The 144,179-nt window shown below is 32.2% G+C and overlaps 4 protein-coding genes and 3 long non-coding RNA genes across 9 annotated transcripts; 3 read left to right on the top strand and 4 right to left on the bottom strand.

The window, feature by feature from the left end:
- Window positions 1–27,537: 27,537 nt before the first annotated feature.
- LOC103577996 (uncharacterized) lies at window positions 27,538–28,761 on the bottom strand. 2 transcript variants are annotated; one of them, XM_008558913.2, is made up of 3 exons: window positions 28,491–28,761; window positions 28,235–28,417; window positions 27,538–28,143 (listed from the first exon to the last, which is right to left on the bottom strand). In XM_008558913.2, the coding sequence occupies exons 1-3, from the start codon at window positions 28,540–28,542 to the stop codon at window positions 27,974–27,976; spliced, it is 405 nt and encodes a 134-aa protein (XP_008557135.1). In that variant the 5' UTR covers window positions 28,543–28,761; the 3' UTR covers window positions 27,538–27,973. The 2 variants fall into 2 exon arrangements, with proteins under 2 accessions (XP_008557135.1, XP_008557137.1); XM_008558915.2 differs by having other exon boundaries at window positions 28,512–28,761.
- A 25,394-nt stretch (window positions 28,762–54,155) lies between these two features.
- Window positions 54,156–55,003, bottom strand: LOC103574444 (uncharacterized). The gene is made up of 3 exons (XR_549242.2): window positions 54,685–55,003; window positions 54,331–54,597; window positions 54,156–54,255 (listed from the first exon to the last, which is right to left on the bottom strand). It is a non-coding gene; the product is annotated as an uncharacterized LOC103574444 (long non-coding RNA).
- A 2,313-nt stretch (window positions 55,004–57,316) lies between these two features.
- LOC106693338 (uncharacterized) lies at window positions 57,317–64,629 on the bottom strand. Of its 2 annotated transcripts, XM_053742436.1 has the most exons (3): window positions 64,579–64,629; window positions 63,361–63,504; window positions 57,317–63,191 (listed from the first exon to the last, which is right to left on the bottom strand). In XM_053742436.1, the coding sequence occupies exons 2-3, from the start codon at window positions 63,464–63,466 to the stop codon at window positions 58,039–58,041; spliced, it is 5,259 nt and encodes a 1,752-aa protein (XP_053598411.1). In that variant the 5' UTR covers window positions 63,467–63,504; window positions 64,579–64,629; the 3' UTR covers window positions 57,317–58,038. The 2 variants fall into 2 exon arrangements, with proteins under 2 accessions (XP_053598411.1, XP_053598412.1); XM_053742437.1 differs by lacking the exon at window positions 64,579–64,629 and having other exon boundaries at window positions 63,361–63,534.
- A 700-nt stretch (window positions 64,630–65,329) lies between these two features.
- LOC103574443 (uncharacterized) lies at window positions 65,330–68,471 on the top strand. Its single transcript, XM_053742326.1, has 9 exons — window positions 65,330–65,379; window positions 65,470–65,667; window positions 65,788–65,997; window positions 66,093–66,429; window positions 66,513–66,707; window positions 66,780–67,107; window positions 67,354–67,632; window positions 67,727–67,798; window positions 67,998–68,471. The coding sequence occupies exons 4-9, from the start codon at window positions 66,142–66,144 to the stop codon at window positions 68,327–68,329; spliced, it is 1,494 nt and encodes a 497-aa protein (XP_053598301.1). The 5' UTR covers window positions 65,330–65,379; window positions 65,470–65,667; window positions 65,788–65,997; window positions 66,093–66,141; the 3' UTR covers window positions 68,330–68,471.
- A 20,895-nt stretch (window positions 68,472–89,366) lies between these two features.
- LOC128668760 (uncharacterized) lies at window positions 89,367–91,175 on the bottom strand. Its single transcript, XR_008404405.1, has 6 exons — window positions 91,067–91,175; window positions 90,729–90,975; window positions 90,310–90,631; window positions 90,031–90,242; window positions 89,640–89,717; window positions 89,367–89,554 (listed from the first exon to the last, which is right to left on the bottom strand). It is a non-coding gene; the product is annotated as an uncharacterized LOC128668760 (long non-coding RNA).
- Window positions 91,176–96,012: 4,837 nt separating this feature from the next.
- LOC103576092 (uncharacterized) lies at window positions 96,013–97,926 on the top strand. Its single transcript, XM_008556135.1, has 3 exons — window positions 96,013–96,334; window positions 96,910–97,162; window positions 97,675–97,926. The coding sequence occupies exons 1-3, from the start codon at window positions 96,039–96,041 to the stop codon at window positions 97,900–97,902; spliced, it is 777 nt and encodes a 258-aa protein (XP_008554357.1). The 5' UTR covers window positions 96,013–96,038; the 3' UTR covers window positions 97,903–97,926.
- A 767-nt stretch (window positions 97,927–98,693) lies between these two features.
- Window positions 98,694–104,779, top strand: LOC103576091 (uncharacterized). Its single transcript, XR_008404398.1, has 11 exons — window positions 98,694–98,836; window positions 98,994–99,076; window positions 99,612–100,529; window positions 102,519–102,601; window positions 102,707–102,794; window positions 102,873–103,079; window positions 103,171–103,417; window positions 103,515–103,836; window positions 103,904–104,115; window positions 104,429–104,506; window positions 104,592–104,779. It is a non-coding gene; the product is annotated as an uncharacterized LOC103576091 (long non-coding RNA).
- Window positions 104,780–144,179: the final 39,400 nt, after the last annotated feature.

Genomic DNA, 144,179 nt, shown 5'->3' with positions numbered 1-144,179 from the left:
GCTAATGAAAATCACTGTTATTTGTTAGAACATCAATCAATTTTCGTTTGACCCAATCATTTATGGCTGGATTACCCAATAAATTTATACTTGCATTACGAAAACTTTGACACGATGCATGTAAACTAACCTGCGTTTCTAATTTCGTTATAGAAGTTAGAATGATCGAATAGTTTCTATTAACATTGATAAGGTCCTGATGGTTTTCATTTCTTTGATAGTAATGTTGCACATCGACGATATTTTCAAAGTCAGGCTCAAGAGCATCAATCACCTTTTTGACTTCGTGATAATGAGCCTGGTAATACGATCCTGTATCTATCCACGTACCCCAGCGAGTAATAATCGGTGCAGGAGGTAAAATTAACTCAGGATTCATCTGTTGAAAAAGTCTTACTCGTAATGGAGCTTTGTTCAAAATTGATTTGGTATTTGCGATCACGTCGTTAGCTTCCGGAAAACATTCTCTGACAGTTTCTGCGAATCGATGAAGAACATGTGCAAGGCAATTTGCATGTTTAATCTTTGTGTACTCTTGTTGTATCATTCGTCCAGCTCGTCTCATGTAAGGTAGTGCATCACTAACAAAAAGGAGCACCTTGTTATGCTGAATCCCATGTGGCCTGTTACGTCCCATCCTGCTCATCAGATGTCTCTGACTATTTTTAAATACTAATTATTAAGAGACTGATCTGAGACCTAACTAATTAATTAAGATTATAACGTATATCTACTCGATTTTCGCGACGGAGACGCAAACTCCCTCGATATATCGTATGTGGTCACCCACGCGTAATAAATAAATAATAATAAATACTAATAAATGATTTCAAATATTTCCCTCAAATTAAAATAACTGATAAGTTTTAAACAATAATAAAATTATAAATAATAAATTCTTGGTGTGCCTGAACCAGCTCCTCAGGCTGGGTTAGTGCACGCAGACGCCAGACCGTTTATCCTAAAACGGACAAAATTTTATTCAAGAGAAAATCTGCGAGGGAAAATCCGAGCAAGTGACTCACGACAAAGCGGACAAACAATTGAGAAAAATAAAATGAATAATAATAAGAAAAAAATAGTAGATATATAGTAAATAATTATATTACAAATAATAAATAATATCAGAAAAATGAAATTAAGTAGTAGGAAAAGATCCAGAGAAAATAAATATTAAATTTTCCCCGACAGCTGTTGGTTTCAGTATTTTAATTTTAAACAATAATAAATACAAATAATGATATTTTACAATAGATAGTTTATTTGTTAAATTAACCACAATAATGACACTCGGTGGTTATTAAAATACAATAAAAATTGTTATGAACTTTTACCACTGGGGTGAAATTTTGCCGGCAATTACTTCGGCATCAAATTTAAATACTTAAACTCAATGTTCAAAAGAAATAATAACTTAAGTTAATGTAATTAATAATTTTAATTATTAATATTAAATATATAAAATAAAAATTCTATTTGAATTTTTCCCAAGAATAAATAATATTAATATAATATTTCTTTTCATATATATCTCCCACCACTCGTGAGAGAGAGAAAGATACGGTATTTTTAATTCTCACTCATACTCAAAAATAATAATCTTTACCCACACACTAATTTATAAATGTGGAAATAAATTAATAATCGTAATATAAAAATAATACTTGAATAATTTTTCTAACCACTGGGGTACATAAGTCACAAATAATAAATTATCTACTTTTTTTAAATATTATAAAATAAAACAATAATACTATTAGATAATGGTAATGATTTACAATAATAATAATTTTAGTGAGAACCAAAAAAAATATTTCAAATACTTCAAGTAAATAGTTAAATCATGAGATCAGACTTGAGGAATTTTCAAGTACTGCGTGTGTTGTATAGCTATATATACTACCAGTATATATTTATATATATATATATATATATATATATATATATATATATATATATATATATATATATGTACCGGCAACGTTTTACGACGTTGCGTACGCTTTATCAATATATATATATATATGATTACCAAATATTTTCACTAGCGTCAAGTAATAATGTTTAATAATAATTAATCCATGTATTATCCAATAAATAAATACTAAATACAAACAAATTATTTTCCCCGCGGCGACCAACAACTACCGGGGGAGGTTACCAAATGAAAAATGTTATCCAGCAAAAAGAAATACAAAGTACTTACTCAAATTTTTTCCAATGACTCAGAAAAAAACAAAATGATAGATATAAGTTAATACCAATCAAGTTCACCCAGTGAATTAATTTAATAAAAATTATTTTCAACTTTCTCAATAACTAAATATTTACTACACAATAGTATGGATCAGTTTTTCACGTCTATGCACAGTGCTAGTCCGTATTTTTCTAAATTAATTATCCAAATCTCCACCTGTTGGTCGTCGCACACGTGGCACCACCGTCACCCTTAATTATTATTATAATAACTTTTGACATCCCTGGGCCTCATTTAAATTAAACATATAAATTATAAACATAAATCCTCAACTACTGGATGATACATGAGAAATCATTTAATTATATGGACCATTTCGTCATATAATCTGTGTTTTTAATAGTAAACAATAAATTAAATAAACATTCTTTCCAAATAATAAACATCAATTAATGTCATCAGTTGGATGACAAGTTTAAACAAAGTAATATGTTGACAATTGTTGGGGCATAATATAACGCTGGATTATGCATCCCAACTAATTCAAAATTATAAATAAATACTTAAAATAAACAAAAGTCAAGCGTTTGTGTTTTAAATCATAAATTATAAAAATAAAATTAAATCACACATGTGCTCTCTCATACCCTTCACGCATGCGCGAGCACCGTGCACGGACCGTTGTCTCCATCGGCGAAATGGCGGAATGCCCGCGCAACGGTTTAAATTCAAATATATAATTAAAATACTCAACTTATAACTAAATAAAATTAAATAATTTGAATCGTTACGTGACAAGATGTATATTGATAATTTAGCAAGTTGCATAGTTAATAAGTTACTCTATATTATAGGATATAATATAATATAATAATATAGCATAACATAATAATATAAAATAATAGAACATAAAATAATATGATATTATTTAGAATATTTGAAACATACTGATAAAGTTATTTTTCTCTTAATATTTGTTATGTACAAATAAACGCTGACGCCTCGAGTAAATCCTCGAGACGTGCAGCTGCACAAACATCTATTTTGTTCTATGATAACTTTTGTTCATAGATAAGTGAGTCATTTGTTAATAACAGAAACGGAGAAAGCGTGAGAACGGAGAATGTATCATTCGAGAATATTGCTTATCACGATCCACTTCTCTATATCGAACGATGCGCGGGCCTGATGCCCAAGCGCCTTGTATTGATAAGAGACTTACTCTAGTTTTTCTCAATCAAGAGAAGTCAGTCTGAAATATAGAATCATAGAGAGCAGTCAGGCTCAATACCAAATACTCATTTTCTTTCTCACCCTTTCGAAGTTATTGTTAGACGAACTTTAACAATTTGTAAATTGATTCAATTGTACATTTTCACATTATTGAAATTATTCTTTTAAAATTGAATAAATCAGATTAAGATATAAAATAATAACCAGCTTATTTCAACCACCGAATGGTGGCTGTTCAACTCCTACTAAATAATTATTTATAATTATATGTAAGTTCTCATTACGTCCAACTCAAATCGACCGCTCAACCACGCCAGCGCCAAAACATCGACCAGGACGTAACATGGCCATAGAACCCTTAAGCTGTTGTTAAAAAATTAAACCACAGTTTTAACATTTCCAGCATCGTTGAATTCAACATTAATGAGCCGTAGTGTTCCCGGTTGGTTCAGCTATAATGGGGAAATTACTGCATGGAATACACATTGCTTTCCCATGTCAGTCGTCTCATCAACTGTAATAAATATCGGATGATCATTAACTTCTTCCCGAATTCTATTGATCACACCATTGTCGATTTTCGGAACGTACGTACTTCGAAAAGTACAAGCATCTGGGAGAGGACGACGTATATAACGCTCCATAAATTGGACAAAAGCAGGATTATTCAATTTATCTATAGGGATATCGGTGGCCATGAAAAATTCTGTGAGTTTTTGAAAAATGGATTCTCATGATCTGTACAAGATTGCCAAGAATATTCTGATGGACCTAACGGTGCGAATAACCGAACAGCAGAATAAGCAACGAACATGTAGATTGCAAACCTGAAAAAACGCGAATTATTACTAGAATTGCCGATTGAAATGTTTTTTTGAATACTTCAGCAATGTTTAAAGATATTTAATCATTAATAATTGCCTGGAATTCTCCGTGTTCAATATCTAGTCTATTTCAGATCCGTTCCCACTGTCCTTCAAACATATGTTGATCATGATTCATGGCTTATAAATCAAATTAAATACTACACAATAATATTGAAATGCAATTGAGTAAAACGATAAATTAAAAATGTGAAGGTATATAAGAAACGATAATTGTTAAAAATGTGAATTAATGATTTACAATAGTGATATCACAGTAAATCTCACTAGAAGTGATAAGAAATATTTGTCACATAAAACATTTATCCATGTAACGGATTACATGTGAAAATAAATAACTTAGCGTTACTATGGAAACCTAATTGGCTGATCTTAGTTAGATTGTTGAATCATTATACTCATTCCAATCAATTTAAAATTCATTTTGTGTTTTGTTTTAATTTAAGAAGCTAAATCCAGAAACGGCATTATATGGGGAATAAAATAAAGATGACAATAAATAAAACTAATTTATCTACTATGAAAAGTCAATACAAAATAATTATGTAGCGACAGAAACGTACCTGTTCGGCATAAAAGGATAGCATTATTTCTCCCAGCAAGTACGCCAACAGAAGCTACAACAGAACTCCGTCCGTTTAACATCAATAAGTAGCCCATATTTTTAACGGGTCTAGAACTCAAAAAACAAATCGAGAATGATGTGTCCGTTTATCGTAAACCGGTAACGGTTCTAATTTGAACAGGCACATATGCTACACGAGAATCGTACTTATTTGAGACAGAATGAGTAAGCTACGCAAAAGGCGTACCTGTTTAGCGTACACGAGTGGCCTATAATTGTCAAACTGGCACAGAATCCGAAGGGACGGGGCCCGAACACCCAAGGGTATATTGTATAGAGAGATAATTGCGCAGAATCAATTGACACATGTGAATATTGCACAAAAATCTTTAGCACAGATGAAGATTGCCCATAGCATTTTTTTACACAGATCTCGTTTGCACAGAATTAATTGTAGTTTTACCATTTGTGATACAGATTATACAAACAACTTCACGAAAATGACGTTAGATGGATAAGAATCGTCAAATAATCCATTATGAAAATTTTCAATATTACAATAAATTATAAAATTTCTGAAATAAAAAAATGGCTTTTCTGTACCTGAAAGTGTAAAATTAATTTTTCCTACAATAAATTTAGTGGTAACTATTTATAATGTGTTGCGTGTATGAAATTATGCATGACAGTCTTTCAATTATTGCAAAAAAATTTCTAATTGATAAATATATCTTCATTAATGAATTATAGTATGAATCATATTGTTTATTTGAATTAATAATGCATGAATCACATAGTTATGAAGTATGTTAGCTTTATTAAAAAAAAACGATTCCAAACGATTTCAAAAACAAAATTTTAAAAACTTTTTTATGCTCTTGAATACTTTGAATGCTTCTGAATCGCCCTTCTTTTGGAAATTTAACATCACAAATCGTTTTGAATCATTTTTTGTAATCAGGGTAAGTTATATGAATTAGAATATTTATTTTAATGAATTTATAATACGATCTCTTCTATAAAGGTTGATTCAATGAATTATAAATTAAGGGTAGACATCAGTGACCCATAATCCGATTTCCCAGATCTATGTTTGCTCAGGATTCTTCTACTCAGAATCCCTTTACACAGAATTCTTTTACCCAGAATTTCTAGTACCCATAAATTCTATGACCTAGAATATCACTAACCCAGAAATTCGATTATACATTATTTCTTTTACCCAGGCTTCCGTTAACACAGATTCCTTTTACCCAGATTTGATAAGATCCGTGACCCATAATTCGATTACCCAGAACTACGTTTGCCCAGGATTCTTTCACCCAGAATCAGTTTACACAGAATTCTTTTACCCAGAATTTGTATTATCCATAATTTCCATGATCCAAAATATCTTTAAGCCACAAATCCGATTACACAGGATTTCTTTTTCCCAGAAAACCGATTACACATTTCTTTCACCCAAGCATCCGTTAACACAGATTTCCTTTACCCAGATTTCAAATTTTACAATTGATAGTTCAAAAAAAATGCACTAGATGGCAAATAAATAACTATTTTTGAATGTTTAAAAAAAAATAATTAGCTATCAAAATCAAGTACGCGACTTGTTGAAATACATTTATTTTTTAAGGGAAAAACATCATTGCAAAATTAATAATAATAACAATAATAATAATAATAAGACACAATAATAAAATTTGCAAAGTACATCTTATGCGGATTTTTTTATTCTGTTTTTTGCAGTGTAATATTAACTACAAAAGGGAGTTTTTATTAATAAGCTTCCTTTTTATTATTATAATTATCACTAAAATCAAATTATACGGCAACAAATTTTAGGGATAAATATGGGCCACTCTTCGAAATATTTATCATGTAATCTTGGAAAATTATAATAATACTCAATAAAAACATTTCAAAGTATAGCAGCAATCTAGCAAGCTCATCTGATAATCGATAAGGCTTGTATAAAAAAAAATAGACCCAAGCTTGGCCAAGGCTTGGCGTAAAACATTATCTGTGGGGAAAGCTTGAAATCCAAGCTTGGCCCAAGCCTGTTTAAGCGTCGAAATGAGAAAGCTTGAAATCTCTAACACTGAGCTAAGTCTGCATCTAAGTATTGGAGAGCCAGCATTGTGCCAAGACTGTAGCTAAACAGTGGAGCACCTATACTTCTTTAAAAATAAATTTAAAATAAAATATATATATCAGTATACAGCTGATTTCATTTGCATTTGCTGGATCTTGAATCTTGTTTTTCATGGCTGATAGGCAAGTGCCCTTTACTAGATTGATTCGCTAAAGGTAAAGAAGCCTCTTTCATTAATAAATTTTAAATTAAATCCATGGAAAATCAAAGAACAAATTTATTTACCACGCCTGGAGAATCGTACGCCAACGTCCGGATTTGTAAAACTTGTCGTTTTTATTTAGGTCGAACTTTTTAGATGTTTAATTAATGAATTATTTATTGATAGGGAAACAAATACAAATTAAAACATAACGTTTAAATTAAAATGCAACTTTTTATTAATAATAATAAATTAAGTAAACAATGATTTTACAATAATTAAACTTGATTTTGAAGTAGGTACCGTTCCCTTAAAAAATAAATGCATTTCAACAAGTCGTGTACTTGATTTCGATAGCTAATAATTTTTTTTTAATTATTCAAAAATTGTTATTTATTTGCCATCTAGTGATTTTTTTTTGAACTATCAATTGAAGAATTTGAAATTTGGGTAAAAGAAATCCTGTGTAATCGGTTTTCTGGGGAAAAGAAATCCTGTGAAATCGGATTTCTGGGTTAAAGATATTCTGGGTTATAGAATTTATGGATTATGCAAATTCTGGGTAAAAGAATTCTGTGTAAACTGATTCTGGGTGAAAGAATCCTGGACAAACGTAGATCTGGGTAATCGGATTATGGGTCACTGATGTCTACCCTAAAATAATTGTAAAATAAAATTACATCAATAAATCATTGGTTAAATCGATATATCCTTATAATATCCCAAACAATTGTGGGCATAGTGTCATGCTTGGTTGTGTATGATTCACGCAAAGTGGTATGATCATTTTTTACGCAAGTAAAACGTAAATATTAGATCATGTATGATTGAATGCTTGACATATGTACTCACCGCAGCTTTCAATTAAAAAAATTTATGTATTTACTAAAAATTGACATATTATGCTATGAAAACGCAGGATGTAATCAGATATGTTCTAGCTCTAGCTCTTGCTATATAGCAATGCTTGGCTATACGTAGAGCTACAGCATTTCTGAATGCACCCAAATATTCCAAACAAAGTAGAGGTTGTGAATATTCTTTTTAGAGGATTTTTAATTCTCCACAGTGTTTCATTATGTTTTTTTCATAATGCCAATAAAAAAATTCTGATGAGTTACGAAAAATCAAAATATTCTAATAATTATTCAGTATTGTTTTCCAGTTATTTGTGTTTTAATGTAAAGCTTTGAAATCGGTTAGAACACGACTTTTTTTAAAAGTTGACCATAAAATGCAAATAACTAAAAAATATCGCGTAAAATCGAAACTTTGTAAATATATTTGGTCGTGAATAGAATTAATACATCTAATAGTTTCGCTGGCAAAATAAAAAAAAAATTGAATTTAGTATAAATTTGAATTTAAAGGTTTAGATTTTTTCTCACCTCCGGGCGGAAAGTTTCAACTTTCGACCCACAGTGCAAAACGAAGTTACCGCTTTCCGCCTCCGTCGAGGAGAAAAATAGTATACACTTCTCGGGAAGTGAATAAGAAGGCCTCAGATCACGTAATTATTGGCCGAGGCAAATCCGAGGTCAACAATTGCATGTGATCTGAGACATTCCTTACTTTACTTCCCTAGGTGTGTAATAATAATTTAGAAATTAATTAAATATTTGAATAAATGGTTTGTAATGATCTGAAAATCTTCATAATGGATTATTTGATGATTCTTAGTCATCTAACGTCATTTTCGTACAGTTTTTTGTATAATCTGTATCACAGATGGTAAAATTACAATTAATTCTGTGCAAATGGGATCTGTGTAAAAAAATGCTATGGGTAATCTTCATCTGCGCTAAAGGTTTTTGTACAATATTTACATGTGTAAATTGCTTCTGCGCAATAACCTCTCTGTGCAATATACTCCTGTATGATCGGGGTCCGCCATCCAAAGTAACAAAAAAAGTGTACCCGTTTGCATAAACGGGTATGAATTTTTTATCAAACAAGCTTGCATACGTAAGCTACAGTTGCATTAAGCCTACTTAGCACAGAATGCTGAATTGTAGTTACCAGAGCGTCACAGAACCCACAGTACCAAGGAAAATGTACCCGTTTTGCACAAACGGGTATCTTGTATCCTTAAACAGGCACGCATACGTAAGCTAAAGTAGAATTTAGCCGGCTTAGCATGAAGTACTGGAATTTATTCATCCGCGAGGCACAGACTCCAAAGTAACAAGGAAAATGTACCCGTTTAGCACGAACAGGTATCCATTCTTTTAAACAGGCGTACACACGTAAACTACAGCTGTAATAAGCTGGCTTGAAATACCACGCTGAACTGCATTTAACCGATGGTCAGAGAGAATCTGAAGTAGCAATAAAAAGGAACCCGTTTGTGCCAAACTAGTATACTTTTTTCTTAAACAGGCGCGCGTACGTAAGCTACAGTAGAATTGAGCCTGCTTAGCCTACACCACTGGAATTTATTGACTCGAGAGCCAAAGAATCCGGAGTGTCAAAAATAATCTACCTAGTAAGAATAAGCGAGTAGTCTCTATTCTCAAGTAGTATTGCTGGGTGAGCTTCAGTAGAATTAAGCTTACTTGGTAAACAACGCTAGATTGTAGTTACCAAAGATCTACAAAATCCAAAATAAAAAAAAATGTACCCGTTAGGAACGAACGGGTATCCTTTTTTCTTTAACAGACTTACATACTTAAGCTACAAATGCATTGAGCTGGCTTAGAATACCATGCTAAACTGCATTTAACCAAGAGTCAAAGAATCTGATGTAACGGGGTAAAATTAAACTCATTCAAAAATTTTAATTTAAATTGCTCTGGAATTTCCCGCGGTTGGTTAGTTATCGAAAACCGATGGACCCCGAAATTTAGTTTATCGACTGGTCCCCGGGAAACGCCAATTTTGGAGACTCAGCCTACCTCCCTACTTAGAATTAATAAGAGTGGGAAAACTTACGAAAATAGCCGAGGGGTCTCGGACTTAGATATTAGTGAGTGCACGAGGTAAAAATACACACAGTCGGACGGACCGGCGAGCGAAAAGGACGACTATCTGCGCACCAAAGAAAAGGTAACTATCCAAGCCCTGGAGAGGTTAAACGTGGAACCTTCCAGTAGCTTTAAAACTGAGAAGATTTATTAACCGTGTATCCGGCCGGAAGCCGATACACTAAATTACACATTGCTGATTGTATTAAATTTTCACAGATTTAATCAAGGAAATTTTAATTGGAGATTTCGGGGAAGTAAGGAGCTGGAAATCGGCAAGAAGACTGGAAGAGAAAGAGAGGAACCCACGAGATAATTGAGTACAACGAGTATATTAAGGTAAATAGATTATCGGCAGTGGCCATAATTTATTTAAAATTAATTGATAGAGAAATTTAATAATTAATCGTGGGCAGTCGCCATTTCTAAGTCGATCTAAGTAATATAGAATCCTCGGCAGAAGCCAGAATTCTTATACTAACTGATTGCGCGGTCCGTCGGACAAAATTCTCGGCAGAGAGGCCAGAATTTTGGATTATTCTTATTATTTAAAATAATTATTATTATTTAATAATTAAAACGACGGGATAAACAAATTAATTACAATAACTAATAACAGCCCAAAATTGATAATGTTATAATTGATTTATAATTACTAATAATTAAGATTGGAAAAATTTCTCGGCGTGGAGCCAGAAATTAAATTGGTTAGAAGCCCAAAATTTATTATAGTTTAATTTATAATAATTAATAAGAAAATATATACATAAGAATTAGTAAGACTACGAAAAATGCAATAATCAAGTGCTGTGAAAAGTAGTGAGAAAATAGTGAGAATTTAATTAAACAAAAGTTTAAGAGAATAAATTGATGTCAGTAAATTCAGTAAAATTTTGTAATGAAAAATCTAAAGTTTAACGCAAAGAAAAGACGCGAAATAGAGAGAGGTAGCGTCAGTTACTCGAGTTAGAAAATTTACGGGAAATTATTAAAAATTAATTAAATGATTATAAATTGAAAAAGAAAATTAGAAAGTAATTAAATCAAGAAAAATTAAATTGTTAGTGAGAAAAGTTAAATAAATTAATTTCGGTGTGTGTGTGTGAATTAAGTCCTGTGGATAAGAGAAAGATAAAATTCAATGTGTGTGTGTGTGTGTGAAATGAAATAATTCCAGGGGAATTTTTAACTAAATAATTTTGAATTAATAAGATCCAGGGGATCTGGCAAGTTGCCTATTTTGTTAATAATAAGTCCAGGGGACTCAATTTTATTAAGATCCAGGGGATCAGGCCAGGGGCCAAAGTATATTTATAAAGTCCAGGGGACTAAATTTAATGGAGATCCAGGGGATCAGGCCAGGGGCCAAAGTATATTAATTAAGTCCAGGGGACTAAATTTAATTAGATCCAGGGGATCTGGCAGGTTGCCTAGTTGTTTAATATAAAGTCCAGGGGACTAAAATTTAATTAGATCCAGGGGATCAGGCCAGGGGCCAATTTTTATAATCTAATTTTATATAAAGTCCAGGGGACTAAGTATTGTAATAAAGTAATTATAAGTGAATTAAAACCCGGTGGGTAAAATTGTTTTGAGATAAATAAAATTTGGTAAATTATATTAACAAAATATTGTGTGTAATAAATTTAATTCCTCATCCTCTCTTACTCTCATAAAATTCAACGACCCTGAAATTAATTTAATATAACATCTCCGGTTCTGGAAGGCCGAGTCTTATCTTCCAGTGGCGCCCTTATTAACAACAATTAATAAAGGGGCCAAACTTGGCAAGGTTGAAAATTACCCTGTTACATTGGCGCCCAACTAAATAAAAACCCAGAAAATTATGAGAGTGAGAATTGAGGAATTAAAATAATCGAGTAAAAGATAGTAAAGAAATGAAATTTTGTCTGTTTGAAAAAATTAATATTTCAGCTAAAATAAAATACTTATAATTATTTTATTCAAAAAAATCTTGAAAAGAAATTCAAATAAATATAAAAGAAAATAATATAAAATAACTAAGTAAAATAATCAAGTTATTGAAAATAAATTATAAGTTTTGAAAAGAAATTAAATAAATCACTTATAATTATTTTATTAAATAATTAAAACAAAAGACTGATTAGACAAAGTAAATTATATTATTAAAATTAATCTCAAACAATAATTGAAAATAAAAATACCAAATTCGAAAAATTATAAAATAATCACGTTGTGAGAAAGTTTCGTTGAAAAATAATACCGGATTTACATAAATTATATTCCACAACTTAAGTAAAGAAATTTAAGTTGAGTCTAAATTTAGCATCAACTAAATTTTTCTAACAAAGAAATAAAACTAAAAGTAGAAAAATATAAGTTTGTCATTGTGCTAGAAGATTAAAGTAAAATATCAAAGACTTTATTTAGTAGCTCAAATAAATACTGACATCAATTTACTTAAACTCAAATACTTAAAATTAATATTATAAACAAAGTATTATAAGACAAAACAAAAATGTTTAACGGTGGTAATAGTTTCGACCCAACAAGGGAAACGTGGGTAAATCCGGAATTAAGAAGGCTTTCGGCTGGTAGAGGTCAAAGTCGTCGAAACAACACACAAGATCCAGGTTCGTCATCAGCAACACTACCAGTACCGACGATATCTATAAGCACAAACACCACGAACGTGATTACAACCACAACTAGCAGCTGTTATACATCAGCTCCATTTATGACAAATTCAACAAGCTCAAACGCCGCTAACAGGTCGGGGGGTATCCCACTTGGTTCACCGGCAGGAAACAATGGAAGTATTGAAGACGCCGCAGTTGGGTCGGGAGGTTACCCACTCAATTGGCCGGCAGAAAACACAAGGAATTTGGACAACATAGATAGGTCGGGAGAGAACCCACCTAATCTAACAGCAGTAGATGGACAAAATATAAACAACGCACTCGGTCGGGAGGAGATACCACCAGATATGCGTATCCTATTTGATCGTATGGATGAAAGTTCGAGGCAAGTCCAGCAAATGACAAGAACACAGCGATTGATTAATGAAGAAAACTCAGCGTCAATAAATGAATTGGCCAGAATGTTGAATCAAATGATGACAGCCCAAGGTGAATTAATGAACAGGCTCAACCCGCTAGACAACTCATGGCATTCTTACTCGCCGGTAGATTGGAGAGCAGCTGAACTTCAAATTGGTACAACCATTGCCCCGATGGGTCAAGGTTTGGCGAGGGGGAGTGGTCCGGCGGAAATAAGGCCACGACGACAAACAATTCAACATCAAGTTCAACAACAGCAGCCACAAGTTGACAACAATCATCATATTCAACAACAAACAATTCAGCATCAAGTTCAACAACAACAGCAGCCGCGAGTTCAAAACAATAATCAATTCCAACAAGCTAGTCAACCGGGACAGAATAACCAACAGACATCAATCGCTGATCAATTAAGTAGTCTTCAGGAACAATTGCGTCAACTACAATTAAACCAGCGACAACAGTTAAATAGTGAACAGGACCAGATTCCATCATATCAAAATTCACATCAGAGAGTAAGTGTCGGGGATAGGGAACCCACACCTATACAACATCAACGGAATCTCGGCAGGAATGTTTCACCTTTTGTTGAAGACAGACGTTGGAAAGACATCATACAGGGTTTGAAAATGGGCAATATTTTCTATCCTCAAGAAAATTTAACTGTTGACGAATTTTTACACGCAGTTGAAGCTAGAGCAAATCGAGAGGACTGGACGGATAAAGAACTTCTGAGAGTCATGAGCTATATACTTCACGGTGCTTCGTCTCGTTGGTATGACCTGAACTACAATAGCTGGTCGGGGTATGTACAATTCAAAACCGAATTCCGGAAGGCCTTTGGGAGTCCTGCAACGGATCATCAAATTATTATGGATATAAGCAAGATGAGGATGAACAAAGGAGATAATGTCACAGAGTTCGTTTTGAAAATTCAACAGAAATACCAGTCTATGAATATTCCACCACCAGTAGAAGATCAAGTAGCGTGTATTAGAAATCATCTAACAGACGAGCTACGGACGTTGGTCTTTGCCAGACAAGTACACACCTATGAAGGCTTATTAAATGCACTACATGAAGCCACAAGATGCATTGAAGAAGCTCAACAGTTATCAGTGCCTCCGAGAACAGTCAAGTTTCAAGACAAATCCCGATTTGGCTTGCTGCAATCGCCCACCAGAGAAACTGCCTATGAAGAAGATGATCAAGAGTATACGCAGTGTAATATCATGGAACCTAACTCTCAATCCATTTACAATAACAAATATGGTGTCCAGATGAAGACAAATAATAATTATAATCGCATACCGTATCAAAATAGACAACAAATGGGATCCCGGTCACGTGTCAACCAGTTTCCGAGGTCACCAGGTTTCAATCAAGCTCCAATATTTGTGCCAAGAAGCAATAAACCGTGTTTTAACTGCGGTATAATGGGACACAACTTTGAAGTATGTGTAAATCCACGACAAGAAGTATGTAACCTATGCTTTGGAATTGGACACACGCGGGATAATTGTGAACTAATTAAATTTACTGAGGACAATCAAGCCACTGGTGCAAACAAGGAGAGTCCTAGAGCACAAGCGGACAGTGGTGATGCTCGAAAAAACGAATAGTACCTGGTCCGAAATCCCCGTCGGCTCAGGTTGTTCCGGAAACAACAGAGGGGTCCAAAAATACCGATTTAAGAATTTTAAATGATCGAGTTACCAGCCCAGTGAGCCGATCTGAAGATTCGCCGGCCAGTGAGGAGAAGCCGCGAAATTCAAGACCCAGCAGGAGAGAGTCACACGGTACGGGAAATTTAGACGTGATAATCTCGTGGGTCAGAGATGACAAGTCAGTAAATATTAATGAAGTCATTGAACAATCCATTCAAATTTTAGAAGAACCAGAGTTACATAATGAAGTTCCAGTTCAGCCAGATGCAGATCTCGGCAGTTTGATGGCCATTACTACAGAAGATAGTGACGATGAAGAGAGTGAATCATCTTGGGAGGAGGAAATTGAACCAGGGTTGGAACCAGAGGATACTGAGATGGAATTGGGGGAACCGCGTTCTCTGGAGCTCGGCGAGGGTGAGAGCCAGCTTTCAGGAGCGCCGGTGGTTGATCCCAGTCATGCATCATCATCAAGGGAAGCTTTCCTTCCTGGACTACTTCGAAAATATCCTCTGCCTACAGCTATCAAAACCCGATTGGCAGGAAGAAAGATCTTCGTTCCTGGTACAGGCCCTCGACCACCGATAGTGACAGCTAGAATACCAGTTTCATTATGGATCTTTGGCATCAAATTAAATGGGATCCTAGACACTGGAAGTGAACGATCATACATCAATGCAAAAGTGTATGAAGACATCCGGGAATATGCTTCTGGAGATCTTCAACCAGATGAAACCAAGAAACGTGGTATTTTATTAGCCAATCATACTATCTGTAAGAGCTTAGGTGGAGCTCCATTCGTCATACAAATTGGTTCTGTGGCCGGGGAACAATATCTAAGTGTTTTGGAAGATCTAGGGCACTCGGTGGTTCTTGGTATGGATTTTGTGTTACAATTTGGAGTAATAATAGATAGTACAAATCGAATGTGGAAGTTCAGTGACAGCACGGAAATTCACCCGTTTCAAATCATCTCATGTAAGGAAAATATCACAAATTGTGCGTCCATGACAGCTGAGGAAGAATTGGATTTTGAAAAATTCATCGAACAAGAAATAAAAAGTTTTGAGAACTTACCAAATCAAGGACTGGTGAATATTGTGGAACATGAGATTGTTTTGAAACCGGGGGCAACACCAGTAAGAATTAAACCGTACAGAAGAAGTCCAGTAATTAATGAAGAGCTGAATCGTCAAATTGATGAACTCCTGGAGAAAAAATTCATTCGACCTAGTTACAGTGTCTGGTCTTGTTCGCCAGTGATGGTATCAAAACCAAATAATAAATGGCGATTTTGCGTAGATTATCGACCAATCAACAAGTGGACTATACCGCCAGCTCATCCGTTACCTAACATGCTCAGAATTCTAAGTGCCTTACACGGGGCAATATGGATCAGTACAATGGATTTAAAGGAAGCATTTCACCAAATTCGTATGTCTCCTGCGTCGATTCCTCTCACCGCTTTTTCTGTGGAAGGACGAGGGCAGTATGAGTGGCTACGAATGCCCTATGGTCTAGTTGGGGCTCCCAGTACATTCCAGAAAGCTATGGATGAGCTGAAGGATAGATTACACAAGAAACTTGTCGATGAAAATTTACCAATGAGTTGGTCAGAAAAAGTATTTGCGTATTTAGACGACTGGATTGTCATCAGTGAGACTCTAGAAGAACACAAACAAATTTTAAAACTGGTATTCCAAATTTTCCGAGAAGCAGGTCTGCTGATTAATCCGGCGAAGTGCAAATTCTGTCGCCCGGAAGTAAAATTTTTGGGATTCATTGTCAACCAAACAGGCCTACATCCTGATCCAGAAAAGATAGCACCAATTGTAAATTATCCACGTCCAACGAACCGGAAGCAACTTCGGAGTTTCCTCGGCTTAGTAAACTGGTATCATCGTCATCTGCAAGATGTAGCTAAAGCTCAGGGCCCGTTAAATAAATTAACCGGGGCGAACACTGAGTGGAAATGGGAGCAGCAAGAAGAAGAGTCGTTTCAAAAATTAAAGCAAGCTTTAATTGATGCACAACCACTTGCTATACCTAAAGTGGGACTCCCATACTACTTGTACACTGATGCTTGCGATACTGGAATGGGTGCATTTCTGGTTCAGCGAGATGTCGAGACTGGGAAAGAGTATCTCATCATCTGTCTGAGTCGTCAACTTCGAGGCGCTGAAACCCGTTATACAACAACAGAAAAAGAGTGCTTAGCCGTGGTATGGGCTGTTAGAAAATTACGATGCTATTTAGAAGGTGCTCCATTTACAGTGGTGACAGACCATGCGTCTTTAAAATGGCTTCATTCACTTCGTGATCCAAATGGCAGATTAGCACGTTGGGCAATAGAACTTCTATCTCATCAGATCACCATAGAACATCGCCGTGGTACTGAAAACGAGGGTCCAGACGCTATATCCAGGATGTACGAAGATCAAGGATCTGAAGACTGGTTGGAGGTGAAAGATCGGCTAGAGGGTGTCCGCCATCTTCATCTCCAGGTGGCAAATTGGTATGAAATAAAATTTAATAACGTCCGTAAAAATCCAATTAATTTTCCAGAGTGGAGAATAGTTGATGATCGGTTGGAATATTATCGTCCTGACAACTTAAAGGCGATAGTAGGTGATGAGAACGCTTGGAAACGAGTCTTGAGAGATCCAGAAATTCAAGAAGTGTTAAAGAAGAACCATGAGGACCCAGATGCTGCGCATCTCGGGAGAGAAAGAATGTATGAGCGAATTAAAACTTATTATTATTGGCCAGGAATGTATCAAGATGTCGATAGTTATGTGGGACAATGTGAAATCTGCAAGAAGGCTAAATATAAACAATCATCGTCAAAAGCTCCGTTCCAAACGAGGCAACCTATCAAGCCTTGGGCAATAGTTGCTGCAGATGTCACTGGACCTTTTACAAGATCTCGGAAAGGAAATCAATATATTCTGGTTGTCCAGGATTTATATACAAGATTTATAGAACTCTATCCACTTCGACGTCACACTGGATCTACAGTTGTTGATTCACTCCGTCGTACGTTCTCATTAAGGTCATACCCGCTGTTTCTGGTGACAGACAACGGCCGGGAGTTTGTGAACGAGACGTTAAAAAATTATTTAAACACCGTGGGAGTTAAACATACTCCTATTGCTGTCGCACACCCTCAAGCAAATCCGGTGGAGAGAATTAATCGCACCATAAAGCCCATGATTCGTTCGTACATTGATAAAGATCAGTCCAGATGGGATGAGCACCTCGGAGAATTTCAACTGGCGTATAACAGCTCATACCACGCCTCATTAAAATTGTCACCATACTTTTTGGTACATGGTCAAGAACCACGATTGTCTGGTAAAATAACTGACCTCGAGTTGGACGACATGACAACTGAAAATGATGAGTGGAAATTACGTATCCAACGGCTGGATGAACTAAGGCACAAAATCGAAACAGTCATGCGTAAGGAAAATGAAAGACAAGAAAGATATCAAAGTGAAAATCAATCTATTCCGGAAGTAAAAGTGGGCGATGAAGTCTTTTATCCGAATAGAAAATTGAGTAATAAAAGTCAAAAATATAGCGCGAGTCTGGGTATGAAATATTTGGGTCCGGCTATCATAAGTAAAATAATAAGTCCGTTAGTAGTAGAACTCCGTAGTAGTTCGGGTAAATTACTGGGGAACCATTATACCCCTGATTTAAAATTACCACGTAGAAGTAGACGAAATAAAAATAAGTTAACTGATTAAAATGAAATATACTAATAGAATCTTTATTACAGATGTATCAAAGAGGACGACTATTTAACCGAGGCCGGGGGGATCCCGCCTCAAGGGGCCGGCAGGTAGCCGCCTCTATCAGTCGAGGAGTCCGGGTTTCGAGATGTCCAGGTGGCCGCTCGAGTCTCTACCGAGCCAGTAGCTACGAGGAGGAACCGGTGAGCCCACGCCAATCGATTTTCCATCGATTGGGACCGAGAGTGGGGGAAGGCGCACTACCATGCCATAGCCGCCCGGCAGAAGCTCGAGCCGGCGAAATTCAGGTTCCTGCAACAATTACCGTCGTGATGAGGGCTCCGGTAAATACCATCACTACCACCACGACACCTCCGCAGCGCATGGTAGCCCCTCCGGCTATCATGGCAACCAACTTTGGAGCAACAGCAAGGCCAACCTCTCTGACGCGCCCTACGTTTCCAACACCAACAGCTAGTGGCCTCAGTAAAGCTGAACGTAGGGCGAAGGCCAATGAAAAACGTAAAAGACAACGTCAGGCAAAATTGGAGAGGTTGTGTTCCGGGCAAGAGGAGCTGCAGAATCCTGGCGCGGAGCAGAAGCTGTGGCGACACGTTACTCCGTACACAGAATATCAACGCTGGTGTGGCCAGGGGCGGCCAACTCTGAAATTCGAAGAAGACGAGCCAATGGAGGTGGCAGCTCCAACTCACGCTATCTCTACCTCCCCAACACCTGGAGTAGAGGAAGCTGTCCCTGGTCCATCGTCAGCCTGACAGATTCAACCACTGGAACTGATGGACGAGGCAAGAGCAAGGGAACCAGCAGTTGAGGTACCAGCCAGGCGGTCAGGTCATCCATTACCTATCGCCTCGGCAGCAGGTCCTCAGGCTTCAGCGCCTGGTGAAAAGAAGAAAAAGAAGAAGAAGAGAAGTAAGAATGGTCCGGAGTTGAAGGACATGGATTGGGTTTACGGAGAGCTACCGGACAACTGGGAACGTCGGTCTATTGACTCAGGGTGGGAGGATGAGATCCCCACTTTTGATGACCGAAACGACGGCGAGGAGGTGTTGGAGCTGGACCTAGACTCCGAGGAAGAGAAGCAGTTAGGCCGGGGCGATCCCGCCTAACTTGCTTCGATAAAGTTATTTGATCAATAAATTTTCCACTCATCTGTAAAACAATCAGTAGGCCGGGGTGATCCCGCCTAACTCACTTTTATAAAACTATTTTTATTAATAAATGTTCTATGTTCAAACTTAGTACCAGCTAACTTGTTTACTTCCGGATAACAACCTCTATCCTGGAGGATGAGACTACAAAATCGGCAGGCCCGGGTGACAGTCTGGCGAGGGGGAGTGTAACGGGGTAAAATTAAACTCATTCAAAAATTTTAATTTAAATTGCTCTGGAATTTCCCGCGGTTGGTTAGTTATCGAAAACCGATGGACCCCGAAATTTAGTTTATCGACTGGTCCCCGGGAAACGCCAATTTTGGAGACTCAGCCTACCTCCCTACTTAGAATTAATAAGAGTGGGAAAACTTACGAAAATAGCCGAGGGGTCTCGGACTTAGATATTAGTGAGTGCACGAGGTAAAAATACACACAGTCGGACGGACCGGCGAGCGAAAAGGACGACTATCTGCGCACCAAAGAAAAGGTAACTATCCAAGCCCTGGAGAGGTTAAACGTGGAACCTTCCAGTAGCTTTAAAACTGAGAAGATTTATTAACCGTGTATCCGGCCGGAAGCCGATACACTAAATTACACATTGCTGATTGTATTAAATTTTCACAGATTTAATCAAGGAAATTTTAATTGGAGATTTCGGGGAAGTAAGGAGCTGGAAATCGGCAAGAAGACTGGAAGAGAAAGAGAGGAACCCACGAGATAATTGAGTACAACGAGTATATTAAGGTAAATAGATTATCGGCAGTGGCCATAATTTATTTAAAATTAATTGATAGAGAAATTTAATAATTAATCGTGGGCAGTCGCCATTTCTAAGTCGATCTAAGTAATATAGAATCCTCGGCAGAAGCCAGAATTCTTATACTAACTGATTGCGCGGTCCGTCGGACAAAATTCTCGGCAGAGAGGCCAGAATTTTGGATTATTCTTATTATTTAAAATAATTATTATTATTTAATAATTAAAACGACGGGATAAACAAATTAATTACAATAACTAATAACAGCCCAAAATTGATAATGTTATAATTGATTTATAATTACTAATAATTAAGATTGGAAAAATTTCTCGGCGTGGAGCCAGAAATTAAATTGGTTAGAAGCCCAAAATTTATTATAGTTTAATTTATAATAATTAATAAGAAAATATATACATAAGAATTAGTAAGACTACGAAAAATGCAATAATCAAGTGCTGTGAAAAGTAGTGAGAAAATAGTGAGAATTTAATTAAACAAAAGTTTAAGAGAATAAATTGATGTCAGTAAATTCAGTAAAATTTTGTAATGAAAAATCTAAAGTTTAACGCAAAGAAAAGACGCGAAATAGAGAGAGGTAGCGTCAGTTACTCGAGTTAGAAAATTTACGGGAAATTATTAAAAATTAATTAAATGATTATAAATTGAAAAAGAAAATTAGAAAGTAATTAAATCAAGAAAAATTAAATTGTTAGTGAGAAAAGTTAAATAAATTAATTTCGGTGTGTGTGTGTGAATTAAGTCCTGTGGATAAGAGAAAGATAAAATTCAATGTGTGTGTGTGTGTGTGAAATGAAATAATTCCAGGGGAATTTTTAACTAAATAATTTTGAATTAATAAGATCCAGGGGATCTGGCAAGTTGCCTATTTTGTTAATAATAAGTCCAGGGGACTCAATTTTATTAAGATCCAGGGGATCAGGCCAGGGGCCAAAGTATATTTATAAAGTCCAGGGGACTAAATTTAATGGAGATCCAGGGGATCAGGCCAGGGGCCAAAGTATATTAATTAAGTCCAGGGGACTAAATTTAATTAGATCCAGGGGATCTGGCAGGTTGCCTAGTTGTTTAATATAAAGTCCAGGGGACTAAAATTTAATTAGATCCAGGGGATCAGGCCAGGGGCCAATTTTTATAATCTAATTTTATATAAAGTCCAGGGGACTAAGTATTGTAATAAAGTAATTATAAGTGAATTAAAACCCGGTGGGTAAAATTGTTTTGAGATAAATAAAATTTGGTAAATTATATTAACAAAATATTGTGTGTAATAAATTTAATTCCTCATCCTCTCTTACTCTCATAAAATTCAACGACCCTGAAATTAATTTAATATAACATCTCCGGTTCTGGAAGGCCGAGTCTTATCTTCCAGTGGCGCCCTTATTAACAACAATTAATAAAGGGGCCAAACTTGGCAAGGTTGAAAATTACCCTGTTACACTGAAGTAACAATAGAATAGGATCCCGTTTGTTCCAAACACGTATACTTTTTCCTTAAACAGGCTTTCATACATACGCTACAGTAGAATTCGGACTGCTTAGCCCACACCACTGGACTCTATTCACTCGAGAGGCACAGAATCTGAAGCAACAAGAAAAATGTACCCGTTTGGCACGAACAGGTATCCTTCCTTCTTAAACAGAATTGCATACGTAAGCTTCCGTAAAATTGAGCATACTAAGCATGCACCACTGAAATATATTAATTCGAGTGGCACAGCATTCGGATTATCAAGAAAAATGGATCTGTTCGACACGAACTGGTATCCTTTCATCTTAAACAGACTTGCATACATGAGCTGAAGTTGCATTGAGCTGGCTTAGAATACCACGCCAAACCGTATTTACACGAGAGGCACAGAATCCGGAGTATCAATAAAAATGTACCCGTTTGGCACGAACGGGTATCCTATTTTTTAACATCCTTGCATACATGAGCTCTAAGTGAATTAAGCCTTCTTAGCATACATTACTAAACTGTATTCAGTCAAGAGGCACAGAATTCGAAGTAAATAGATAAATTAACTCGTTTGGCACAAACGGGTATCCTCTTCCCTCGAACAAGCTAGAATATGTAAGCTACAGTAGAATTAAGCCTGTTTAGCATACTACACTGGAGTGTTACCTGAGAGTTACAGAATCTAAAGTAACAAAAAAAATGTACCCGTTACGCACAAATGGGTATTCTGTTTTATTTTAACAGGTGCGCAGACGTTTGCTGAAGTTGAAATAACCTGCTTAGGATATAACCCTGGACTGTAATTACCCGAGAGGCACAGCATCCGGAGTCACAAGAAAATTGTACCCGATTTGCAGACGGGAATTTTTTTTATTGCACAGTTTTGAATGCGTAAGCTACAGTTGTATTGAGCTGGCTTAGAATACCACGCTGAAATGCATGTAAATGAGAGTCACAGAATCCGGAAGATAAAAAAAAATGTACTTTTTTGTACCAAACGGTTACCTTTTTTTTAAAGAGGCTTACATACGTAAGTTACAGTAGAATTTAGCCTGCTTAGCATACAAAGCTGGACCGTATTTACCCGAGATGCACAGAATCCGGAGTTTTAAGAAAAAAAATACCTGTTTTGCCCAAACGTTCATCTATTTTTTTCAAACACGCTTTTATATATCAGCTTCGTTACGATTGAGCCTGCTTTGCATAGAACGCTGGTCTGTATTTACCCAAAAGCTATAGAATCTATAGTAGCATTAAGAATGTAGCCAGTGATTTCGAAATTACAAGAAAATCGTCCCCGTTTGGCAACAACGGGTAGCTTCACATATTTAATCGTCGTAATTAATAACATACTTGAAACGTGTGCCCGTTTAGCATTATCAAGTGGCCTGAAATTTTTGTAAACGGTTACGAAACTTAAGTTTAAAAAATAAACGGGTAGCCTTTTCTTTATACTGGCTCACATACGTAAGCCGCAGTAGAATTGTGGCTTACCAGCACAGTGTCTAGCCCGTATTTTTTCACAAGTCATGTAATCTGAATTCATAATAAAAATATACTCGTTCGGCATTAACGAGTAGCTTTTCTTTTTCATACAAACTTTAAATAACCTACTTGAAATGTGTACCACGTTATCACAAATAGGCTGCCTGTTTGTTTCAAATAGGCCTAAACTCCGAAGTCACAAGAGAATCGTACCCGTTTTTGATAAAAAGGTAGCCTTTATTTTTAAACAAGCTTGCATACGTGAGCCACCGTATAATTGTACCCGCTTAGTGTATACCACTGGCCGATATTTTTTTTGCTGGCACAGAATGTAAAATAAAAAGTAAATTGTACTCGTTTGGCATAGACGCCTTTTTTTATCTAAACAGCCGTGCATATGCAAACTATCAAACATGGTTTGCAGTTTAGCTCAAACGGGTCATACGTCTATCTTTTGTTTACATTCTGCTACATCTAGCATGCTAGTTTGACAGCTCTGATTGTCATTTTAATTTGGCAATCTACACCTTGAACATCACTGATTGCCGAACACTACCGATCACACGTATTAGTTTTTCCCCTTCCATACCAAGTCCATGGCCTTGATAATTATATATAGCGAACGTAGTTATAATTATATATAACTGATATATGATTTCTTATAACTATAAGTCAATAATTGATAAATTACATATAAAATTTTATTGACCAAAAATCTATTACGTATAAGATTTTTATTGCTTATAGTTCATACAAAACTAACTTTTCAAGTCAATCTCTTAGGTCAACGGGTAGCAGGTAAAACTTTCGAACGTAAGGTCCACGTTTCAAATCCAGTTATGCATAATTGTATATAATTAGATAGGGCCATTTTTTATCTATAATTATTATATCCGGGTAGGCATGAACAGACATGGACATACCTGATCAGACCTGAACATGCCTGGTCAGGCACGGTCATTTTTCATGTCTGATCAAGCCTGAAGACTCATACCTGGTCATGTCTGATCAGGTCTGATCCTTTTTTTTCTGGGATAGTTTTGGCAACCAGTTGGCGTATCATAATTCTAAAGTTTCTGATACTACCCTTTTCGAACGACACACTTTATATAATTGCAATCAAGAGAACCCACTGCTGGGTTCGTTCGATCTTTCAATAAAATACGGTAAATTTGCCGCATATGTACCGTAAATTACAGTAACTTGTATTAGCCAAGAAAACGCAATTTTTTTTCTGTAAATAGAAAACTTACTTGCTATCTATGCAATGTAATTTTGCACCAACTCAAGAAATTCCAAAGGATTAATCAATTTTTTTCTAATTGTTCATTTAAATTTGCTATTTCTTTCATTTTTTCCATTATATTACTGTTTGTTTTTTTATTGAGTTGATTTTTTTTAGTGGAGTCAAAATTATTATAAAACCCATGTTGAATTGTGGTCAGAAATCCGATAATACAAAAATTAGAATATTTCATAAAAATATAAGCCTTTTAAGATTTAGATTGATATGTTAAGTTATAAGGGATCAATATGTATGTGTGGATAATTATGTTTGTATGCTTATGTTTGTTTGTATTTGTAAAATGTCTTTCAACTGCAAAAGTAGGTTTTTTTAGTGATATCAACTTTGTGCAATTAACTTGACATCAAGTTTGGCCTGCAGATTGTCGTCAGCTTTCAGTCAATATAGCTGTTAGAAATTAGATTTTTGTGGGATTGTTATAGAATGCTACATCGGTTTTCTATCGAGAAATTTTTGTAAAAATTACATCACAAGTGTCAATGATATTTTCAGCGTTAATTATAAAGCTAAACTCAATTGTTGATACTGTGAATATTTATGTAACTCACCTGTAAAGTGCTGATCTACCGATGACCATGATGTTACGCTATAAACTCAAGGTTTGTGACGCAATTTATAGAACCAAATATAAGTTTAACATCGAAGCCAAAAGTAAAAACGTCAAATGACACGAGTTTACGTAAAGAAGCGTTATAAATTTTTAATAATATGCTATAAAATTACGATTGTCTGACAGGATTTATACTCGACGGACAGGAAAGTTTTTTTAAACTATTTTGATTTTCTTTCCGTTTTTATTGAACTAAATAAACTTTTGGAAAGTATGAAATTAATCTCCATCAAATTATCTTCAAAATGGTATGCAAAATATCTTAATTCCGTGAACTAACAAGGGTATAATAATTTAAATAGCTGCCGGAGTGAGGTGAAAAAATTTTCCGATCGTCAAGCTCACTTTGATGCTTCACATCACGAGTCGTGCAAAATTACTGGAAACCTTCATAATTCATGGTATTATCGCGATTCACCCTAAAACTACGATAAAATACAGTTTTGTGAGCGGAATTCACAATAATGCAACGCATTTGAAATGATATCAAGTCGCTATAGAACTTTTCTGTGCACAGACAACTTTATGACACTTATCTATCTAAAATATCTATAGTAAAATAAAAGTATTTTTGAACTTATTTACTTCGGTATAATTTCACCGATAATGATTGTGCCCAGATTGAAACCCAACTCCAAAACTTTCCCATTTAATGACAAGATTATCTAAAATAAAACTATCCGTTATTGACTCAGCTAAAAACTAAGCAGTAAATGAGATAATATAATTTCTATATGAATCGACATATTTTTTCATTTACCGATCATTTTTAAGTTAAGTTGATAACGGATAATCTTGACTATTGAAGTTTTGGAGTAGTGTCTATTCTGATCAGATTTGTTCTATGTGAAATTGATCATAATTTACAGTGAATTTATGGAAATTTCGTTTAATGCCTATCATCAAATTCTGTAAATTGTACCGTATAAATATTATAGATTGTACCATGTCAAAACACCATAAATACTATCAGTTACAGTTATAATTAAATCTACCAGGAAGTTTTTGAAAAAAGTTTTGAAAAAGCCAACCTTAGTTAGCTGAAACGTATCTATCGGTAATTTGCAAATTGACGGAAAGTTTTCTAAGGATCTTTCTTTTCACCATTGGTGGAAGTTGGCCGTCCGATTTCGGTCGCAGTTTCAATTAGGTTTACGATTTAATGACAATTTGTCATCAAAGTGACTGTCACGGTTCTTAGACTTCCTCTTGAATCTCCAGAAATCAATATTGTTTAGTAAAAGATTTTTTCAATTTGATGACTCATTACTGCAAACCTTTGATTCTTATCTTCCTGCTATGATATAATTATAACATGAACCACAACCCGATAACCAAGTTGGCATCACTTGACAACCGCAACTTAATTGTCCTGAACATATAATTCAAACGGCATCTATCGTAATCATAGAGAATCGAAATTTGAAAACTCTTAACGAACAATCCTGACTAAGATTGATGAAGAGGCAATGCCAATGTCAATTAGTAGAACACAAATGTCTTGCAGTCAATTTGGGAGTAAATTTCCACTATAAATATCAGTAAAGTAAGGACTACATCGGCTATTTACGTTATTATGATAAGCCTAATATTATTGAACCATATAATTAGTCATCGCATGTTATTATTTATGTTGCTATGATTGTTCAACAAAAGGCAAAGTTGTCACTAAAACTTTCATCTAAATGTAAAATATGTTGAAGTTACGACATAAATAGTATCAAATTTATTCATATTCATTTTTGATGCTTAATAAAAAAATACAGGACAAATATGTGAACAGATTTTGGTACTTAGAACTATGGTTACACTTTTATCTCTGTAACTATAAAGATTTCTTAAGAATTACGTTAACAATATTATCACTTTCATCAGTACAGTTTAAATTACTGTAACATTATTTCATAGTTAGGTTAGAATAATTATCTAGATACTAATAATACTGATAAAAATTATTGTAATTGATCTATTTAGAGAAATCTTATTGTAATTATTATACTTCACTGCATATGCACACAATCTTTATACCATCGTTTAAAATCTAAAATATGTATGATAATAAACGAGTTTTAACTTAAGAAAAAAGAATAAGACATGAGTAGTATAAGTAGCATAAAGAAATTAATTCTGTTCTCTGTAATTTCGTAATATTAAAAACATTAACCGCTTATAAATGCACATTTAGCCTATTGAATTGTATCACATAAATTAGTTTTTTAATTTATATTTATTATCTAGTCAGGTCATATTATATTAAAGTCTAAACTAAGTTTCTAATCACAACCATTGATTCATTTTTAGTCAATGAGGTTAAAAGTAAGTATCACGGTTAATGTTATTTTAAAAAATATTGTAAGTCAATAATGGAAACACACTATGTGTTCACATCGACTTGAAAAATAAAAATAATTTAAATAAGACAAAAAGAGATAGATACCAAATAATAAAAATACTATAACATAGCTGTGATATTACTTTGCGGTGGAAAAATACCTTGAGAAATAATAAATGAATACGATTTCATCCAATGTGACTCACGATCACTATCGAACGATAAAATCATTACAAAAAACAAAGGTTTACTCATCAAGAGGGATTTGTTTCTTGGTATTTTCCTCAGAACTTTCTTCAAGTTTACATTTAGGTGTTGTGAAGCCCGTATCACGAAGTACTTCTTCGGTAATCGGTGCTGGAGAATCAAGGTATTCAATGTCTTCTGTGCTACGAATTGATAATCCCGGAATGCCATCTGTATGAAATTATCAATAAAAAAGAAACGATATTATCATGATAATATTAGCCACAGTAGATTACTATTAATCCTATTAATAAATGCTTACGATAGTCAAAGAAAGATTCGCAGCGAAAACTTATAAAATGCCCTTTGGAATAACTAACTTCTGAATCATACTTAGCACTTTTTACACGCAGTCTGTACTCCCCATCTACTGCAACTCCACCATCGTAGCTTGCACTGTATGAAGTTATGAGTCTGAAGGGTTGTTTAACACACGCAGTCACGACTGTAAAGATAATAAGTATTATAAATTTTATCAGTTTAACTTTCCTATATTGCACTTTTTGAGTGGGAATTACTAGGATAATTTGACGTTTTACTGGCACATTGGTCCATTAGTGTTGATAGCATCTACTAATTTTACTGTTGGAATATCCAAGACATTGATCGCATCCTCAAATTTTGTTTTCTCAATTTCGACTTCAGTTGACGGGAGAACTGTCAACTCAAATGCAGAAATATTTTCACTTGGCTTGATAAATCTGGGGTTCGGCTTCTGAATTTTTCCCCGTATAATAGTGATGACCTAAAGAGAAAGCAAACATATGAAATAATAAAATTACAATGTAAATAATTTTTAATTATTTTGATACTTAAATTAATTTACTGTACGATCTTGAATGCTTGAAGAGAATTTTGCGGCATCCACTCCCCAGAACAGTACGCGGACTCGACATTTGCTCCCGTTGTTGATGATGACCTTAAATAAATCTGTTTTTTTAGATCCACGTGAATTCACAGACTTGATACCCTCGTTCGGGTCGACGTATCCTCTCAATTCACTGCAAACAGAAGAGATTTGATGAATTGATGTTTTTTATTAATTTTCTTAGTTCTACAATGTTGACCATGAGTTTTATTAAAATAATAAAAAATTTTTTAAAAAATACTTACATGCTGTCATCTTCACTTGTCCACTCATTAATTTCCGCATCACGAGTGAATGTTGTAATTAACGATGCACACGCCATGTTTCGATTCAATAATAAATGCAATCAGTTAATTTTTGTTTTCCAGTCACACACGACCGCTTGCTCTGAAGACTAAGACACGAAAGAACGAAAAAGCCAGCTTGCCAAATTTTTTGACTACCAAGCTATACATATACCACACTATGTTGGGTGCGTTCTGGCGGTTCTGGCTAACTATCATGTTGCCTCAGGGATCTCAGGTGCCTCCAACTGTTAATCAATTAGTGAACTTGAGATACATAAATAGGCACGCATTTAAACTCCATTTGCAATTTATATATTAAATACTTATTGCGTCTTATCAATATTTGGTCAATAATCTTGATAATTGATGAACCCTGATAGCACGAGTTGCTCGTCCAAAAGTTGGTATTCATTAGTTTGCGACCAACGTGACGAAAAGTTATCGACAACTCTAGCTTTTGCAACTTTTAGCTACAAGTTACCGCCAACTTTCTGAGAAAGTTGATGCCAGGGAAGAGCCGCAATTCGAAAGCAGGTTTTTAAGAAAATTGAAGACAACTTTCCGTCAACTTACGACTGCCAACTTTTACCACCAAGTTTTTCAGAAAGTGACCGTCAATTTATTTGATTTACAACTTTTGCCACCAACTTTCTCGGAAAGTGACTATCAATTTTGGAAGTATCAACTTTTGCGGCCAACTTGGCGTCTAGTTGCGGCTATAACTTTGATTACACACGTTAATTATAATTGCTCAGAAAGTTCTGCAGTGAAACGTTTATGGCTAACTTAACGACAAAGTTTATGGTAAATCTTGGCTGGATAATACTTGCGTGCAAGTTGATGCGAATCTACGGTCGTTATCTGAATGTAATTTGACAGAAAAATTTGCCGTCAATTTGAAGTGAAACTTTCAATCGACTTAACGTCATTGTCTGACAGTAACACTTGTAGTCAAATTAAATTCAAGCTTTCAGACAATTTACTGTCAACTTAAAGGTAACTGCTTGCTCTCAAACCCATTCCTTTAAGTTACCTTTAGAATACAGCAGTAGCTTGTAGTCAACTCATGGTTAGGGTGGCTATCAGAGGCAGTTTGCTTAGCAAAAGTGTAATTACCCTGATAGCCACCTTAACCGTAAATTAACTACGAGCTACTGTCGTATTCTGAAGTTAACTCAAGCTTGACGGCAAGTTTTTCTGTCAAATTACATTCAGATGACGGCAGTAGATTTGCATCAACTTGCACGCAAGTATTATCCAGCCGAAGCTTACTAAAAACTTGTCGTTAAGTTAGCCGAAAATGTTTCATTGCAGGACTTGCTGAGCAATTATCTTAAGAGTGTGGCTGTCGGAATGAGATTGTAAAACTGAACACAGCCATTGGCATCATTTTAGTTCTCGGAGGTGACACATGTATAATTAATTAGTGAATAACATTTTATGAGAAAAAATAATCTCGTGACATATTGTTCAATGTTCTGGTCGTCTTAATTCGGACCATGGAACTTTTCCTAATTAGAAAACTTTCGGAATATAAGTAACCACATCAAACGTCCTTTAAGTATGCGTAATAATGAATCGAATTATTATTATTGTTATCTAATATATTGATTGTTACACGTAAATATAGATCTCATACATATAGTACGCTGCATGATATATTTCTGTGTCGTCATGTATAATATATGCTGTGTTCATCCAATTACGAATAGTTTGGCTTCACATATATTTCATGGATCTTTTATTATAAGGATATGCAACCTATAAACAATGAAAGAAACAATGAAAAAAATTTAAGTTTGAAGTTTTCATATCTCCCCTGAATATATCGTGTCTTTCCCCTGGCCTTTACAAGACAGGAGAGATATAATCAGGAGAGATAATTTTTAGTAAAAAAAACAGACGTATTAACAAATGTATTTATTGTACACGATTAACCAAGGAAACTTAGGATCTATACACAACACGAAGTAAATTTACAGATGAATTAAAATTTTTAGATAAATATTTTTAAAATAAAACTTACCAGGGGAGCGACTCTATTCACTCGTTCTCAACTGTATCCACAGAGTGTGATTTCAATTACCATTGCTATGAATAAACCAGATTTCCAATAATCTAAAAGTTCGATAGCTTAATTTTTCGTTAACCAGAAACATTTGTGACAAGACATTCCGATTGGACAGGTTTCGTAAGCTCAAAGTCAATTTCTTTGTTATATAACAAAGCTCAAATGGATTTCTTTGCTATGCAACAAAGAAATCGACTTTGAGCTTACGAAACCTGTACAATCGGACTGTCTTGTAATCAATGTTTCTGGTTAACGAAAAATTAAGCTATCAAACATTTGGTTTATTAGAAATTTAGGTAATTGTTAGTATTGGTAATTGAAATTACTGGTGATCGGGATTTTAAAAGATTGGAAATTCGGGTTATCGGGATTATTAGTAATTAGTCTTTTAGGTAATAGGGATCTGGTTTATCGGGATATGTCCTATCGGTTACTTTTCCAATTGGAACCTGTCCAATGGACGTCTTCCCAAAATATCGTGCAATTTTACTCGCTTGATTACGAGAATGTATTTGATTTATTTTGTTGAAATATATAATTTAAATAATATATTTGATTCCTAAGCACCCTAAATTACTAATATACAAAAAGAATCAGCCCGGGGATAAGCCAAAGTAGAGATGTTTTCTGACTTTGAAATGAAATTATGACTAAATTAAATAAAATTAAGAAATACATTTGAGTGACCACTTACATGAGCACGAGTTTTAAGAGATAATTACATTTTTTTAATAAATTTGTTTAAAAAAGATGATTTTTCACCACGGACGTCGAATTTACGTCTTAACTGAGAATAACCCATACATATATTTGAAAGTTTTCAATTAATCGTCCATATTTAATCAAACCTTACAGTTCTCTCTAAATATTTTCTTGGCAATATTTCTGATGTATAATAAGAGTAAATTAGTACCGTGTTGCTAAACGACCACTGACATTTCAGTTAGCAAGTTTGATGCATCAGGATTACAAGTCTATTGATCTTTTAATCATAACAATCTTTTCTGTAATTAGATAAGGTGAATTTATTATGTGCTCAACAGATGGGGTTAACCTTGGTGATTATTATATTAGTGGACAACAGTTGTCCGAACATATATATATATTTTTTTCTCTCCCCTTTTTTTTGCCTTCCTCTCTCCCTGGGTATTTTTTTGTTCTTAGATTTTTTTTAAATTCGCAAATGTATTTATCTCTCGTCTCTTAATAACTATGGCTCGATAATTTTTTTTTTTTTTTTTTTTTTTTGGTAATTAGATTATGCACGGAATATCAACAATGGCAGAGAGATGATAATGTTAAAAGTCATTACGGGTACATGAAGTTAGCAGGGTTGAGAGATAATGAGGGTCAGGCATCGGTTTCCTAGCCCTTGCACGAATTAAAGGCTAAAAGAGCCAAAATAACAAAACACAAATAAAACAAAACATTATTAATCGGACAATGACGGCTAGTGATTATTAAACAGGTGAATTATAATCTCCTTCCGCTTAACCCCTCGACCGTCAGGGTGAGAGAGTTATTGACACACCTGTACCGACGAAAACCATGCATGTATATTTGCACAGTTGATCTAGCGTATGTCTATGATATTATTGTGGAGAATCATTACCTGGCTACCCATACTGTTCATGATATCGCTGCAGGTAGGAAACAGGTGTTGGAAAACTTCCTTCGGTAATTTCTGGTTTTGTCTTAGCGATGTCCAGGGGGTGGGGATTTCCTCGGTAGTTTTGTAAGGGCCGGGTGCTCTTATAAAGCGGCGCATTTTCTCGACTGTGGTTAGTGCAATTACAACTTCTATTGTGAGTACTATTGCTTCGTTAAATTTCCCATGTCGTCGTCAAAGAATGGTGAAGTACGTCGGACAAGGTCCCCGAGCCGGTTCAACCAACTCAAGAGTAGTTGGAGATCACCGTCGCCGTCGATGGATCGCTTTCGTCCGCTACGATGTAGCTCTGTTAGGCCCAGGTCACCCCGGCGATCCCAACCATCCCAGGGATCGCATCGTGAGAGGTCATCCGGGCGAGATAGTTTGCCCCGTCGGAGCGTGGACAGGCGACCAAGAGGACCCCGTGGACGTCCCATTTGTCCTCGTTGCCAGACGGACGACATTCATTACAACGTGGGTGAGTGTGAAGCGAATCTGGTGGCACGGATGGCGCATCGGGTGGAGTCGGACACCAGGGGGCACGGTCTAGGATTGACCCTGGAAGAGGTGCATGCCCTGTTTTGCGATGCCCAGGCATATGACATCGTAGAACTCCTACGATTACCATTGGTCTTCGTCCAAGCGAGTAGCAGTGCTAAGAAGGAGCGAATCCTTCTCCTGGATCCTTTGATACAAGTGGTTAAATTGGACACTGAGGTAGTCACCCGATGGCTGGACAACATTCCTACGCGAGAATTGACTAAGGTTCCCTCAGGGGACTCTCTTCTTCGGGTAAGGATTTATTGTAATTATTATACCCCTTCTTTTGAAATCATTGCGTTTCACGTCCTTTCTTGACATTACAAAAGAGGTAAACCACATATATTCATTCTCCCTTTTCTTGGTTTCAGTATCTGATGGGGCTCCAGCACTTTGACTTCCTAGAGTGGCTGGACCTCAACAAGGCTCCTGCTGTGATTTCCTTTCGATTGGATGAGCTGCGGAAGGAGTATCGACTGTTGGGCCTTAGCCAAAGAAAACGATCTTCAGGGCCAAAAAGGCATAGCTGATTAACATTATGCATGTATATTTGTATACCTTATGTATTTAGTCGTAAGGAATTGTTAAATAAATAACCTTAATTTGGAGTTGCGAGTACATTTTTTGTTAGGCGACCCGATGTCCCCCTTTTTTTCTTCTTGTTTTTGTCTTGTTATTGTAGTATTGGGATGTAAGTCCAACAGTGGTGGTGACCAGGGGATTCTCCTATTCCTAAGTTGTAATTACTCTAAATACATCTATTCTTAAATAAGCTACCGTTCTTAGATTATGACATAAGTTTAATACCCCTGACACTAAAGGGAGAGAGAGTTAAACGTTTAGTACCTGATTCCTGTCCCTCCTCTTACCTGGTATGATTTCTTGTATTTATTAGTTAATTATTCATACATAAAAAAAAATAAAAACGAAACTCTTTTGTAAGTTGTGTGGATAATATTAACCAGGAAGGTTAAATAGCCTTTTATTTTTAGTAAGTATTATAAGCAGGTAAGAATCTCTTATGTTTACCAAAGGGGCTTACGATAGTGCCTGGATTAAGACACTCCCGCGGTCACCGTCTTATCCAAGGGAAATAATGTCGAGAGAGAAGAAAAAAACAAACAAAAAGAATAAGGAGAGACAGTAAGAGAGTTCATGGTTTGTATGTGATTTTAATTTCATTAGAACGCATTCAAACACAAAAAAAATGTATATAATTATACGTGTTATGCGCAACTAACTAAGTTACAAGTATTAGGGATTCCTTTTTTTTTGAAACGACGCATATAATAATAGAATATAATTAGAAGTTTATTCAACTTGTGGTTCAATTATGGTGTCGATATTGGAATTTTCCATTGGCACACAATATTTCAGGTTACAACAACTGATTCGTTGTTAAATTTAACGCATATAATGATAGATTATAAAAAAAAATTTATTCTTTTAGAGTGGCTCTATTATAACATCAAGTTTTTTTTTTTTTTTTTTTTACATAATACTTAAAATTACAAGCAATTGATTAGTGATTTTTTTTGTCGCCCCGTTTGATACAGTATAATATAAGATTTTGACCCACAATATCTAAGATTATAAGCAATTGATTATCGGTCCTTTTTGACACATATAATAATATAATATTTTTTTTTTTTAGATTATTTTTTTTTTTTTTTTGAAGAGAGAAAAAAAAATCCTTTTTGAACCATAATAGTTAAAATTATAAGCAACTGGTTAGCGACTGGTTTGTCGTCATAGTATGTAAAAAAAAATTTTTATACCTTATCTCTAAGATTACAAGCAATTGATTATCACTCGTATTTTGATGTAGATAACAATATAAATTTTTTTTTATTTTTCTTTTTCTCTTTTTTTTTTTGACACAAATAGTTAAAAATTATAAACGACTAATTAGCGACTAAATCGTCGTCTATGCGATAAAACATAGTATAAATTTTTTTATACTTGGTATCTAAGATTATAAGCAATTGGTTATCACTCGTATTTTGACGTATATAATAATATAATATTTTTTTTAATTTTGTTTTTCTCTTTTTTTTTTACACAAATAGTTAAAAATTATAAACGACTAATTGGCGACCAAATTGTCGTCTATGCGATAAAACATAGTATAATTTTTTTTTATACTTGGTATCTAAGATTATAAGCAATTGATTATTGGTCGTATTTGACATATAAAATAATATCATACCTTTTTTTTTTGTTTTTCTCTCTTTTTTTTTTGCACAAATAGTTAAAAATTATAAGCGAGGAATTAGCGACTAAATCGTCGTCTATGCGATAAAACATAGTATGAATTTCTCATTACATAATATCTAAGGTTATAAGCAATTGATTAGCAATAGTAAAGCATTTTATAGAGAGAAAAAAAAATTGTAGTCGCATAATAATGAGCGTTGCCATTTGGTTAATATTTGGCCTACATGGTAACTATCTTTTCGATTTTTTTTTCTCTTTTTTTTTTTTTTTTTTTTTTAATAAAAGAAGTGACACACAAAGAAAAGATGTAGACGTCTAGCCTATGAGTTCGCAAGTAATTAGATGTGCCCAAAATTACATGCAGTTTCTGAAATGCGAAGTTTATTATTCCTAGGGCGTAACGGAAGTATTGTTATGAAACAATGTATTATCTAATGAGTTATATAGGTATAGAAAGAATTTATTATCTTAACCTTCTTCTCAGAACACCTGATCTTAGATGACAAGCAAGGGAGTTTGCACGATTAATATGCGGCACTCATGATGATAACAACCTTAGGGTTAGTTGTAAATAGAAACCGAGAGAGAGAGTAAAGGGTGAAGGAGGGAGAGGGAAGGAGAGGAGAGAAAAAAAAAGAAAAAAATAATGTATATATATATATATGTATATGCGAGGGAACAGGAACAATCAAGGGCTAAATCTCAGGATAATTAGAACTTCCGTACACCTCACGAAGTTAATATTGTAGGATCTTGGCAGCAGAGCAAGGGAAGAAGTTTAGTAAGGACGGACCTCCCGTTTCTTTTGATTGAATAAGATTATAAGGGAAAATGAGCGGGTTATCGTTATTCCAACTAAGGGGGAAGGGAATGAATGAAATACTGTGAAGGGTTATCGTAGGTGACTTACAAGGTGGAAAGAAAAAAAAAAGGACTTTCGGGTTTTTTTTTCTAGTGATTAAATTAAGACCTCGTCATCCTCGCCACTACTGTATTCCACCATATCGATGCACTCCGCCAGTAAGTAATTATATTTGAAATGGGTAGCCTTTAGTCAATAATTCCTCATATCCGCTCTGAAATCACTAGCGGGGTGCCTATCCTCCAGGTAATTGAGCAGAAGTGAAACCAGAGAATCGGGATTCTGGTTCGAGAACATCGTATAGACGGTCTGTCGCTCTTGCAGGAAAAGTTCGGTATACTTTTTCACATACCGGGTACTGGTAGCCCCACTCAGGTAGCATTGCCCGTGCGTTTCACGATATTGCATAGCAAGGACCGGATTTTCGCACAAGTGTCTGTGAGGTAGCGTTTGTCGGTAGTTAAATAACACCACCGTAATCTGGTGGAAGTACCAGATTAACATGATCCGACTCGTCATCTATTTTTTGACGTTAGTATTGTGACCCTGCGCTATTATAAGTTCTTGAGTGGTGTAGCAAAGGGCGTTATACTCATCCGTGTCTAGGGATACGAATTTGATGTCTCTGATCATTTCCTGTAGCTGCACCCCCCTTGGCTTCCAAAGGTTGTAGAGGGATGTGACGTGGTTGTAAGTGTCCCGACCTTCTCGGTGGATCCGTTTGGCCTCAGCGTACGTTGTAATCACCGTATCGGCACGTGGGTACGGTAAGTAGATGGGAATTCCCTGCAGTGCTAGAACGAGTTCCATGGATCCTTCTCCCTCTCGTTGGATTACGGGGTCGAATTTGGATTGCAGTTGATGGATCATCTCCCCGAAGAAGTTTGCATGGTCTGGCGATAGTTGTCTCACGTACCCTTCCATTGCCCACACCTTAAAGAAAATTCTGTATGATTATTGCATTCTCAATCCGTGGCGCTGATATGCCAACACATCTATTGCCGCCCCTTTTCGCACTGACTCTCGGCCAACCCAAAAGACCAAAATACACTCGGGACATTTAGTAGCGTCGTCCATCCGATGTATAGGTTGATAACATCGCATACATATTATGTCGGTGATTTGGGACCTTTGGATCAACGAGTGAGTGGAAGTAACACTCCAGGTTTGGTTTACGACTGTAGTCCTTGTTAGCCCAAAACCCTTGGCGCAAGTTTTACAGAGTTTCCCCCTTTCACTGACCCAGGAAACGCCTGATTTGCAAACCAGATGATTTATCGGGTGTCATATGTCTCGTTCTAAAGTGGTTTTGTAAGTGAACACATCAGAAAAAACTTGTTGAATCAAATTGGTTACTGCCATACGAAGCCGCGAGAACTTGGGTTGGGATTCGGGTATTTCTTGAAGAATTTCGTAAACGCTGTACATTGCGTCGTAATAGGGTCGCAGTTGTGGTGCCACTTCTATTGTGCTCATTCGGTGGCGTAAATCCCCCTTTTGGTTGCCTTCCGACGTATAAGCGGCAAGTATGACTCGAGCAGAGCTGGTTGTGGTTACTTCGCGGGGGGAAGTTTGAGAGGAAGTGCAAGAGGATTCTGGCTGAGGAGGTAAAGATGAGATGCCCTTTTTAGTGGGCTTTCGTTTTAGGGACCGTTTTCGTGAAGATGACCCCGAAGGCGCTGGTGAAGAATATGGCTCCGAGGGTGTCGACGGTTGCCTTTTCCTCAGGGACATTTTTCGAAAAGGAGTCGAAGCTTCATTTTCTGGTATAGTATGAGGGGGTGCTTGACCTCCCGAGGAGGACGTAGCGAGTGGAGATGAGGGAAGTTCTTCATCGGTTTCTTCTAAATTAGACATCTCTCCCCTTTGGTTTCTTGCTGCTGGTAGTGGGGAATTTGCCTGAATAACGAGGGGAAGGTTCCGGGAGGGCCCCTTGCCGAGGGTAGGAAGAAGAGGGGTGGTAGAAAAAGATATAGGGAGTGAGGAAACACGTTGCATTTCTTTCGGTAAATGAGTTGCTAATTGCGCAAGGTATTCTTCAAGTTCTTCTTCTGAACTAGTTTTGTCTTGCTGTGAGGTCGGTCCGAGAACGTATTGAAGGTCAAAAGGGTCCATTATTCCTAAAACAATTAAACATGTAGCTCGTGAGCCGCCTGTCTCAAATAAGTGTAGTAAGTCTGTGGTGGTTCGACCCTTGTAGGTTCGGTGTCTTCTGTGTTTTCGGTTGTCGTGGGAGCAGTGGGTGGTGATTCCCGTGTTGCCTCCTCCTGGACGGTTTTCCTTGTTCCCAAGTGAATGAGCAAGTGGGTCATCGAACTCCACACTGCTCCTATTAAGTGAATGGACCACCCGTATATCGAATGAAGGGCGTAGCCGTGGATCACTGTATCAACGGCTAGTTTGACGAATCGAACGATTAACAGTAGCCCGATTATCCCGGCGCTAGCGGTCCCGAAGGTTAAAAACGACCCCCATATTCTTACCCAAGCTCCTTCTGTGATTTTTGTTAGAGCGTCTTCATCGAGCAAGTTTACAAAATTAGCACCCTGACGTTGGGATGGTTGACCCGTAATAGTGCGGGCCAGCGTATTTAATACGGTCGGCCGTTCCGCAGGGAACATAATGCTAGACCGTAGATTTTTCAAGTCTTCGTAACTATATATCCCGCTGGTTGCCAGTGAGCTTGGATTCACATACGACCAGATTACAGTCGTAGCGGGCTTCAGGTTATCAGGCGCGGCAATGGCAGTCAACTTTGGAGTAAAAGTATACCAGGAATCGGCCAACACATACATGGTAGGTAAAATTGAGTTACAATTGATTTGGGTACCGGAATTTAATAGGATGTGTGTTCGGGGAGTTAGGAATACACTGGAATCATTGTCCTTGGACACGGGTAATTGTTGGTAACATTCGTTTGTTGTTCGTACCCGAACATTTACTGGTACGCATTTAATTAGATGGATAACTTCTCCAGCTACGACAGCCATATACCCGGGTCCCTTCATTAAGTGATACGCGAATTCGTCGGGTGTCTGTGTGGCGTGCATGAGGGAATTGTTAATATTTGGACTTCTAAATCGCACTTATGTTTCAAAATGTCGCGGTAAAGGTGATCGACTTGAGTTCTAATATGGCGTTCGACGTAAACGAATTTCGAATTCACGTATGCCATAAGATCAGCGTTCTTACTAATGATTGCTTTTTTCTTAGGGAAAACGTTTACCTCAGTATATTCTACAACAAAAAGTTGTGGGTGTTCTGTTCGTATTAGCTGATGTCCACATAACATCTGACGCCCCTTTCGTAGAAACGCGAATGTAACGTCCCGGCTTACCACAGTATATACTACCTCCTTATTTTCTTTATTAGCACCACCTTCATCTATTATCTTCGAAGCAGGACCGTCGTATAAGACTTGGTACCGCTCACCAATGCAACCGTCAGTAGGTGGGGTGACCAGAATGTGTTTCCCGCGTCAATGTCGGAACAACTGCCCTCAGCCAATGGGCATACGACTCCGGATCGCAGTAACACCAAATTTTTTTCCAAGTCTACTTGGGCGTAATAATCCCTCAGTTCTATCGTCGCATACCCCTGTACAACTACGTTGTTCCATACCCCGTAGGGGTCTGCGTAGGTCACCCCGTCGCATTCCCCGTTAACCTCGATTCCTCCCGCTAAGGTTATACTGTGAGATGATGAGGAATTTGATTTGAGACCGACAACCTGGGTGTCTACCCCAAGGTGAGCAATTCCCGTGTTATGGATACTTTGACACTCATCTGCCCCTATGGATTGCAGATAAGTATTTTCTGCGCCCTTAACTATAGAACTATGACTGTGAACTCCGCAATAAGTAATAGTTCGTTTTATATTTATTTTGCATTGAATAACTCTAGTACTTGTATATTCATTTAGTTGTAGTAATTGAATGCGTAATGGAGTTGTATTTACCTTAGGTTCTGGAATATTGCATTCACCCACGTTTAGTAGCGACAACGTGGTAACATTTAGACCAGGTGCCCCACAATCATAGCCAATGAGAGCTCCAACTGGATTCAGCAGCAAAGCGAACCAAAGAGTGAACATGGCCTGCCATCCCCGAATGCTCGTTGACCGACGTAGCTTGTGGATGAATCTCTTCCTTCCATTTAAAGCATGAGGAAGGGTAGTAGCACCCCGTGGGTCTTCATACTTCGACTCCCAGGGCGATGGTGGTTCCCGGTCTAATAAGGAAGCAGCTTCTTCTTGAAATTCCGTAATGAAATCTTCATACGTGTGTACTGGGCCTTCTTCAATCTTGCTGGATGGTAGTCGGGCAGGTCGACCGTATACGAGTTGGAAGGGTTGGTAACGAGTTCCCTCGTGGACGCTAGTGTTATATGAGAAAGTGGCTAATTCTAACCACTCGTCCCATTCCTCCTCCTGGTTCGCGAATTGTTTCAAATATTCGACCAGAGAGTGGTGAGAACGTTCAAGAGATCCGTTCGATTGCGGATGAAATGCAGTAGTACGGTATCTTTTAATTTTAAATATTTTTGCGAATTCTCGCATCAATTGGCTTATTAGGTTTGCACCTTGATCGGTGAGAATGGATTTGGGTGGCCCGTATATGCAAATCACGCGTTTGGTGAAAGCCTTCGCAATTTGTTCAGACGTCGTTTTCCTTAACGGGACCGCAACTACTAATTTTGCTAGTAAATCTTGTGCGGTTAGGATATATAAATTTCCGTTCCTCGTCCTTGTAAGTGGACCGACGATATCTATCGCGACCTTATCGAATGCACTTTCCGGAGTATCGGTTATTTGCATTGGTTGTTTTGTTTTCACACGTCTCAACTTGGACAGTTGGCACGATAAGCAGTTTCGGATGAACTTTTGTATATCCAATTTCATATCTTCCCAATAGTAGCATAGACGAACACGGTTATAGGTTTTAGAGATACCCTTATGTCCTCCGATGGCTGAGGCATGAGCTTCCTCAAGGATGCCCTTGCGTTCGTTGCGGTCTACATACTCGACCATACCGAGGCATATGATTAGTGTAGTACCGGTCCCCACGAAACAACCGCGTAATATTGCCAACACCTCGTTCCAGGTTTTCCCGTTTATTACTCGCGACCTGGTCATACTTATAGCTCGCAACCTTAGTTTTTCTAGCGTATTCGTTAGAGCTTTTCGTATCCATTCCCAACTGAGAATCTCTTGTGAATTCAGTACCACCGCGACATGTTGCCGTTTTCCCACCCGTACCAACGTTACGCTTTTAGCCTTCAAATTTTTAAAACGGGGTAATGACGCTCGCTCGTTCATTTTCCTAGACCCCTCGTCACATGGCTCACCTTCTTTGTTTATGAAATAAAGGTAGTTATTTTTCTGCATGTAAATATGATCGCGAGTCTCTATTACCCGTCGCGGTATACCCGACCGGTTCTTCCTTACGTCTAGAGTTTCTTCATCTTCTTCCCCCAGCTTCGATTCGTCCGAGCCTTCTTCTGTCTCACTCCCATCATGTTGATCGTCGTTTTCCCAGTGGAATTGCGTATTTCTGGCGACCCGGGGTGAGATTTCTCCTGAGGAAATTCGGGGTTGCTCCGATTTCGTGAATTCTATGATTTCCATTTCGTTCGGGTCGAAGCATTTCTTTTCCTCACTATCGTTAAATTTTTCGCCCGTACGTCTAACCCGACTCCTTGTTCGCGCGGCAATTGGAGCATCATAAGATGTTGACGGTTGTGGCTGCTAGGTCAGTTCGGCCTTGGTCTTGGCAGTTTGGGCCCGCGTTATTACCAGTATCTGAGGGTCGCGCTCATCCATAACTCCTTCCTCGTCCATCTCGCTGTTTTCCGTCAACCTTCCGGGGAAGTAATCAGGGGGGTTTCGTGACAGTGCGTCTGCGTTAACATTTGTTTTTCCGGCCTTATATACAACCTCGAATTGATATTCTTGTAACGTTAGCCTCCATCGAGTTAACCGTGACGTAGGATCTTTCGCGGTCTGCATCCAAACTAGTGGTTTATGATCCGTTACTAGTTTAAATGGGCGTCCGTACAGGTAGGGTCGGAACTGCGATACGGAGTGCAATATAGCTAACGCTTCTTTTTCGTACGTGCTGTATTTCTGTTCATTTTCATTTAAAACGCGCGAAGTATACTCGACTGGTCTGTCTTTTCCAACGAGTCCTTGACTTAGTATCCCTGCAATAGCGATACCTGACGCGTCGGTCGTTACAATAAAAGGTTGAGTCGGGTCAGGGTATTGGAGGACTGGTTCCTCGCACAGGCTGTCACGTAATGTTTCGAACGCAGCTTGCTGGCTGTGACCCCATTCGAAGGTTATATTCTTTTTTAGTAAATTTGTAAGAGGTTTTGCAATTTGCGAGAACCGATGGATGAATCGTCGATAGTAGCCCGCTAACCCTAAAAATTGCCGAATATTTTTCTGAGTTCGTGGACGCGGAAAATTCTTTACCGCCGTTATCTTGGACGGGTCGGGCGGCACTCCATCAGCGGATATTATATGACCTAGGTAAATAACCTCCCTGCGCAAGAATTCGCATTTATCCGGTTGGAGTTTCAAATTAGCTGCCCTGAGACGCTTCATGACTCGTTCTAATTTTAAAGCATGCTCTTCTAACGAGCTCGCGTATATAACGATATCATCCAAGTAAACAAATACTTCGACTCCTTGGAGCCCCGATAAAACTATATTCATTATACGCTGAAAGGTAGCGGGTGCTGTTTTAAGCCCAAAGGGCATTCGCGAGAATTCAAAATGGCCGAAAGCGGTCGAGAACGCAGTTTTGTGGCGATCTGCCGGGTCTACCTCAACTTGGTGATAGCCGGACTTTAAATCCAACGTGGAGAAATAAATTGCCCCACCCAACTGCTCTAAAATTTCGGTTATCAGGGGTAACGGCTGTTCGTCCCCCACAGTTTTTTCGTTTAACGGCCCAAAGTCAAGCACTAGTCGATATTTCTTATTACCCTGAGAATCAGGTTTCTTGGGGACAATCCACACGGCTGTATTGTACGGCGATACTGATGGCACGATGATCCCCTGTTCTTCCAACTCCTTCGCTTGTCGATTAATTTCACCCCTCAACGTTTGGGGGTATCGATACTGTCGCGTGAATACCGGTACATCGTCAGTAGTTTTATTTTGTGCGTCAACACGTTTGTGCAACTTAGTTTGTCTCCCGGAATAAAATAGCTATTGTGGTGTTCCCGGACATGTTCCACTATACTGTCCTGTTTATCCTCGTTCATGTGTTCATGTCTTAATAATTGCATAATAATTTCAACTCGTTGGTCCCGATAAAATCGATCGTTAATTTCCCCGTTATCACAATTTTCAACGACATTTCTGACATCCCTACTCTCACTATCGGTCTCGCAAATATTTAATTCTCCGACGGCATGGTCGTCTATTTGTAAAACTTCAAAGTTCTCATTTACTCCGGCGAAATTTTCTTCGCGATCCAATCCCTTAAAGTCACCATCAACATTTTTACCTTCATTATTATTACTTCTCGTCACTATTCTTCCGACGGCGTGATCACCGATTTTTAAGATTTCACCATTATCACTTACTCTGGCGGACTTTTCTCCGCTATAAAATTCTTTAAAATCATCATTGACATTTTTATTTCCTCTATTAAATCTCCCGACTATTTTTCCGACGGCATGATCGCCCTTTTTGAAAATTTCACAATTATCACTTACTCTGGCGGACTTTTCCCCGTGATCGAATCCTTTAGACTTATAATCGACATTTTTATTTTCTCTATTTATTCTCCCGACTGTTTTTTCGACGGCATGATCGCCCATTTTTAAAATTTCACAATTATCACTTACTCTGGCGGACTTTTCTCCACGATTGAATTCTTTAGACTTATAATCGACATTTTTATTTTCTCTATTTATTCTCCCGACTATTTTTTCGACGGCATGATCGCCCATTCTTGAAATCTCACAATTATCACTTACTCTGGCGGACTTTTCCCCGCGATCGAATTCTTTAGACTTATCATCGACATTTTAATTTTCTCTATTTATTTTTCCGACTATTTTTTCAACGGCATGATCGCCCATTTTTAAAATTTCACAATTATCACTTACTCTGGCGGACTTTTCCCCGCGATCGAATTCTTTAGACTTATCATCGACATTTTTATTTTCTCTATTTATTCTCCCGACTATTTTTTCGACGGCCTGATCGCCCATTTTTAAAATTTCACAATTATCACTTACTCTGGCGGACTTTTCTCCGCGATCGAATTCTTTAGAATTATCATTGACATTTTTATTTTCTCTATTAATTCTCCCGACTATTTTTCCGACGGCATGATCGCTCATTTTTAAAATTTCACAATTATCACTTACTCTGGCGGACTTTTCTCCGCGATCGAATTCTTTAGACTTATCATCGACATTTTTATTTTCTCTATTAATTCTCTCGACTATTTTTCCGACGGCATGATCGCTCATTTTTAAAATTTCACAATTATCACTTACTCTGGCGGACTTTTCTCCGCGATCGAATTCTTTAGACTTATCATCGACATTTTTATTTTCTCTGTTTACGTTGTTACGAGTACCCTCTGAAATACAGCCAGCACCCCCATCGCACATTGGAACCAAGTGGGCGTTTTCATCCCTTCGCGAATCAATTTGTTTGATTTCCTCAGCGTATCCGACATTTTCGTCGCTATAAATACAATGATCGGCCTTTCCGCCGATGCCACAAACACGAGCAGTATCCCCACTGCTATTATAATTCACCCAAACATTTTCGTCTTTAATAAAAGCATTAAAATAATTAATCTCCGTATATGGTTCCAATGTAACGACCGGTACCACTACTTCTATTTCGTCAGGCGTTGTATTAATTATAAACATGTGCGCCCTCCCATTTCTATTCGTCACGAGCGCGTTACCCAAATAAATTCCTTTATTAATTTTGAGTCTCCGTACATACCCCGTTTCTATTTCCGGATTGGCAACGCGGACGTAAAATCCAGCCCTTGTGCGAGCTGGTATGACTACCGTCTCCTCATGTTCAAATTCCACCTTGCACCCATGAATCTTTAAACATCCCTGTGAGTAAAGTACGTCAATGTCATTATCTTTTAGGAATTTCGGCCCCAAGATCCCGTTCCTTTTTATGGGAAACTTGTTTGGGACTAAATGAAATATAATTGGAATCCCGAAAAACTCCGTGTCTATTTTACCGAGAGTGAAAACAAATTCCGGGGCAATTCCTGTTAATTTCAATATTTCACTACGATCGACCCAGGTGTCCGGGGTAACCATACCGCATTTAATTAAATTTAGTTCGCATCCCGTATCGATCATTAAGATAGCCGAGTCGACCATTTCCTTAGAAACTATTTTTATAGAAGGAGCTTCGCAATCATGGCTAAGCTTTACTACTGCCACTGGAACGTCTCCAATGACTCCTTCGTGTCCATTTCCTCCGCAACTACTTGCATGACCGGGCGCTCGGATCTCCCATCCTCCCGCGGTGCGCCCGATCGCAGGGGGTTTTGGTAGTTTCCCGACCTGTTTTCGTTACCCGCGCGTGCTCGTTCGTTAGTGGATGGGCCCGACAGCCCGTCCATAAGTGACCTGCGATTATTATCCCGTCTTTTCGTACAATCTACCATAAAATGCCCAGGTAATTTACAATAATAACAGATCCTTTCCTCCCCCCTACCATTTACACGTTCGCGGTTAAAATTTGGAGTATTTAATTCGCCTCTCGCACTAGTATTACTACCGAGATTCTGACTAGGATTATTACGGACGTATTGGTCATTGCTCCTATGGTTGATTCCATAAGAACCTTCATACCGCCCTGGGCCGTTATTTTCTACCTTCTATTACTGTAGTTATTCTGCGGATAATTATTATTTCGAATCCCGTTATTATCATTGTATCGATTGTTCATTCCATGGTATGGGTTCGAGTTATTATCATTATTATTATACCGATTGCCGTTATAATTATTAGTTAGATTATTTGGAATTCGTCCACGAGTATTGTCACTACGATTTGGGTCCCGCTGGTAACATGTCAAAGCACTATGACTGCTTTTATTGCAGATTTGACACACGACCGATTGCCCTTGTACCACTCCTACTCGCTTTCCATCGCGATTATTAGGTAATTCATAGTCAAAACTTCGACTCGAGTAATTTATATCTCTTCTTGACGGAATTTTACCCCTTAGTAGTTCCTTAGCGCGTAAATCTTTTTCGATTTTGACCGCTTCGATAGCGGTTTCCCGGAAAGGTCGGTTTCTGGAAATTTTCTGCTCAACTTCCGGTTTAAGCCCGCGTATTAAACAATCCCGAAATTCATTTTCATACCTTTGGGTTTCCCCTGCGGCCAGAGGTGCGTTACCCGGTACTTGTGACTTTACTACATCTAATATTTGATTTCCTAATTCGAATACCCTATTAGTGTATGATTGTGCCGTTTCGTCGTCGCGCTGGAAGATTCTTCCCATTTCTCCTTGTAACTGGTACAACGATTTGGGGGGCTCATAATATTCCTTTGGGTGGGATAATAAAGCATTCACCGTTTCGAAAGTTTGCCCCTGGATAGTTCGTCGCGCTTCGCCCCGTAATTTATTCCGCAACATTAATACTAAATTTTGTTCATGTTCTGCCGGCACCATCGCGTGAGCTTCTTTACACCCTTCGAGAAAATGGGCGAAGGGTATGTTCTGGCCCGTAAAATAGGGAACCGCTTCGACCGCATATTTAATGGAGTTGGGTAAAACGACATGTATTGGATTCATGTCCGGTGCTTGTTCGTTCACTTCGATCTGTGCAAGTTGAGAATTGTCAAAGTTAATTGTTCGTCGAACGTCGTTATTGTCGTCTAAACCCGCTCTCTCTAGATCTTTCGCTTGTTGCTCTTCCCGTTCTCGCTTTTCCCGCAAGCGTTTCTTTTCCTCGATTTTTCGCGCTTTTTCCTCCGCACTTAGTTTGCTTTCGTGGTTTCGTTCAAGTACCCCTTCTCTTTCCCGTTTCGTCTGCTCTGCTATTGTTGATTGACCCGGATTAGTTTTGCCCGTACTCGAAGAGCCAGCGATTAAAAACTGCTGGTTGAATAAAGCTCGTTGTTCCGGAGTTAAAAGTAGCGGATTTATATTCTGCCAATCGGTATTTTCTATTTGGCCTTCGAGCGGTTGTCGATTTTTGCTACGCGATCTTGTTATCGGGGGAGTATCTTTAGGCATGCTCGGACACCGTGGGCATTTCAATCGCGAATCCCACTTCTGACACCAAAATTTTTATTTATGTTACGTCCGAAATGACACAACATAGAATTCAGTCCCTTATTTTGAGTCAAGACACCGAAGTCCTTTACTCGGGTAACGAGGACCACGTTATTTGGTGCCGAGCATGGATATGGATAGGAGGAGAGTGTATGTTCTTACGATTAGTAATAAAAATGTCAGGACTTACTACTTTGCTGGTTTATTGATAATTAGGTTGAAGATGTACAATTTGATGACGATCACAATGATCAGTGGTGGCTGGACGATACACTCGGATGCTCCCGGTTTTCGCTGCTGCGGCGTGGCAGCGAGTAGATTGGAGGCGTTCTACGTTCTGCTGGTGTGGTTGCTTCTTTTGCAAGTTCACTAATCACCTTACCTTTATTTAATTTTAGAACTACTCTCGAATGAAAGATTGTCGATAGTCGAACCTTCGAATGGTAATCAGGCCGAAATGACGAGGTTAGAATTTAGTATGAGTCACCGAATCTGACTTAGATGTCCCGAACAACCGAGGTTCAAGATAATAAAAAAAAGTTAAATAAAAACATGAAACTGTTCAAGACGTTTTTTTTTTTAATTTTACAAAAGGTTTGGAAGTAATGGTTCGGAACTCTTTTAGATTACTATTGGAACGTTTTTTTTAGAGAATAAAAAGGTCAAAAAAGGCACTTTTGGAACATTTTTAGAGCTTTTTCAGAACATCTTTCCAAGCTCCATAAAATGGGCAAAAATGGTAATTTTTGAACTTTTTTGGAACTTTTTCGAAACAGCTTTGTTAGATTCCTAAAATGTCCGAAGTGGTGAATTTTGTTTTTTTTTGAGAACATTTATAAAACTAATTTTTCAGTTCTACAAAAGGTTCAAAAGTAGTGATTTTGGAACGTCTCTGGAACGTCTTTTTTAGTCAATGAAAACGTCAAAACTGCAGGTTTTTAAACCTTTTTCGAACTTCTTCGGAACACCTCTTTTAGATCCCTAAAATGGTCGAAGATGGTGAATTTTGAACTTCTTGAGAACATTTATAGAACGAATTTTCCAGTTCTACGAAAGGGTTAAAAGTATTGATTTTTGAACTTCTTTGAAACGTTTAGAGAACGTTTTTTTTAGTTCTACAAAAGGTTTGAAAATCTTTATTTTTAAACGTCGGTTTTAGTTCATAAAATGTTTAAGCGTGGCGGTGTTGGACTTTTTTTGTACTTTTCTGTAAGTACAGTCGGACCTTGATATAAGACTATCATTCTGTTTTTTTGATAATCCAGATATCGCCATAGTTTGAGAGAGAAACTAATAGTCTTATAACGAAGTCCTACTGTACTATCATATATTTTTTATAGTTTTCATAAAAGAAAAAGTGAATTATTTACTAATTATTATTGCAAATATGCATGCGGATTAATTTATATCAAAAAAAGAACCGTTGTGATCTATGACAAAAAATTAATTTAAAAAAAAATTTGACTCTTACCGTTCATTGACCACAAGACAAGCTGGCGTCCACCAAAACAATCATGGAGATGTCAAGCAATAAAACTAAGAGTACTTACCTGGTGATGCGAATAGAAAAGTTCGGGTAACCTCTCGTGAACTAACAACGTTAAATAAAAACCTGGATCGGAAAGGTGATAGCGACTCAGGAACGATATTTACATTAACTTACAACTACTAGTCTATTTAAATATTCGTAAAGGAAATGTTAATGAAAATATCTACACTGAATTCATGTTATAATAAGGAAATTGCAATTTATTTAACTTTGCAGTCTCGACTCACGAGACAATAACGGTAACTAATTACATACAATATTTACAATTTGAAAATAGAAAATTATGATTCGGCACTAAGCCTTAACTTGAAACAATATTAAGAAAGATTCAAAATATCAGTTCTTGATTCTATCTCAGTAGATTTCGTGAAGTATAATTTGCAATCTTAAAATAGTCTAGCTCACGTCACACGATAACCAAGAGTGATCGTCTTTCCTCCAAAAAGTAATCTGGTTAATATATTCTAGTACACCAACTACGCATCGTCTAGGACATTGCTAGGGCCTTTCTTTGTTGTAATTCCTACAACAGTGTTGAGCAAGCCCAAACTCTATCGCTCGATGCGTAAAATCAATGCTAGTGGTTTATTCCCCTCAGAGATAGCGCCACATAGGCTAAACTGGCTTCATTTCAATTGAACCAGCTGCGTATGCCCCTACAAAGTGGTCTGCAGGGCACTCGACCAAAGTCTGTTCCTGTGGGTCGACTTAGGGGCTCTGAGGTGGAGCATTGCGCTTCCTGGAAATAACGCAGACTTTGCTCACTACGTAGTAATGGGAGTCTAGATGTAAAACGTGAACGACAAAAGTCGTTACGCGATTCCTGGCCTCTCGGTTGTCGGTAACTAACTCAAAAGTTTATTCATGAGCAATTTTACTGCGCTGGAAAATCGTCTCGTCACATAGTATATATCCACTATGTCAGATTCATGTAAAAATTAATACCATAACTTTATTGTAATTTTCGTCTTCAATAATAACTTAAACAATGGCAATGTGAATGACGAAAATCCATGAAGAGATTTGTAAATCTTTAATTTCAGAAAATAAATTTTTATCGTATATTTGGTCGTTTTATCTTACAATTAATGATCTTTTTCTCTTCGGAGTCAATTCAAGAATTTAATCATCGCAAGTTTCTGGTTCGGACCAACCAAACCATAATCAAATCTTTTTATGAATTCATTTAAGAATAGTCTAAAAAAAAAATGAGAAGGAATTTTTGTTAAAATTCCTAACTATGAACATCTTATGAAAGTTAAAGGAATGATAATTTGTGGCACTTGAGATTTGCGAGCCAAAGTCGGTTTATTATATACCACAGGAAATACGGCGATCTACGGTTCTGTTGATGTAAAATTAGAAGTAGAAGAGACGGCAGTTTCCGAGTTTTTTCTTCTTAAAGCCAGATGAAAACGACTAAGGAAACCTCTGATCAAGGGAAGAAAGTATTCATGACCGGTCAACCTATTGAAGGAGTAAAAGAACCTTTAACACTTTCCCAAATTGTTCATAACTTTGCTGAAACTACGGTTATTGATTTAGTGCATTGTGTCTTTTTTTGGTGTCACCAATCAGCTGGTGGGTTTGGGATTTGATTCTCAATTTCATGCTGAAGGATTATTATTGTGTCCGTACATTATATATATTAATAAAAAAATTCGCAAGATTAAACCTCCACCCCCCTACGGAAAAAGTATATATTCGGGCAAGTCTGAATATATGTCGGATATATGAGACATACATTCAATTTTTCGCGGATATATCCCGTATATATACTTTTTTCGTACGGGTCTTGTATTTTTCGTTTGCTTCGAATAATAACCGATTATAAATACTGGAAAGCATCCGAATTAAAACACTGGTTTCTGTATTATTCACTTACAGTGGTACACCCTATATTACCTTATAAAAACTATAAATATCATAAACTTTTAGTAGCAGGTATTACTTATTTCTTAAGTCACTACAGTGTTTCACCAGGTATGCCTATTATAATGGCATCCAACTTCTTGAGCCAGTGCTTTAGACAATTTCCAAATTTGTATGGTCGTCAAAATATGATACGTAGCTTTATTTACCAGAAATAGTTTCTAGATTTGGACCTTTCCATATTAAAATTTAAATGGTGTGATAAAAAGATTAAATAACGGCACTAGGTATATGCGCAGTTTCTAATCAGCCAAGTTCTATCAATTTTTTCTGACATTTCTAACTTGAAACCTGCACATTGACGTCCTGATAGTAATGTCACTAAGTTTTGTGATGATTTAGAGAAACTTACACTTACACTTTTCGACGACGAAACTTGACTTACGTAGACAAAAAATTAGCGATTGTTAGTAAGCTGTCGAAAAATAAAGTTTTGTCCAAAAATTTGAAAAATGAGTGTAGACATTAGAATTTGTCGTAAAGTTTATTTATTTAATTGACTGTAAAACGGAATCGAAGAACCATTTCATGCGTAGTTAAGTATAAGTCTCAAAATGAATCCTGCATCGGAATCATGAAAACAATTGTCAAATTCTGTGAGTGTAATTGTAACAATAATTGTCAAGGTTGTGATCTTAATTAATTTTATTATGCAAATATTCAGAAGTGTAACGTCTTAAAAACAATTATTCGAATTAATGTGTTGAACTTATGTTTTTTATCAGATCAAGCGAACAAACCCGTAATCGCTATTTATGTGCACAACTTAGAACAAGTATGTTGTTTTATAAAGAATGATGACAGTAGCAGTTCCTTTTTTGTCATTAATCCTGTCAATACAATTGACTATCACTAAAATGTATGAATATTCATAAAAAAGGATACAATTGAAATTTTAATGCTAGCAATTTTCAATACTATAGTCCTCTTTTATAAGAAGTATGCATGGATAAAAAAAAATTACGGCTCCTACTATTGAGCACACGTGTGGAGTTTGCTCTGAAATTATAAAAAAAAATGTCTCAAGTATTTTGTGCAGTTTAAAAAGTAGCCTTCGAAATAAACAAAAAAACGGATCTACGTGGACATGTGATTCTTGCAAAAGGGAAGTTGGTGTTATTGATTCTGATGATATACATAGGAAATATTAAACTGCTTTTTAATAAACATTTCACATCATTTAAAGCCAACAATCATTTTGATTTTTCACTAAAAGTTTTCGTATTCTTAAATATAAATTATCTTACAAAATAAAAAAAAAAAGACATTCTTATTTATGATAAAAATCCAGTACATTCATTAATCGATTTATTATTGATTCCATTAATTACTTTGTATTCGATACAGAATTTTCCATAAAAAAAAATCTATCATAAAAATATTTTCGAATTTTTGAAAATCGGAAATCGTTCGCTGATTTACTGCTAATTATTTATTATCGATAAAATAATATTTTTGATTCGCATCTTCATAAATTGTATAGCCAGCATGGTAAAAGTTTAGTGATCACCAGTTATTTTAGATTTTCCGGCTTCATGACCAGGAAATTCAGTAAATTACGGGAAATTGGTATAAAACTGTAGTTCACCGGAATTTAATGTCAATCTATTGCAAATTGGGGTATGTTGGATTAACTAAAAATTACCAAACCATGTAGTTTTATTTTTCTTCTTTTAAAAAACAACAATTCACCCACACTTTATGGTATTGGGGTACTATTTTTTATCTTAGTTCGGAAAAATGAGAACTTGGAGGTTTTAAAAGGAAACGAAGGTTTTTTTGTAAAACTAGTATTTTTCTACTTTTATGGCGTAAACCACTGGCTATACGATAAACGTATTAAGGTCTATTTTCTATAAAATGTAAGTTTTTTCAGGAAAATTCTTTAGAGACAAGTCACCTAAATCCGTAGTTCATCAAGTTCTATAATTTTCAATAATTTAGAAAAAAAGCTATCGATATTTTCTATAACTATTTTGTATTTAAGAAAAATATTTAAATTTAAATTATTATAAATCGGGTGCCAGAAACGTCTGGCTATGAATAATGTGACGACAGTATAGTTTACATGAAAAGAAAATTGACCGAGAAATATACAAGAGCGAAATGAAAAGTGATGGACAAAAGTTTGAAGATGAAAATATTATCCGATATGTTTATTAGAACGAAAAAAAAATATGGTAGAAATAAAAATTACTCGAGAAAAAAATTAAGAAATTGAAAAATCGTCCGAAATATTTAGTCTTTTAAGTACCCTATTTGGTTAGTTAAGTAAATTACTTTTTTATCGACAGCTTTTTACGACTGTTGATAAGCAAGTAACCCAGTATAAATTTTTCTTCAAACAGAAGTCTACTATCAAAGAAGGAAACATATATGAACATTTAAATTTAAGATAAAAATTTATTAATTCATTGACAACATATTGTTATTATTAGTATTGTTGTTATAACTTAATTATAGTGCTTAATTAAATATATCATGATTGAATATAAGTAATTAAAATATAAACTTGTAAAATTAGATTAAACTTAAATTTTTATTAGAAATAAAGATATAATGAAAATTACACACAGAACAATTTTATTGTAATTTTTTTCATATAAATTTTAGAGTTACATTAAAAAAGCATAATTAAAAAAATGAAGTATTTTACTGAATGTCAATATAATTAATGAATAGAATTCTAATATATTTTTGTTGTTAAAAAACATACTTGTGCAAATGTAAGTCATATTTTTTTCTTCTCGCTGTTGTAATCATATTTTTGTTATCATTTCAAATACACGAGCAAAGTTCTGCACTGGCTCGTTGCACAAAGGGCATTTTAATTGTAGACGTTCTTCAGTAGTAATTTTACATATTTTTTTTTGAGACAAAAATTATTTTAAATTCAATTTCCAAGTTTTTTTTTCTTAACGAAATTTTCTAATTTTGTTGGATGAAGAGTATATGCTGCACATGGTTCGCTTCATCATTATTAATAGCCATATAGTTATTCTCAGCAACTGCAACTATAAAGAAGGTCAATTCAACAAATGAAAACTATTTTGCTTTATATATCTTAAAATTTATGTGTCGATACCAACCGTATCTGTAAATGGGAATATTAATGAAATTATCTACATCCTCGATACTTATTTGTATATTTCCATCGACCAACACAGTTGATATATATTCAGCAAGTTCAAGAAAATGTGGAATGTCTAACACATCAGAATCATATAATTCCCATGCCCTATCCAGCAATTGAGCTCGAAGTAAATCTTTCGGTCGTGTCTCTCTTCGTACAGGTTGCGATAGTAATAACGATTGTACTTCAATTTTTGTGATTTCATGAAGGTGTCGGAGGTTCACTTAAGATAAAAATTAAAGTTTTGTAATGGAGTAATAGCTAAAATAACTTAAATTGCTTATTAATAATAACATAAGTAACTTCCTACGGATAAATTACTAAAGTGATGAATGTAAGCCGAAAAACTTGTTTAGTCTTCGATGATATGATTCGGTATAATTGTTAGTTTTTATTTTCAATCTATAGACACTAAATCCTGTTGGTGTAATTTTTAGTAACCAATAATCTATGAAATAGTCAATAAAGTTTTTGAAAATATGACAGAAAGGAGCATGTATTTGGAGTAACCAATCAAATGCTTGTAAAATATCAACACTTGGTAGCAATGCTAGAGCAAGTATCTTTCTAAAAAATTTTTTTCCGTCTTCCCAGTTTTCTATTTTTTTTAATACACCTAACTTTTTAGCTTTTTTCATCATCGCCTGAAAATAATGAACCTTGATCAGTTTTAATAAATTTATTATAATTAAACATTTAATAAAACGGTATTACTAATAAATTAAAATAATCGATAAACAACTGATAGAACTTACTTGTACAAAATGAAAATAACAACTTTGAGCGGTTGCATTGGGATATGACTCTCGTAATGCTTTTCGAAGACCAGCTTCAAAATCTGTCATGTAAGATAAAACAGTAACATGTTGAGTAAAAAGCTTAAAACGCTCAATAACAGCTACATAACACGCCGTGGATTTCCTCGACATGAGGCTCCAGGCGACAGGCAAAATCTGAAAGTACATAATTTTAATAATAAACTATTTAGATACAATCTTGTTATAATAATTATAATTTATCATACTGAGTTATTTATTGACGCCAAAATTGTAAAAAAATGATAGAATGAATTTTTTGGATCGGATGGGCAAACTTTGTAAGTCGCATCGATGTATAAATTAGTTATGTGAATATTTTGTAATAAATCAGGGTCAATAAAAACTGTGGCAATCGAACCATCTGTGCCATAAACATTAGCAACAGTTAAATTACTGTTCTGAGATCGATATAAATATTGCCAACGATCCAATTTTAATCGTAAATAATATTCCCCAAGTGAACCAGGGGTCGGTGGGCAAATTTTTCTCCGCCACTGTTGCATTACTCTCTCTATGCGACAAAATGGCACAAGAGAGGATCCTTTTTGGTGTCTGTATTTTGTATTAATATTAAAAGAAAAATAATAACATAATTGTAGAGATTTAATCATAAAGTCGAAATTTTTGTATTAAAATATAATAAAATTAAAAATACACACTTAACACATAACTCATCATAAATACTTCTCAAATCTCGAAAACTTGATGTTACAGTTTTATAAAGTTCTTGTTTAAAGTCATATATAGGCTGCAAATCAAAATTTTTAGAATGATTATGCTCTTTCAACAAAGTAACGGGTGGCCCTCGGTTTGTTACACCTCGAGCTCTGCAATTTTTCATAAACCTCATGTGACATTGGACATATCTACACAAAAACAAAATTATATAATTACAAAAAAAAACAATACATTTATAATGTATACAATTGATATTATGCAACCAATCTATAAAACATAACAATCCTCATAGCTTAGATATATTGATTAAGAAGATGAGGAATTTGACAAGATATGAACTTCAACGCGTTAAATTTTTATATTAATAAGAATCAAGATATAGTTTTAAATAAAGGTATTTAATTTTTTATCAATTTAGTTAAAATATAAATCTACCAGACTAAATCATAGTTCATTTATGCCAGCAACTATAAGTAAGAGCAAAGACAACAGAAAAAAGGTGTCATTAAGGTAAAACTTACATTTGAGTGTCATGACGACGTGTGTAACAATGTCCATCGTAAAATATATAACTTGAATTTTTTTTATTACCAAACTGGAATAATTTTTCCATGATTTATAATATTACTTTTAATATTTTAAGTGATCATATGTGAGTTAGTATACCCGTACGAACCGTTGAGTTTTATATTTTATGTTTTTCATGAATTGTTCAGTTGATATAATAGGTAATTTATCAATCCGGTAGTTAGTCTAATAATTTTTTATGAATGAATTAAAAAATTAATTGTGCTATAAATTATTATTGAATTCAATAAATTTTTTCTGCGATATCGTGTGATTTAAAACTTTAGTTAATTATATATAATTTAATTAAATTTGTATATAAATAAAAAAAGTAAGTAAATGAATATATATATATATATATATATATATATATATATATATATATATATATATATATATATATATACTTCCAATTGACCCTAAATAATGTTCTTTTGTTGACGTTCTGTATATGCACTTGTTACCACTACATATAAACCAATAGTTGCTTTCAAAAAAAAAAAAAAAGAAACAAATGAACATCTTATGAACTAAACTACAAACTTGTGTATGCGTGTTACGCATTTCATTGTTCTAAAGTGACTACATATCTGCAAATAATCCAGATAATTATTTAATTAAATACAAATTTTAAAAAATTAAAATAAAAGAACTGGAATTCATTAAAAATATATAAGAATGGCGAACAGAGAAGTTATAGAAGAGGATGGTAATTTTTATCACGTAGAAAAGACAGTAGGAATTAAAAAGTAAGTAATTAAAACTATTATCATTCTTAAGTAGATTAAATTTAAATAACTGTACCTTTAGATTATGATGAATGATAATATGAATTCATTAATTTAAATAGTATATGCATAAGAAAGAAAAAAAATTTTATTATCGTTATTTGAAAGTATTGATGGCACCTATTGTAATTACATTGATTTATTGCGCATCAGTCATTACACAAAGAATCATGGATGATATTGAAGGACTTTTATAATAGATTTGTGGAAAGTAGGAAGGATGGCTATTCTAGTAATAATATAACACTTTGATTATATATATATATATATATATACGTCTATATGTAGTTGCAGCTTTATTATGTCTTGTACACAGAACTTCTAGATGTACGTGTGATCGGTACAGAGCTATATTCAAGAGTGAGTATGTCACAATGTAAGAGACTACTCTAGAGGACTAGTAATTACTTTAAACGTCTAATAGATGGTGCCTCATGTATGTCGCAAAGTAAACTATTTCTGACACTCCCTCCCTTTGCACATACATCTTTTAAATATAATGAATAACATATAGTTTCATAATTACATCTAAAATCGATTAACGATCATGAACACATCTAATATTAAATATTAATGAAAAGTAAAGTTCCAATTAAGAACATGGTCCTTGAACTCCTTTGGTTTTCTCCGCTGCGCACTCTGCTAAGACTGAATATTAAATATCTGTAAAATATTAATTACTTATATGATTAAACTTGTTAGTTTAAATCTTCCATATAACATCTATATTTAACATCTAAAATTCAATATCTATGTGTAACGTCTAAATTCAACATCTATATTTAACATCTATATCATTGAAAATTTTATCATCTAAAAGTTCATCATTTTATTTCTGAGTTTGATATGTGATGTAGAGGGTAAAGGTTTAGTCATAATATCCGCAATATTTTCTTTAGTGGATATCCATTTGACCTTTATTTTGCCCGCCAAGACACATGATTTAACAAAATCACCATGAGTTTCAGCCATTTGAGGTTTCTTGCCTGTTCTTTCTCTTTCAGCCAAATTGGATTTGATAAGCTCAACGTCATCATCAAAATCTTTCAATTTATGACTTCCCTCCATTTGAGTACAGTTACATGCTGATTTATTATCACATCTAATAGTGACTGGATACATAGTTTTACCTATTATATCTCTAGTCGCTTTATCCAAGGAGATTATTTCCTTACAAGATTCGCTCATGGCAAGATATTCTGCTTGACAAGTTGATGTAACAGGAGAGGACTGTTTGTGGCTTCTCCAGGCTACTGTATCACCGTACACTTGGATAATGTAACCACTTGTCGAAGTCGAATTTTCACGATCTCTGAAGCTAGTGTCAGTCATAGCTTCCATAATTTCGGTTTTACCTCTATAGTACAAACCTAAATCAGTTGTTCCTTTAAGATATCTGAAAATTCTTTTGACTTCAGTCCAATCTCCTTTGGTTGGATTATTCTGTCTTCTAGACAATAAATTTACAGCATATGCTATGTCTGGTCTGGTTGCACCAGCAAGATACAACAGACTCCCTATAGCCTCTCTATAAGGTGCATTAGCTGGAATATTGGAATCATCTAATTTTCCTATGTTTTTATTGTTTCTATTTTTGACTTGTCTAGTTATCATGGGTGTGTCTTGAGCATTACATTCTTTCAGATCGAAACGTTCTAGGATCTTTTCAGTGTACTCAGGCTGTGTAATAGACATTTCACGTTTACTTCTATCGCGGTGAATTTTCATTCCAAGAAAATTCTCCGGTTCTCCCAAAATTTTCATTTCGAAAACCTTACTGAAATGATTTATAATTTCATCTAATTTTTCGGGTACATTGCTAGCTGCAATCATATCATCTACGTATAGGATTACGATGGCAATTTTTCCATCTTTTCTCCAAGAAAATAAGCATGGCTCGTTTAGATCATTCTCCAAACCTATTTTCAGTGCTTCTTCAGTGAACTTTTTGTTCCATCTCTTAGGACTGATCTTCAAACCATAAAGAGATTTTTCAAGCTTCCAGACCATCTTTTCTCTGATTTCATCACTGCAATCATAGCCTTCTGGGATCTCCATAAAAATTGCTTTTTCCAGAGTCCCATACAGAAAGGCAGTTTTTACATCCATTTGTCTTGCGTCTAAATCAAGTTTATTTATGATTGCTAGTGCTAATCTGATTACTGGAAGTCTTGAAACTGGAGCATAGGTTTCTTTTAGCTCATACTCGTTTACATCTAGAAAACCTCTTACAACCACTCTAGCTTTATAGATGGTTTCTCCATTTTTGCCAATTTTGGTTTTAAAAACCCATCTAGAGTTCACTACATTAGCATCTACAGGTCTTTTTACTAGATTGTAGACTTTGTTATCATCTATTGATTTTAATTCTTCTTTAACTGCCTTCATCCAATCAACACAGTCTTCCCGCAGTAAACACTCTTTGTAATTACCGGGATCCTTGTTGATAGCAGAAAGCATAGCATATATAAAATCTTCTTCATCTACAATCGTGAACTTTTTTATTGTTTTGGCATAAACGAAGTTATCATCTATCTTGGGTTTTGGTTTTCTTTTTGAAGCTCTCAACTTCTTAAATTTTGTATCAGTTGATACATTTTCATCTAATTTACGCTTTTTAGACTTGTCAGAATTAACTAGTTTATCTTTAGAGTCTTTTGTTACAGGAGTATTTGCATCAGAAGATTCAGAATCTATTTTCCCATCAATTGAATTATCATCTACTTCTACTTCTTTTTGTTTTTCAATTGTTGGAGAATCTTCAACTTCTAAATCTTTTGTTTTGTAAATATCCTTATAAACTAGTTTTTCATTAAATCTGACATGTCTTGAATTTAAGAATTTTCCAGAGGTCGGCTCCCACAATACATAGCCAGTACGTGAGTAACCTACCAGTATGGATCTTATTGCTCTTTCAGAAAATTTATTTTCTGATATTGGAAGTTTAACATACGCTAAACATCCAAACCTTCTAATTTTATTCATATGTGTGCTAATCTTTGCATTGAGTTTATTTAATGGTGATACAAAACCATTAGTTTTGTGAGGTGTTCGATTGTACATATTAACAGCTGTTTCAGCTGCCAATATCCACATCGATTTAGGCAGGCCAGAGTCAAACAATAACGCTCTAATTTTCTGTTGTATTGTTTTATTAAATCGCTCGGCTGTACCATTCAACTCTGGGGTATACGGTGGTGCATAATCTGATTCTATTTTTTCTTTATGCATAACATCTACAAAATCACCTCCCGTAAACTCCCTAGCATTATCAGTTCTGATGTAGCACACTTTTTCATTTTTACCTAATAAATTTCTAGTTGTATTAATGAAGCTTTCTAAACAACTAGCAGCTTCATTTTTATTTTTAATAGAATAAATTTTTGCAAATCTAGAAAAATCATCTAGAAACACAATAATGTATTTGTAAGCACCTGGGAACGAATTTATTTTAAATTGTCCCATAGTGTCCACATGAATTGTGTGTAACGGTCTATCTGCTATTACTCTAGATTCTTTAAAGGGTAATTTTTCCATCTTAGCTAGAATACAGGTTTCACAATCTAAAATATTTTCTTTAAAGTTTACATTACACAACGACTGCTCAGATTTTTTAAGTTCTTTTAGATAATTCAAGCTTGGATGACCTAGTCTTATGTGCCATAACATACCTTCATCTATTTTTATTATTTTTAATTGTTGTATATTATTTTCAGCACTTTTAATATTATTGAATTCTTCTAGAGCATCGGCTGAATTAAAATCTAAAATTCTTCTATTTAAGGTTTGTTCATCTAATAAAAAATCTGTGATTTCTGCTTCTATATTATTTCTATTTTTCTCCAAAAGACTTTTCTTCTGACTCTCCCTCCCAAGCTCAGATGATGTTGATTTATGAGAGAAAACATCTAAATCTCCCTCCATCTTTTGCAAATTTAAATCAACAGGTACCGTCTGAGATTGTTCGGAAAATTCATTTGGAGAAATAATTTCAGCAGTACAAGAGTATGTTGTGTAATCTGGCCTATTAACCTCCTCAGCATGTTTTACCTCGAAGGTAACAAGCCAGTTAGGTTTAACATATGTTCCTGATAAACATGTTTCACCTGTCTCTTTATCGAATATTTCTAATTTTTTATCATCTAAAAATATTCCTAATCCAGCGTCTACAAATCGTCTAAGCGAGATTAAGTTATTTGCGATATTTTCTGCAGATAATACGTTCGTTAATTTTATTTTGCTAAGATTTGATTTTAAGTAAAGGTCACCGACTCCATCTATTACTATGTCAGCTGACTTATTTTTATTTGCACTTTTAATTACCTCGCCTGTGCAATGTTTAAAATTACTCAAAATCAAACTCTTGTTAATTATGTGCTCAGTTGCGCCTGAGTCCGCAATAAACGTAATATTATCTACATTATTTATATATTTAAAATTCATACCTGCTTGTCGTGCTTGTGGTTTCTTTTTATCTCCATCCTTTGGTGGGGCTGCTTGCTTTTTGAACGTTTTCGGCTTGGATTTGGTGTATTCTTTGGATTTGCCACCAAAACCTCCTTTGAAGAACGTACCTCTTCTAAAAGCACCTCTACCTCTACCTCTACCACGACCACGTCTGTAGTCAGACCTGCCTGAATTTTGACTGTTCTCATTTTTTGGACAAGAATTTGTATTGTGATCAGTGATCACTTTACAAATATAACAGTACCATTCACTAGTTGCTGCTAAAGGACACTGTTTGACGTAGTGACCCGTCTTATTGCATCTATAACAGTTGTCATGGTGTGATTTAAACCGTTTTGCTTGGTTTGCACACGCATCTTGTTCTTGAGAAGTTTCAGACTTCTTCTCAGCTTCAAGCTGTAGCAAATGAGACCTCAACTCAACCAGAGTCATTGATCTGCCTTTAAATTGCCGATGCAATAAATCAGCAGTTCGAGCTTCTGGAATTACTTTACTGACAGCTTGGTAAAAAGCTGACCGTTTCTCTTCATCTGTCAGAGGTACTGCGTTATCACAGTTCTCATATTCAACGATGGTGTTGTCGAATTTATTCCAGAACTCATCAATACTCTCCTTTGGTTTCAATTTCATTCCGTACAGCTTCGTTCTAACAGAAGTGTGAGTGACATTCTTTTCGACCCTCTTAGCTTCTTTTAGACTTGTTATTACCATAATAGGGTCTGTTATAGTGAGAACCCTCTTATAGTATTTATCATCTAAATGGCTAGTAATGATTTCTCTTACTGCTTGTTTTCTTTTTGCAATTGTTTGTACATCCAAATTATCAGGACCAATGACCGTTGGGTCAATAACATCTAATAGATCTTTTGATGATAATTCAGATTTAAGTTTATCCAACCAAATGTTGATATCACTATCTGAATTAAGAGTATATTTTCTTGGTACCTGATAATTTTGAGATTTTTTGCTTGATTCTAGTGTACTTTTTAAAGCAGTAATCGAAGCATTAAGAGCCTTAGTTACTTCTATGTTAATCTCTTGCGGGCTGGATTGAACTTCTATTCCAGCACCCGTATGAGTTGAACTCTCGTCTAGAAAAGCGGTCGAGTTAAGTAAATTACCTCGTGTACCTTGCATTCGAAGCCGTTCTGCCTTCAATAAATTTTCAGATGTCTTATTAATTAAGCTCATCAAGGTTTTCATTGCCTCAAAACCTTTGTTTTGAAGCTCGATGTTTTCGCGCTGTTTGCACAGGAACTGTAATAGTTCTTGTTGTACAGTCTGTTCAGTGATAGGGGTACTACCACTGCTGTCACTCGATTGAGTTGTGAAAATCGGTGGATTTCCAATGGTGTTTGACGGAGTTGTTGGTGTACTCGTCTTAAAAGCAGCAATTGACTGAGTTATAGGTGCACTCGTCTGACTTGCGGTAATTGTTGACTGCGTTGTAGTTGGAGAAGTTGTTGTCAACATTGCTGGGCTTTCAGATACTCCAGGCCCTTTATAAATAAAATTATTTCAGTTTGGATTTTTATTTTACGATTAATTAAATAAACGTAACTTCTAATCGTCTATAAAACTTCTAAACATCTATAGAACTTCTAATCATCTATAAAACTTCTAAAAAATTTGGATCCACTTCTAAAATAAATTTAAAAACAAAATTACCTGTTTTCAAATTTTTGTCTGACGTCTCAGATGGAGTATCTTCAGTCTCGTTATTCTCGAGCATTTTATTATCATTCTGCTCATTATTCATTGTTCCTTTGTTCATATTTTCTAGATATCAGTAAACTTCTAATTATGAACAATCTGAAACGTACCAAACTTATCAGAGACTGATATTTCACCCCCATTTACAACTGCACTGCTAGTTGTAAATAAAAAGTGAAATCAGCTGTAACCTGCATGCGACAGCATGGCACACGTGCTCCCTCCCACCTCGTGACAAACGGCACAGCTCGTTGAAACGTTCGGGGATGGCCGTACGTACACGTGCGACATACCAATCACATACCATAGTAACAACCGATTAAATTGAAACAAAGTTTAGTGCTGTACTACAGACTTTACTTTGAGACAATTATTAAATTAGTTATCATCTTAATTTATATATTTGTAATCTTATAAAAAGACTACGTAGTAACTAAATTTAATGTCGATATATAGTTTATAAATATTTATTTTGGTAAATATTTATTTCAAGTTTAAACTTCTAAAATTTCCTTCTTATCTTAAAATAATTATAATTTTAAACTATAATTATTATCAATCTTACAAAACCAACTATATCTCAAACAAGTCAACTACTTCAACTGTATTACTCTATTTATTTTCTTGAGAGCAATATTATTTTTCGTCTAAAATGTACATCTATATCCGATTCTCAGAATCTGAGAGTCGTAAACCGTCTAACTTGTACGCGACAAGCGCGCTTTTGTTCTATGATATATACAACCAACACCAAGTGTATAGCTATATCATGTTACTCGAGCCGGGCAGCTTCAACAAGTTTAAACTTGACTTAGTGTAATATACACAACAGTCAAAAAAAATTTTTAATAATTTTTCTCAAGCAACAAAGAAAAATATTTTTTTTTTTTTTTTTTTTTTTTTTTTTTTTTTTTCATTTCTTCTAAATTCAAATTCATTTAAATTTATTTTCTTCTAAAATTTTAACTTCTTTTAAATTAAAATTCTTCTAAAATTTAATTTCTATTAAATTTAATTTCCATCTAACTTTATTTTCATCTAAAATTTCAACTTGTTTTAAATTGAAATTCTTCTAAATTTTAATCTCATCTAAATTTATTTTCTTCTAAAGTTAATTTCATCTAAATTTAGGATTCAAAATGCACTTCTTAAAATAAAAAATCAAAAACTTACCAGTTTATTTGATTTTCTTCAAAAATTTTTTTTTTTTTTTTTTTTTTTTTTCTTTTATAAAAAGCGTAAGCGTTTTTTTTAAAACAAAACTCTTTACGCACAATTCGTTGCACTACACAAAGCCAATCCTTTTTCTAATCCCTTTCGAGATACGAAAACACGTCCTATGCGTGATGGGTCCTTAACCTGAAGGACTTTTATAATAGATTTGTGGAAAGTAGGAAGGATGGCTATTCTAGTAATAATATAACACTTTGATTATATATATATATATATACGTCTATATGTAGTTGCAGCTTTATTATGTCTTGTACACAGAACTTCTAGATGTACGTGTGATCGGTACAGAGCTATATTCAAGAGTGAGTATGTCACAATGTAAGAGACTACTCTAGAGGACTAGTAATTACTTTAAACGTCTAATAGATGGTGCCTCATGTATGTCGCAAAGTAAACTATTTCTGACAGATATATACACGGAAAAAAATAAACTAAAAATTATTATCCTGAAGTTAACCGACAATTAAAAATTTTCGGATTTTTTTTCAACAATTCAGTTTGAATAAAAACAAAACTAAAAATATACAAGATCTTGAAGTTAGCAGACAATTAAAAATTTTCGAATTTTTTTTTAAACAAATCAATTACAAAAAAATAAAAACTAAAAATATGCACATGTAGAAAATTTAAAAAACTACAGGTGCAATTTTTTCAAATTTTTTTTTTTTATAATTTACTGTCTAAAATAAAATCTAAAAATTATTAGACCTCGGCTAACTTTAGTATCATAAATATACACAGGTAGAAAATCTAAAAAACTCGGTGCAATTTTTTCAAATGTTTTTTTTTTTTTTTAATTTAATGTTTTAAAAAAAATCCAAAAATTCTTAGACGTCAGCTAACTTCAGTATCATTAAAAATTACTATTAGAAATTATAACCCGGAACCCGGTTGTCAATATGGGGATTTTGAACATTCAAATAGTAAATTATAAAATACGTGTCGTCTATTTTCTAAGTGTCAGTTACGATTTTTAAAGTTAAAATAGTAATTTTTCTTGAATAGACAATAAATTTTCATACTTATCCTGTAATTATTCACGTTTTAATCATAAATGAAAAAATTACTATTTAGAATGATGATGGTATTTACTGATCACTTTATCATTATATTACTTGTATTAACGAATTTTTTTTTGTTTTTATATAGGTATGTACACTGTCAAAAAAAAAATTCTAAGAAGTGTCCAGTTCGTGGTGTGAAAGTGTTGGATCGTCCGATAACATTTTTTGTATCACAACACAAACATTCGAGTGAATTTTTTAATAATGACATTAAACGGTTCCGAGATGATCTCAAAATAGCAAGTAAAAAATGTTTCTATTCGATTGAAGATATTTATGAAACTGTTTCAAGTTTGTAAGTAAATTATATATACAAAAAATTTATGTTTTGATTTTTTTCTTTTTTTTTTTTTTTTTTAATTACATGTGCTTAATATATATTTTTTTCAGTTACCCTGATGCAAAGATCAGATTACCATTTACATTAATCAGGACCTTAATGAATAATTGGCAAAAAAAAATATTAGTTGGCTTGCCAGCCCCTGCTACTTATGAAGATTTGAAAAATATGTTATCTAGACGTGAATACTTGAAATTAAAAGAGTACGCTGATGGCAGATTTATAAAATTGTACAACGTTGAAAATGATGCTTTATTATTGGGTGATCCAGAATTTGCACAATCTTTTCTGTTTGATGTTTTACATGTTAGCTCAACAATTAAAGTTATTCCTCACTTTGGAAATACTCGTATGCTAACTTTTTTATTGGGTCAACACCATCATTACGTAAGTTACTAAAAAATAAAACATGATTCATAATGAAATATAACATAAAAAAATTTGTGTAAAAAAAAATATATCTCCTATAGGTCTTTCCAATTGCAATAATTTTATGGTCTACACAAACGTATGAAACCTGCGCCACAATAATGTATAATGTGCGAAATTTATTAATACCTGGCATTCATCTTCGTAAAGTATATACCGATTTCGACTTCAAAGGGCATATACAAACAATTTTTCCTGAGAGCCAAGTGTGTGGCACATTTAATAATTATTGCCGTGTAAGTTAATTTGAAAATTAATAGAATTTTAAATATTTACTGATGATTTCTTTTATTTTTTATTATTTATAGATATTATTTTTCGAATCTTTTGAAAAAAATTTACGATTTGTCAATGTTGGTCAAGAAAATTTCTTGAGAAATTGTATGTCCCTGATTTTATTACCGAGAGAAATGATAGCTGATGGATTTCAAGAGTTGATTAATTCATTAACACCTCAATTACAAAATGAACTCTCGGATTTTATAAATTACTTTCAAGAAACATGGATACAAGGAGTTGGAGTTGAATCAATGAGTCTATTCGAAGATACTGACAGCCTTAATACAGTTCCAGTTTTGTTTTGGTCGTTATTGCATAACAACATGAATGATGCCCCATCGCTATGGGAGTTTATAAGTTAGTATATTTTTTTTTTTCGCAAATTTATTGTTAAAATTGTTTGATTTAATTTAATTAATAACTTGTAGTTTTACAACTAATTTTGATGTATAGTATACCTATTTAGAACTTTAGATAAATTAATAAATAATTACAGTTTGTATTTTATTATTAGTTTAATATAACTGTTATAAATTTTATGTGTCTACAACTTTTTGAAAATTAATACAATTAACTAAAGCTTTGAATCACGTTATTTTACAGAAGAATTGATAATTATAATGAACAAGTCGAAAAAAGAAATTGAACGCTTGAATCAGAGTAGATCATCATATATTTCACTAGCTCCACGAGTCAGATTGTGCTTCCCAAAAAAGTTAATTGTAGATTTGTGGAAATCATTAAAACAAGGTAAAGTGACGGTTCAGCAATTTTTAGCTAGTGCTACTACATACCATACAGATCATTATCATGATTTGCTCCATCACGCTGAAGTATTGCGAGAAGAACAGCTTGATCTATACCCAAGACTTGATAATAATGGTAATAGATATTTTTATAACATTTAAAAATATTGATCTTATATTTTAAATAGGATAATTAGATAAAAGTCAAAATAACACTAACTATATTTCAGATCATATGCGAGCTGATAACAGAGAAGAAGCAGAAGATTTGCAACATCTAGAAATCGGACATGAAATTAATGGTAAGTTGTACCTTTGTGTAAAAATATCCCTAATTAAAATGTCATATTGAGAATAATACAATTCCAATTGAAAAAACTATGAGTGAACCATAATTATACTGTTCTCAATAGTATTCTATTTTTAATGAAGGATGTTTCGTTTTCCATAAATAAATGCAATATAAAAACTCTTGAATATTTCACTTTTATGCATGATTAGATGGAATTGCTGAATACTTGGAACCGATTACTGAACAAGATAATGAAGAAGATGATAATATGAATGAAGAAAATTTTGATATTGATAATAATGAAAATAACGCAGAAGAGGAAAACGACGAAGCGGTGGATATTCAGAATATTTGTATGATTTGTGTGACAGAAGCTCGAAAAATAATTTGCATTCCATGCAATCATTATGGCATGTGTTATAATTGTTCACAAGAAATACGTAAAGTTGCTGCTGAAAGACGTCTACAATTAAAATGTCCTTTCTGCAACGAGCCAGTGCAGAAGTTTTCTCGTGTATTTGAAATGATAACAAAAATATGATTACAACAGCGAGAAGAAAAAAATATGACTTACATTTGCACAAGTATGTTTTTTAACAACAAAAATATATTAGAATTCTATTCATTAATTATATTGACATTCAGTAAAATACTTCATTTTTTTAATTATGCTTTTTTAATGTAACTCTAAAATTTATATGAAAAAAATTACAATAAAATTGTTCTGTGTGTAATTTTCATTATATCTTTATTTCTAATAAAAAATTAAGTTTAATCTAATTTTACAAGTTTATATTTTAATTACTTATATTCAATTATGATATACTTAATTAAGCACTATAATTAAGTTATAACAACAATACTAATAATAACAATATGTTGTCAATGAATTAATAAATTTTTATCTTAAATTTAAATGTTCATATATGTTTCCTTCTTTGATAGTAGACTTCTGTTTGAAGAAAAATTTATACTGGGTTACTTGCTTATCAACAGTCGTAAAAAGCTGTCGATAAAAAAGTAATTTACTTAACTAACCAAATAGGGTACTTAAAAGACTAAATATTTCGGACGATTTTTCAATTTCTTAATTTTTTTCTCGAGTAATTTTTATTTCTACCATATTTTTTTTTCGTTCTAATAAACATATCGGATAATATTTTCATCTTCAAACTTTTGTCCATCACTTTTCATTTCGCTCTTGTATATTTCTCGGTCAATTTTCTTTTCATGTAAACTATACTGTCGTCACATTATTCATAGCCAGACGTTTCTGGCACCCTATAAATCCTGAGATTCGTAAAATACAGACTTTAGGGATATATAGTAAAATGACATGTTAATGAAATTCAACGGTACTGACTGCATCTATTATGGAAATAAGTTGCAATCATCGTCATTCTCTATAAAATAATAGACCTTTTCTAAACATACACATCAATAGCTATCATCTCTTCATTTGATATTTCGCACAGACATATAAAATGGAATGTTCCATCTTGGAGGATTATTTCTTGCACGTTACATTTTTGAAGAATAGCATAATAATTTGTATTGTTGACACAATTTGCGCATGTTTCACGACAATTACATCTGCAGAGTTTCACAAACTTTTCAATTATTCCTATACACAATGTATCCTGAAACTTATATTTAACAAAATACGAAATAATCTTTCGTTGTCGTTTATGAGATTTTGAATCATATTCTATCCCATTTTTATATAGCCGAGTAAAGGAATAACATTTACTGCAAGTTCTAATATCAGAACGCACAAAAAAATTTTTTAAATTTTCAAACAACATTGCATCCTTACTAAATTCACCAATAATTGCCAATTTTTCATCTATATAATTTAATTTGCGCCGTCGCAGAGTATTTTTTTCTAAATCATTACGGAAAGTCGCGACATCACTTCCTGGACGCAAATGTGTCAGTTTTGATTCAGCTATGTTGAACAAAATAGATAAAACGTTACTGACTTAAAGCTGGGCGTAGCGAGTTCCATTTAGTAATCGTCTAATGACACCATTCGAATTTTCATGCTGAAAACATGATGTTGTACGAGAAGGACCAAATTTATAAACTTCACTTGGTAAATGTCGTAACTGATGTAAATTACATGTCATATAATGAAGGCCATACAAATTTTGAAACATCTTAACGTACTGATTCAAATAATTCGATGCCGCAACAATCATAGCTGACAAAACGCTGAATTGATTTAACAAACTAATACCTAATACTAAAAGTTTGTGATGTTCATACACGGAAAAAAAATTCAAGGAAAACTTCCACTATGACTATCGTAATCCTAGACTATACTTTTATTATCTGTAACTTTCAAATATATGATCCGATAATTTACAATTTGTAAAAGATTTTTTACTACTCACTATCGTCATTTTATTAAAAGATTGTTGCATAAAATTCAATAATAAATATTACAATGTTACTATCGTAAATAGTAAAATAATAAAAAATGAGATTTAATTATAATATTTATTCCTTTATTCTTCCTCTTAATTTACAGTGCTGCCTCTATGTTTTTACAATACAAGTCACAAAAATTACGATAGTTGAATTGTAAATTTTCTGAAATGGTTTAGTATATACCATCTGAAGCGTTTCCGTATGAAAGACAAATGTCGTCACAATACCATGATGTGATGCTTGTGTGAGTATATATGTGTATATATATAATAGTGACATCTAAGTTGTCTGTATTATTTGTGGTTCAACAATATATATTTATAAATCAGTGCATCTTTATCAACAATGAAGTGCAGAAGTAAAGGTTATTCGTCACGAAATTTAGCGGAGGATTGTGACTAAAGAATTAAAACAAAACTGTACGTTCTTCATTACAAAGGAATATAATAATTTGGTGGTGTAAGTATAATTATTGCTATTTAATTTTTTTTAAACTAAATATTCTGTGCGTTTATCGTTCGTTTTGAAATTATGTTTCTGAACATCGTTTATTTTTTATAAATAATTAAGTAGTATTGTTGTGATAGAATGAATGATTCCAAAAGAATAATTACTATTTTTTCTGATAAATTTAATTTTCCCAATTTTCTTATAGAATATTCATTTGTTGACAATGAATAATTTTACCTGGCTATGTGATTAGGTAAACATTTTTAAAACCTCAAATTTTGGACATTCGACATTTCTTTATGATACTAAAATTAACCCACGCCTAATAATTTTTAGATTTTTTTAAAATTAGAAAATTTTCGATTGTCTATTAGTTGCAGGATCATGGTTCTTTTCTGATAAAACAAAAATTTTTCGTTATATGATTAATTTTTTAGTACAATAATGACTGGACGTCTTCGGAAGTTGATGAGAATGATGGAGGGTATCCCATGATTAATGCCAATGACTGTTCTTCGGTATTTTTTGATATCATTATTAAATATTTTCAAATTCGATGGATAAAACGTTTTTTCTTTTTAATTAATAATTAAAAATTGATATTTAAAATTCTTTGTTTTTTTTTTTTTTTTTTTTTTTTTTTTTTTATTTGGTATATTATTATGGTATCATTTTTCATAGTCTTTAAGACATAAACAAAAGTATATCTACGGTATAAATTTTATATTCGCTGTAGCAAAATTCTAATACCCAAAGAAGCGTGCTTTCAACCCGTAACTCTCCGGAGGTTGAAATTCCAGGCAATGCTGATGGTTCATCTGGTTCGATACTAAACGAAAGAAAGCGTCAACCTCGGGTAATTTTTATTCTTATTCTCTGGGCTTTGTATAAATTATTCTCGGATATACAATGTTAAATGAACTCTTATATTTTTTTTCAAATTCAGCTATAAAAACCATTAAATATGTTGAATACAAAAAATTATATCAGTCTTTAATGTCCTTTATTTTTGTAATAAAAGATATCACTGTTTATATAACTTATTCATTTAAATTATAGACATTACGGAATTTACTGGAAAAAGATACAAACGATCGAGCTATTGTTACTTATTACGACAAAAACAATGTTTTGATTAAAAAACTTCGGAATCGTTTAGCACGGTTTGTTATCGGTCTAGAAAAAAATAAATATATACAGCGTCAGAAAAGTGAGGAACTTCTGTCTACATTCACGTAATATTTCACATTTATTTTTACTGTTACACAGCAAAAAAAAGGTGCTGCAACGGGACAAAATACTGTGGTAGCAACAAGATTTTTCCTGTGGAATAAATAAGATAAGGAACAAGTTTTATGTACTACTTTTTTTGTCCGTATACTGAAATTTCAAAATTTGAAAAAAAAAATTAATTTCGAAGAAAAATTTTAACTTTTTTCCTAACTTCGAATTTTTTCAAATTTTGAAATTTCATTGTATGGAAAAAAAAAATAGTACATGACATTGGTTCCTTATCCTTTTTATTCCACAGGAAAAATCTTGTGAGAGCAACAGGATTTTGTCCTGTTGCTCCCACAGGACTGCGTCCTGTTGCAGCGCCTATTTTTTTTTTCCGCACATACACAATATCGTGACAGTAAATTATCACCCTTGTTTTCTTCCTTTTAGTATTACAACTGAGCAATTTATTTTTTATTCAAACAAGATTATTTACACATTTCCTCGTGAACACCCTCACACATATTATTCACCTTACCAATGCGAGAATGATGTTGTAGTCCCTACGTCGGGAAAATTATGGTGGCACTACGACTATGCTAAAAAAGTACTTTTTGAAGATGGAATTTTAAGTAATCGTGGAAAGAAATCAAATGTAGTTGAAAAAAATATAAAGGTATAAGGTGAGACATAATGAGAAGCTGTAATTATGATTGGGTCTTTTTTCATTCGACAATAACTACTAAAGTAAATTTAAATTTCATTCATGACTAAGACTTATGCATAAAATTTTTAATAATTAGCTTCGTGTACTGAAAAATTAGAAGCTTTAAGGTCAACAGTAACACCGAGAGCTCAGGTAGTCCAATTGTGGAATGAAACATTTAACGTTCGTCGAAATGAATTAATTGAAAGTAAAATAACCGTTCTAGCTTTTCTAGACAATTTTTTATGTTTGCGTATGAGAAACGCTTTAATTTTGATACAAAGAATTAATAAAATTAATAAAAGCATCTGTTTCATTTTTCGTAGAACCAAAAAAAATTTATGTGAGTTTTTCTTAATTTATATTAGCATTATTCTTAAATAAATGAAAATGTTTTCTTTTTTTTCGTGCAATTATAATTTTATAAGTAATGATTTACTGTTAAATCATATAAAAAACATCCATAGTGATGAAAATATATATAGATGTAATGAGGAAACATGCAAACGCAGTTTCTCTATACTTCGCTCATTTATCCGACACCGGCTTCAGTGCCACAACTTAGGAACTAATGCTGACAGTAGAACAACTATTCTTCCCGAGTCAAGTGATTCTCATTTGGCCAATGTTAACAATGAAAACTTTGATGATGCTTCTATATCATTTGATTCTTCATTTTCATCAGATTCTGAATCTGATGATGCTCACTTTCAGGAGAATAATTATGATTTTTAATCATTTTTTATTGATACTGAAAATATTACTTCTAATGATTATGATAATATCATTAGAGAAGAACTGTTCAAGCTGTATGCAAAACTATACAGTTTTAGTTCGATTGCAAGAAAAAGTATTAATGAAATTGTCGGTATCTTCGGTAGATTATCTAAATTAATGATGAAAAATTTTAAAGAACGGATCGATCATAAATTTAAATCGGATTCCTCGTTTGTTGAAATTAATCAATTCACGACTAAAACAATTATTGATTACTCATTTATTTTCGATGAAATGGAAAGTGAACATCTTCGGTTTAATGTTTTTGAAAAATACGGAACGTATGTACCACCGGAAATGCTAAAAATAGGAGAAAGAAAAGAATTTCAAACTAAAAATGATAATATAATTTATAAAATAGTGCCCATTACTGTAGATTTCATTCCAATGCGTAAAGTTTTAAAAAAATTTTTTGAAATAGAAGGAATATTAGATGATATGTTAACATTTATGAGTAACCTAAAAAATGACAGCTCCAGTATTGTACAAAACTTTATCCAAGGAGATTTATGGAAAGAAGAAGAAAAGTCATTCAATGAGCAATTAGTTCTTCCACTATTTTTATATTTCGACGATTATTAGCCTAACAACCCTCTTGGAAGTCACAAAGGGTTGAATAAATGTGGAGCAGTTTATATCAGCATTGCAGCTTTACCTGATAAATATCGCTCTAAATTAGAAAATATATTTCTTTTTCAATTATTCAACCCTTTTGGCAAAAAAGTAGTTGCTAAAGAAATAATCTTTGATAAAATTATTACAGAACTTCAATATTTACGTCAATATGGATTGACAATTGCTCATCCTTCAGTTTCTAAGCAAATTTATTTTTCTCTTAGTTTGATTGAAGGTGATAACTTAGGAGTCAATTGGATGCTAGGTTTTCAACAAAACTTTTCTTCGAATTTCCCTTGTAGATTTTGTTCGACACATTATACAAACATTAACGAAGTTTTCCATGAGAATGATTGTACTTTGCGAAATATAGATAACTACAATGAAAATATTACTATGAACAATCCCAGTTTAACAGGAATTAAAGAAGAGTGTATTTTTCATAAACTGCTGGGATTTCATGCTTTAAATAATTTATATGTTGATGTATACCATGATTTATTATAAGGCACCCATTGATATGACATGGCTTATATTCTAGATTATTATATCAAACAAAAATTCTTTTCGCTTATTCAATTAAACATTATTATTAAAGCATTTTGTTATAATGTAAATCTGAAAAATAAACCCGTAGAAATCTCTCCATCTCATTTAAAAAACAAATATGTCGTTATGACTGCAGCAGAAATGTTAGTCTCAGTAAATAATTCATCTTTAATGATTGGACACCTGATTCCTCCAGACAATAATGTTTGGCAGCTTTTTCTGTCTTAAAAAAAAATAACAGATATATGTACAAGTCCTAAAATAATTGAAGAGACACCAGCAGTATTAGAAGTTGAAATCCATGAGTTTTTATGTTTTCACAATCAGTTATTTCCTAATCTCTTTAAATTCAAACATCATATTCTCATTCACTATCCTCGAGTAATGAAGGTTATTGGGCCTATAGGTAATGCTTCAACTATTCGAAAAGAAGGTAAACATCAGGAAGGGGAAGAAACTTCTCGTACTCTTAGCCATAAAAATATAAACCACACTGTTGCTGTTCGACATCAGTTGAAACAAAATTTTAGATTCTTTTTAAAAAATTGTGATGAATCAGAATTTAGCGAAGAGCCACATTCATCAGAAACTTTTGATATTCCATCGGCAATGTTGACTAGTGATTTTACTATAAAAAACATCAAACTTTTGAAATGGATAAAAAGGAATGAGTTATTTATTAAAAAAGGAACAATAATAATACTTTTTGAACCTGATGGACCTAGGTTTTATGAAGTTCAGTTTTGTTGCTACTGTCAGCAAAGCGGGAAAATTCTAATAGCGACTAAACAATTAAATAATGTTCATTTTGATGAACATTTTGATGCTTTTCAAATTTTAAATAATGATAATTCCGATTGGAATATTTTTACAACATCCGAGATTCGTGTCGGGCTCGCTATTATAACTTATAAAGTTAAATTAATTAATAATAAATTTTATATACCAAAAAAATATATTTGGAAAACTATAAAATAAATGTTTTATTATTACTACTTTAACATGTTTTATTTTTATTTTATTTTTTTTTAATTATATAACCTTGCCAATTTCATTATTAAAAATAAAAAAAGAAGTGAAAATTGTTATTTTTTATTATAAGTTTTGCTTTCCGAAGAAACGAATTTCACTTTACTTACATTTTAATTATACTTTTATTTTTAAAGAAATTCTACATTACCGACTCAATCATTTTACGATAGTTGTATTGTAATTTATATTGAAACAACTTATATAATTTACTCTATAGTATCTGATTTTTTCTTTTTTGTAGCAGTCTTAATTATAAAATAAAATTTACGATAGTCTATTGTAAAAATTACGATATAAAATTTATAGTCCAGCGTTACGATACTATGTAGTGAAAATTACGATAGTTGAATCGTAAAAAATCAGTGAATTTTTTTTCCGCGTAGTATGCATCTGTCATTATGGGACGTAGAACGACCAATGAGTAATAAAAGAGACAACTTTTCAATTCAGAAGCTTTCCAATATTTATAGTCAGTTACAAATTTAGGCAATCGAGGTGTATAAGATGGAGGTTTAATGCTTTGAATTTTTCTATCTCCATACTTAAGATGTTTGCGCAAAGAAAAGTCATTTTCATGTAAATTCGAATCAAACCATAAACGCATCAGTAACTTTGTGACACCTAAATAAACACAATGCATGGAATCAACACTCGTGGTTTCAATAAAATTATGAACGATTCTAGAAAGTGTCGTTGGTCCTTTAACACCTTCAATAGATTTACCGGTCTCAATACCCTGATTAAAAACTCTGATTGAAACTGATTGAATCTGATTGAAACTCAATCAGAATTCTATCAGTTTCAATCAGAAACGAATTTTCAATCAGAAATGTTCGGGAGCGTTCGAGCGTCCTGATTGACTTTCTATCAGTTTCAATCAGATTCTATCAGAAAAAAATATTTAGTATTTTCTGATTGAACCTGATTGAAACTGATAGAAAAAAATCCAATCAGTTTCAATCAGATTCAATAAGGAAATAATAATTTTTAAGAAATAATTTTCTGATTGAATCTGATTGAAACTGATTGGATTTTTCTCTATCAGTTTCAATCAGATTCAATAAGAAAATAATAATTTTTAAGAACTTATTTTCTGATTGAATCTGATTGAAACTGATTGGATTTTTCTCTATCAGTTTCAATCAGATTCAATAAGAAAATAATAATTTTTAAGAACTTATTTTCCGATTGAATCTGATTAAAACTGATAGAAAAAAATCCAATCAGTTTCAATCAGATTCAATAAGAAAATAATAATTTTTAATAACTTATTTTCTGATTTAATCTGATTGAAACTGATTAGATTTTTCTCTATCAGTTTCAATCAGATTCAATAAGAAAATAATAATTTTTAAAAAATTATTTTCCGATTGAATCTGATTGAAACTGATTGGATTTTTCTCTATCAGTTTCAATCAGATTCAATAAGAAAATAATAATTTTTAAGAACTTATTTTCTGATTGAATCTGATTGAAACTGATTGGATTTTTCTCTATCAGTTTCAATCAGATTCAATAAGGAAATAATAATTTTCAAAAAGTTATTTTCCGATTGAATCTGATAGAAACTGATTGAGAAAAATTCAATCAGATTCAATCAGAAAATAATAATTTTTAAAAAATTATTATTGTAATAAAAATTCGTATAACGACAATGTACAGAGAAATTGAGCTTCAATGTAATATTAAGCATCAAAATAATTTTTTTCTCTCTAAAGTAAGTATTTAATTTGTAGATAAAAATAAAAGTCAACGTCAGGTTTGAAATTATAACTTTTTTTTTATTGAACCTCAAAATTATTCGGTTGCATACAAATATCCCTGATTAAAAACTCCGATTGAATCCGATTGAATCTGATCGAAACTCAATCAGAATTCTATCAGTTTCAATCGGAAACGAATTTTCAATCAGAAACGTTCGGGAGCGTTTGAGGCCTCCGATTGAATTTTAATCAGATTCAATCGGAAAAAAATATTTTTTATTTTCTGATTGAATCCGATTGAAATATTTCAATCAGTTTCAATCAGATTTAATCGGAAAATAATAATTTTTTAAAAACTACTTTCCGATTGAAACCGATTAAAACTGATTGAGAAAAATTCAATCAGATTCAATCGGAAAATAATAATTTATTTCTCGATTTTATCCCGATTGATTAATTTTTTATTTCTCCGTGTAGAATGTTCTACTTGATTTTGAACTATCTTCCTGATGAGCTAGATATAGCTAAAGTCCTTAGTAAAAATGAAACGAGGCACTGGCTAGCGTCTCGCTAGCGTCGCTAGAATCAATGCTAACGGTAGATGACAGACGAGGCGGCCCTCGTTTATTTTTAATAGGGGTATGCGTCTTATCTATGAGATACGAGTAGTTTAACATTAGACAGTATAAAAATTGTAAGCTTAATATAGTATAAATCCTATTTACTGTAGAATGTTCTACTGATTGTATCTTATAAACAGTGCACTTTAGCGATATCACCCTGTTTAGAAAATCTCATAGATTCTCATACATTCCCATAGAGATTTTATGAGAATGAATGAGTTCTATGAGAAGTGCTATATGGTTAAGTATAGGGCCTTATACATACAGCTATAAGAATCTCTCGGATTTTTTTAGCAGGGAAGTATAATAAACAATTCTGTAGAGGACGAAATTTTCTAAAAGATGGGTGCTATGCATCTTTTTCGTACGATGAGCCGTTTTTTTTTTTTTTTCACTATTAACAAAATTATATGAAACAAGTGACAAATAGACTTTCGGAGCAGATAGAATCGACATAGATCGAGTTAGAGCAATTTGTTTTATAGACTTTCAAATTCAACAAATTCTCTGCAAATTAAAACTGGTTTCAAAACGATAGCTTAAAATCTGGCTAAGTTATAGCAATTTAAAAAAAATGTTATTCAATTAACATACTTTTTAAATGGAAAAATTTGATACTCGAGAGAAAGTACTTTAAATTAAATTTAAGAGCTGAAATTTTCAGGGAATTTTTTTCTCAATATAAACAACAAAATTTTCTTGTATCGGCTAGAAAAAAAAAATTTCGTTTCAAACGAAGCGGATTCAATTAGAAAATAATCATTCATTTATCGAATATTTTCTGATTAAATTCGACAGACAATTTTCAATCAGTTTCAATCGGATTCAATTGGAAAATAACAATTCAGATAGTATTGATAATTATTAAAATTTGGGCAGATATGAATTTCATTTATCATTAATTCAGCAATTTTTAAAATATCCGAGTATAGAATTTTATCTGTCTTTCCAATTTAATCAATTTTATAAAAAGTTAAAACAAGCATTTTTCAGGATTCTATAAAAACTTTTTTTAAAAAACTGTATTGATTGAGTTTAAAACTATCACGAAAATAAAAGAAAACATCAATAAAAAATTATATATATATTAAGATAGTTAAAAAAAAAATTTTTTTTTTTTTTTGGTATCCCAAAATTGACAGTCTACCTAAAAATAAAAATTTCGGTACCAATCCAAGCTCTTAATAATAATACTACAGTTTGCGTCAATCAATTTTTCTATTTTCTATTTAAATAACACGGGAAAAAAGCTTTTCATTTTTTAGAATTTTCTAACTTACAAGCCAATCAACGAATTATTATGCACGATAGATATTTTTGTAGGATATTGAATGCTCTACAACAAAAGTCTCATCATTTTTTGATAAATCTAACTGTTCAAAAGTTATTTGAGCTTAAAGTCAAATTTATAGAAAATTTTGAGATCTTCTTACTTTTCCGGCGAAACCATCAGATTTATCAGAAAATCTCATAAAAACTTTTTTGTAGGTAATTTCATTTCTCAAAAATTATTATGATTAAAGTTTTTTAAAATTTCGCTTTTTTTTTCTAGTTATTTTCATTTCTATGTCAAGCTCTTAAAAAAATAGTTTTCTGATTGATTTTTTATAAATTCTAAAGTATATTTTTTGTAGTTTAACTTATATTTTTTTAATAAATTTTTTTCGTGGGGGTGTTTAACGCAAGGATTTTCGTATGCTTCAACTAATAGAAAAAAAAGTTGCTTGAACCAAGAGAAAAATTTCTTAGAAGAAAAGATATATGTAGAGGAGAGGAAATTCACCAGTCCTAGGTAATAGCATTGGGAGTAGTTCGGTGCTCGCCACTAGATAGCGCCTACCACTTGTGAAGTGTCCCTGGTAAGAAACGTAGTTCAGACGTATTGTATTCCAGACTTGGAAGCAATTCTGACACGAGCACTCCTCTATTCTTTGACAGAGTGACAAGTGCTATTTTTGGTGGTAATATAGTATATCCTATAATACTTCATGACATGAAATCTAATTGTTAATATAGATTCAACGTAGATTTTAATATATTTGATTTTTTAATTTTTTACCATTTAATAATATATAAAATTATTTTTTCCCGGGAATCGATAATTTTTGATTAATTTACAATCGAAACCTTCCGGAAATATCTGATTAAATCCGATTGAAACTAATTGAGAGTCAATCAGAAATTTCCGATTGACTTTTAATCAGTTTCAATCGGATTCAATCGGAAACTTCCGAATGATTCCGATTAAAACTGATTAAAAGTCAATCGGAAATTTCTGATTAACTTTCAATCAGAATCATTCGGAAGTTTCCGATTGAATCCGATTGAAACTGATTGAATGTCAATCAGAAATTTCCGATTAAATCTGATAGGACGTTTTCAATCAGTTTCAATCGGAGTTTTTAATCAGGGTATAACTCGATTTCCCCGCATGAAAAAAATTTATATCCTAAAATTATACTGAATAATATAACATATTTTATATTATGATATAATTATTTATATAAGAAATTATATATATTAAGATAACTATTTTTTTGCCGCTTTAATTATATAAATATATATTTTTAAAATATAAGAATATGATATATAATATTATGTTTTGGCATATATTTAATCTATATGAACTCCATATATTAAAAATTATATCATAAACACATAAGTAATTTTATAATATAATTATATAAGTTAACATATAATATCGACTTATAAATTGATATATACTTTATCAATATATATTTCTTATACATAAGTAGGCATATAATAGCAAACGTAAATATCATTATATTGTTAACATTTAAGCAAATCTACGTATAGTTAAGTCATATTTTTTGGTATAAAAACTTTTATAAATTGTTTTATTGAAATATATATTATTTAAATAAAGATATCTTAATTTTAATGAAACGCATAAAACTGATGTAAATTGTAACTTTAATGGTTAGGAAATCGGAGATTTCCAGAACCCGCGGTAGTGTGTGTGTGTGACCCTTGAATGCCTTTGATACAAATCCTCGGATTCAGTTGACAGTTTTACGACATTCGAAACGGCTCGAGTAGTTTATTTCAGATCTTTTTTTAAAATTTTCACCTCAAGTTGTTGTATACTCCAGCATGTATTGTTCCAAAAAATATATTTTTTGAGAAAGTATTTCTAAAATCAACTGTTTCAGCAGTCCGGCTGCCCAATTTCAAAACACAGTAAGAGATAAATTTTTTAAAATCAATTTTTTAGTACTTTTAGTTCCAATAGAGTTTTGTAAACATGATTCAATACATATTTCAAAAATTTTATTTTTGTCAGTTACTGTGTTTTGAAGTTGGGCAGCCGAGTAAACTAAAAAATTCTAAAGTTCAATGAAATTCAAAGTTTGAATTTCTTAAAAAGGAGTTTTAGGAGAAAAGAACTGAGTATATTACTTTTCCACAGTATTATTGAATTGTTAACGGTGTACGCAGTCTTCCAAACAATCCATCAGATATCTTCGTTTTTGGAATCTTTCTCGATTGCTGTTAGAATCAGTTTTTGAGTTCGAAAAATAAGGACATTCCCTGATAAAGAAAAATGATTTAATTGATGCCAAGTGTATATCTATATACTGGTCGATTCGAATTTAAATCATTTCATATTGTTTTGAATCATTGCAAATATTTTTTCTTAATCAGGGTACAACTATTTGAAGTGAGGTGGTGTGTGTTTTTCTTGCGTATCTTATAATCTCACAGTCAGATCTAAGTTAAAAATTCTTTGCAGTTTTTGTATGTACCTTTATTTATATTTATATTTAAATACATGCTGAAAAAATTTTAAGTATGACCATATTGCAATGAGACTGATTATTGTATTGATCTGTTAAACATTATTATGTTCATAGGTTAACCAATCCATTAACATATACTAGTTGTTATATTATTGCCGATGGTAAAGTTACCATTTGTATAATAATATTTTCTATATCTGAAAAATTAAAAAACTTTTGCTATCTGAGATGTTAATGATTATCATCTCGGATAAAGAAAGTTACCATATAAAGATTGAAATAGTTATTTTGTTAAGATGGGAAGCATTACTATTTTTTTTTATCAAAGCGTAGAGTTACTTTATTGAAAATAACGTTTAAAAAATGGATAATTTTTATTGTCCAATAATTGTAATCACTTTTAAAAAATAGATAGGTATTTATTTACCAACACAATTACATTTCAATGTGATTTTATCTTAAATTAAGCAATTTATAATTTTCTTAAACTTCTTCAGGCACGTCGGTCTTGTATTTTTTACGTTCATCATTCAATTTATTATTAATACTTTGCCCCAAAATCCCACGTTGGTACGATTGAGGACGTCTTTTTTTCACAGTTACTAATAAAAAAAAAAGCAAAATATATTTTTTTTAATTGCAATAATTATAAATGATTGTGATAATATTTCTTTATGCAAAAGATGAGCGCATAAGCCCATACAAGGATAGACATTCGACAATTTGATCTTCCCAAAAATAACCTAATGTTTATATTGCATTCACACAAGGTCTTTTGTGTATTTGTAACAAACTATCAATTAAATTTCAAAAATAAAATAAAAAGCAATAGTCAATAACGTTATCGCAAATATTTTTCTCTAAACTTTATTAAAATGGTATATATAGGCCCAAAACTTTTTACTTAATGGCAATACATTGTTAGGAAATTAAAAAAAAAAAAATGTCGGTTACTAAAATAATCGCAGACGTTTACCTCTACGAGACACTAACTTTTTAACTTCCTGCTATGAAAATTGAGAAATTTAGATAAAAAAAGGTTATTGGTTTCGATCCGATTTTCGAAAATCGTTTTCATCAGATCTTGACGTTTTGAGGTCCTAGGAAGCTATTCTGACTACTGTTAGGTGGATGGGCGTGCGTATGTGCTCTCTAAATCTGAAACAGTAACTTTTCACTGCTTCAGATTTAGAGAGTGTGTATGTCTAAACTTTTTTTGTCGGGTGATACCTTTGGAATGAGTGAACCGATTTGAATGAGTTAGCTGTTTTTCATATTTTGTTTCTGTCATTAGTTTAAAATCCAGTGACATAAAGACAGTTTAAATTCAACAAATATAAGATCATGATGATTGCAATTAAATTTATACAAATTAACATTTTATTCATGATCCTATATCTTTTGAATTTTAATGTTACTATTTTTTTTAAATTCTACTATGCTATACTATACTATACTTAATGTGAAAGAGATACTAGCAGGTTAAATTGTTTACCGTTTCTCTATGTGAGTAAAAAGGAGAATGGTAGTGTAGACATACAAAATGTTAGTAAAAATACAGTTTAAATTGCAAAATTATAAATTATTTAACAAACTATGTAGTGTGGCTAGTCCTCAATACTTTTGACGTAATTAAAAAATTTGAATATATAAATAAATTATTAATATAAATAAAAATATTTTCTTGTCAATATTTTATGGAAGATATTTGGCTGTATCATGAAACTGAAAAATGAATTCAAACACACACTTGAACTTTAATATATATTGATAGCTTTTGTAACGAACAAAGTAAAAAATCGATCTCTAATCAAGTGTTCTGAAAATTATTTTAATTCATTTATACCTCGATTGCATCTAGATTTTCCACCCCCTAAGTTACTTTTCAGTAAAACTTCCATGGGAAATAACGCCATTACCAACAAAGTCCTCATGGAAGTGTATGTTGGTTTAGCTTTCGCAGTTTCCCATTCATCACTAGAAATAAATATTCCACTTCCTTCTTTTCCAATTTCAACCTAAGATTTTAACAATATACTTAAAACATAATTTAAGATTTAATTGAAACAAATTTAATACCTTTCCATTATTTTCATTGGTTGCATTACGTGAATCGCTCAAACTGTTAATATTATTTTGAATTTCTACCAAAGCTTTTTTGATAATTTTGTTGTCTACAATTGAATGAAAAAAAAAAAAATAATAATTATAATTATGAGAAAAAGTTTTATCAATTTTACGGTACAATTATAATAATCATTAGTAGTCAATATGGTTAATTTGCAAGCACTTATTGAAAATTGCTCACTACTACAGGCAAAATTGTATTATCTAGGGATCAAAAAGCCATGATTTTTCAATACGTACTCATCTACTTCTATTTCTTATTTATTAATATTTTGAATTTAATTACTGGACTTCTAATTTTTTTAATAAAATTGGTACGATTCCAAAAATATATTGTCTTGAATAATAATGAACATTAAATGTCGTCTATGTACACCAGCAATGCCTCAGTGTTTTGTTATAACGTTTTTTATTTATGAAGAAGGCAAAATGTCAATACTTGAGACAATAAAATTCAACAAATAAAGAATCATTTTTTATTTACAATAATAAGATTAATTTTTTTATTTCTCATTTATGAATTTAATTAAATTAAAAATTTTATCCATATTAGTCATATATTTTCTAACTTTTTGTAAGAATAATTAAGAACTTTCTGCAGCAGAAAAAATCATTGTTTTAATCTATTTTTTTTTTAAGTCGATTTTATGTGTAATTTTTTTTTTTTATTTACGATAATTCTGAAAAATTATCCAACTTCTAAATTTATTAAACTTCACGATCAATTGAAAGAATAGTTATTAAGTTATTTAAAAAATTACATTAAAATTATTTTGAGTTAGTAATTTCGTCGTTTGAGACATCATGAATAAAACTTTGTTAATCTACTGACTTTATTGTTGTTCAAATAACTAAGCTGACGAGACCAATATTAGGACAGCTACAGCAATTTCGAAGCTACAGTAAAAAATCTAGTTTAAATTATAGTGATATAATACATTAAAACAATTTTAATAGCCGTTAAATATATGAGGAATTTTCTAAGCAATTATTGAATGTATACAAAAATTAATAAAAAAAAACAATATTAAATCTCAGAAAAATTATGCAAACTGTTGTAGAACAGTTGAACCAATAGGGGAACATGCTCAAAATTCAGTATATCCGGCCAAATATATAATCGATAATAATATACCAAACTAACTTATCACTGATAGCAAAAAGTTACACAAAAGTTACTGCAAAAAAATCTATATATATATTGTTACGACCAGGGTAGAGAACACAAAAATTAAAAGAAAAAAATCTGTATATTGAAATCCTAACGTACCCTGGTAAGACAAAAATCTCTAAACATAAGAAGAGGTATTCTTGCTATAGAAGCTCTTCTCCAAGTCGGAGCGGTGAATACTAGTGGTAGTAGGAACTAGAGCGGTTAGCACTGTGTGTGTCCTCTCGTAACCGAGTTAAAATTTTATTATTAAAGTAACATAGCGATTTTATCATTACCAGGGTAATAACACATTCAAACACATCCTCACGATTATCTGAATTAGGAGAACATAGAAACAGAAAACATAGCTGACGTAGCCTGCATGTGTACAGAGTAATAATTTATATTACTCAACAGACATACTAGGTACACTTACTCTCGAATTCAATGTACCTTTTTTTAATGCTGAGAAGGGAAGAGCAAGAGAGGACCTCTAATTTCACGAGTAAAACTAAGACACACTCACGTTAGTTCTCTGATCCCTCTATTTCTACTCAAGACCACAGTCGCGTGATTTATGAGCCATGAGACCTCGGCCTTGACATCATGCTTGTTAACCGATGATTCTAGCTGCCCCCCCCCCCCGCCCCAGAGCTCTCATTTTTATTACCCAGTAACAGGAGCCACCCAGTAGCCGCTCTGGTGTTGGACGATACCTCTTAGATGGCACCCCTCCATTCGTTAATTTGGAGGCCAAACCGGGATGACGCGTGCCATCAAGAACAAGTCCATGTTTACGCTTCCAGAATCTTCCTAAACTAAACATGCAGTAATTCTCATTTTTTTTAAGAGATGCTGAATTTTTTTGGATAACCAGCATCCGAATTGAAAATCTATTTGAAAAGAAACCCTCAATTCGAATATCGAGTAATTAAAGAAATGATTTAAATATTTTTCTTCTCTCTTGACTTGACCTCGGGTACCACACGTACATAATAAACCGCAGGAGGAGAAGCACATAAAACTAAACGCTGGTACAGCAAGCATCTCTCTTTTCTGGTGTACAAGATCCAGGTGCACGGCTCGCTTCCCCTCGATTTCGGACTATATAAACCCGCAGTTTGTCGGTCTAATTGTCCAGTCTTCAAATCTTAACTAAGCTAAAACTCCGTCGTAATATTCGTTGTACCACGCATCAATGAAATTATTCCACACAGTTCTCAACCCTCAGCATACTGCCAAACCACATCCACCCAGGGGTACTGACTGAGCAAACGTTGAATACAGGGTCCTAGCCCAGTATATTATACAATTTACAAAAAATCAACGATCTTCCAACCAACAACAACCATCATTTGTACAACGGAAGCTAAATAAATTTTATAATTAACAATTGTAAGTTATCCATTCGTTTTTACTATTATTTCTCTAGAATGATTCTCCGTATTGATCTTATTCCTCATACTCATTACCGTAACGACGAGGTCTCCGTCGCCCGAGTAAAGGACTTGAGTGTCTTGACTTGAAACAAGAGACTGAACATGATATTTGTTTTTATTGCATGTTAGACGTAACAATATACCATTGTAGATTTCTGTAAGAGACAGCTTAATACTATCATCATCTTTTGACAGATGAGTAACTCCAGATGTAATAAATTCATAAGTTATAGAAATTTCGTCTGATTCTTTTTCAACATCTATATTGCGTGTTAAACATGGTCGTTTTACTGGAGGGAAAGTCGAAATTTTCGGTGTTGACATTTTATTTTCAGATAAATTTTTATCGATAGTAGAAGCCATTTACTTTGTTTTATTCGAAGGATCATCATTCAAAAAAATTGCTCTTCTTACTGAGCTTCCATCATTGGCATTGCTGTCACCTAAAATTTGACTTGTCCATTTTTTTTTAAGATCGACACTTTCTGGGTGTAGACCGTGTTCGGGAGAAATATTGCCTTCTCTCTCTTTCATAATTTTCATTAAGGTTCGTAGATTAGCTAATGACAAAATAAAATTTTTAAATAATAATGATAGCTGATTTGTTTATTTTTATTTTATATATATCTCATAAAAATGAAAAAAAAAAAAAGAAAAATAAAAATTAAACATTAAAAAAACAATTACTATTAATCATTAGAAATATTATGACGTATTCGGTTAATTATCTTTATGTATATAGTGATTTCTTTAAATATAAATTGAATTAATTAAACGTGTGTCATAAGCTATTTAGTTAAAATAATTGTTAAAAAATTTTAGCGTGTCGATCAAGCATTTTTTAGTCAATAAAGAAATCAATGAAGTGAATAAAATTTAATCATCGAATATAATTAGTGATTTAACCTTATTTGTAACGTATTGCTTACAAGAAACTGCAATGACACAGGCATCATAAACTGGCCAGCCTCCTAGCGCCTCTTTCCTTTTTTTTGATAGTTTCTCTCTCCATTCAATTGTGTATGAAATATGCGGATCTTCATCAACTTCCCATTCTTCTAATAGGAAATCTCGTATCCATTCTATAGGAATCCCAAGTGTACAATATTGGCCATAAATTCACGACGGGTGGCGTTCAAATCGGTAAAATAAAATAAAGATAAATAAACATTTAGAAAATTAAATTTAAATAGATAAAAAAGTAGATAATATAAAAGATTTTAAAAAAAAACAAACAGTAAAAAAATACTTAGGTAATAATTTAAATGGATAAAAAAATATATCGGTAATAAAAACAACAGAAAAATGAAAACTACTCTGAAAAACAAATTAGCCAACTAAAACTGAGGATGAAAAAATAGCGCGCATTTTGAAAATCGGCTAACAAAAAATTGGTATAATTATAAATATTGATATATGAAAAAAACAATATAAAAAATACATAATAAAAAAAAACATATTGTAAATATGTTTTAAAAAAAAAAAATTTACAAATAAAAAAAAAGATAAATATACATTAATCTATTCGATTAAGCTAATAATTATAAAAAATCGCAAAAACAAAAATTTATAATTATATAAATTGATAAAAAAAATTCTGTATAATTAAAAATATAGATGAAAAAAAAAAAGAATTAATTTCCTGAGTAAAAAAAATTGCGGATAAATATAAATAAGAATAAATATAATATCGATAAATAAATAAAAGAATAAATATATAATTGTAAAAAAAAACACCAATTTTTAAACATTTGGATGAATATAATTATCTATATTTAAACATTGAGATAAATAAACAATTGCATAAAAGATTAGATTTCAAAATAAATATTTATAAAATTAATCTGCTGGGCTTGGAAACTGTGTCCTTCCGATAACAAGTAGAAACTGCTGCAAGGATTTTCTTTATCGTATATATTAACTCACAAAGTACTTATTAAGTTATTCCAAAAGTAAATTTAGGTAATAAACATGAGTAAAACTGCAGTCCATACACGAATGCCTAAATTTTATCAATTCGTATTTTTTCAATTCATATTTTTTTTTTTTACATACATTTTTTTTTTTTTTTGTTATTAATCAAGATATTTTGAGTAGGTTCTTTCATGATTATAAAAAAAAAATACTAATATAATTAAGAAAAAAAACAAAAAAGTTTAATGAAAGAAAATTAAATATATTTTAAATTTATTCGTACTTACCGCAATTTTTTTTTTTTTTTATTGTTTTATTATTTAATAAATTTTTTTTTTAATTTTTTATCAATACGGATTTTTACTAATTATCTTATATGTAGTTTTATTTTAATTATTTCAACTGCGATAAAAGTTATAGAAAATTTATTAAATTTAAATGGTTTAATAAAATAGCTTTTTTTCTATGTTGATAAAAAAAAATTAAGTATTTAATGTGAAAATATTAAACAAATTTTTATATTAGCAATTTTCTAATACACAAAAGAAATAAGTATTTCTGAGCGCAAGAAATTTTTTGTATTATGAATTGAAAACATAAATTTTTTATAACTGAGAAAATAATTTCTTGACCCAAATGTTTTTTTCGTCCCAAGAAATTTATTGTTTCCAATTCATAATGCAGATAATTTATTAGGGCAAAAATTAATTTTTTGGAGGTGAGTAAAAATTTATCAATTATCTATGAAAACTTGATCTATCTATTGCATGAAATCGTCTGAAACTAATTAATTTATTAACTAATTTTATCATTGACGTAAAATTGAAAGAAAAGTTTCCTTATTCTGTCAATAATATAAATAATAAATCAATATTTTTTTAATATATTTTTTTAATTACAACAGTTAAATGAAAGCAAACATTTCTATTTTTAAATTAACTGAACAAACTTTTTTTTGTTAACAAAATGAACAAAACAGTAATATTTAAACTACATTTTCTTTAAATTTAAACTTAAATATTCATTGAACTTCATGGCTCTTGAAATTCTCTCAGAAGTGTCCACTTAATGGCTTTCTCATACGTTATTATGAAACAATTATAAATTTATTATAAGCTTGACGACACATAGCACACTTTTTGTTTTTCTTAACGTAGTAGTCCGTGAACCAACACCCGTAGCATCCTACGAAATGTTCACACTTATCGGCTATTTGAACTATTGCTTTTTTGGATCGACAGTATAAACAAATCGGATCGAAGATATCTGTAAAGAAATTAATTAAAAAAATATCAAAAGAATATTTCTTTAGGTGTAACTAAAATTATAGTTTAATATTTTTGAATATTACCATTATTCATTTCTTCATTTAATGATAAGTAATGTATATGATTCGGAAATCCATTTAATTTCCCCACGTCGTTACGATCTATAAGATAATTTCATTTAATATCATTAAATTAATAATTTTGTAGTGAGGCATTCAATAATGTACAATTGTAATATTTGAAAGTTATTTTGATTACTTGAGTTAATGACAATGGTATGACATAATTACTATTTTTTTTTTTAATTCAATGATACAGTTTCAATTTTTAAAAATATTTATTATATGATATCATATAGCTATTTTATAAAATATAAATAAACCATCTAATGAAATAACTTTCATTGCATCATTATTAAATGAAATTAACTAGCCTCATTACAATTAGTATAAATTAATATAATATTCTACGTACACTGTGGCCACTGTAATTGGAGTATTATTAAATTCATAAAGTAAGATGTCATAACTTCTCTCGTGAAGTTTACAATAGTTTGTTTTTTACTTTTAAATTTTATTAGCTTTTTCACAATTGTTGATGTTATTTTTATTTCCCCTCTTTTTTTTTTAAGTCTTCAATGTCATTCCACTGCTTTTCACACTTGTTTAAATTTTTTTTAATCAATTCTGAAAAGTTTATTAATTTTCTTTTTCAATTACATATTCAATTTATTAATTAAGTTATCTAACTTACGAAGAAATTCATGTATTGATTGATTACAGCCAAGATTTCTAAGCATACAAATGCTGTGCCATTCAGCTTTATTAATTGCATTGTCTCTGTTATTATTAATGAACGTTTCACATTTAATTAATTCTGAGCACATTTCGATAAATCTAGCATATAAAATTAAATTTTCAAAGTTTTCAGCGTCGTTATTTGCTTCAACTATAATTATTTTTATGGCTTCATCAATTTTCTCTTCCGGCAAAATCTTCAATATCCAACTTATTTTGGATACTTCATGATTAAAATCTTTTGATAGACCAAGACTTAGCCATTTTCGTGATAACAACTGAAAAATTTTACAATATTTATAATCAATATGACATAAAATTACTTCATTTACATCGAAAATTAAAATAAACCATCAGGAAAATGTTATAAAATACCTTGATAAAATGAAACCATGATCCTCGAATGAGAACCGATGGTAGAACTTTTTTGATAGCATTTACAAGCTTATCATCATAATGATAGACAAAAGTTTCCCAGTTTTCTCCAACGGTCGGACACTCATATAAATTTATTATAAACTTAACGACACATAGCACACTTTTTGCTTTTTTAACGTAGTAGTCTATTGACCAACACCCGTATAAACAAATAGGCAGCATAAAAAAATCGGATCCAAGAGAACTGTAAATAAATTAATTTGAAAAATGTAAAAAGAATGTATCTTTACTTATTACTAAAATTATAAATTAATATTTTCGAATTTTACCATCACCTTTTTGTTTGTTTAATAGTAAGTAATTCATAATGTAAGTAATGTATTTTTTGGAGTTTATGGACTTAATGAACCTCTTCGCATCAAGGCCCAAAAAATTTGTTCGTACCTTTGATTAACGACATGATAGTAATTATTGAATATTTCATAATATTCAAATCTTTACGTTTTTTCCCTTTCACCACTTCTGGATGCATTTTTGTGGAACTATAAAAATAAAAGATTAAAAAACGAAAAAGAAATATTACATAATTTTTTTATTAATTATTTTTTTTTCAATATTACATTTGTCACGATATTTTAATATCGCGGCAGTCTCGCATCAGGTCGGTGAGCAACAGAGGGCAGCACACGCTGCTCACACGTCTCATCCGACACTGTATTATAATTATTGTTTGTTTACATGTAAGATTTTATTCAATTATTGTATTAATAATACTTTATTAATTTATTAGGTATAAATTGTATGGAAGCAGGAGATTTCACTGACTAATTTGAGCATATATTTGGATTTTGTAGCGCTGGGGAAAATAGTTGAGCATTTCACTTATGTGCTTATGATTGTTTTGAATTGGTTGGCGCATGCGCGTCAACGCAACAGTTGGCATCCGTAGATTTATTTATTATAAATAAATCTACTAGTTTTATGAATAAATCATTGGTTGATTTATCGGTAAATAATATTAAGAATTAATTATGGAAAATACAATTGGTCATTTAGCGTCGGGAACTTGATAAATTACACGGCCACAGTTATGTAGTACGTTGGTAGTACTGTAAAGCAATAACATGCGACAGTTGTATATCTCTATTGGGTGAAGTGAGATATACGACAAAATGGCGTCGGCCTAGGTGCCGGCGTGAGATTAACGTGCTGCCATGGTCAGACGTGGGATAGTCTCTGTAAGAGTAGCGTGTGTGCTCTGTTACATTAAACTAATTATAAATTTGTCGCCATTTGGTATTTTGTGTAGATAATATAAACCCATTGGCATTAGTTTAGCATTTTGATAACTCACATAAAGGAAAATACATTTACCGTATTAGCGTGCAACCGAGGGAGTTGAATAATACGTAAACTGTAAGTTCTTTTTGGCTAATACATTGGCGTGTAATCTTGGTTCCCGAGTCGGTGATCATTTGTATATAGCCTAAGCGAGAGAGAGATAGTAAATTCTGAGTATTAGTAACTGGTCATAAGCATATGAGGAATGCGTGAATGGTATACTCAGTAAATACGAGTACAGTCAGTGAAATTATTCAATATTTGAGTATTATTTATGAATTATTATTGATTTGATTTATTAATTATTATTCAGCGGAATATTGCTTACGAATTATTATTATGTAGCGTATTGATTATTCCGAAATTGAATTATTAATTATTATTTATTTGAATATTGATTATGAAGTATTATTAATTTGCGTATTAATATTAATAATTGGAGTTATTACTTATTGTTTAACTGGATATTGAGTGTAAATTATTATTAATTTGCGTATTAATTATTATTAATTTGAGTTATTAATTATTGTTAATTTGAATTATTATTATATGTAATTTGAGTTTGATTCATCAAGTCTTATTTAATTATCACGTGAGAGTGATCAAGGTACAAATACCAGTCATAAGTATTATACCCAATAGGTGATATTTATTTTATTATTTGTGTCCAAAACAATATTATTTTGGAATACCGTAAATTCACCAGTGGAATTTACTGGGAATTTGTTACGGGAAATAATTTAGCTATTTCTTTTGCTTATGTTTATATGCGAGTGAACTATTAATTATTCACAAATATATTTTTTTTTGTCAACACATTTAGTGCTTACGCAGAATTATTATTATTTGAATTATAATTTTATATGCGCATACTATTATTATTATTTTCTTTTGTAAGTAATTTACTATTATTTTTGAACATTATTTGTGTGAGTATGCGTTATATATTGAACTGATTATTTTATTAATTAATGGATAATTAAACAAATGGTCATCAACCCGGTATTTATTTAATTTTATTATTTTAATTACTGCTATCTTTCTTGCTATCCTTATTCCTAAATCTGAAATCGCTATCCTGTTATTCATTTTATTTTCATTTTCATTTTCTCCGTTGTGTTATTTTCGAGTTAATTTTGTTCGTGGGGCACACGAACTGGCGCCCAACTAGGTTTTCTAACCCAGCCTGAGCAGAGCAGAGCAGCCAGTCCAGGGAGATTCAGGATATCTCCAGGTGGGACATTTGGTTCTGGGTTTATTTTATTTTCAGTTTTCGACCAACGGAGAGCCATAACGGCTATTGAGCGCCAACTACACTCCGCCGTGGGACGCGTGAAATAGAGGAGAACGTTATACCTTAAAAGTGTGATACAATTCACAAAATCTGTGAAAACAATCATTGGGTGTTTTCGTTCTGCTCAATCCTGTTGTCTCTGCCAATCGTCTGTAAAATAAATAAATAATATGTGTATATGCGTATATGCATGTAGGTATGGTTGAATAAATAAATGTAAATCTTATTCCATCCCCCCTCATCCCACATATTCACCTCTCCCCAACATTCAGAGTCGAAAATTGTCCCCAGATCATTTATTGTTGCTTCTACCAATCTTCTTCCTTGAGCACGAGTCTCTGTACAAAATTAAAAGAATAAATATTTGTAAAAATAATTCAATTAAATTGCATTTAAAAATTAATATGTATAATTTTAATATTTATGTCAATAAATTAATCAAATTTATTATTGAAAGATATCTTACACATTTTTTTTAATTTATATATTTTTTTAATTAATTTAATTAACGAGTCGACTTAATTATAGTAGTTTATTAAATGTTAAAATTTTATTTGTTTTATTTTCCGATCGTCACTTTCCTTAAATTTTCGATTAATATAAAAATTTGTTACTAATTACTCTTTTGTTACTAACTATTCTTCATCGTATTATGATAACTTCATTTAAGTTAATAACAAGTGAACTATAATAAAAAAAAAATATCTTTTACCGTCATTTAATTACTGCGTGAAACTTAAACTCAATAGTATTATAAAAATTTCAATTTACCTTGAATCAATTTCTAAAATGGATGAACTAGATAATAAATCACATCGAATACATATAAGAAATAAAATCGTCACGATGTGGCAGGAAGGAAATACTAAACAAAGAATTCATGAAGAAACTGGGTGTTCTATAAGCACAATCAGAAAATGGATGAAATTATTTGAAGAAAATGGAGAATCCGGGTTGGTTGATCAACGAAAAAAAAATAAGAGGCCTAGAAAAACTAACAAGGAAGAAGATGATTATTTAAATAACATCGCGACGCAAAACCAATTTAAAGGAAGTGAAGAGTTAGTAATTGATAGTGGTTTGAACATTTCAGCGAGAACGGTCTGGAGACGACTTAATGAACAAGGACTAGTCAATGGTAAAACATGCAAAAAAATCCTTCTCACAGAAGCTAACCGTGATCGACGAATAAATCACTGTTTGGAGTTTGCCAACTGGACTGGTGAACAGTGGGAGAAAATAATTTGGTCTGATGAAAAAGTAAATTTAATTTTTAATAATGAATTAAGAAAAAAATGAAAAAAAAGATTAACTTGTCATGAACTATTATTTTATATTTTATTTTTTCTTCAATTTATAGAGCTTCAAAAGTACTACTGACAGCAGAAAAAGAGTTTGGCGAAAAAAAAAAACAGCAGGACTGACCCTGAAAATGTTGTGGAAATAGCACGGTCTAATCGAATATCTTCCACGTATTGGGGATGTATGACCTCAGTGGGTCTGATGAAACTGGTGGAGCTCGAATTACCATTCAATTCAATTAAATATAGGAAAGTATTGAATGATGTCATGTATCCGGCAGCTAGAGAAGTTTTTCCTGTATCAGAATATCCATCGGTAACATTCATGCATGATAACAGCCCCATTCACACAGCAAATATCATTCAAGAATGGTTTGAACAACATCCTGATGTAAATGTTATTTCACATCCACCATATTCACCGGACTTAAATCCGATCGAAAATATTTGGGGTAAATTTAACCCAAAATATGTTCATTAATCTCTCGTTATTTAATACTAAAAACTAAAAATTGAACGATGAATTGCTAATAATTAATAATTTGTTATGATACGTTTTTATGATGAGATGACTACCAAATAATTTTTATATAATTATTCAGCATTAGCAAGCAACAAATGGAATCCAAAATAACGTATCACAAATAAAGATGAACTGCGTGATTATGTGACAGTTTTGTGGAACGAATTAGCTAATGGACACGATTATTGTCGTAATTCGATAAAAACTTACCGGCAAAGGTTAATTGAAGTGGTGGATAAAAATGGTTATTGGAGCAAATATTAATTTCAATGCTACGGATTAACTTTTGTTCACTTTTATTCACTGGATGTTTTATCTGTACTCTTCACTGTGTTCACTTAGACTGTTTACGTTGAACTCTAGACAAGCATAGGAAATTAGTACTCAAGAGAAATATAATTATTCATTTTTTAAACAATACTATTACTTACGTTATAACTAATACTCCAATTTTCTGTTATTTAAAATATACTACCCAACACTGTTTAATTACACACTTATTTAAATGTTATAATTTAAAATTAATATAAGTACCCTCGTTGTATATGCTAAATAATAAATTATATGCTTAAGGTTATCTTAAGCCTTAAAGCCTATGAATATCAGCCTTAAAATTTATTGACATACTACAGCACGCATACGCTTGTGTTGACAAGTATGATTTGAGCCAATGAACAAGTGGCAACTTTCAAATTTATAGTAACTTTATTATTACCCTAGATATCCCTAGTTAAACTAATTTTTCGTCGGATGTCAGCTACTTTCAGGGTCATATAATTTTTTCATTTATTTCCTATGACATTAAAATATATAAAAGTTTTAATGACATTTGGAATTGCTTCATCTCAATGGAGTTAATTAAAGTGCCTAATAAAAAACCAGGCTCATACAAATACTTGTATGGACCTTTTATTTATAATGAAGTAAGGAGATCAAACGGAAAAAAGTTTAAATGTGTTGAAAGTAGAGCGAAAAATTTATGTACGGCGACAGTGACTAAAAATGAAACAGGTTATTTTATTGAACATAATCATCCACCACCACCACTATATGAAGCTCAAAAAGAAATTGAAAGCACAGCTGATTGTTTAGCTGCAGAGTCTAAATTATCGTCATCGCAAATAATAAATTTATTGAAGAGAAAGTAATTATATTAATGTTTTGAGATATCATAAAGTTTTTTATTACTATTAAATATAAATATCCGTAGTGAATATACACTGTAAAAAAATTTTCGGAGTGAACGTGGATTATCGGATGATTTTGTATTATTTGTTTTTGTATTAAATCCTTCGGTGAAAAATTCCCTCCTAAAGAGATTTTATTTTGAAATTAAAACTTCTTATTAAAGGGAATATAGATTGAAATAAAATCCTCATGACTATGCTGAAACAACAAATTCAGATTTAAGTAAAAACAATATTTACTCTGAACTCACTCCCGATTTTTTAGAGTGTAATATTTTTTAGCAACTCCAAATAAGCTAATTAATTCTATTGGTTTTATATGCTCAGTATAAATTGATAAATACAATAAAATTCAAAGTCGTAAAAGCTGTACTATAATACAATTTGACTAAATTTTTGTTTGGAGTAGATTCGATTTGAAGTTACTCGTAATCCTAAAATACAAATTAATTTTATTAGTTGAATTTAATTTTATGTTAGTAATATTTAAATTCATATGTACCATTAGATTTATGGAATCCTTATTTTTAAGGATTGAAAATGCTCGTATGAAATCACAAAATGTAAGAACTTTAATTTCAAAAAGGAAAAAACTTCAAAAACCGAACATCCCCTTTTTTCTGAAAGACTTAAAAAACTCTATAATAAATTATTCACCAATTATGAGCATTTTTCGGGCCCAAGTAAATGCCGAGGATGGTTCGACGGCAATTATTTTTTCAACAAAAGTAATGTTTGATCGTGTTGGCACTGTTGATGAAATTAATCTACATCAAACATTTAAGGTATAATCAAATTTATGACAGATCCCACGAAAAAAGTAGGACGTTACAATTTGTCTCACTGAGAAAAATTTTTTTCTTTCGAAAAAATACTATTCAGATCAATAATTTATTAGTTTTTAAACTAAAAGAAATTAGTTGTTATGTAAATACAGAATTTCATTTAAATTTCCAATAAATTTCTTCATTCTCAGCAAAATTACTCAAGTCAAGTTAGTGTTTTAATTGCTAAGATAATTTTTGTTGTATCAAGTGATTAACTTATTGAAAATTGGCTATAAAACAATTTCTCAGCGCAAAAAAATCTACTCGTTCGAAAATTTTTTTTCTCAGTGTACAAAAGCTTACTTAAGCCAAAGATCAATATTAAATATATTATAGTGTCAATTACATGATATTGAATTTTCTCAATTATTGATTTTCCACTTGAGACAGAATAACATTGTATTTAAAATTTTAATATTTATTATTTTATTTGAATTTTATATCTATACTAATGATTATTATTTAACTAGGGCATACCATGTCTTTTTGTAGTTTGTAATTCTACGTCTAAATCATTATACACCGCCATATTACAACTAGTTTTTCGAGTACCGTCTATTAAAAATAAATTAAAATCAGTCGTGTGTGATCTTTACTTACCTATTATGGAAGCAATCCAAGATGTATTACCAAATGTCTATTTAAGAGGATGCTGGCTTAGTTACATGAGGGTATGTATAACAAAAATTTATACATAATTGTCTTAAAGATTCCGTAATTTATATTTGTAAAACGTACCAAGAACTTATTAGTTCTTCGTTTAATTTATTGAACTTTCCATGTATAATTTTGTAGTCTGCTTTATGCTGTATCAGTTTGCGGATGACCCGACACTATAATTCATAATGTTTTAATTTCTTACTCGCACTCTTTACTTTAACCCCTCTCATTATCATCTATATTAATTTTTGTTGCTGTTTGCTAATCTTTCAATAGATGGCAGCCAGAAAATGGAGATGTTTAAATTTAAAAAATGATCTTTATCACGATGTTTTATTGTCCACTTTTGTTATTCCGACGTTATCTGCTTCGCAATTTAAAAATTGTATTGATGAAATACTTGCAATAATGGAGGACAACAGAAAAAATTATAGGGACTCAATGGATGATTTGTTATTATTCATGGAATTTCTTAAAAAAATGTGGCTTCCTGTACCGAAAATAATTTCATTTCCAGAGGATATAACTTTATCTGTAGATATCTCAGAATATTTACAAAGACATTTAGGCAGTGAACTGGGAAATTTGAAGCTAAACATATTTCAATTTTCTGGTACTTTAAAAGAATAAATATCAAATAATGATTTTTTAAATTAAAAATTTTTAATATATATATATATATATATATATATATATATATATATATATATATATATATATATATATATATATATATATATATAGAGCGAGTTAGTAAACTTTGCGAAAGGTACAATAAGAATTGGATTGACATGGATAAAGGTGCAAAATACCAACTGTACGAGAATGAAACACATTTAAAAATTAATAATCATATTTTGAATAAATTGAATGCATTAGAAAATGGAATAATTTCGATGACGGAATATTTACAGACAGCGATAACACCCCCTATGCAAAAACTAATTGTATTTATGTTGAATGAACCTCAGTGTAAGTACTTCTATGGTAAATATATAATAAAAATAGAACATTGCCTCATCGCTCCAAGTTCGAGATGTGCAATCAAATAAAAATTTTTTATTAAGACATGTATATATGTTTAATATAACGTTATTTTTTATATCGTTTATGTTTTTGAATTATCCAGATCTTGGTGACAGTTTTAAAAATTTAGTTATCCCAGATGATAGAATTCATGACTAATGATGTTCATCGGTTAAGTATTCAAAGGTCAGTTGAATTTAATTATTATCTATATTTCTATAAAATATTTTTGCTTTAATTATTTTTCGTTCTTATTAAAGAAAAGGATATAAAGGAATGTAGTTGAAAACTTTTTTTTAGTCCTTTAAATTCTATTTATTTTTTTTTCATTGATTTGCAAGTTTATCCTTTTGAATCTTATTTAATTCTAAAAAAGAATATTATTGCACACCTCAAGCGCGAAAGCGCCGAGGGTGCTCTACTGTCGCTCCATTTTTGATAATTCAAAAGGATTTGAAGAAAATTTAAAATTTTTAATTATATTTTATACTTCATTTTGAAATAATATACCGGTTTCTGGTCTAGTGCAAGGATCAGACAGGGTGGAAAATTTGTAATTTCTTTTTATAGTTTTAAGCACATTTTTAGAATTTACTTGGATTTAGAAGGATTAAACAAATTTTCAGCTCTTTCCAATATCTTTTAATCATATCTTAAAAGTTGAAAATAATTGAATAGGATTCTAGTTTTTTTAAGTGTTTTTAATTTGTTTGTTAATCAGGCATTTTCATTCAGTGTTAAATCGTCTCAGTAATTCCTGACATAGTTATTTTACCTTCTACAGACGAGTATCTGGTGTAAAAGAATCAAAATGCTCTTCAATATAAATGAAGCCAATTGAATCAATTTTTCATCTTCTTCCTTGTTAGTTTTTCTAGGCCTCTTATTTTTTTTTCGTTGATCAACCAACCCGGATTCTCCATTTTCTTCAAATAATTTCATCCATTTTCTGATTGTGCTTATAGAACACCCAGTTTCTTCATGAATTCTTTGTTTAGTATTTTGTAAACGTGCGTTTTGATTTTACGATTTGAAAATCGAGCGCAAAGTCTAACTGATTCTACGGCCATCTATTAGAATAATTTGTATATTAATTAACACTTCCTTAGTCACTTGGGGGCCATGTTAGAGGCCACCTAGATCGAATTCGAACTTAGACGACAGTGGGGTAGTTCTACCCCTCTAAAAATTAAGATATAAAAGGGCCAGCAAACACTTGCTCGAAGACTGAGGCCCTGGCCATCATCTAGAGTGGACTGAGGACGCTTAGCGAGGTCCCACTCTAGCACCAGGACTCATAACAATTTATTTGAGTCGGCCTAACGATGTCCAGTCTATTAGTTTGTTATATCTAGTCATTGAGTCCAACATTCGAATTCAAGCGACACTCAAGTTCAAGGATCGACTGAACATGGATTCAAGTTCAAGCGCTGGAACCTACCGCCACGACTAAGAGTGTTCATTGTTTAAAATTAAATTAATTCTTGTGAATAATTATTTCTATAAACTGGTTCACAAAACCAAATTTTGTGAAGTTTTCGTCTGAGTGATTCGCCAAGTGTCCAGCCCGTCAGCAGCCCAGGAACCTGACCAGAATCTACGCTGAAGATCCACCATGCAGCGACGCCCGATACCATCAGTACGTCGTACTCAATAAAATCCAGATAAGATTATAATAAAATTTTATTAATTATATATCTCTCTCTTCAACGCGACATTATTTTAATATTTAATAGTTAATTTATTCTTGGTGTGTCCAGTGAAATTTACGCGCGAAATAAATTTATTATGGCTGGACACTCAATTAATTTGAAAAGGATTTAATTTTATATAAAGGGGAATTTTGTTCATATTTGGGAATTTGGTTAAATAAAATTGAATATATATAATAATTGAATTAAGCCTAAAAATTACTTTCATCACAAGTGTCTTAGAGAATAAGTTTAATTTCAGCCGCGTGTCCGGTCAAAACGAGTCGACCTACTCTCTGAGATCTATTTCCCGCGTTTCAGAACCAGCGATATAATAATTATAATTTATATTTATAATTAATAATTAATTATTGAATCGGGAAATTTTGTAACTGTGATTCGTGGCTACTGGACACGAAGTAGCAAAGGTCACCGTTATAATTTCCTTCCTGCCACATCGTGACGATTTAATTTCTTATATGTATTCGATGTGATTTATTATCTAGTTCATCCATTTTAGAAATTGATTCAACGTAAATTGAAATTTTTATAATACTATTGAGTTTAAGTTTCACGCAGTAATTAAATGATCGTAAAAGATATTTTTAACTTCCCGCTAAGAAAATCGACGATTTTCAAAAATTTCGGGAAGTTATTGTTTTCACCCCGATTTTCGAAAATCGAGTTGTCATCAGATGTCAACGTTTTGAGGTCCTAGGAAGCTATTCTGACTATTTTCAGAATGATGTCCGAGTGTGTGTATGTGTGTGTGTGTGTGTGTGGTTGTGTGTGTGTGTGTGTGTGTGTGTGTGTGTGTGTGTGTGTGTGTGTGTGTGTGTGTGTGTGTGTGTGTGTGTGTGTGCGTGTGTGCGTGTGTGTATGTATGTAAACTCTTTGTAACTTTTGAACTAATGAATTGATTTGGATGGTTGAGGTGGCAATCGAAAGAGCTTGTTGGCCATCAACTTCCCTGAAAATTTCAGATTATTTGATCGAATAGACTCGAAAATATTTGCGAATTACGAAAAAAAAAAAATTTTTTTTTTTAGTTTTTTATTGATTTATCAAAAACGACTTATACGATCGACTTCAAAATCTAATCAGCTCTAGTACTCAATAAAACGCGTCGATTGCCACCTCAAACATCAAAATCAAATAATTCGTTCGAGAGTTATCGCGGGAGAAAGAAATGGTGAAAAACGGTTTTTTCTAAATATTTTCGAAACGACTGACGCGATCAATTTCAAATTTTAATCAGCTCTAGAATTCAATAAAACGCGCCGATTGCCACGTCAACTATCGAAAACAATTGATTAGTTCAAAAGATATCGGCGTTGAAAAGTTAAAAAAATAACATTTTATGTTATTTTTTCCGGATAAATCATAATATAACGTACTAAAATGTGCCTGAAATCATACCAACTCATCTTTTTTATGGTTTCTTTTGATCATATAATGTCATCGAACTTGGTTTTTAGTTTAAATCATATTGTCAACAAAAAAATCGCTCTTTGAGGTCGAAAACAGCGGGAAGTTTTGGGGCTGGCCCGCAGGGTCAACCGACGCCCAGATTTTTTTTTTTAATATAGTTCACTTGTTATTAACTTAAATAAAGTTATCATAATACGATGAAGAATAGTTAGTAACAAAAGAGTAATTAGTAACAAATTTTTATATTAATTGAAAATTTAAGGAAAGTGACGATCGGAAAATAAAACAAATAAAATTTTAACATTTAATAAACTACTATAATTAAGTCGACTCGTTAATTAAATTAATTAAAAAAAATATATAAATTAAAAAAAATGTGTAAGATATCTTTCAATAATAAATTTGATTAATTTATTGACATAAATATTAAAATTATACATATTAATTTTCAAATGCAATTTAATTGAATTATTTTTACAAATATTTATTCTTTTAATTTTGTACAGAGACTCGTGCTAAAGAAAGAAGATTGGTAGAAGCAACAACAAATGATCTGGAGACAATTTTTGACTCTGAATGTTGGGGAGAGGTGAATATGTGGGATAAGGAGGGATGGAATAAGATTTACATTTATTTATTCAACCATACCTACATGCATATACGCATATACACATATTATTTATTTATTTTACAGACGATTGGCAGAGACAACAGGATCGAGCAGAACAAAAACTTCCAATGATTGTTTTCACAGATTTTGTGAATTGTATCACACTTTTAAGGTAATATTGAAAAAAAAATAATTAATAAAAAAATTATGTAATATTTCTTTTTCGTTTTTTAATCTTTTATTTTTATAGTTCCACAAAAATGCATCCAGAAGTGGTGAAAGGGAAAAAACGTAAAGATTTGAATATTATGAAATATTCAATAATTACTATCATGTCGTTAATTAAAGGTACGAACAAATTTTTTGGGCCTTGATGCGAAGAGGTTCATTAAGTCCATAAACTCCAAAAAATACATTACTTACATTATGAATTACTTACTATTAAACAAACAAAAAGGTGATGGTAAAATTCGAAAATATTAATTTATAATTTTAGTAATAAGTAAAGATACATTCTTTTTACATTTTTCAAATTAATTTATTTACAGTTCTCTTGGATCCGATTTTTTTATGCTGCCTATTTGTTTATACGGGTGTTGGTCAATAGACTACTACGTTAAAAAAGCAAAAAGTGTGCTATGTGTCGTTAAGTTTATAATAAATTTATATGAGTGTCCGACCGTTGGAGAAAACTGGGAAACTTTTGTCTATCATTATGATGATAAGCTTGTAAATGCTATCAAAAAAGTTCTACCATCGGTTCTCATTCGAGGATCATGGTTTCATTTTATCAAGGTATTTTATAACATTTTCCTGATGGTTTATTTTAATTTTCGATGTAAATGAAGTAATTTTATGTCATATTGATTATAAATATTGTAAAATTTTTCAGTTGTTATCACGAAAATGGCTAAGTCTTGGTCTATCAAAAGATTTTAATCATGAAGTATCCAAAATAAGTTGGATATTGAAGATTTTGCCGGAAGAGAAAATTGATGAAGCCATAAAAATAATTATAGTTGAAGCAAATAACGACGCTGAAAACTTTGAAAATTTAATTTTATATGCTAGATTTATCGAAATGTGCTCAGAATTAATTAAATGTGAAACGTTCATTAATAATAACAGAGACAATGCAATTAATAAAGCTGAATGGCACAGCATTTGTATGCTTAGAAATCTTGGCTGTAATCAATCAATACATGAATTTCTTCGTAAGTTAGATAACTTAATTAATAAATTGAATATGTAATTGAAAAAGAAAATTAATAAACTTTTCAGAATTGATTAAAAAAAATTTAAACAAGTGTGAAAAGCAGTGGAATGACATTGAAGACTTAAAAAAAAAAGAGGGGAAATAAAAATAACATCAACAATTGTGAAAAAGCTAATAAAATTTAAAAGTAAAAAACAAACTATTGTAAACTTCACGAGAGAAGTTATGACATCTTACTTTATGAATTTAATAATACTCCAATTACAGTGGCCACAGTGTACGTAGAATATTATATTAATTTATACTAATTGTAATGAGGCTAGTTAATTTCATTTAATAATGATGCAATGAAAGTTATTTCATTAGATGGTTTATTTATATTTTATAAAATAGCTATATGATATCATATAATAAATATTTTTAAAAATTGAAACTGTATCATTGAATTAAAAAAAAAAATAGTAATTATGTCATACCATTGTCATTAACTCAAGTAATCAAAATAACTTTCAAATATTACAATTGTACATTATTGAATGCCTCACTACAAAATTATTAATTTAATGATATTAAATGAAATTATCTTATAGATCGTAACGACGTGGGGAAATTAAATGGATTTCCGAATCATATACATTACTTATCATTAAATGAAGAAATGAATAATGGTAATATTCAAAAATATTAAACTATAATTTTAGTTACACCTAAAGAAATATTCTTTTGATATTTTTTTAATTAATTTCTTTACAGATATCTTCGATCCGATTTGTTTATACTGTCGATCCAAAAAAGCAATAGTTCAAATAGCCGATAAGTGTGAACATTTCGTAGGATGCTACGGGTGTTGGTTCACGGACTACTACGTTAAGAAAAACAAAAAGTGTGCTATGTGTCGTCAAGCTTATAATAAATTTATAATTGTTTCATAATAACGTATGAGAAAGCCATTAAGTGGACACTTCTGAGAGAATTTCAAGAGCCATGAAGTTCAATGAATATTTAAGTTTAAATTTAAAGAAAATGTAGTTTAAATATTACTGTTTTGTTCATTTTGTTAACAAAAAAAAGTTTGTTCAGTTAATTTAAAAATAGAAATGTTTGCTTTCATTTAACTGTTGTAATTAAAAAAATATATTAAAAAAATATTGATTTATTATTTATATTATTGACAGAATAAGGAAACTTTTCTTTCAATTTTACGTCAATGATAAAATTAGTTAATAAATTAATTAGTTTCAGACGATTTCATGCAATAGATAGATCAAGTTTTCATAGATAATTGATAAATTTTTACTCACCTCCAAAAAATTAATTTTTGCCCTAATAAATTATCTGCATTATGAATTGGAAACAATAAATTTCTTGGGACGAAAAAAACATTTGGGTCAAGAAATTATTTTCTCAGTTATAAAAAATTTATGTTTTCAATTCATAATACAAAAAATTTCTTGCGCTCAGAAATACTTATTTCTTTTGTGTATTAGAAAATTGCTAATATAAAAATTTGTTTAATATTTTCACATTAAATACTTAATTTTTTTTTATCAACATAGAAAAAAAGCTATTTTATTAAACCATTTAAATTTAATAAATTTTCTATAACTTTTATCGCAGTTGAAATAATTAAAATAAAACTACATATAAGATAATTAGTAAAAATCCGTATTGATAAAAAATTAAAAAAAAAATTTATTAAATAATAAAACAATAAAAAAAAAAAAATTGCGGTAAGTACGAATAAATTTAAAATATATTTAATTTTCTTTCATTAAACTTTTTTGTTTTTTTTCTTAATTATATTAGTATTTTTTTTTTATAATCATGAAAGAACCTACTCAAAATATCTTGATTAATAACAAAAAAAAAAAAAAAATGTATGTAAAAAAAAAAAATATGAATTGAAAAAATACGAATTGATAAAATTTAGGCATTCGCGTATGGACTGCAGTTTTACTCATGTTTATTACCTAAATTTACTATTGGAATAACTTAATAAGTACTTTGTGAGTTAATATATACGATAAAGAAAATCCTTGCAGCAGTTTCTACTTGTTATCGGAAGGACACAGTTTCCAAGCCCAGCAGATTAATTTTATAAATATTTATTTTGAAATCTAATCTTTTATGCAATTGTTTATTTATCTCAATGTTTAAATATAGATAATTATATTCATCCAAATGTTTAAAAATTGGTGTTTTTTTTTACAATTATATATTTATTCTTTTATTTATTTATCTATATTATATTTATTCTTATTTATGTTTATCCGCAATTTTTTTTACTCAGGAAATTAATTCTTTTTTTTTTTCATCTATATTTTTAATTATACAGAATTTTTTTTATCAATTTATATAATTACAAATTTTTGTTTTTGCGATTTTTTATAATTATTAGCTTAATCGAATAGATTAATGTATATTTATCTTTTTTTTTATTTGTAAATTTTTTTTTTTTAAAACATATTTACAATATGTTTTTTTTATTATGTATTTTTTATATTGTTTTTTTCATATATCAATATTTATAATTATACCAATTTTTTGTTAGCCGATTTTCAAAATGCGCGCTAGTTTTTTATCCTCAGTTTTAGTTGGCTAATTTGTTTTTCAGAGTAGTTTTCATTTTTCTGTTGTTTTTATTACCGATATATTTTTTTATCCATTTAAATTATTACCTAAGTATTTTTTTACTGTTTGTTTTTTTTTAAAATCTTTTATATTATCTATTTAAATTTAATTTTCTAAATGTTTATTTATCTTTAGTTTATTTTTGTAGTGGGTTGGATCCACTACCATTAAATAAATAAGTGATCAGTAACTCGTGGTCTAATAAACTTTATTATAAAAAAAACACTTAACTTAAACAAAATATATTGAAACCAATAATCTTTCTGCGTAGGCTACAGCTGTGGCGTATATATCAGTATTATTATTATATTATTCTTATTATCATTTATCGGCCAGGCGATAGTTTTTCCTTTCGTCGTTGGTGGCGTCGAGGCGAATTTTGGTACGGCAGTCAGCCGCTGTGGCGTGAGCGATGCGACTGAGCCACTACAACCACTCCTCCCTGAGTGAGTTTCCGCGGGAATTTTGAATGTTACCTTGCGTTTAGACGTACGCTGAGGTCTGTCCATGAAAGAGCCCCAGTGATGTAACTGCGGTTGACTAGTTTGTGACGTTGAGGTTTCAGGCTCAGGTGGAAAGTCGTCGTCGTTTTTCGAAATGTAAGCAGGTTTCAGGCGTTCGATTGATATATTCTTCTCCTTTCCGTTGATGTCCAGTTTGTACACACGATCAGTGACTCGTTCGATTATCTTATAAGGCCCAATGTATGGCGCTTCAAGTGGTGCCTTGACATGATCACAGCGCACGAAGGCGTGTGAACATGTGTCAAGATTCTTGAGGATGAATATGCGAGCTTTATTATGATGAGCCGTGGTTGTCGGTCTGAGTCCACGCATGTATTCTCGGTGCTTTCCAACGAATATCTGAGGATCCGCTGGTAATTCGGCTGATACAAAGAATTCTCCGGGAATACGAAGACAGGTTCCGTAGAGAAGTTTAGTTGGAGTTGCCTGAATGTCTTCTTTAAAACTAGTACGGAGTCCCAGTAGCACAGTTGATAAAATTTCTGTCCAGGGTTTTGGTGAGCACATCAGAGCCGTTTTTAAAGTGCGATGCATCCGCTCTACGATGCCGTTGGACTGTGGATGATATGGACTCGTACGCGTTTTATTGGCACCAACAAGTTTAGCTAGTGCTAAAAATAAAGCTGATTCGAACTGTGTGCCTTGGTCTGTTGTAATTTGAATGGGAGTACCATAGTGTGCGATCCAGTGATCAAATAGAGCCGCCACTACAGTCTCCGCAGTCATGTCTTTGATTGGAACAGCAACTGGCCAGCGAGTGAAACGATCAATCATTGTCAGACAGTATTGAAAGTCACTGACTTTAGGTAGAAAGATGATGTCGAAATGTATATGGTTGAACCTGTTGTCTGGAACGTCTAGGTGGTTCGGCTTAATTCTGTTGTGGCGATGTATCTTGGTTCTTTGACATGCGATGCATTCACGAGACCAGTTTATCGCATCTTTACGAATTCCAGGCCAGGTTTATCGTTCCCGTAGGTTTCTTGATGTTGTTTTTCCACCAGGATGCGATGGACCATGTACTACGTTGTATGCTGTTCTTCTTAAGGCTTGAGGAATGTACGGTCTGACTATATTAGAAGTTATATCAGAGTAGATTTTTACTCCTTCGATTGTAAGCTCTTAAAGCTTTAATGACGTCGAATTTTGGACCAGTTTTTTTTCTTTTTTCTTTTTTTAGGAATTTGGTTCTCTAGTTCTTCGTCATTTTGCTGAGCTTGATGTATTTCTTGTGGAGTCAGAATTGACGGCATGTCAATCGCATTGATGCGTGAAAGTGCATCTGCGACGGTGTTGTCTTCACCTTTTACGTAGACGATGTCTGTAGTAAATTGTGAAATTTATTCGAGTTGACGTGTTTGCCGCTCCGAAGCTTTGTCCAGCTTCTGTTTAAACGCGTAGATAAGAGGTTTGTGATCGGTGCGGATGACAAATTTGCGACAGTCTAGCAGGTGACGAAAAAAATTAACTGCAGCTAATACGGCGAGCAGTTCTCGATCGTACGTGCTGTAGCGAGTTTCAGTTTGGCTGAGTTTACGTGAGAAAAATCCAATGGGCTTCCACGTGCCGTTCTCCAGCTGCTCAAGTTTTGCTCCGATGGCTGTTGATGATGCGTCCGTAGTGAGAGCCAACACGGTTGTTGTTGATGGAAAAGTCAGTAGTGTTGTTGATGCTAGCAGCTGTTTGCACTTGTTGAAAGCCTCTTGCGCTTCAACAGTCCAGAGAATTTTCGTTTTATCATTTTTTATTGACTCCTTGAGGTAGTTATTGAGAGGTAGGAGCAGGTGAGCTGCATCAGGTATATTTTGACGGTAGTAATTTACCATGCCGAGAAATCTACGAAGCTCAACGATGGTTTCCGGTTTGGGATAGTTGATGATAGCTTGCACTCTGTCTGCTTTTGGTGTGTAACCCTCTGCACTGATTGTAAAACCCAAAAAGTCAATCTTTGGTTGAGCAAAGACACACTTCTTGAGGTTAATAATTATGTTATGTTGTTTGAGTCTTTCGAACAGAAGTCGCAGATGTTTTTCATGCTCTTCTTCATTGTCAGAGAATATTAAATAGTCATCTACGTATAGGAATACAAAGTCGAGGTCGCGAATGATGGAATCACCGTAGCGCTGATATGTAGCTGACGCGTTTTTTAGCCCAAAAGGCATGCCGATATATTCATAGAGTCCCCAGGGTGTTGTGATTGCGGTTTTCTCAATATCGTCAGGATGCATTGGTATTCCTAGGTACGCTTTTTCTGCATCAATCTTGGAGAAAATTTGTTTCCCCGCCAGGCGTGGAAATAAATCATTTATGTGAGGCGGTGAATAGTTGTCTCGTTCAGTGATAGTGTTCAGTGGCCTATAATCGCCACACATTCTCCAAGTACCTTTTTTTTTACGAACCATGTGGATTGGACTGGCGTATTTGCTGCTCGATGGTCTAATGATTCCCGCGTCGAGGAGTTCGTTGATCTGTTGTTTTGCTGCTGCTGCTTTCTCACTGGCAAGTCTGCGAGGTCTTGCTGTCGGCGGTGGACCGTGTGTAATAATTCGGTGCGCATAACCTTTCTTATTAATACACGATTTCGTGAGGGGTTTCGTGATCTCGATGTATTGCTCCAGTAGTTTTGTGTATTTAGGAGGTAAGTCGTTACTGATCGTGGATATATTGTAGTATTTTGCTGCTACTGTATCACCTTTTGTGGACAACTGGGTGACTGTGTCGATGAGCTGACGGTTCCCGAGGTCGATTAATAGATTGTAGGTAGTCAGGAAGTCCGCGCCTAAAATAGGTGTTGATACGTCAGCAATTATGAAGGACCAAGTGAAGTCTCGCCGTAGATTTAGATTTAGTTTGATTGTAGTTGTACCGTATGTAGCTATTTCAGATGAATTCGCTGCGTAAAGTGTGAGAGAATCTGGATTACGCTGATTGCGAAATTTACTAGCAGGCAGTATCGAGACAACTGAACCAGAGTCAATGAGAAAATTTTGCTTTGTTGTGTTATCGAATATGTGTAGACGGAGCTCTTGAGGTTGTGATGATGCGCTGTCACCGACTGCTCCAACTGATGACAGCGACGTTAATTTTCCGGCTGATTAGCTGGCTTCAAGGTAACAGAGAGCTTGCATGGCAATGTGCACTTGCGAGCTTCCGCACCGAATTTAAGATGGTAATAGCAAATACCGTTACGAGTGGGGGTGGCTGACCTGTTTCTTGACCTGTGACCTTGGTTCTGATTGTTAATCAGCTGCAATTGTTGTTGACTTTGAAGTGCGACTTGCTGGAGTTGTTGTTGGATGTTTTGTTGCTGAAGTTTGAGATCATAGATCTCTTTAACGCACGTAGCCAGTGATTGTTGTAGCTCCACGAATCTTGCTTCGCAGTTGCTCGTGTTACTTTGTGAGAAAGGACGCGCTGAGGTGGCTGCTACTTGGGGATTGGTCCCGAGAACATCGACGAAGCGGTCTGTAAACTCAGCTACTGTATCTAGTCCCAGCTTGTCAGTAGTGATTAAATGCGGTCTGATCTGAGCAGGAAGTCGATCCAGCCACATTTGTTGAAGAACTTTGTTGTCAATTCCGCCATCAGCGAGCTCGCGCATCTTACGCAGAAGCTGAGACGGTTTTTTTCCATAAAGTGTGAGTTCCTTGAACAGTTTTTTGAATTGATTCTGCCTGGAATCAGAGAGACGTGAGAGGATTGCATTTTTTATGGTTTTGCACTTATCTGCTGTGGGTTCATGGCGAATGACGTCGGCGAGTTGTTCAATGATGTCAGGTTCTAGTGCCCGAATGACATTTAGATATTTTACCTGGTCATCTTGGATGTTGCTAGTGTTGAATTCCGCTTCAACCATAATAAACCACAGATCAGGTCTCGCTTTGTTGAAAGGCGGTAATTTCCGTTTTATAGTTGTGACTTGCATATTTTGTTGAGCAGTGCGTGCAAAACCTGCAAGAAGTTGCTCGAGTGTGACGGATAAGATCTGATTGCCAAAATTTGTGTTACCTGTCTGCTGATTAAATGATTGCTGCCGCAATACTTGATTATCTACTATTGACGGAGTGGTTGTTGTTTTCGGTGTAGTACCTGTGACCGTCGTTGAAGTCTGCATGGCAGGCGGCAACTGATTATCAAATATTGTAAAGTCTTGAGGGATACCGCCGAATGCGTTGTCCTCATACTCAATCGGATTTCCCTCCTTGTCAAAACCCTTGAAGTTGTTATTCTTTGAAGGGCTGTGTACCAGTGGCATTATGTCTGTTGTATTTTTTTTTTTTTAATAGTTTTTTATTTACTATTTCACGAATCGTTGGCGTCGTTTTTTTATTTTTTTAGGTTAAATCTTTTTGGCGCGAACGTATTGCTGGACCACTTTTTGATCACGTCGGGGTCACTAAATGTAGTGGGTTGGATGCACTACCATTAAATAAATAAGTGATCAGTAACTCGTGGTCTAATAAACTTTATTATAAAAAAAAAACTTAACTTAAACAAAATATACTTAAATCAATAATCTTTTTGCGTAGGCTGCAGCTGTGGCGTATATATCAGTATTATTATTATATTATTCTTATTATCATTTATCGGCTAGGCGATAGTTTTTCCTTTCGTCGTTGGTGGCGTCGAGGCGAATTTTGGTACGGCAGTCAGCCGCTGTGGCGTGAGCGATGCGACTGAGCCGCCACATTTTACCGATTTGAACGCCACCCGTCGTGAATTTAGGGCCAATATTGTATAAGTTTGATCGAATTTGCCTCCAATCCAACGAACGAGAGCATAGAGTTGCTCAGTATTTTCACCCATCAATGCTATTATATCTGTTACAGTTATCACTCCTTTTACTTAGTATTGCAATATGTGTGTATTATTCATTCTTAACTTTTATTGTAAATTATGTAAATAATCCTGATAGTTGATTTGTATGTATCTTAGCAACCAAATAAATTTTTAACAAGCAATTTGAAGTTATTCTATTTTGTTGCCAATAAAAATAATAAAAAAAAATGTTAATTAATTCCATAAAAGGGTCTGCCCTGGCTTTCTCGTACCAGGAAGTTCGGACAGCCCTTCTTGTCCGGCTGCTTCGATTACGAGCAACTGGGTTCTGAAATACCTAGTATGACTGAGTACGCAGCCTCATTACAGGATAGAGGGAATGGTGTAATGAATTTATTTTATAGTGTCATTCTCTTCATTATAATATTATTTTATTGATTTTATTAATGTTCTGATTATTTACAAACGTGATTTACTGAATACATGGACATTTAGATTATAAGGGGAAACCAAAAGAATTATTGTATTAATATGCGTAAGTAGGAGATCCTGGGTCTGATCTCATCAGTAACATAATCGGTTTGAAGAATTTATTTTATACAATATGACTATTTCTTGTAATAAAATTTAGCAACTTGAATAATTTATCTTAATCATTTCTATCAACAAGTCAAAAAATTCCAAGATTTATATATAATTTTCAACAAATTAAAATTTAACATAATTCTAAATATAAATAACTTCGCGTTTGGCAAACTTATAATTAACTGCATGTAGACTTACATCGATGATCTTCAAATTGAGTAGGACATTCTGGACGTGGACTGCAACATACTTGATTGACCCTTTTGCAAGACTATTGACCACGACTCAATATTATAGCACAGATTTTATTACATAGATTGAAATGAAATTTATCAACTGACAATGAATAAACTGTCTAGACTTTTTCAGTAAATAAACGGACTTGGCAATTAATTAACGGATCTTACAATACAACGAATTGACTGAACTAGTACAAAAGATATGCAGCAATGTGTGCTTAGTGAGCTGGAGAGTGTAGAGTAAGGACCTCGCTAAGCGTCCTCAGCCCTTCTCTACATCTCCCAGCTGATTGCTAGATGCTAAGTGTATGCTAACTGCGTATTAACTGAGTTCATCGCTGATTGCTCGCCCTTATATAGCTATAATATCCGAGAAGGGGTCATCCACGTGACCTCGCCTGAACTTCCGTCTAGGATGTTTGGCACACTGACTCATGGGCCTCTTTCGGAGTCTCGGTGAACCGGGTAGCGAATATGCGTTGATAAGGGTGGTGTGTGAACTTAGGGGCTCCCCGAAATGACGCGACCGATTTGAGCAGTCGAACCCCTTGCTGCCCCGTTACAAAGGCTTAAAATCTACAACAGAATTAAAAAAAAAAGAGCCGAGATCCATATATGTCATATAATCTATTTGAAAGTACGAACAAAATAAATTCGAGGACGATACGAAACTGGAAATCGAAGCTCAAAGCACAAATGTAGTATTTGCAAAGAAATAGGCTATAAACTTTTTTTCAATCACAAATAATACGGAAAAAAACATGATAAAAATAATTAATTAAAAATAATGATGTTTAATTATGTAGTAGACAAAATCTAGCTTCAATTAATATTTTTTCTATTAGTGAAAAGGATAAAAATTTAAAAAAAAAAAATAATGTGAGTGAGTATAATCTAAAAAATAAAAAAGAAAAAATAACTACTATAAATATATGTTGTTAAGGTTGAAGTATTTATCCTCGTGCTAATATCAAAAGGGATTATAAAATTTATAATCTTGACCAATAGATTGCTAGGGTTTTTCAAAAGAAAATAAAGTTCACACTTTTGGGCTTCAATTTTTTTTTAAATCTCATGGAATTGAAGCCTAAAGAAGTTGATTTTTTCATTTTCACCTATGTACTTGGAGGATCCTTCTGTGTAATAATATTCAAATGACATATTTTTGTAATCTCTCTCTCTCTCTCTCTCTCTCTCTCTCTCTCTCTCTCTCTCTCTCGCACGCTCACTCTCTCTTCCCTAGTAGCATTCGTAAGGAAATCTGAATCATTCTTGAGGCAGCATACTTCTGTAAGCTTCTTGCGTAAGATTCATTAGGTCAGACTTGCTGCAGAATTACTTAAGATACCTGCAGATGGCTACTCTTTCTTCGTCAAACGTCTATACAGCATTAATATAATCAATTCAGTGGTCGTCTCTCAACATTTGATTTAATTTTATCGAGCGATAATACTAATATAATACTTTAAGTCTTGTTTCAAGCTTCCGTAAGAGGTGTTTGCTGAAGAATCTTCGTGACGTAACTTACTAAAATGCTAATAGGGTTACTTTTTGATGAATTTATCAACTATTTTTCTACATAAAACTGATTCTGAAATTTTTTGAATTTCAAGAACGTCGATGTCATGAAAAATTTTGGTAATGGTTTATTAATAGAACAAGACGTTGAGCTAAATATAGCTGTAGACAATTTTGGCTTAAATTTAAGTAATGAAGTATTTAATGAGGTGATTTAATTATCTTCATGAATTTTTTGTCATCCAATTCTAAAAGTTGGTGGAATATATTATTTTAAAAAAGTATATGGAAATGAATATAATTTACCTTAATATTTTATGAAAATCTATGGATTTCTATGATTGACTTAATAGTACAGTATTAAAATGAATCAGTGAAAAGAACTCCAATCAGTGAATATTCACTGCACAAATAGTCCCAAGTATATCACTAATTCAATCAGTGATATACTTGGGACTGATTCGCAGTGAATATTCACTGATTCGCAGGCTTTTCTACTGATTCTTTTTAAGAGAGTAACAGAGCTGATCCTGGCACTGCTACATACCAGATTCGTTGCAGGTACAATATCTTGAGACAGGACCTAGCCCGGTTGCAGCTAAATTGTTTTTCCGCGTTGCGGAAATTATTTTCAGAATATGCAAAAATTTCTTGATAGATTTCCATATCAATTTTAAAAATAGTGTGTTTTATCATTACACAGAAAAAAAGAATTTTTTTTATGCAAAAAAATTTTTTCGTGTCCTAAGAAAATTTTTACTTGACCCAAGAAATTTTTTGTGTCATAAAGTGAAAACAAAAATTTTCTTGGGGTGAGAAAAAATTTTCTATCAACGAGAAAAAAATTTTTAAGGCGAGAAAAAAATTCTTGAACCAAGAAAAATGTTGGTCTTCAATTAATTATACAAAATATTTCTTGCGCCAGGAAATGCTTTTTTTCTGTGTAAGCACCTCATGATTTCTAACGTAAATATAATTTGAACTTTGCAGGAAAAGACAGAAAAAATAGACGTTCCTATTTCTGAGGTAGAGATAAGCAAAGTATCTGAAAAAATTATTAATGTAGATGCTAATACACGTTTGCGAAATTCAAAAGATTTACTATTAGAAAGCAATAAATTAACAACTGACGATTTTATAAGAATTTTATTCACGTTAGCTATCAAGTTAAAGAATAATTTATCATATACAGCTGCTTTACATTTTGCTCAAGCGTTAAATGTTTTCACTGATGGTTCAAGTAGAGCTTGTTCTAAATATTATTGGATTCAGATTTGTAATGAATATTCACAAGCTGTGACTACTCATAGTGTCTGTATTAATTGTGGCGACTATCTCGGAGTAAGCACTAAAAAGAACTTAAAATGTAACAAGTGTTCATTAAATATGAAATGTGAGTCATCAGATAGGTCTTTTTTATGATTATCATTAGCAGACCAACTCCGAGATATTTTTGAAACTTCCAATGTTCACGATCTTTATTCACAACGTCGTCAAAAGCTCATTAAATTTGCGATAGAAAATATTTATGATAGTATTTTATATGAAAAATTAATGAAAAATACCACAGACACTATAACTTTAAACTTCAGTGTTGATGGAACACCAATTTTTGATAGTTCTAATAACTCCGCGTACCCCGTATTATGTACAATTAATGAATTATCATTAACAGAACGTCAAAACCACATACTTCTTAAGAGCATCTGGTATGGAAAAAGTAAACCCAAGAATATGAATGCCTATTCAACACCTTTCGTTGAGGAAGCAAAAGAATTGTACACCAATGGCTTCGACTATTACTGTCAAGGCCACAAATATAATAAAAAAGTTATTGTCCTCATGGGTGTTTGTGATTCTGTAGCACGGCCACAGGTACGATGTTCTACTCAGTTTAATGGAAAATACGGCTGTGGGCTCTGTCTTAATCCTGGTAAAGAAATCGAAAAAGGTCCTAGGTATACAAGAGTTTATCTTTTAGAGGGTAACAATGCTTTTGGAGAAGAGTTAAGGAGTCATGAAAAAACATTAAAACATATTGAAAAACAAAAAAAGGGGATGAAAAAAAAGTCTATTTTGTGTGACCTTCCATATTACGATATAATCAATAATCTAGATTCAGACTGGATGCATTGCGTTGCATTAGGTGTTAGTCCGGTCAAATTAGACCAAATAATCAGTGTGAAGGCACGGAAATTTCCAACAAGCTGGAAATACGTAGAGTTGTTCAAAACATGTTTAAAAATAATGTTGCAAAATTCCAGATCGTTCCAGTCGTAGGAAAAAAAATTTACATGAGGTCAAAGGTCAAAAAAATGAGTTTTTCGCGATTTTCGCCAAAACGGTAAGTTTTATCGCAAAATTACCTCAGACAAAAATTGTAGATTATAAAATTTTCTATAAAAAAGGTATCAATACTTTTTTTTCTAAAAGCCACCATTTTTGAGATACAACCATTCAAAAAATTGTAATCATCATAATATGCATAAGTACGTCACAACAAGTCTCGATTTATTTCTATGTTGACAGAAAAGTTCATTGCTGAAAATATATTGGTTAAACAAGCTAAGAACGATGCCGATGTACTAATTATTGAAACAGCAATAGAGCAATATAATTTGACAGGTACAACTATTGTTGTTGGTGAAGATATAGATTTACTCGTATTACTTACTGCTCGAACTCCAACTGAAAAAACCATTTTCTTTTTAAAGCCAGGAAAATCTCAACATCAATCCGAAATCTATTCATCGAAAAGTTTATCTACTTTTGCAAAGTGCCAAAATCATGTATTATTTTGGCACTTTGTGGCACTGTGATACCACTTCAGCATTTTACAGAAGGTGTAAAATAACAGCTTTCAAAATGTTTAAGAAACAAGATTTAGTTCGATGTGCTGAAGTTTCAAAAAAAAATGATTCAACCCCAGAAGAAGTGATTACCAATGGAATTCGTTTTCTTCTTTTTATGTACGGAGCTCCTAAAAAAACTACCTGCTTAGACAAGTAGAGTTATGCATCTGTCGTTAAAAACACTCGGAATAAGAAACAAGTACAATTAGCTTGTCTTCCTCCAACCTCAGTTGCTGCTCATCAACGTCTTCTCCGGGTATATTACCAAGTTCAAGTGTGGCTTGGTTATCAGCTAGACCCAAAAAACTGGAGTTGGAGGTTGGTCGACAACACATTAGAACCGATTCAAACTTTATTGCAGTGCTAAATGTGGTTGTAAAAAAGTTGGACTGTTTTGTTCTCTGGCATGTACACATTGTCAAGGCCAGTCGTGTTCTAATGTTGAGTCATCAACGGAAGATTTATTTGATATTAACGAGGAGGCATGCGATACATCACTATTGACGCAATTTGATTTTGCTCAGAAGAAGAAGAAGACGAAGTAGAAGAAGAAGGAAATGAAGAACATCAAGAAGAGACATGGGAAGGATATGAATCAGATGAATAAATTTCGGTACGTTTTTTTTTTTAAATAACATCACTTTTATTATTTCCAACCCTTGCTAATATTATGCAATAGTTTAAAATTCGACAAATTCACAACATAACAGACATTGGAATAGGCCTACTGGGGAAACCACAATAAAAAAAATGCACTACGTAAACTACCTCAGAGGTGGCGTGGAAATGTGTGCATGTTATGACGATTATAACTTTTTGAATTGTTGTATCTCAAAAATGGTGGCTTTTAGGACAAAAAGTATTGATACCTTTTTTATAGAAAATTTTATAATCTACAATTTTTGTCGAAGGTAATTTTGCAATAAAACTTACCGTTTTTACGAAAATCGCGAAAAACTCATTTTTTTTACCTTTGACCTCATGTAAATTTTTTTCCTACAACTGGAACGATCTGGAATTTCGCAACATTATTTTTAAACATGTTTTGAACAACTCTACGTATTTCCAGCTTGTTGGAAGTTTCCGTATCTTAGAATTTCTATATTGACCGGACTATGTGTGCAGGCAATTTTGTACTTTATGGTTTTGTCCTACTTACAAAGGCCAATCATTTTATTTTGGGACTATCTTGAATAATATCGACGAGCTTCTGTTATCCTATACTCCTACCGTTGAAATTTTACGAACGACTCGGAAAATGAGTGATCGGGTCCATTGGAAAGCCCATGAATGGGTTATTTTTCTCTTGTGCTATAGTTTGCCGATATTAACAAAATTTTTTCCAATTAAGTTTGTGGATCATTGGGCTTTGCTTGTGGATGGAATTTCGATCTTAGTAAAAAGATCTATTAAGCTATCAGAAATCGTCTACGCTGAAAAATGTTTAGTTGACTTTATGAAAGGCGTAACAACTTTATATGGTGAACAGCATCTTAGTTGTAACGTACATCTGCTCGCACATTTACCGAGCAGTGTAAGGAACTGGGGTCCACTCGATGGTCATAGCGCATTTTTATATGAAGATGAGAATCAAAATGTAAAACTTTTCTGTCAAAAGTTCTAACGGCGTACCAGTTCAAATTATCAATTTTTTCAAGCTTAAATGTGCAGTTAACAAATTAAAAAGTTTATATTACGAGATTTTAACTTTTAAACAAAAAAAAAATGATTAAATTCCATACTAGATCACAAAATGAACCTCCATCCTCGTTTAAACATTGGTAACTTAGGAATATTAGGCAAGTTTGAGGTATCTGAAAAATTATCAAGACATAAAATCCTAGCATTGCTAAGAATTCACATAGAAATTCAGCAAGATGACATTTTTTACACATACAAACGTTGTATGATTAATAGCGAAGTCATACATAGTCCTCGTATAAACGAATGACTAAACGATGAGTCATTCATAATGTGACATTAGCTGATAAATTATTTGAAATCCAGGAATTTTTAACCATAAAAAGGCATAGCCATTTCAGTAGTTATCTGATTGGAAAATATTACAAACGACACTATGAAAAATTTTTGAAGAGTCGAAGATTAGATCATCTGATAAAAATTGAGAGAAAACTTAATGATTCAGCAGCTGTTTCGATTGATAAAATTATAGGAAAAGTGATTATAATTAATATAAAACAAGAAAACTATTTCATTGCGTATGAGCATCCTTGTGGCAATAAATTCTTATATTAAAAATATAATTAAAAAAAAAGAAGAAATAATAATTGTAATTTTACTGTTGTTGTTTTTGTCATTAATATTATAAATTAAAAATAATTGCTGATTGATAAATAAATTTTGATCTTCGAACTGAATAGCTAAATGATAAATTGATTATAACACTATTGAAACTCATTATCTACTCATTATTAAAAATTTCACAAAAGTCTGTGAAATATATCATGAGATTAATGTAATTTTATGCAAAACTGCCCCTAGATAGAATCTTATATATATATATATATATATATATATATATATATATATATATATATATATATATATATATATATATATATATATATATATATATATATGTATTACATAATGTGACATTCTTATTATCAATGTTATTAAATTTTTATTTTGTCAATTATCAATCAAACTTAAATCCCCATTACTTATAAAGGTTTCGGCAGCAGTTAAAAAGTATAAATCGATATCGATTTATATATGGATATTTATAAGTTTATAGAAATAAAGATTTTATTATTTCTATTTAATCGCTGAGAGAAAAAAAATTGATTTCAAGTAAACCAATGTACTTGTTCTACGAATTACTCAATTTAAGAAATTTATAGTTAAAATAAATATAAATAATCTAGTAACAAGAATATAATACTTGGCTGAAGTAAAAAATACTAATTTACAAAAATTACTGAGATAAAGTAAATATTTTCTTGATCTAACTGAAAGGTACTTTGAAAAAAGTAAGAAATGAACTTCAATTAAGAACATCAACGCTTTATACACAAACTTATGCAACGAAACAAATTCCGATTTAAAACAAGTAATATTATTTTAAATCGGCGATTTGGATTACTTAAAAGCATTTTTTGCCCCAGAGTAAGCTGATTGCTAAGATTGCCCTCTGAATGGATTTAATCCAAGTATATATTTACTTGATGCAAAGCAACAAAATTTTGTACCGAGGAAAGAATTACTTGATTTAAAATTTTATTCTTTCGACAGCGTCTTCGAGTATCAAGTAAAAATTTTTCTTGCCTTGAGTGGCATTCTCTTATTTTGAGAATCTGTTTAACTTGATCGCATTTTTTGTCTAAAATTTTATTTTCTCGACAGAACAATAGAGCATTGTTGAGATTCTCATATTTTGAGAATTTGGATTGCTCGGAAGCATCATTAATCATACAGTAATGAGATTGCTCAGTTTTTATTTTAATCCGTATTTATATTAATCAAACTAATAATATTTCAAATTCTGCAAAATAAAATTCAAGTTGGAATGTTATTTTCTCCTCTTTAGATTACTGTACAGAAATTTTATTGTATATAAATCGATAGCGTGTAAGTATTGTTATCTGTTGAATCGATTTTCTTTATGATGTGTTGAAGGTATCTATTTTGTCTCTATCGGCTTGTGCAAATACATGTCAGGATGCAAATAAAAGACTACCTATAATATAAATTCAAAGTCGTTTAATCTTTAGTTATGCCGACACGTTTGTCTTGAGTTCTTAAAATTTTCGAAGAATCATATTGCGTATAGAAATACATGTCTTTTTTTTTTCATTTGACGGCAAGTGGCCTTTAATGTGGTGCGCTCTAGTAGTACATCAGCATTGCAGCGTTAATCGTAAGTTGACCAGTCACATTTGCATATGCCTTCCTTAAATGTAAAAAAGTCTTTGTGTTCCATGCGTGCAGACGTCTCCGCACGTGAGACAAAGAAGTACTGTGGTATCCGAATGCTAGTGACAGTGTACGTGTACCGGCGAATGTAATTTAGTATAACTCATGAGCCTCGATCGAAAATCCAAAAACAAATACATCGCGTCAATGAAGACGGTAGCGTCAGTCACTTGTAGCTGAGAATCCCATTGCGGTCTCAGTATTAACCTAAACGTTGCCGAGTTTTAGATCAGAAGTTATTGTTTTTCAAAGTGTTTTCGATGTGCTAAAATTATTGTTAATATTTTCGTACTGATTTTGATGATAATATATAAATTATTTAGTTTTAAAAAATAAAACTATGGCTGAAAAAGTGAAAAAATAAAATTACTTTGACCAAGAATGGACGACGAAACAAAAAATCTGTTAGAACAATGGAATTTTCCTCAGTTGTTTGATGTTTTAAAACGTAAGTAACATTTTATTTTTTATTCTCTTATTTTTTTTAACTTCCCGCTAAGAAAATCGACGATTTTCAAAAATTTCGGGAAGTTATTGTTTTCACCCCGATTTTCGAAAATCGAGTTTTCATCAGATGTCGACGTTTTGAGGTCCTAGGAAGCTATTCTGACTATTTTCAGAATGATGTCCGAGTGTGTGTGTGTGTGTGTGTGTGTGTGTGTGTGTGTGTGTGTGTGTGTGTGTGTGTGTGTGTGTGTGTGTGTGTGTATGTACGTAAACTCTTTGTAACTTTTGAACTAATGAATCGATTTGGATGGTTGAGGTGGCAATCGAAAGAGCTTGTTGGCCAACAACTTTTCTAAAAATTTCAGATTATTTGATCGAATAGACTGAATAGAAAATATTTGCAAATTACGAAAAAAAAAAAAATTTTTTTTTAGTTTTTTATTGATTTCTCGAAAACGACTTAGACGATCGACTTCAAAATCTAATCAGCTCTAGTACTCAATAAAACGCGTCGATTGCCACCTCAAACATCAAAATCGGATAATTCGTTCGAGAGTTATCGCGGGAGAAAGAAATGGTGAAAAACGTTTTTTCTAAATATTTTCGAAACGACTGACGCGATTGATTTTAAATTTTAATCAGCTCTAGAATTCAATAAAACGCGCCGATTGCCACGTCAACTATCAAAATCGATTGATTAGTTAAAAAGATATCGGCGTTGAAACGTTAAAAAAATAACATTTTGTGTTATTTTTTCCGGATTAATCATAATATAACCTACTAAAATGTGCCTGATATCATACCAACTCATCTTTTTTATGGTTTCTTTTGATCATATAATGTCATCGAACTTGGTTTTTAGTTTAAATCATATTATCAACAAAAAAATCGATAAAACGTAGTTTTTAATATTTCTATCGGATATTTCATATTTTATTGTTTCTTACATGAGTCAAAACTTATTTAAATCTTGATTTTGATCCCTGACATTGATTTCTGCCTCAATACACTTATTTTACTGAACATAATCAGGAACTAAATTTTAAAAACCGCTTCATTGATGATTTTCGATTCTTAAATTTTCAAACTTCAGCATAACAGGTAACTTGTTAGAGCTTGAAAAGATCGTAAAAAAACAATTGCATGCAATAGCATTTTCGAGCTCGAAGAGCTCGAAAATATATCTACACTAATGTTTTCGAGCTCTTTGAGGTCAAAAACAGCGGGAAGTTTTGGGGCTGGCCCGCAGCGTCAACCGACGCCCAGATTTTTCTTTTTAATTTTAATAATTAATTGCATCAAGAATTATAGTAAATAATTTTAATTGTTACTTTTTGCGTTAAAATATCATCACTTTTAAAGATTACTAATTTTCAAAATGCAATTTTTAATTTTAATGTCCTTAATTGATGGGGAATTAATTTATATTCAAATAATACAAATTAAAATGGTATACATTTCGCAATTATGTCGTAGCTAGCGTTTTGTTTAAAATTTAATCTCATATCTGAGTAAAGTATATTTTATTTAGTGACAATACACGAGTAAGTACTTTTGTTCCTAATTTTCATCAAAGACATTTTTACACAATGTCATTAAAATCATACTGATACACTATTAATCAGTCGGCTCTTCTATTTAGTTTGTTACTTTAATTATAATCGACATGTAAATTAGACTGTGAAAATTATTAGTTTTATAGAATTGAAGAATAATATTCGATTTGAAACTAAAATGCTATATATATATATATATATATATATATATATATATATAAAACTGGTCATTAAATCATGTCGGGTCTCTGCTTAAAAAATCCGATAACTTCGTATAGCTGCATGTATAAGATCCTATACTTAACTATAGCACTTCTCATAGAACTTATTCATTCACTAAAAAAAAAATACTGTTTTCAAGTAACTGCGTGTTTGAATCCTCCCGAGTAAATATTTGTTTAATCATCGTAAAAATATACTCCAACCAAGTAATGTTTTTTTGATTCAAGAATTTTTATACTAATTTTAAGAAAATATTCTTGGTGGGAGTACATTATTACTAAAATTAAACAAATAATTTTCTCGAGAGAATTCAAACACGCAAATACTTGAAAACAGTATTTTTTTTCAGTGTTCTTATAAAATTTCTATGGGAATTTATAAGAATCTATTGGATTCTATGAGATTTTCTAAACAGGGGTGCAAAGAAATCTGCATAATGAAAATTAAATAAGTAAATATGAAATAATAGATGTTTAAAAAGAAAATAATTAAAAAGTTTGAAAATTCATTAGCCACAAATCAATATAAAGATTGAAAAGCAAAAATCGCGATAAAAATAATTGAATAATTAATATTTAAAATTAATAAAAATATTGGCGATTTAAAAATTAATAAAAAAATGTTTGCTTATAAATATTGGTACAACAAAGAACGATTAGTCCAAGAGCTGGTGACACATTTTTGGGAAGGTCCTCAGTTTTTGGTAATTATAATAAAATATGTCCAGAGGGGTCTGGCAATACTTTATAACCGTCAAAAAAGTCTGGCATTTTTTTTTTTTTTTGATTATATATGAACTAATTTAAAAGATAAAAAAAAATTAAGTTGGCAAAAATATATTTTTTGGGATTTTCATTTTTTTGCAAATGTTATATGCTGTGCAGTAAAAAAATAACCGCTAATTCTTTACCAGACCCACGAATCTCAATTCAACAATTGACAAAATTTTATTTTTTTGCTATTTCAACTTGTTCTAAGGACCTTCCCAAAAATGTATCAATAGCTCTCCGACTAGATAAAAAAATTTATAAAGTAAAAGAAAGAGAGCATTATTAACTCTTAAATTTGTATAAACTGAATGCTATAAAATTAGATGAAAAAGTTTTTTTTTTATAATTTTTCAAAAAATTTTGGATTAAATATTTTTTATACATTTTGTAGATAATTTAGTTGAATATTTACTACTGTGTGTTACGCATTGGTCATGCTCTTTAGAAATTATCACGTAAAAAATTAAGAATAATTATAACTTTCTCAAATTGATTTTTTTTTTTTTTACTATTGATGCTGTTTTTTGTCGACTGATTCAGAGCGTGTTTTTGAAATTAAAAAGCAGTAAAACTGATAAAGCGAAATTTTGTTTATTTTTATAATTTCTAAACTTTTAAACCTCTGATTTGTCTGATTCATGAGACGAATTTGAATTCCACTAGTATTGTTGATTTATTGGATTTTTATAATTTATTGTGACAGATAATTAAGTCAACTTTGAACTCATGAGTCAGCTGACACCAGAATCATTGAGAGAGATAATTTCTGGTGCCAAGTTAAGGGTGGAATTTAATAAAAAAATGGACAAGCCATTTTCATCCTGAAAATTTACCTGAAACATCAAATGTCCCCTCTGATACTGAAGTTTGTGTATAAACTAATAAATTGTTTGCATATTATTGTTTATTTAAAATCTAATCTTTTAAATTTACATTTGTATTTTTATTTTTACTTATAGAAAGAAAATTTTGAGACTCCAAACAAAGTCAAATGTGAGAATCCCTTCCAGAAACATGTACTTAAATCATTTACAATCATCGATATTATTAATAAATCTATAGTTGGATCAGCTTATTACAGAACATGTACTGAGACACAAGCTCTTAGTCACAAAGCCAGAAATTTAATTGTCGACTTAATAATCACACATGCTGTAACTTTAAAACCGAAGTAAGTACTTGGCACGCAACTTGCATAACTATTTTTTTTTTTTAATAAATATATTAAATCATTAACTTCATTTATAATTTCATATATACTACAATCCCAGGGAAAAATCATTAGCCTTCATCATGCGTTAATCTCATGTATGATCATGCCGGACCAAGCATGATCAGGGTTTGACGAAGCATACTCGTGACTCATTAAATCATTTGGTTTATGTAAAAAAAATCTTTTAAAAATTTAAAAGTATTATAAATAATTAAATTTAAAGTAATGTAACTGTAAATTAACTAATCATGTTGAAATTGCTCCATAGTTAGGGCTAACTGCCTGTAAAATACTTTCGAAAATTTTCCCGTGACGGGCCGCCAACCCTTGATATTATGTAGGTTATCCACTGTCCAGTAAGCTGATCTATCTTATTTTATTTACGGAAATTTTTAATGTCTCTTTAAATTTCAAGGTGACAAAAAGTTAAATTCTTATTTAATTAAATCTAAATCTTAATGTAGTCATTAAATTTTTTCTTAAATAATGTATAAAAAAAACATCTAAATGTCAATTAAAAATAAAATTAACAATTAAATTAATTTGAATTATTATTTGACAAAAAATTAGTAAAGACATTGATTATCATTATCAATTTGGGAAAGTTAGTTTATTTACTTTGTTTTAATTATGAATCCGAAAAAAATATTAATTTTAAGCGAATCAATCGAAATAATTTTAGTAATAAATTAATAGAGAATTTTAACTGATCGATTGATAGCTTTTATTTCGATTAAGCTAACAATCCAAATTTACCAACTCTTCTTTAGATAGATGAGTTAAATATTATAAATAGTTTATCTAAACTTGAATGAATGACTAGAAAAATTCTTATTATCTATTTAAAAACAACTGAAAATAAAAAAATGCATTGAAAATTTTTTTGTAATGAGTAGATTCATTATCAATTACAAGAAACAATTTTAATTTGAATTTATTAATCAAAATAGTTGGAATTGTTTTAATTACTCAATTAACTTCTACTTAATTGATTACGATGATTCCAGTTGAGAATTTATACTTAGGTCTTGCCAAAATTATGTTTGGTGATGCCTGCTAATATTTTCCCGAGGTGGCACGATTCGTTGAAATCATTCTTTGTTTATTATTTCAGATTGAAACCTGCAGATTTTCTGATTTTATTGAAAAAATTCATGGAAATTCTTCCGACTGAAGATCCAGAAATATATATTATCGACCTACCATACAAAAAGCTTTATCAAATACAGGAAAAACTGAACCAGCAGCCGGGAAATTTTATAGCAAGTATAGAAATTTAAGGTTCAATTATGATCAATTAACGAAAGAAGACGCTGCAAATGAAGATACTGAATCATCTGATGCTGAAGGAAATGAAATTATCCAAGTCGATGAAAAAGTGGCTGAGAGTATTGCATGGTTGAAATCACATCGCGATCCGGAGGATGAAGTATTTTATCACTGGAAGCAATCAGCATCTACTCGTCGACAGCAATTACTCTAATCAAAAGATTTAAAAATCATTCTATTTATGATAATTGGCCGATACTTCGACAACTAACTTTGGCTCCAACTCTAATCAATATTGATTATGAATTAATGAATCTAACCAAAGTTAAAGTTGATGAACAATTATGGTCGTCATTTTTTAATGACATTTGCTCATTAAAGTTAAAATCTCCAGCTTTCCGATCATTCAAAGAAGTCATAGAACTTCCTTCTACAAATAAAGATAATATAATTTTCAATTAATTGAAAATAACGCGAAAAAAAATTTTCATTACCTTTCTGGTTTTTATATGATATAGATACGAAAGTAACTCTACAGTTATTGGTCTTAAACGAACTGATTGCTCCGACCGGAAGCATCCGAATTGATAAGAAAATTTGGAAACCATCAATTCAAGCCAGTACGGACAGCATGATCTGTCATGTTAAGGTAGCACAAATATTTAATAATAGTACAAACTTGAAATAATATCAAATCAGTATTGTAAGTATAAAACTTATTTTTGTGTTATAGGATTCGAGTGATATAAATGAAAAAATCAAAGAGCGTAAAGACGAAGCATTCGAAAAAAACAGCCTTTAAAACCCTTTATAATTGTCATCGGAACTTTAATTACAAATATTGAAGCAAATTATGTTATTGTTGATGAAATTATTTACAAATTAGAGTCAGCATTAATAGCGCTAGATTTTGCTTTTAAATTATTTCACGTACTGCATGCCTCGTATCCTCGAGCTAGTGAACGATTATTGACGGTTATCTAAGTAAATTTGTATCAAATTGTTACAAAATGAGATGTGAAATCTTTGATTGAAATCGTTAATGATTTTTTATAGTAATAAAATTAGCGAGAAAAAATTTTTCTGATCATCTTCAAGCTTTTGAAGTTGAGCAGCTACAGCTATGGGATTTGATAGCTTATAAAAATTTAGAAAATTATAATTGTTAATTTTTACATCTATTATTCAGTAATAAATATTTCATTGCTAATGACTAATATTATTATAAAATAAATTCTTGATATAAAATCGTACAAATAAATATTTTCAAATTTATTTATTTATTTACTTATTTATCGATAATATATTTATTAAACATGTATATCATCATTATTTTTAATTTTTAGTAAAGTTGAACAAGTGTTCCTCTTCACACTCAAGAATTTGCTAACTTATTATCATTCGTTCAAGCAATTTTCTAAAATTGAATATTTTGTATGACTTTAGCTAGATTTTTATTAATTTAATGAACACTGAGAAAAAAAATACTGTATTCAAATATCTGCGTGTTTGTATCCTCCCTTACTTATTTTAAGAAAATATTCTTGTTTAGATTAAATCTTTACTAAGATTAAGCAAATAATTTTCTTGGGAGGATACAAACACGCAGATACTTGAATACAGTATTTTTTTTCAGTAAACCATACTTAAAAATTAAAAGTATATAACTATTTATTTAAGGTCTGCAAATATTACTTGTTAAAACTGAAATAAGTTTTTGATCTAAGATATTAATGTTTATATTTAAGTTCTCGCGATGGTTGGTTGTAATTATTACTATGAATAAACTAATTAAATTGTTAATTTTAAAAGAATAATATAAATACTCGGTACTATCTAAACAAACGGATTGCTAGAATCAAGTGATTGTTGCAGCTTAAATCAGGTATGTAATGGCTTGATATACATATCGTAAAATACTAAGAACAAACATATATCAGGAGACACGGTAGTGTCTCGCTCCAAGTACACGTTCAAACACATGTATATGTGTGAAGTGTCATGGCGCTAGCCTACCGTGTCTCTATACCGTAGACAGAACGATATTTAGCTCCAATTTTTAAAAACTTTTTTAAAAAACAAAATATCTAGAAAATTCCTTTTGCAATCGAAAGATGATTGATTGTTCGTCATAAAATTATGAAAGTTTACCCATTTTAGTTATGAGAACTAATTTAAATAATTAAATTAGGCCGGCATATACTATAGCAGCCCCATTTTTAATCCTTTTACAAATTTTTTCATGCGAAAAGGGCACTGCCAAAGAATAAAAAGTTGTAAGAAATGCCATGATTCAGTAAATATTGAAATTTTTCTGTAGCAGTAATTTGTTTTTTCACCACCAGCGGTGCTTCAGTCTGTATTTTTTTACTATAGTTTCGTATGCAAATTTTTTATGAGCATAAATAAATTCGTTTCATAATCATAAATTTTATGAAAAATTCAAGGAAAATTTTATAAGTAAATTTTTGCTAAAGCAAACTGTGCTGTTAGGAATGCTTTTATATAGTTGCAAAAAAAACTTATATGATTATGTAAAACTCATGTTTAACGTCCGTATGGTGTAGTTCTATTCGCTAAGCAGTATCAACCTTGATAGCCAAGCTGACAGCAAGCTAACGACAATCTATTGCCGCAACTTGTCATCAAGTTGACCGCAGAAATTGGCGTTTGCTTAAATTAGCCGCAACTGGTTGCCAAGTTATAAGAAACTTGATAACAACTTATAGGAACTCTTCCAAAAGCTGAAAGTTGTCACCAATTGGTCGTATGATTATCTCTAATTAAGTTATTATTATTGACTAAAACTAAATTTTGCGTCAAATAATACCTTTAATTTAGGAAATATAATTTGTGGATTGCTAAAAAATTTTGAATGTTGTATGTTCTCTCTGGTTATATTCGCGAGGTCCCTGATAGCCTCCAACCGTGAGTTAACTTCAAGCTACTGCCGTATTAGCCAATTCGAAGGAAAAGTGGTGGAGAGCAAACAGTTACCTGCAAGTTGACAGTAAATTGTCTGTAACTTGAATTAATTCGACCAAGTGTTACTGTCAGACAATGACGTTAAGTTGACTGTAAGTTTCACTTCAAATTGATGGCAAGTTTTTCTGTCAAATTAGGTTCAGACGGTAGTTGATTTGCATAAATTTGCACGCAAGTATTATCCAGCCAAGCCTTCCCAGAAACTTATTGTTAAGTTACCCGTAAATGTTCCACTGCAGAACTTGCTAAGCAATTATATTTAGAGTGTGGCTTCTACAGGTGGTACCAAAACCGTGTCATTTAGCGCGATGATAGGTACAGATGTTGTCATTAATGGCCGTATTCGGCCGAACTAAATGCTATAGTGTACCTAATAAGATTTAGTCTAATAAGTATGCTTTGCTTCTACTATGCTAAATCTTAACTTAATTTACAGAGGACTTAATTCAGCTAAGCACGGCCAATACCTGGAATTACTAAACTTACCCTAATAGCATTGAAATTAATAGTAATTTGATGTTGAAATTACCTGAAATCTGCTGCCTGAATCTGCAGACAATATCACAGCAAAAGTTGAAAATAAAAATTTGCGGTTAATTTTTCTTCAATTTTAAGATAAACTTGTACGAAAAAAAAACGGTCGATAATGTTCATTCTTACCATTTCAGAAGGTATGCAAATTTATACGTAAAATTGCCTACAATTTGAGCGTAAAAATATACTTAACAATTTTTCAAGTCAAATTAACGATAAATTGACATAAAATTTGCCTGAAAATTAAAGACAACTTTTTTCTAGTCAACTTTTGAAGTGAATTTGCATTCAAATTCGGGCAGTAAATTTACGTCAAATTTAATAGTAAGTTGCATACAACTTGTCGTAAAAAATTGAAAAGTCCAAAGTTGACGGAAATACGAGGAAAAATTCAACGAAACTTTTGTACAGTAAACTTTTGCTCAAGCAAATTGTGCTATTAGGGATAGTTGACGTCTGCCGTAACTGCCCTAACAGTCACTCCAGATTGAAATCGACAGTAATTTGACAGTTGAAATTACCGAAATTTGTCGCCCGCATCTGCCAACAATTTGATAGCAAAAGTTGAAAAAAAAAATTAGCGGTTAATTTTTTTTTTTTTATTTAGAGGTTACTTTTTTTGGCTAGAAAAAAACCCTAGGGAAAGTTCCTATGGAATTGTTCTCAAATGTCTGTCAACTTCGGGCTATTGGGTTTTTGACGAGAATTGGCATACAACTTGCTATAATTTGACGTAAATTTATTACCCGAATTCGAATGCAAATTCATTTTGAAAGTCGTATACGAATTATCGTTAAAAACGAAAAAGCCCGCATTTGACAGACATTTGACAAAAATTTCATGGGAACTTTTACTAGGGTTTTTTTTCTAGTAAAAAAAATAACCTCTAAATTGAAAAAAAAAATTAACCGCTAATTTTATTTTCAAGTTTGGCTATCAAATTGTCGGCCAATTCAGGCAGCACATTTTGATAATTTCAATTGTCAAATTACTGTCAGTTTTAATCTAAAGTGGTTTTTAGGGTCATTTCGTACATCTAACAACATTGTGGCGCTAACTGTCTATACCTTATTGGCGAAATTTGGAAATCAGGTTTTTAATCAATGAAAACAAATAATTATTTTTTAAGTTAATTTTTTAACGGAAGATTTAATATCATTATACAAAAACAAAATATCATTATACAAAAAAAAAATATTATTTATTCAAGACTACTAATGGAAATTCTAGTGTGCGTTACTACATGTACTCAAGCAAAATTAATTTCTAATAAAATCAAGCATGTTTTTTTTACTCTTTTGTAAGCACACCAAGTACATTGAAATTTTGTTATACAATTTTTTTTTGAAATTTTATGAAAATGTTTGTTATGATTTTGCATCATACTAGGTACTTTAAGATTTGTTACCAGTGAGGTCAGACAAAACGTAAATTAGCTACAAGCACTTTTAGAGGAAAGATTTCTCTGTAATTTCTGTCTAATAGCGACTTAATATCTTTCAATGCCGCAGAGCTATAGATAATTGCAAAAAAAAAAAATCAAAATTTAGAAATTCGATTTTCGAAAATAGGACCGAAACCAACAACTTCCCGAATTTTTGAAAAGTTTCAAACGAAGCACCCTAGTATATATATATATATATATATATATATATATATATATATATATATCAAATTTATATATATTTATATATATATACATATATGTATATATATATATATATATATATGATCTAGATCAACATTTTTTTTCACTACAACTTTTTTATTCCAAATAACTACATGAAAGATTTTAATATGTTAAATACTTTAATTAATAAAATCATAACTTGATAAATAAATAAATTATAAATAATTATCTTATTATTAAAAACAATACTCACAATTTTTAAGAAAAACTCGTGACCGGCACCAACACGTTCAGACACTTTTTGGATTTGAGAGATTTTTATCATCTATTGTCTATACTTTCTTTGTTTAGCATAAGCAACCAATGAGAATGCATAGGACCGAAAAACTTGAGACCTGATTGGTCCATTCCACTATGACGTAGTTGTATTCTTACCGGCAAGTTATAGCGTAAAAAAATGATAGTAAATATTTTTTGATGCACTTTATACCAAAAATACAATCGAATACATATCCTGATGCGATATTGAGCATTATTTTTAAGAATCAATCAATCATATATAGAATAAAACTTAATTGTAATTCACGCGCGGGAAAGGGTTATATCTACCGAGGCGACCTCTACCGAGATAGACTAATATAACACATCGATACTAGTAATCGATAATGGCGGTAAAATTTTTAAATTTGAATAAATTAAACTTATAAAGGAAAAAATTTTAAATTAAATAATTATACATGCCTAACAAATATTTTTTTCTTCAAATCAATTAAACAATTCATTTAGACTTAGAATATATTAACAATTAAGCATCATATTTAAAAAATATTAATAAAGAATTATACTCTTGGCGGTAAAAATTTAAAATCTAATAATTATACATACCTGACAAATATTTTTTTATTCAAGTCAATTAAAAAATTTGTTTAAAAAAAACTTAAAAATATATATCAAAAATTAAGCATATTTAAAAAATATTATTACTCTTGACGGTAAAAATTTAAAATTCAAAAGTTATACATACCTGACAAATATTTTTTTATCTCACACTTGAAAATATATTGAAAATGAAACTAATTATTTTTTATTTATCACTTATTTATATAAATTAAAATTAACTTAATCTATCAATTTCATTAAAGGTTAAAAAAACAAAATAAAAATATTATCAAATTCAAATTAGAGTTTTTATTGAGTGTTTATAAACCAATTTTTTAACATTTTTACATTTTCAAGTGCACATGAATAATTATAATTATTGTTATTTAATTGGCAATGATATTTACAAAAATCATTGTTAAATAATTTTAAATTTTTTAGCGCGGGACATTTAAAATCATCTAAATCAATTACAATTTTATCATGTTTAATTAAATCTTTTATCCATAACTTTTTTTCATAACCCTTCACGTAAATATATTTATAATAACGTGTTACATAATTAATTACTTCATTCAGATTATAATATGATGTATTTCCAACATTCCAGTTAATTCCATGATAATAATGTGTTACCCAAGTATTTAGACGTTGATATTGATGTGATAATGATTTCCAGTGATAAGGTGGCTTGAATAATGTACATGATAACTCTTCAACATCATCAATTACATGTTGAATTGTAATTGTAGCAAGTTCTTTCACGATAAACTGATTATCGGGACCTATGAATCCCTGTACATCCAGTATCATTTTCATTTTTATAGCTTGTATCTCGACAACAGTCAACAATGAACTGAAGTATTAAAAAATTCAGCTCAACTATTTTTTTATTATCCCCCCTCCCCACCACTCTATTTTTCAATTAATTTGATTGGCTTAAAAAATTCGTTTGTTCTATTTTTTAACTGCGCAGTAAATGTTTATTTCTAACTGCGTAGTTGAATTTTCTAGAATATTTATTTTTAGATGATGACTCATCCAGTTCCTTTGTTTTTTTTTAACTGCGTAGTAGAATGTTTATTTTTAGATGATGACTCATCCAGTTCCGAGAATAAAACTTTCCAATGTTATTTTAACTGCGTAGTAAAATGTTCATTTTTAGATGATGACTCACTCGATTCTATTTTTAGATCATGACTCATCTAGTTAAATTTTTAACTGCGCAATAGATGACGTCAAACTTTCCATCGCGCCACCTAGATCTTAGGTTATGTCGATGCAATCTAGGGAATTTTGTTCTTTTCTAGGGGAATTATTGTCATTTTCTAGGGGGGTTTTTCAAGTTTCTGGTGGTTTTATTTTATAAGGTTGGTACTTTTGAGAACTAGAAACTTTCGACTGCGCAATTGATGCCTATAAAAAGACGCGCGTAAAAGCGTACTTCATTAAAAAGATGTACAAGTTCCATCAATGAAGTACGAATCTCTGCTCAAAATATCTCCAACGATTTGAAGTTCTTTGTGTGTGCGTTTTAAAATTTTTTTTTCTAAAAATTTTTTTATAACAAAAGAATTTTAAATAAACAATTTTTCAAGAGATTATTTGAACAATATATAAACAATTTTTCAAGTGATTATTTAAATAGTTTTAGTGACAAATTTTTAAATGAACAATCGTAGTGATTTTTTAAAAATTTATTAATTTATATATAATCCTAGTGTAGTGATAAACAATTTCTAAGTAGTTATTTGAACAATATAAAAATAGTTTTCGTGTTTTAGTGATAAATTTTTAAATGAACAATCTTAGTGATTTTTTAAACTTTTTTTTTCACTAAACTAATTAATTTATACATAAACAATACTAGTTATAAACAATTTCAAATGTAAATATAAACAGTGTTGAACTTTGAAAAATAATTTTAAGTGAACTTTTGAAAAATCGCACAAAACGATTTTATTGCGGCGCTTCAGCGTCCAGTAGATTCAATAATTAAATCATTTAATGATTTACATGATCAGCCATTAGCTGAAGAACATGTCAAAAGTGTTATCAAGTGTGCGCTGATACAGTTAATTACTTCAAGAGATCTTGCTAGATCCGCAAACAAATGTTCAAGTCAGAAGAAGTGTACGAGCAAATATTGTACTTTTGTACTGGTATGCAAATCAATTTGCACAATTGAGTAGAGAAGTAAGTGGTGGTGACTTGCGTGCAAACCGACGTCTCATCAAGTGGCAAGATCTTGAAAACGCATTTTCTAATAATATTAGATCAGGATGCGTGGTGAATCAAGCTCACACTGATCTTCGTGCTTTTCTTGATGATGCTCAAGATCTTATAACTGTAAAAGTTGAGAATATGCTCAGAGATGTTGCTAGGCTTAAAGTAAATGTTCAATTGATTTGCAAATTTCGAAATGTAAAAGCTGAAAATGTGATTGAAGAAACAAAGTCATTCAACACAAAGAGTCGAGACGTTTTACCCGCAACATCTCTTGCTACTTGGTATCAGGATCATGTCAACGATAAATTATTGACGAAAGTCGAGGAATTCAATCAAAAAGACTCTGGGTGGAGTTTAACTGAAATCCACAGTTTGTAATTACTATGTCGAGATATGCACCTCTTCAAGCTGGAGATTCAACGTTCGTGAAACTGCCCAAGGACATTCAAGGAAAAAAAGCAGTTTTAAATATTAAAAATTTTGATAAACACTGTTTTCTATGGAGCGTTGTAGCAGCATTACATCCTGCTACTGAAAAACATCCTGAGAGAAAAATATCATATTCTCACTTCAGCTCTATATTAAAGTATGAAGGTATAAAATTTCCAATCACTTTAAATGATATCCCCAAATTTGAAAAATTAAATAATTTATAACGTTCTCTTCTATTTCGCGCGTCCCACGGCGGAGTGTAGTTAGCGCTCAATAGCCGTTATGGCTCTCCGTTGATCGAAAACTGAAAATAAAATAAACCCAGAACCAACTATCCCACCTGGAGATGTCCTGAATCTCCCTGGACTGGCTGCTCCGCTCAGGCTGGGTTAGAAATCCTAATTGGGCGCCAGTTCGTGCGCCCCACGAACAAAATTAACTCGAAAAATAACACAACGGAGCAAAATGAAAATGAAAATAAAATGAATAACAGGATAGCGATTTCAGATTTAGGAATAAGGATAGCAAGAAAGATAGCAGTAATTAAAATAATAAAATTAAATAAATACCGGGTTGATGACCATTTGCTTTAATTATCTATCAATTAATTAAAATAATCAGTCAATATATAACGCCTACTCACATAAATAATGTTCAGAAAATAATAATAAATCACTTACAAAAAAAATAATAGTAATAGTATGCGCATATAAACTTAATTCAAATAATAATACTATTGCATAAACAATAAATGTATTGTAAAACATATAGCTATTAATAATTAATAGTCTCACTCACACGTGAACATAAACAAATGTAAATTAGGAAATAATAGATAAATAATCTTGGATACGAATTTGAAGTATTTCCCAATACAATTTCCCAGTAAATTCCAATGGTGAATATACGGTATTTCAAAATTATTCTGTTTTGAACGCAAATAATAAAATAATTATTTGATGAATCAACTCAAAAATAAATATAATAATAATTCAAATTAACAATAATTAATAACTCAAATTAATAATACTTAATACGCAAATTAATAATAATTCATAATCAATATTCAAATAAATAATAATTAATAATTCAAGTTAGGAATAATCAATACGCTAAATAATACTAATTCGTAAGCACTATTCCGTTGAAAAATAATTAATAAATCAAATCAATAATAATTCATAAATAATACTCAAATATTGAATAATTTTACTGACTGTATTTGTGTTCACGGGGTATACTATTCACGCATTCCATTATATGCTTATGACCAGTTACTAATACTCAGAATTCTCTGTCTCTCTTACTCTTATGCTATATACAAATGATCACCAACTCGGGAACCAAAATTACACGCCAATGTATTAGCCAAAAAGTACTTACAGTTTACGTATTATTCAACTCCCTTGGTTGCACGCTAATACGGTAAATGTATTTTCCTTTATGCAATTTAACGAATGCTCAACTAATGCCAATGGGTGTATATTATTTACACAAAATACCAAATGGCGACAAATTTATAATTATTTTAATGTAACAGAGCACACACGCTACTCTTACAGAGACTATCCCACGTCTGACCATGGCAGCACGTGAATCTCACGCCGGCACCTAGGCTGACGCCATTTTGTCGTATATCTCACTTTGACCAATAGAGATATATAACCGTCGCATGTTACTTCTTCACAGTACCACCAACGTACTACATAACTGTGGCCGTGTAATTTATCAAGTTCCCGACGCTAAATGACCAATTGTATTTTCCCTAATTAATTCTTAATATTATTCACCGATAAATCAACCAATGATTTATTCATAAAACTAGTAGATTTATGTATAATAAATAAATCTACGGATGCCAACTGTTGCGTTGACGCGCATGCGCCAACCAATTCAAAATAATCATAAGCACATAAATGAAATGCGCAACTATTTTCCCCAGCGCTACAAAATCCAAATATATGCTTAACTTAATCAGTAAAATCTCCTGATTTAAACACAATTCACACCTAAGAAATCAATTAAGTATTATTAATACAATAATTAAATAAAATCTTATAAATGAACAAACAACAATTATAATACAGTGTCGGATGAGACGTGTGAGCAGCGTGTGCTGCCCTCTGTTGCCCACCGACCTGATACGAGACTGCCGCGATATAAAAATATCGTGACAAATTTATCAATTAATGTCTACGGTATCGAGTCAGAATTTTACAATAAAAAATCCAATAAAAGTACAATATTTCCTTTATATCTAAGTAAACTCATAAAGTCTGATAAAAAAGTTATTCATCTCTTAATGGTACAGCAGAATATTAAATTAAATGAATCAGATTTTGATATTAAAAATTTTCAACCGAAATTTCACTTTGCTTTGATCCAAGATCTTTCACGATTAGTTCGATCTCAAATTACAATGTCAAAATGCAAATTATTTTTTTGCGATCGATGCTTGAATCATTTTAAATATGATTATTCATATGAAAATCACAAACTTGATTGTTTTAAGATGAACAGAGTCCATATGACATTTCCAAAAGATCAAATTTTAAAATTCAAAAACTGTCGATACAAAGACACAGTACCGTTTGTTGTATATGCGGACTTGGAATGTACACTAGAAAAAACCCAAGGAGATGATGAAACTCAGAAGCATGTTCCACACAGTGTAGCATTCTATCAACACTGCAGTTATGACAATAAATCATCTAAATTTGAATTAAATCGTTCAAAATTTTGTATTGATTGGTTTATTTTAAAGTTATAAAAATTACCAATCAAGTATGAAGGATATTTAAAAAATCCTATACCAATGAAACCACTCACCAAACAGCAGCAAGAGACACATGATCAGGCAACTGTTTGTCATATTTGCGATAAAATAATAACAACAAATACAGATAAGTGTTATGATCATTGTCATTTCACCGGTACTTATCGCGGCCCAGCTCATATATCTTGTAATGTCAATTATCCCAAGTCACATGTTATTCCCATAGTATTTCACAATTTATCCGGCTATGATTCACATTTTTTAATTAAAAGTCTAGCTACATCAATTAAAGGTGATGTAACTTTACTGCCAATTAATAAAGAAAAATATATATCTTTCACAAAATCAATTGTAAATACTTCAGTGACATTACGATTTATAGACTCATTCGGATTTATGGCATCCAGCCTTGAAAAATTAGCTTCTTATCTTGGTGATGATGAAAAGCTTATAACGAAACTTCACTATCCTGATCCAGATGAATTAAAATTAGTTACACGCAAAGGTATATTTCCATATGAATATATTTCAAGTATTGACAAACTTAATGACAAACAATTGCCTGATCAAGTATCATTTTTTTCGAAGCTAACAAATCCGGAGACACGGCAGTGTCTCGCGCCAAGTACACGTTCAAACACATTTGTGTGCGCGTGTACATGGACGGTGCGAGACGACCGTGTCTCTATTCTGGAGTCGGAGGCCTGTTTAACCTCCCTCGTATTTAAAATTGAAAATTATTAATAAATTGGACATATTATTGTATGGTATCTATTTATTTATTAATAATAATCTTATTGCTATCGAATTTTATTGCAATTGGCCTATTTTGATAATTTATTAAAAAAAAATTTTTTTTTCCAAATCTCGTGCGCTGATTTAGGGATCTAGAAGACTTTTCTCCGTTTTTATCGTAATTTTCGCCTTTCAGCTATAGTCATATCATAGTAAGACATGATTGTAGTTAGTTTCAAATTCTTTTGAATTATAAATTGCTTCAGGTTGACAACTTAACAAAAATATTTTTATGTAGTAGGTGTATCCATACAAATGTCTGTATAGAAATTATATAAACTTTAGTGTGAGAATTGAAATTAGTATTATACTACTGATTAATATTTTGAGAATGTTAGACGTTCCATGTATTTAAAATTTTAACTTACTAATTCAAACCTAATAGTCATCTTGATTGCTAGTTGAAAGAAATTTATGGCCGGGATTCAACGTCAAAATGACTGCGAAAAGTTAATGTTCAATTAGTTGACATCAACTTTTTGTCAAATGGAAAGTAACCATCGTTCCTCGGATTTTTTGGCAATTTCCAATCGACATTTTCTATCAACTTATCTTTAAAATGCAGACGTACAGATGTGGCCATTAATGCCTGTTATACTACACTCAGAACTGCCATACTTTAGTATCCCAGGCATTGATGACCACATCTGTATATTAAGGTCAATTTGTAGGTCAAGTTTGATTCGTCTATGCATGTAGTTGCTCCGCAAATCTACCCTGATAGCCAAGTTGGCAGCAAGGTGGCGACGATCTACTGCCGCAACCTGTCGCTAAGTTGGCCGTAAAAATTGGCATTCTATTGGTTGGCAATCTGCTACCAACTTTCTCAGAAAGTTGATAGCAACCTCTCTAACAGCACAGTTTGGTTAGCAATAGTTTACAAAAGTTTCCTTAAATTTTTCGTCAAATGTTCGTCAACTTCGGGCTTTTTTGTATTTGATGACAATTTGTTTACAACTTGCTTTACAATTTGATGTCAATTTACTACCCGAATCAGAATGCAAATTCACTTCAAAAGTAGTACACAAATTGTCGTCAAAAATGGAAAAGTCTGAAGTTGACGGACATCTTTCGAAAAATTTAAGAAAACTTTTATTTCTAGTAACAAAAGTTATCTCTAAGTTGAAAAAAAAAATTTTAAATAACCGCAAATTTTTCGTTCCCACTTTTGCTGTCAAATTGTCAGCAAAATTCGGGCAGCAAATTTCGGTAATTTCAGTTGTCAAATTACTAACAATTTTGAGCTAAAGTGGCTATTACTGATGTAGCCAACAGGCCAACAGTAACAAAAGCTAAAAGTTTTCGACGACTTTTCGTCAAGTTGGACGCAACTAATATACATACACCAACTTTCCGATCAGAAAGACAGCCTATCAGGGTAATGATGAATGAGAACCCATACTTTGATAATACGAAAGTTCTCGTGTAGAATTATACGCATAAAATTACTAAAACGATACCTATGACACCTAGCGGGATAATTCTCATCATACTACCTATAGCAAAAGCAAATGTAAAAATTATATGAGTTCTGAGATCTGCTAAGTCTTATTCATAGCATTAAGTCATACATACTGAGCTTTAGATTATAAATTGAGTTCGGGTGTCTTCGTTTTCCGAGGGCAGTTTAGGACATTACAATAACGAACAAAGCAATCGGCTCGTCATAAAGCCAACGAAGAAGAAAGAGTTCGTATTGATATATTCAAACAAAGAAACTATATTGCTACAGTTAAATTATCAGTACTTCAGATTATACGTTGTTTCATTATATATCAATTTCTGGACAATTATTGATAAAAAGTAAGTATTATACTTAAAAAATTTTTTTAATTTGTGGAAAATAGGCCCAACAAGAGAGTGTCTGTCCAACCTTCACCACTTAACATTAATTCCCTATACCTACACAGTCTGTTTGAAGGACATTCTTTCGTTAGGACAACTTTAATACGCAAGTTAATGATTATCAATTTATTGTTCAAACTGGTCGATAAATATTCATTTTAATTAATTCTTATAGTTAAATAAAAAAAACAATGATGATGATGGATCAGGACTTGGATGGCGATCAGTTTTTACAGCAAATCATAGAAGACGCTGGAATCGGGGAACCTGTTAATGGTCGAAATGCTGATAACTTACGTGAAGTTCAGGCAGATGCTGGGGAAGCACCCGCTCCACATGTTCCTCCTAATGTGGGTCCAAATCCCGTTGGCAACGTAGCTGCTAATCTTCCTGTCGATCAAGCACGGGCGGCTGATTTTCCGGAGGATCAACAACTTGCAGCTAATCAACGTGATGACGGCCTAGCAATTCCTCAACTAGCTGGCCAAGGTCAAAATGGTCGTTTTAATCGTCGCAACGCAGTTCTTGGACGATTTGACGCAAGGAATGGTAGAATACACCAGCTAACCGCTGAAGAAACTACACGCGCTCAGCGCTTAAAAAATTTGATCGATGATCTACAACATCGCGAGAACCGGGCTTGTCAGATTTATCGTATATTGATTGAAAACTTTTTTTTACAATTTTTCATCAAAATTTCAAAAAACATTGTGTTATATTAAACTTGAATACTTAATTATTATATGTATTGAAAAATTTAATAGAAAAATTAATAATTTATCTAAATAAATTTTATTTATTCATCACTTATCAGAATCTATTCTTTTACTTATCAGATCAGAATATTTTTTGTTAGTCTTATAAAAATTGATTAATATAATTTAAATTGTCACGAAAATGATCCTTTTCGATTTTTCATGAATTTATTAATTTTTTTTTTTTTTTTGATAAGTCACAATATAACCTCGTTTCAAATTGCTCTTGATTTTATTTCATTAGTTTGTAAATTAAATTCATAGCATGTAAGACTACAAATTTAAAAATACGTTTTAATTTTTGAAATCCTTTGGCACCAGGTTATTTATGTTTAGACGCTCTTACGCATGCGTGTACGTATAACAGTGATCTTTTCGAGTAACAACTCAAATACCCAGGTGTGCTGAGTAATTGTTTCCTCTGCAAAATTTGTTTTATAATTTGATGACAAGTTGCCGCCAATTATGAAATATTTGAACGCTTTATTACAACTTGAGCCACAGGTTGTCGTGAATCTACGTTCATTTTAAGAAAGCAAGTTAACGAAGAGCGTTGCTTAAAAACAACTTAAAGCAAGCCTATCTTAGCATATAAATACTCATATCTAATGATTAAAAGCTAAATTAAAATATATTTTATGCAATACATTAAATAATTGAAATTGATACGAATATTCTCTAAAAGATAAAAAATATTTTTTATATAAAAAAAAGATATTGTTATTAAACTTGAGTATGAATTTATATGAAATCTTCAAGATTAAGATGTAATAATAACTATTAAATAAAGAAACTTTAGTGATAATAATAATATAATTTATGTCATTTCATATTTATTGCGTCATTTAAGAAGGTTTGGCACGTACAGTCTGCTCACTGCCCTTCACCTGACAAAACATATATATAGATATACCATAGTACGTGACTTGATAAGGATTAATTTAGCTCGAGATTGTACCTTCAATAAATGTAACAAGCTTTAATTGGTGATTAAATGACATTTGGCTTAAGGAAATAATTTTTTATGCATTAAATATCTAAATTATTATAAAGTAATTGATAATTTATTTGAAATTGAAATTTAATAATAATTTATTTAATTTTAAATATTTTTCAAAAATGTTGGCAACGCAGCAAATTTTACCGTGGTTGCGCATGCGTCGACTGCTCTATTTGCGTTGGTGATGCGTACGTGTGTGCTATGTTTACAAGTAATGTTATTCAGACAGAGTGTTAGTTCATTGCTAAATGTTTGAATAATAAAAAAAAATGAGTAATGGAAAAAAACGTTATTTTAAACTACTAATATTTACATTATGTTTCATAATAAATAATACCAATTTAAAAATACTTTCCTTTACCTATTTTACTTTTCCGCTAAACCATTTTATTGAAACTTCAAATTTCCCGCGTGACCCACCATTTACAACGTCGCCGTTAAAATAAGCCACATTTGCTATGGCTGACTATTTTTTTAAAATTTAGATTTTTTAAACTGAATCAATTCTATAATTGAGTACCTTCACCTTAATTATACTTTTTCAATAATTTTTACAATTTTTTTTTTTTTACACAATAAATTTTTCCAAGCTTTCTCATTATTTCTTTATCATGAAATTTATTAAATCAAGAGTAGATGTGAGATCTGGTATATCATTACAATGCTACATGACTTATATTTAATCTCGTTTCATAAATGGCTTATATTTAATTTCGTTTTATATAGTGGAAACCTAAACATGCAAACCTTCTCAATAAGACGATTTATAAATAAATTGAGAAAAATATCGATAGCCCGAACTGGGAATCGAACCCAGACCATGTCGGTATCGCGCCGAGTGCTCTACCAGCTGAGCTGTCCGGCACTATACTATATTCCGTTAAGGCTCGGCCGTACCTAACGAAATCTCCAATTTAAAAATTCTAATTACTTTTTGAATATTTATGGCACTCAGATGATGAAAATCTTCCGAGGAAGTTCGTCTTCTGCTTTTAGTCGGAAGCTAAGAAAATTGCTGCTATGAAAATTACTTGATAAATAATTAGAATTCTTAAATTCGAGATTTTGTTAGGTGCGGCCCAGCCTTAAATTTGATCTACAACATTGAGCCACGCCGTTCATCGTACGGTACCACACCAATTTTACAAATGACTTATATTTAATTTCGTTTTATAAATGAACTATGAACCCTAGGTCTCTGAAATTTTAACACAACACGTATTAAATACTTTTTTATCGATCCTAAAAATTTTAAATTGATCTCATTATTTCAACTTAAATCCCATACCTCCTTAATGTTTGAAAGTTATTTTAAAAGACTAAAAGTTATTTTAGAATAGAACATGGAAAAATTTTTTTATTCGACTTTAAAACAATTACCTGTACAAGCTAAAACTGAAATATCTCGGTAAATTTCGGTAATACAATGATCGATTTCTTTAGTAGTTTTTATTTGAGAAAAAAGTATAATTAAAAATTTTCATCACAAACGCCTATATAGATGCAAATGACCAAATTCATGACGGTTTTTAATGTGACCGTAAATTTTGCATTGATCAAAAAATGCTTTATTAAAAAATTCTGTCAAAAATATCTATATAGATGCAAATGATCAAATTTGTGACCGTTTGAAACGTCACGGTCATTCGAGGATTACAGAATTTTTTTTAAATTATGTGACGGTCTCAAGACGGTCCTATGACCGTTTCCTGACCGAAAATAAAAATGACTATCATTCCGCATCTCTAGCCACACCTTACTCAGTAAGTTCTGCAGTAAAACATTTTTGGCTAACTTAACGAGAAAGTTTCTGGCAATTTTGGCTGAATAATACTTTCCTTTAAGTTGGCTTCAGAATACGGCAATAGCTTGTAGCTAACTTGCGGTTAGGGTGGCTATCAGGGTGATTGCTTGCGCAGCAAACATGGCAATCTAGGAAA

This window comes from Microplitis demolitor, chromosome 10, assembly GCF_026212275.2.
Source record: "Microplitis demolitor isolate Queensland-Clemson2020A chromosome 10, iyMicDemo2.1a, whole genome shotgun sequence".
In the NCBI taxonomy this organism is placed as follows: domain Eukaryota; kingdom Metazoa; phylum Arthropoda; class Insecta; order Hymenoptera; family Braconidae; genus Microplitis; species Microplitis demolitor.
The sequence above is the reverse complement of the archived record's forward strand: the minus strand, read 5'-3'. Positions and strand labels throughout refer to the sequence as shown.

Coding starts and splice junctions, on each gene's coding strand:
- LOC106693338 (XM_053742436.1), bottom strand. CDS start 63,466: ATGAACAAAGGAACAATGAATAATGAGCAGAATGATAATAAAATGCTC. Junction 63,192..63,360: donor AGACAAAAATTTGAAAACAG/GTAATTTTGTTT, acceptor TTATTTATAAAG/GGCCTGGAGTATCTGAAAGC.
- LOC103574443 (XM_053742326.1), top strand. CDS start 66,142: ATGAATAATTGGCAAAAAAAAATATTAGTTGGCTTGCCAGCCCCTGCT. Junction 66,708..66,779: donor CATTTAATAATTATTGCCGT/GTAAGTTAATTT, acceptor TATTATTTATAG/ATATTATTTTTCGAATCTTT. Junction 67,799..67,997: donor AATCGGACATGAAATTAATG/GTAAGTTGTACC, acceptor ATGCATGATTAG/ATGGAATTGCTGAATACTTG.
- LOC103577996 (XM_008558913.2), bottom strand. CDS start 28,542: ATGCTATCAACACTAATGGACCAATGTGCCAGTAAAACGTCAAATTAT. Junction 28,418..28,490: donor TAAAACGTCAAATTATCCTA/GTAATTCCCACT, acceptor TTATCTTTACAG/TCGTGACTGCGTGTGTTAAA. Junction 28,144..28,234: donor CGAATCTTTCTTTGACTATC/GTAAGCATTTAT, acceptor AATTTCATACAG/ATGGCATTCCGGGATTATCA.
- LOC103576092 (XM_008556135.1), top strand. CDS start 96,039: ATGGAGTTAATTAAAGTGCCTAATAAAAAACCAGGCTCATACAAATAC. Junction 96,335..96,909: donor ATAAATTTATTGAAGAGAAA/GTAATTATATTA, acceptor CTTATTTTTAAG/GATTGAAAATGCTCGTATGA. Junction 97,163..97,674: donor ATCTACATCAAACATTTAAG/GTATAATCAAAT, acceptor TTATTTAACTAG/GGCATACCATGTCTTTTTGT.